The 144,179-nt window shown below is 29.7% G+C and overlaps 3 protein-coding genes and 1 long non-coding RNA gene across 6 annotated transcripts in view; 2 read left to right on the top strand and 2 right to left on the bottom strand.

The window, feature by feature from the left end:
- The window catches only part of LOC129956441 (uncharacterized), an 8,086-nt gene extending 666 nt beyond the window's left edge, over positions 1 to 7,420 (bottom strand). The window contains exons 1-2 of the mRNA XM_056068323.1: positions 7,326 to 7,420; positions 1 to 1,015 (exon numbers count right to left, since the gene is read on the bottom strand). The exon at positions 1 to 1,015 is cut by the window's left edge and continues 666 nt beyond it. Coding sequence (XP_055924298.1) covers positions 263 to 1,015; positions 7,326 to 7,337 — 765 coding nt within the window. The 5' untranslated portion in view covers positions 7,338 to 7,420 and the 3' untranslated portion in view covers positions 1 to 262. The remainder of the gene's footprint in view (positions 1,016 to 7,325) is intronic.
- A 39,337-nt stretch (positions 7,421 to 46,757) lies between these two features.
- On the top strand, positions 46,758 to 119,793 carry LOC129957060 (DNA (cytosine-5)-methyltransferase PliMCI-like). Of its 3 annotated transcripts, none has more exons than XM_056069196.1 (33): positions 46,758 to 46,950; positions 52,424 to 52,460; positions 54,885 to 54,921; positions 58,467 to 58,539; positions 60,327 to 60,398; positions 64,671 to 64,785; positions 67,723 to 67,951; positions 68,798 to 68,890; positions 71,384 to 71,535; positions 79,326 to 79,507; positions 81,234 to 81,402; positions 84,193 to 84,290; positions 85,368 to 85,452; positions 86,792 to 86,839; positions 86,927 to 87,010; positions 87,316 to 87,440; positions 89,571 to 89,676; positions 90,502 to 90,611; positions 94,966 to 95,101; positions 100,378 to 100,551; positions 102,041 to 102,198; positions 102,275 to 102,351; positions 103,134 to 103,324; positions 105,479 to 105,605; positions 107,568 to 107,719; positions 108,799 to 108,980; positions 111,394 to 111,546; positions 112,218 to 112,329; positions 113,554 to 113,703; positions 115,126 to 115,292; positions 115,883 to 116,123; positions 118,831 to 118,947; positions 119,583 to 119,793. In XM_056069196.1, the coding sequence occupies exons 1-33, from the start codon at positions 46,910 to 46,912 to the stop codon at positions 119,694 to 119,696; spliced, it is 4,107 nt and encodes a 1,368-aa protein (XP_055925171.1). In that variant the 5' UTR covers positions 46,758 to 46,909; the 3' UTR covers positions 119,697 to 119,793. The 3 variants fall into 3 exon arrangements, with proteins under 3 accessions (XP_055925171.1, XP_055925172.1, XP_055925170.1); XM_056069197.1 differs by having other exon boundaries at positions 81,231 to 81,402; positions 86,795 to 86,839; XM_056069195.1 differs by having other exon boundaries at positions 81,231 to 81,402.
- On the bottom strand, positions 116,034 to 121,672 carry LOC129957061 (uncharacterized). The gene is made up of 3 exons (XR_008782728.1): positions 121,385 to 121,672; positions 116,399 to 116,453; positions 116,034 to 116,136 (listed from the first exon to the last, which is right to left on the bottom strand). It is a non-coding gene; the product is annotated as an uncharacterized LOC129957061 (long non-coding RNA).
- A 17,676-nt stretch (positions 121,673 to 139,348) lies between these two features.
- On the top strand, positions 139,349 to 143,198 carry LOC129956453 (uncharacterized). The gene is made up of 3 exons (XM_056068334.1): positions 139,349 to 139,680; positions 140,222 to 140,539; positions 141,147 to 143,198. Exons 2-3 carry the CDS (start codon positions 140,392 to 140,394, stop codon positions 142,877 to 142,879), a joined length of 1,881 nt encoding a protein of 626 aa, XP_055924309.1. The 5' UTR covers positions 139,349 to 139,680; positions 140,222 to 140,391; the 3' UTR covers positions 142,880 to 143,198.
- The last annotated feature ends 981 nt before the right edge of the window (positions 143,199 to 144,179 follow it).

Below are 144,179 nucleotides of genomic sequence, written 5' to 3'. Positions count from 1 at the left end.
GAAAACTATTTTGTTGTTATTGGTCCTAAAAGTTTTTGTTGCATTTTACTATTACACTCATATAATGTGGATTTAAAGTTTTTAAGCAAGCGCATAAATTGATATCTGCATCACGAGATGAGCACGACGAGATTGATGTTTAGTAAAGGTGAAAATTTTCAGATGGTAAATATACATATCTCAATATATACATACAATAATATAAATACAAAATAAATAATCTGTGAATAAATTCACAAACTTCTTTACAATTCTCTTCCATCTAGTAGTGTCCACCATGATGTCCAAAAGGAAGATGTCCCGAAATTGCGATGGGATAACCATGATGACCGTGCCCTTTATGATGTCCACCATGATGTCCAAGACCACCGAAATGAATGAAATTGCCGGAAATTCCATGGGAAATACCACCGTGTTTATATCCTCCAAAATGGCCACCGTGTCCATATCCTCCAAATCCGTGACCACCATGGCCTCCAAGGGAACTACTTTTGAAATAGGTTACATGCTTCACTACAGGCACTGGTGGTGGAATGTACTTCAACTCCTTGATCACGTGTGGCACATGCTTGACTACTTCAATAACCTTAGGGTGGTGAGCTTTATGGATTACTTCTGCACCATGTGAGTAGCCACCGCCAAAGGAGTGAGCTTCCAAAGCATCACCATGTCCTCCAAGTGAGTAGCCACCACCCGAGGAGTGAGCTTCCAAAGCATCACCATATCCTCCATGTGAGTAGCCACCGCCTAAGGAGTGAGCTTCCAAAGCACCACCATGTCCTCCATGTGAGTAGCCACCACCCAAGGAGTGAGCATCCAAAGCACCACCATGTCCTCCAAGTGCCAGACCATCAGTGTAACCTCCGAGTTTTATGTCATGAAGATCTTTGTGACCACCCAATGAAAGACCGCTGTGACCTCCCAGGGATAAGTCAAGTGAATGGCCATCCAGCTGGTTGTGGTGGTACAGCTCGCCCGCCTGAACGGCAACCAGCAGTAAAGGTAGAATTGTGACCTGTAAAAAGCATGAAGAGCTAGAATGAGTAGGTGCCTTTTATAATGCAATTAATTAACCCTTTATTAGTAACAATCATTGGTTAGGCTTATGATTGTAACACCATTTCATCGACAAATTAGCGATATATTTGCTAACATTTATAATAATGTACGCAAGAATGAGCCAGTTTGAATAGCGACAAGAAATTTGGGGAGACACATTCAATTTTTGTTGTGTAGCAAATTTTATGTATTCCGTATATGCGTGTAATCGCTTGAAAAAGTCGTAGTTTAACGACTATACCGTGAAATGTAACTTTTTTTTTTTTTAATGAATGATTGAAGTAGATCTATCCCAGCATTTCTAGAAAAATATGTGTAGAGTTCTCATGCGTGGGAATTGCAAAATAATCTTTTGGCTTAGAAATTATATAATTTAAAAAAATTTATTCCACTGTTTAGTGCTGATCGGGGGAAGAAGAAACACGTGTTAAATGTTCTTATCCTTTTCCATATGTAGCCACCAGATCCCGTGAAAGAGTATTCGTACATTGGTCAAAAAAATTTAAAGGTTTACTGCATCAGTAAATGCTGGACTATCCTATGCAATGTTAGCAATTTAAACTTCTTTGGGTACCTTCATAAATTTTCCGATTTTATAGTTTGCTATTTCTTCTCTTGAGATTAAACCTATTATGTCAGTGTCACTATTGCTCGCTAGCCTGAATGAACTCCAGTACTTCATTGCCAGTGTTTTTATAAACATAGAGAATAACATACTCCAACATCCCTTAGCCAATTTTAACTAACTCAGGGATGTGCGGTGTATTGAACTTTTGTAATAACTATTCAAGGAAAAAAGAAAGGAAATGCTTGCATTTTATTGGGACAGTTTTTGTCTTCGTAGTTATAATATTTTATTTTATCTTACATGAATGAATTAAAACCCGATTGTCATTTACTTTGCAATAATTTTTGTTGCAAAATATGCACCTGGGAGTTTACTAACAGGTCACCAGCGCTTCGAGAATACTCTGACGGAATTATAAACTCTTTAACCTTCAAAATAGGATCTCACGATGCCACAATTACAGTTGCGAGAGGTTTAACTAATCCCAAGCAAAATTACTATTTATCTCGTATAGTATCGTTTATCTGTATAGGTATAGTCTTCTCAGCCGGTAACTGACAGGAAATATGATTTATGTCTTTAAAACATTGAACATTAAATAATAATTTTAATGGCGAAACAACCGTATTCGAACCTGAGAATAACCATTAACTAATGTGAGAGATTAAATATTAGGATGTCCCATAAGTTTCTTTCCTATTTCTAATATGAAATGAATACTCAATATTGACTGTTTAAGACATTATTTATCTTGTTATATAAGAACCCTTTTGCTCTTTCATCTCTCAGGGAGCCTCCTTTCCAAAATTGTTGTGTTTTGGGCAAGAAATAATCCTCGAGGTGCGCTTTTATTTCGCTGAGGGATTTAAGGCGCTTATCGTGAAGAGAATTTTTTCAAGCCCAGAAAGAAGTAATAATCAGATGGAGCGTGATCTGGAGAGTTTGCGTGATGCGATAAAAAATCCCAATCAAACTGTAAGAGTTTCTCTCTTTCGATTGCGATGAAATACGTGATTTTGCGTTGTCATGATGAAAAAAGTGCCTCCTTGGTTCATTGATTCTAACGGTGTTTTTTTTGCTATGGCAGCTTTTAATTGATCCAGTTGATGACAGTATTTCGTAAAATTTATTGCTTCACCTTGAGGAAGGAGTACGTAGAAAATGACGCCTTTCCAATCCCATCAAATGGACAAAAGAACTTTTTTGGGGTGTAGTCTTGGCTTTGCGACAGTAAAAGAGCTCTGATGCGACTAAGCCTGCATGTTTGCACAAGCAGAACCAGATAAGGCCAATCATAGCGCGATAAGAAAGAAACTTTTGGGATACCATAATAATTTGAATTCAATTCTGAGAGAAATTTAATGTATAAAAAAATCCTATTTACCAAAAAAAAAAAATTCATGTTTTTTTAATGGACAATTTCAGTAGAAGTAGAGAATAGAGCATAGAATGGCAAAAAAGAAATAACAAGTCTAAGAAATTCACTGAAATTCCTATCAGATTTCTCATATTCTGGAAACAAAACGCGAGGAACAGCGAATTCCAAAGACGTTTTAAGCAAAGTGATAAATGAAATTATAATTGTTCTTTAGGTTAGTTTACTGATGATATGCATTAAACAAAACTCCATCTGAACGATATCACAATTATTTTTCAATGCGTATCACAAATAGACAACTTTATTAGAGTTACTGAAAAAGTATAACATTAAAATAGCTTTCAAAATGCAAGGTAAAGCCTTTGTGTGTTTAAAGTAGTTCTTCACTAAAGCACAAAATAGCTATCTGTATATTCCAATGTATTGCGTTTCGCTGGAAGTAGCAATTACAAAATCTCTAATAATCCTCGTAATTTTGAACCTAAAAAATTTACTTGAAAACGGATAGTCCTCCCGCTGGTGTGCTGTGGAAGTTTGGTGAGGGGGGAGCCAAATCAGATGTCGTCCTCTTTACCTGACCGCGGTTCAAAATGATGAGATCCGTCTCAAAATAGCCCTAGTGCAGCTTTAAAGCGGATCGTTAGTATAACTAAACTTGAAAACGGATAATGTTTTGCTGGAAATTGGTTGCTCCTTTGCTCGCTGATTTTCAAAATAAATAAGAAAACAAATTTTACGCAAAATATTTATAATAATATATTATTATATTCATCAACTGAGCAAATTAATGAAGTTTTAATTTATACTAACCACCCATTTAAAATCAGTAAGATATATGATAAAGTTTAAAAATAGTCAGGAACTGAATATAAAAATTGATCAAAAAATTCAATTTTTGCAAACATGCAAGGTGCTAATAAAAGTGTATAGCAGAAATTCAGTTCTTTGAAAAAGATTTTTTTAAGAACTTTTACTACGAGGCACTGTGCCGAAGAAGGAGAAATCAGGTGAAGCTTGAGAGCCGCGATGGTCTGGTGATAAGGACACGGCTTCGGAACTGGAGGGTTTCTTTTGCCATTGTTGATAAAGATAGACAGTTTTATTATAGAAATCGGTAATTAGTTCTCTGCTTAAATAATAAAACTTCACTTTCTCGTGACGTACAAAATAAGGTACGTTTTCTGTTGAGCTTCGTAGTACTATGAAGGGAATCGTCCTTCATGAAATGGGATAAAACTTTAGACTTGTGATGCCACAAATCAAATTTCACTTATATAGCTTTTTGTTCTTTTAGTTTTCTCGCCTGCAAATACATCTCAACATATGCAGACTATTGAACCACTAATGAATTTAATCTAAAATTTGATACTTCTGATAAAACCGCAGGCCAAATTTCATCCATGTCTCTGATAACGGAACCGAGCTTCAGCGGAAAAATGCTGATGGCCCTCTTTTGAAACGAATGACTAACACCGCGTTTCAGATGAGTCTTGAAAATAATAAATAAAAAGAGACAAATTTGTTTCTAAAATTGATTTAAAAATATAACTTTGTTGTACAGAACATATTTATAAAAAATATAATTTGGATATGCATGATACTAATTTAATCTAATAAATTGAAACATAATTTTCAAATTTAATTTTTATATCTTCCAAGTTTAATTTCTATAATTTGCTTAATTTATTTAATAGTATGAAATAAAATATACAAAAACGGTTTTAAATTCAAGATTAAAGGGTAAACATTAATACTTAGTTCTTATTCTTATTCTCAAAATTCTTCAACAATCCAACTGTCTTCTAGTGAATGTTATGTATCTACTATGTGTCAAATTATGACAAAATTTATATCAGTTTTTGAAGTAATTAAACATTTGAAAGAAAGAATTTCATACCACCATCGCAGAAAACGCTGTATTAATGCAAAAATGAAACAATATGGTCGTTTATTACATTCTTAAAATGATTAGTATCCTACATGATTTTGATTTACTTCTAAATATAAATAAATGCCATAGATTGTTTATTTTCCTGAATCGGAAGACTGAAAGTGCTATTTTATCATCTATCATTGTCTAAATTGTGTTGAAAACTTCTACAAAACTATTCATTTCACAGTTATAAATATTTAAACAATTACAAACAATTTAATAAAACATTTGATTCATGATAGCTATCTAAAAATAACAAATTCAATGCAATTTTTGTAAAATAATAGTCGGCATCATTTAAGACCTGATTTAAATTCTGTGAGATTAAAACCCTATAGGCTAAGAGCTCTTATGAAGATTCATCTCACATTTCTTTGTTTAAACTGCTGCGAAAATAGTTCCAATAATTTTGAAAATATACATGCCATTTAATTCTATAAAAAATATACTGGCTTTTTAGTTATTTAGAATAAGTAACTAGTTAAGTACTTGCTTAGAAACAAAAATCAAACGTGAGTATCCTTTTAATTTCAATTTAAAATATTTTCTCTCTTGATTAACCAAACGCAAAAGCTATGGTCATGTTATCAAAGCATATACTATGCAACTTATCTTTTTCTATGCTCATGATGCTCAATGCACATCTTTCTGAAGCATGATTTGTCTTTTCAACGCACTCTTAAAAATTATTCAATTGCCATAATTGCGTTTTATTAAAAGATTTTTGAATTTAAGAATTTTTAGATTAATGGCTATTTGAATACATACATACATATATATATATATATATATATATATATATATATTCAGAATTCAATACTGAGAATATACTAATGAATACATTTTTTATGTTAAATTGTTCAAACAAGTTGTATTGAATTCAATTTTTCTTCAAAATAATAAGCATTTTTGTTAAAATAAGACAGTACTTATATTAATAATATTAAAAATAAGAGAATTGTTTAATTAAAAAAAAATATTTTTAATTAGGAAATATTAAAAAGTCACTGAGATTCGTTCAAATCTTAAAATACATTATTTCATTTTGTTCTAAGCAGAAAAACTTCTTTAATGTACATTTTATTCGGTTCAGATTCGCTTCGTGTCACGTTTAAATACACCATCCCGTGTATGCACAATCAATGTGTAACTGCAATATTTACATGTACTATTTTGAAATGCTTGATTCTCAGATATATTATCAAGAGTTAAAAGTTTTATTCGCAAATAAAATAGCATATTACTACCTATTTTCTAAAAAGCATTGACAGTGCTTTCATGCTCATTTTCAATGTGTTCAATGTACATGCAAATTACATTATGAAACAGCATGCAATTTCATAACTATTTTAAATTTTGTTTTCTCTTTTTATTTTCCTCAATTTCTTGTCAAAAGAAAAGAATTACCACATTTGGAATATCATATAGATTGGCCATTTATAATAATCTCAATTCCATTAAATAATTAAGCCTTAAAATAAGATTTATTTCGCAGCTATATTAGTTTAGTTGCATTAACATCCCTCTCTAAAGCAACACTAGGGCGGGCCACGTCATTTTAAACCGCGGTCAGATGACGAGGACAGCACCTGAACTGGCGGTGATTTAGCTCCAGTAAACCTGGAAAGTGAGCGCAAATAACATTAGTTAATAAGTGAGCGCAAGTTCCACTGTCCTCTTATTTGTGTTTGTTAGTACAATGAGAGGAGACACGGAGTGATTCTGAGTGTCTGCCTTTTAACCGATTTCGCTCAAATCTCCAGGCAGTCGATGGAGTCGGAATGATCACTGGCTAGAATCATCATCATCATCAAATTTGGCTAGACAGCCCAGGGTGGGCCAGTGCCTTCCTCAGAATTCTGTTCCACCGCATTCTGTTTTTGACACTTGTGCACCAGTTTCTTTCCTGGATAGCCAGGAAGTGTGTCTCCACTGACTCCATCCATCTCATTTTGGGTCTATCCGTTTTCCTACTTGTTAGAGATTTATTTAAAAGATTTTTTTTTAATATGGAATCATCATCCATTCTAAATATATGAGCCGCCCAGTTCATCCAATTTATTTTCATGAACTTTATAATATCTGGCTCTCTATAGATTTTATAAAGAATTAAATTCATCAATCCTGCATTCAAATTATGTGAAGAGTTCTGTATGCGTCGTTCGTATTTTTAAAGACGTGGCCGACAGGCTTCATCCAAACTTTAAAAGAAAACTGCAGATTTGGTGAAGCCTCTACCACATATATAATTTTATTGCAATAGTTTTAATAGTTTTATGCATTTCTCAATATCGTTTTCACAGTCATAATTTCAAGAGTATGAGGTCGAGAATTGAGGAAGGTCTTCCTCTTTGTGCAAGAGAAAGTGAAAGAACGAAGGCACTTACCAGGGCTTTCATGTTCACCAATGAGCCGACTTGACAACGAGCCACTGTACTGAAACGACTTGGACTGAATTGAATTGTTTAGCGGTCTGATGAAGACGGCCCTTTCGCCCTGTTTTATATATCACCGCTCTTCCCTTTTCCCTGTCCCCTGAAAGGGCCCCGGGGTCCATGTTCTTATTTCGGTTGATCCAACCCTTTTGTTTTGCTCCCAGAAAGGGAAAGTCTTCCGTTTAGATGACACAAACAGATCGGACGATAAGAAATGTTCTTCCTTCTCTGTTTTCTGTTGTGACGCTTTCTTTTTTACTAGAGTTTTCTTTTTGAGGAGGCGTCCTTTTCACTTTCTTGCCCTCAGCCAGTCGTGACCTGATTTACAATATAAATCTTCAGAAAACAAACGTGTTCGCGGTTTTACTCCTCCTTCCAGCTGCATTCGAGAAATGCTTTTCGTTGTTAGATTTGGAATGAGATGAAATGACAGAGGTGTAAGTCACCTGCCTCAATTGGGAATCTCTAACAAGAAATTTAGTAACACTATGAGATTTTAGGCATAAGGCATCTGAGTTGATTTCATTAGTCGTTGCATTCTATCCATAACAATTTTTAATTCACGTAATTTGCAGACAAAAGGACATCACTTCAATTAAAACAAAGTGAAAGGTCTGCTTAGAATTTAACGTTCAAAGAAAACAATTGTTTTTTTAATCATAATGCCTGCAACAGCTGAAACAAGTGACTGAAAGATTTGATGAAACAATGTTACTGAACAATAAAAATCATTGCTGCAAATTCTGTTTTATTAAATGTATGGAAATTTAAAAAATAATGGAATTGAAATAATGCAACTTTTTTTTTCGAAAGTTTATTTCAAAAGCTTTTCCTTCAAAAAAGTTTTTGAAGAAAAATACTGAAATTCCTATATATTTTTAAATCTTAAAAAAAAATCTACTTTACGTTTTGGGAAACCCTTTCTTAATGAATAACATTACCAAAACATGACTGCGGGCTAATTTAGTTTGCCCTAGATGCAGTGAAATGTTGCATTCTGTGCTTAAACCAATGATGGATTTAGACATTTTCCAAGCCTGGGCACATTTTTGCAGGCTTCTCTTAATTAAACTGATCGATTTATTTTCACATTTCAATAAATTTTTAACTTAATGTAACTAATTTTAACTTTTAATACTTTTTAAGGTATCCAAACACATTGAAAAGATCAATTTTCTCATTTGGCCTTTTTTAAAAAAAAATCCTTTTATTGGATAGACTAGTCTTTGAGCTATCCAAAACAGGTTTACTTTTGTCCCTGCGTTAATTAGAAGTTAAGATATTAATATTTTCTTAGTGATTGTTAAACCGGAAGTGGACATTTAAATAACTGTATACGATTTAAAAGGCCAAAAACATGTTAAAAATTTGTACGAACCCAAATTTAGTTTTAAATACAGAAAATGTTTTGCGCGGAAAAACGAAAAATGCCAATGAAAGTTACAACGATGTTTTGTGAAAATTTGTGCCTAAGATGTCTTTGTTGAGCTCCGAACCCTCAAATTAGGAGCATTTTTTATAGTATTACTGAATATCCTTAAAGTTAATCGTGTGCAAATGCAGTTAGAGCATTTGCTGAGCTCGACAAAGACAGAATAAACGAATCTAGGCGGCATTCACTGCCAAATGCAAAAATTGCCAGAAAAAAAATGAAATGATTAAAAAAGGGAGATTATTAAAAGCTGAGGAGGAAGAAGGTATGACTTATAAATGTGGCAAATTTTAAGTATGTGCACACATAATTTATTATTAAAACATGTTACTGTATACTTTAAAGGCATTTTTCTCAAAATATGATTTTTACTCATTTTTTGTTCACTTCAAATCTAATAACTCAAAATGTAATTATCATATTACTAAGAAATTGGGTGGACTTTGTCTCTATACTATTTTCTAGGGAATGAACCAAAAGAAGTAAGATTGAGCGAATATATTTTTTTTTAATTTGCAGCCGATTATTTGAATAAAAACGTCATAAATTTACTAAACATTTCATGATAAATTTTCGACTGACTCTGAAATTTTTATTTAGTATTATAACCATACGCTTGTAGTTCATTCCCTAGAAAAAACTATGTAGTTTATTTGGTTATAAGTTTTGTTCGGATGAGAGTAATAGTTTTTGTGTAGCCAATTTGAAGTTCTTTAAGAATTTGCTTAAATTTATGCTATTAAATAATAATTTTCAAAAATTATTAATGTTTATTTCAAATATTGACATTCTGTTGCTAATTTTTGATAGTCTTAAAGTCAGAAATAGGGTTGCCTACACCATGTTTTTCTAAAAAAGCGCTCCGAACGTGTTCGGATACCTTAACTTTATCTCCAAGTTAATAATGGATTTGAGATTAATTTTTTATTTATTTACTTAAGTGAGTTTGTGAAAGTATACATTTTTTTTTATTTATTTATTTTGACTCGCGACATTATTTACATTTATTTATTTTGACTACACGGCATCTACAGTGATACACAGTATTATTTAAGCAGTGTCTCGATCTTTATAAATACTGTAATAGCAAAGCGAGTGAATGAAACAGATACAAATCTGATCAATTTTATTTGAAAAATTGTTAATTTTATCCCAGCATTTTAAAAATCATGGATTTGTATTTTTTAGAAATTTATTTATTGTGTAATTAAGCTAATGATATTTTGAAAGACTCATCTATAGTTACGCTAAACAACTGTCTAATCGAAAATCTACCACTGCACGTGACGATTTACGAATAACGTAACGTATTGATAAGATGTCAATCTTGAAATATTATAATATTAAAATGTTTCGCTTACAAGTAGAATCATTCAGTAAATTTATTTCAGATCAAGCCCCAGTGTTATGTTTGCATCATTATTACTCCCGAATTTATTATCGCAATTTTTGTTGTTTATTAATTTCTGAAAAACAAGTAAAATGTGACTTAAACCACTCCAACTCGCCCTTGTTATGGTGCAATCTGTTACATAATCGACGGAAGTTAGGATCAATCTGGGAATTTAAAAAAAAAAAAAATCTTCCATGCTATAATAGCAGAAGGGTCCCCTCCCACCTTTTCCTTAACTTTCTATTTTTCAGAAGGTTAGGAGGAAGGATTCTCCCTCCCCTCTTAAACCTATTCTCTTTTCCGGCAACTTTGTTTATCTTTAAACTGTCTTCCTCTTTTTCGCATTCGCACTGTTTTAAAACTGGACTAAGCACTAAGCATGTGACTCCGATCAAAACGAGGTCAAAGGTGTTTACCGCCTCGCACTTTCCATAATTACAAAGACGAGATAAGAACTCCATTCAACCTATTTTAAACCATAAAGAGTAGCGATTTTACAGTTTTTCTTTAATCCTGAAAGAAATATGCTTGCATTTCTTTAACATATTTTTTTTTTCTGTTTTATAAATATGCATCAAGAAAGCTTTGTAAATTTAACCACTGTGCATTTATGCACCTCCACGTCCACAACTCCCCGTATCCTGAAAAATATTTAAAATATTTTTAAATTGTGATTGTAAATTATTTTCCTCAAAATGAATAAAATTAATATCGTTAATTAAAAAGCTATTTAATTAATAGGGAAAAAAAGGGAAAAAACGGATTTCATTTTTGGAAGTAGTATTGAAAATTATAAAAAATCCATTAACAAAATTAAAAAAACTTCTTAATTTTTTTTTTTCAAATTTGTGTTATTTATAAAAAAAAAAATTTCCACCCCATTCAAATTTTGGGATACTTAGAATTTAATGATTATTATTTCTCTTGGATTATTTAATTATAACTATTGTTGCCATTGGAATACTGTTGAATATATATAGAGAGAAATGATAATGAAGAAATTGTGCGTATAATCGTTCCCATAATTACTTAGGCAATTAAAAGTTTCTAATTTTTATGATAATTTAATTCGAGTAGTGGTGGCCTTAGGAAGAGTGGAGAGATGACTCAGAATTGTGTTTCTCTCTCTCTCTCTCTCTCTCTCTTTTTTTTTTTTTTTTTTTTTGTGTGTGTGTGTGTGTGGCTACATTTTACTCTTGTGAAACTGATAACTGTGAAAAAAGGCGCATACTAGTCAGCAAACGAGTTTAAAAACTTAAAATTCTTTAAATTTCCATCTGATGCCATGGCAATTTTAAAAAAAGGAAAGCAAGGCGGAATGTTTCATAGGGAGTTTTATCAACGGCAGTGTGTGAAATTCCGGAAGACAACTCATCTGAAAATTATTATTCTTAGAAAGGTGGAATTTTAATGGCTCATAATTTGTAAATGGATTTCTAAATATAGTAGGCAAATCCTTGATGGCATAATCAGCTTTCCCAATCTTGAGCAGCTAATACTTTTTTTTATCTTAAACTTTCTTAGAAAATTCTTGGAAAATTTTAATGCTAACGACCTTTGTACTGAAAATTTTCTTTTTCTCTCAATTGCATGCTCTGTAATTGGCTATCAGAGAACCGATGTGAATTGGTATCAGTTGTTAAAAAAACATCAAGCTTGATTTGTTTTCAATATGTTGAAAGGGGTGCTTTCATCATAGTACAATACTTTTGATATTTATTGTGTAATATCTTGATCCAGACCGGTCAAATAAAAGAGTAGTGTAACAAAACAATTATTTTATTTACAACCTTATATATATACAAAAAAAAACTTGTTCTCATCTAGGTTAATATTATTTACAAATATATATATATATATATATATATATATATATATATATATATATATATATATATATATATATATATATATATATATATATATATATATATATATATATATATATATATATATACAAAAGTATTAGAATCAAGTTAATAGGAAAAACAAAAATCAAAAAAAATTAAACCAAAAAAAATTATTAAAAAAAGAATCCGGCCTGAAGACTTTTTCAAGGGTCACCCTCAGGCAGGGATTCAAATAAAGGGATTTTTTCTGTGAGGACATACAGACTTTGTCTAATAATGATTCCTCGTGACCCGAAAAATCCCCTGAAATTATGCTCAAGAGATATACCATTTTAACAGAAAGGAAATACAAAATAACAAATTAGAAAAAAAGAACCACAACAAAGTAAAAATACAATAAAAACAATAACAATAAAAACAAAAACAGCATTAAAATTAAAATTAAAATTAAAAACGAAAAAGCCAGAACATACCATCCAACAGTCAAGGAAACTTTAAACAATCGATTGTGATTTCCTGTTTTTAAAAAAGTTAACGGTAAATTATGTAAACAGAGGTAGGCACCCAGCGCCATCTATTGAGTGATCCAATATGCAAGTAAAGTTCTATTTTTATTTAAGCCAAAGGATTAATCCCAAACCATACCTTGTTTAATTAAAAAATTGACATTACAGTAATTTCTAGGAAAATCATTTTTAATTAAATTTTTAAGGAGGATATTTGATGCTTCAATATAAGAATTTTTATTATTGCAAACCCTTTTGATCCTGTTAACTTGTGAGAAAATTAGATTTTTGAAAATTTTAGAGTTTAGATTGGAATGGTAGTTACATAGTTTTGTTATTTTAAAGTTGAAATCATCCCTTTTATCGTATATACCAACTATTGTTTTATCATTAGCAATTTCGATTTTTAAATCCAGAAAGGTAGCCTCAAGTTGATTTTTATTTGTATCTTTTAGAATTAAATCTTTTGGATAGCAATTAGTAATAATATTAGTATTGTCGAAGTTAATCAAAAGTAGGTCATCAATATATCTCCACCCGTTTATTAAATTATATTTAATTATTTTTTTCTCATAGTAATGCAGGAAAATATTAGCTAAAGCACTTGAGAAAGCTGTCCCCATTGGAATGCCCTTGACTTGTTTATAAAAATTAATACCATTAAACACGTAATTTGCAGTAATATTAAAATTACATGACTCAAGCCAGTTATTTTTAGGAATGATATTTTCATTTAAATATTCGTCATATATAAAAGTGCAGACCTTTATTAATTTTTCATGAGGTAGATTAGTGTATAAATTTTCGAAATCAAAAGTATTAAGTTTATTAATGTTGTTATCTTTAAGAAAATCCAATACTTCTTTGTTACTAGAAATAATAAAGTTGTCTTCATTTTTTATTTTGTCCAGGATAATTTTTAAGTATTTAAAGAAATGTTTACCCGTATAGTAATTATAACTACCAGTGCTACAGGTTACGAATCTGAATTTTAATGGATTTTTATGAAATTTAACTGTTGGGAATAAATAAGGATAGTTAAGAGAGCAAGTCTTAGTTTTGGTTTTTTTTGCGAAAGCTAGCATTCTTTTATCTAATTCATTTTTCCCGGTGTTCTTTAACATATAAGTTGCATTAGAGTTATATTCATTAATTAAAAGTTCTTTATAATAATATTTACAAATTAAACAGAAATTATTTGCTGATTTATCTATTACTGTAATAACAAATTTTTCTTTTAAATTTTTTATTTCATTTTTTAATGTTTTACTAAAATAAATCCCACGTTCTTTAGATCTGTCAAAATCAGTATTCAATTTTATTTTAATTTCCTTTAAAATTCTCACTTTCCATTCCCCGAAACCTTCCGCAGGCCAATGGTATTTTCTAGATAATTTGGCAATAAAAACATCCAAATCATTACCAATAGAAATCAAAATTTTGTTATGGTTTATTTTTTCTCTTAATCTAAATTTTGTTCCTCTTCCCATCAAATCTCTTAAAGAGTTGGATTCAATAATTTTTAAATTACCTGTAATAATATGACCTTTATCAATATCTATAAAATCTTTATATTTTTCCTTGTTACAGTAACAATCTGTTTTATTTATTTTATCTAAATTTTTGCTATAGTAATTATAATTACAAATTTTTTTCTTTAAAGTTGAAGTGTAACTAAACGCTATTGATACAGTAGTTTTATCTGCAAGAGGAAAAAATATATTATTATTATGTATAATTTTGGGTAATTTTAGATATTCGAAGTAAATATCCAAGAATTTAATCACACAGTATTCTTTGTAAACATTATTTTTATTATTAAAAAGTAAATCGTTTTTTCCAATGTTAAGTTTACATTTAATAAGATCTAGAATAATACATTTAGTGTACGAATTTTTAAACTCTAATTCCCCGAATTTATTATTTAAAAACCATTTCATTTTATTATTTCTAAGACCAAAAATGTATTTCCTAATTCTGTGAATGTTTTCACTATTGTGTTCCAGATTACAGTAATTTTGAAATTCCTCAAATATAATTTGAAAATTGCCTCCTTTCCCTTTACCTCTTTTAAATCTTTTAGAAAAGTTATCTTTATTTAGAAAATTTTTAAATATGTTAAATTTGTTATAAATGCAATTATTGTTTAAATCTGCATAACCTTCCCCATTTAATTTACTATTGAGACCATAAGGAAATAAAGTTTTCAGGTTGCAAATATAAATGTTTTCCAGATCTAATCTTTTGTTTAATTCGTTAATATTGTCTTCTAGAATGTAGATATTAATATTGTTAAAGTTATGGTTTTGAAAATGCTCCAGTTCGAAGTCAGTGGTCCTATTTTTTATGAAGTTTTTTATATCGGATCTGTGATTGTTAATTCTTAAATTAAGCTCGGTGCTAGTTTGGCCAATATATTTTAAATTACATTCTGAACAATTAAGGAGATAAATCAAATTTTTGTTTTTACAGAATGTTTGCAATTTTGAGTTTTCATTTTTGATCTGTTCCTTATCTGCTAATGGACATGTCCTACACTTTCCATTTCCACAAATTTTATATTTTTTTGTATTTTTAAGATTTTTTAAACAAAACAATTGTGTCAGTAATTTTTTCTCCGTGAATGCTCCTGACACAAAGCTATCCACAGTGCCCCTTGGTAGAGCGCGCGACGGGCCATGCGCTATGATAAATTCGTTATTAACTTTTTGCATAGTTTAATTTATTTATTAAAATGAAAATATATCTCCTAAACGCCAAAAACAAGGAATTCTCAAAAAAGTAAAATCAGGAAAAATGATCTGAAAATTCTTAAATTTTTTAGGCAATACACCAAAAAAATTACTTTACTTGCATATTGGATCACTCAATAGATGGCGCTGGGTGCCTACCTCTGTTTACATAATTTACCGTTAACTTTTTTAAAAACAGGAAATCACAATCGATTGTTTAAAGTTTCCTTGACTGTTGGATGGTATGTTCTGGCTTTTTCGTTTTTAATTTTAATGCTGTTTTTGTTTTTATTGTATTTTTACTTTGTTGTGGTTCTTTTTTTCTAATTTGTTATTTTGTATTTCCTTTCTGTTAAAATGGTATATCTCTTGAGCATAATTTCAGGGGATTTTCGGGTCACGAGGAATCATTATTAGACAAAGTCTGTATGTCCTCACAGAAAAAATCCCTTTATTTGAATCCCTGCCTGAGGGTGACCCTTGAAAAAGTCTTCAGGCCGGATTCTTTTTTTAATAATTTTTTTTGGTTTAATTTTTTTTTTATTTTTGTTTTTCCTATTAACTTGATTCTAATACTTTTGTATCAATTCATCTGTGTTTTAGAAGTAGCTGCAATTGCGCTCTCTAAATACTATGAAGTTCCTTTTTGGTTTTAGTTTAAATAGGTAATAAATTTTAGTTGCGATTGCGAAACTGTTTTGTTTCGTTTTCATTTTAGTTTCGTTTTCAAACTTTTTCTTACTTTAGATTGGTTACTTATATATATATATATATATATATATATATACAGTTCATTCACATAATAGTTCTTCGCTCCAATCGGACAATAAGTCATCAAAAAACCACTAACAGGCTGTTAGCTCTAAACTGCTACTCCAGGAACCGCTCCAGATCTGTATTGGGTGGATTCTAACACAGAAGCCCGAATCACACGGAGCTTCTCAGGAGGAACAACTTCTCCGGACACCGACGTCACTCAGAATCCCAATTCAGGTCTTTCTCTCTTCTCTCCTAGGGAAAAAAATACTGCATTTTATTTATATCAGATATATTCCTCTGGTTTCTCGTTGATGAACTTGAGTTCCCTATCACCCAATACCTGTTCAACATCACTTCCCCAATGGTCTAAACTCTATGGAGAGAATGTCTATTAAGAATATATCTTTGGGTCAACCCTTCTGGAAAACATGTTAATTATAATCTGTTCGCAGCGAACATCGATTGTAGTGCACCTGGATTTTTCATTTAATGGCAACGGTTGCTGGTTCTCCCTTGAAGACATGATGGATCTGATTAAAATGACGGAGCACGCATCTGTGTTCCCATACCTGGATAGCAAAAAAAGACCAGACACAATGACTCTCTTAAGGAAAAGGATCCGCATCTGACTGTCCGTATGCGCTTAACTATGTGTGGGAAAACGGGCGACGTTACATCTGGTCAGAATGCCAATTACCATGTGATGGAAAAGGGGAACTTGCGCTTGGTTTCCAGCTTCACAAAATAATATCTTTTTTTTTTCCCCCACTTCTGTTGTGAAAATTTTATTCTCAAACTTTATTTGGCTCAGAATTGAGCAAAACATATATTTTTACATTTGAATTCACAAGTAACCTAAAAAAAGGCAAAAACGCTTGCAATTAAAGCATTTTGATGAATTCGGGATGAAAGGTTTTAATCCTACAGGTTAAGGTTTAATCCCAATGGTTAATGTATCGTACCTTTAACAAGTTGTTTCGATGAATTTACCCATACTAGTCATTTCAGCGAATTAAAATGACATTAAGTGTTTATTTGATAGGATTGTAGACCATCCTGAATACTGATGCGGCGTAACATGGGTCACTCCTTCTTTGTTGAGCTTCTCGTTTTATTTTAAAGGTTCATTAAACATTTCCCTGAAATTTATAATGCTTTTAAAATAGAGTGTTCTGTGAATAGTTTTATTAAATTCGGTAGACGCTAATATTTTCAACTTTTATTGGGTTTGCTTGTGCGAATTGACATTTATAAATAAGTCCCGAACTCATCTTGAATAAAGGTAGTTTTACCGATAATGTTAGCACAGCTTTTCGAACCCGAAAACGACGATATCATTTAAGATATCTCTTTCGGAGGTGATATTTTCTGAATGACATAAAATATATCAAATGGTTATTATTAAAATTACTGATAGTAATGTAATGTCCTCTGAAGAGTTTAAAAAAAAACATTTGAAATGGTTGTAAATTCAATTTTACGGGTTTAATCACGACGAAGACCAACATGGTAAGGTGGAAGCTATTTTTGGTTATTTTCAGGCTTGGCACTTATCTTACTTTTAATCGGAGCTTATTTTTAATGCTAAGAGTTATACTGGGAGGCAGCAGTCACTCTCAAAGCTAAGTTTAAGAAAGTGATTCCTTCGCTTGACATTTGGTAGACTAATTATTCTGACTGGCTACGATCAAAATGTTACACCGATGAGCAAATTTCCCCGCCTCTTCAACGGATTACCAAGCGCAGTCAAACACGGGATTTCTTACTGTTCATGAGAAGCAGGAATCAACTCGAAAGGCGAAAGTCTTTCATAGCGAATTCTCGAACCTTCTATAGAGAAATGGGCGTATATAGCGAATGGCAAATTTAGTTATATTAACGTCACTTTTTAAAGCAACACTAGGGCTATTTCGGGACGGACCTCGTCATTTTGTACCGGGGTAAAATGACGAGGACGAAACCTGAGCTGTCAATCACTTTCCAAACTTCCGATCCACACCAGCGGGAGGGCGTTTGGCCCCGGCGGATTGAACGTGCACCAGACGCGCTTACACTACGGTTTTTCGGCGGAATCGGGTCTCGAGCCTGACATCCCCTGGTACCGAAGCCGAGCCCTTACCACCAAGCCACTGGGGCCCCACCGACATCTGGGATAGAATATTAAGAACTTTTTTTTTGTCTTTTTATTTGATTTGCAAACATCAATAGAGAACTATTACTCATTAGAGTTAAGGTAAAGTATCGCTTAACTTTTAGAGCATTGTTCATGAGATTTCTTCCTTCATTCGCTTACGATAGAGTAGCATGGTTCAATTTTTAGGTGTTGGATCACTGATTCACAATTTGTGTCAAACTTTGCATTAAAATTTGTGGATCATATTAAAACAGTCTTGTATAATTTTTTATGGTTTTGTATAAAATTACTTAAAATTTTAAATTTTTCTTTACATGCGAGTTACTGAAACTATTTCATTTGATGGTAAAGTACAATTAAACGATTTGTTATTTCAGTTTGTCAAAATGCTTGTTACTTAAAAACTACTTATTTAAGGGATTAAACTGAAATGAATAAAGGAATATATAGTTTTGGTAAATGGAAAGGGATAAAAGAGCGTCAATAAGCTTTAATTCCGTAAATAAGGGATCAATGGGATAACACTACCACTTAATTGCTTTTCCAAGCATAAAGGATTAATTAAATCTGCAAAGTAAACAACGTTTAATAATTTCCATCAGCAATGGGTAAAACCCCCTTCTCCCAAATTGTATGCAGTTGCTTCTTCATTTGTCTTGCATATCGATAAATATATTTAGAACAGGCCCTCAAATGATAAACGAGCGGAAAATATGTTTTGTAGACGAAAAAGCAATATCAAGAACACGAATCGTTTTCGTTCTATAAAAATCCACATTGCTGCACTGGTTCTAGTAATGCTAACGTCACTTGCGAAAATAGAGCGACGACGAAACCGAACTTTCCTTCCCCTTGCGGGCTTCTAGGGTCTCGCCCACATGTTTAGAATGAAGAAAAGCAAACACAATTGGAAAAAAGAGCACAGCTTTCTCCTAGGAAAGAGAAAAAAATTCAATTTATTCTGAAGGTGTTCGAACGGAAGAGAAGGTATGACATTTTGCTCGCTATTAAAACAAGTTCAACAACAGCATGAGTCATGAGTTCTTCGTTCCAAAATGTCAAAGTATCAAATTGCGGAAGGAACTTGCTAAGTTGTTTTTTAGGAAGAAAGCAGGTTATGTTATCACCCTCCTCCCTTCTTGCTTTTGTATTGGTATTTGTCTTTATTTCCATTAAAAATTGCGTAATGTCTCGTAAATTACCAAATCTTTCCCTTTTTTCCCCCCTTGATAAATTATGGAGGGGAAAAAAACCCTCTGCTCTAAAATGAGGTGGGATAATGCTTTGGGCGCCATCACACCAGACGGGGCATTCCGAGTATAAAGATTTTTTCATCAGACAATTTTCAAAAAGAAGGCCAACCTAAATACGGTATAGCGTCATACTTTATCGTCTGTGTATACTGTTTCATCGTCGTTTCTAAATGAAGTTCACAAATTCATAAAAATAGAAGATATGAGATACATTGAATTGAAACAAATGTCTGTAAGCATATCTTGAAAGCTAAATATCTGGGAAATGAATATTTAGCACTTTTTTGAATTAATCATAAGTTTTCTATAGCAATCCGAGCTGCCCGAACAGATTACATTGTTATCGGGCGGTTTTCGGGGTTTTTATGCCCTCCTCCATCCCCTCCAAATATACAAATAGGTGAGTGAGCGTTCTTAAAGTGGCGGAAATGAAAGATCTTTCAGTTATAGTCGATTATGATAGCCAAATATTTTCTAGCGTGGTAGTGGGCAGAGGTGGCCTGGTGGTAAGGTCTCGGCTTCGAAACAGGAGGGTTTCAGGTTCAAGACCCGATTTCACTGAAGAACCGTCGTGTAAGCGGGTATGATGCGCGGGGTCCGTCGCTACCAAACGCCCCCCCCCCCCCCCGCTGATGTGGTATGGAAGCTTGGAGAGGGTAGTACCAGCCAGACACCATCCTCGTCGTCTGACCGCAGTTCAAAATGACGAGGTCCATTCCAAAATAGCCCTAGTGTTGCTTTAAAACAGAACGTTAATATAACAAAAATAAACTGTTGCGCGGTAATTTCAAAAGCAAGTCAATAAAGATACATGGCGTCTTATTTCGAATTTGGTTTGCTTTCACATTTTTATTCTGAAATAATTTTTGAAAAATGTATTTTTAATTTATTGAATTCGGTATTGATTAGAATGAGAGAAATATAAATGTAAAAAATTTTTTTTAAATTTAAATTTATTTGTTTGCTAATGATTTTACTGAAAATTTTATACTCGCGATAAACATCTTTTTAAAAGTATATCCATAATATTTATGGTAAAGTAATAAAATATATCCTTTCTCAAAAAAATTCAGCTTTTACTCAAGAATTTAAGATTAAGAAATATTTTATGCATAAGTACATAATTTTTTGGCTGACTGGGTCTGACTGAATGGTTTAAATAATAATTGTAAAATGGCAAACCATGATTATTCATAATGCATTAATATTGCACATTTTTTTTCTCTATCCGATCAATATTTCAATATTTTCATTTAATCGACCCTTTCAATTCTTTATGTGTGGCGTTCCTTGTCTTGAATTCGAAAAAAAAAAAATTGTTTCAACAATCCATAATACTAATAATAATGAATTTTAAATGAGGACTAAACAATAAAAATAATTTAAATTAAAATAGCATACTTTTTACTTCGGAAGTTGGAGGTTAGTTATAACAGGGTAAAGTTGTAACACCGTAATATTTTAATTCTTTTATTCAAATTTTATTAAATCAGATTTTTATGACTGAACATTTAAATCAATGTTCTGCCGAAAAGGATAGTGAAAAACGTACGGATAGCTCATTAATGGGAGAAAATTATTTCTTAAATTTTAAATTTATTGATCTCAGAAAAAATGTTTTTACTTATTTTTCAATAAATCAGGTAATAAAATACAATTTTAAATTTTTTTAATAAATGCAATATTTTTCATAAATCAATAAAAACATGCAAAACCATAAGTCAAGGCAAGTTTTAACCCGCGTTTCCCTTGTGTTTCAATTTGAGATCTTAGACTTCCTGCTTTAATTGATACAATATCAGTGATTTTTTGTTAAAATATTTTATTAACAATTACAGAACGAAAGAAAGAAAAAAATATTATTTATAAAGAGATAACAGAGTGGAAAGGATTTAATTTAGTTATATTAAGGTCCCGTTTTAAAGCAATAGTAAGGGTATTTTAGAACGGACCCAGTAATTTTGAGCCGCAGTCTGATGACGAGGATGACACCTGAGCTGGCACCTCCTCTCCAAACTTCCACACCACACCAGCGAGAGGATGTTTGACCCAGAGAGGTTTACGTGTATCAGACCCGCTTACGCGACGATTCTTCAGTGGAATCGAGTCTCAAAGCTGAAACCCTTCAATTCCGAAGCTGAGACCTTACCACCACGGCCCCAGAGTGGAAAGAAAAACATATGTACATAATATCTGCAAGCAGATATCATTGAATCACATTAAAATACGCTCTACCAAAGCTGTATATAGTTGCATCACACATCGAAGAAAGTAACAGTGGGTATGAAAGTGATTACAAAACAAATTATAAATGTGAAGGACTCTAACTAGTTTCTTGCTTTCATTGGAAGAGCTATAAAACGAAACCAGAAAGGGCTTCAAAAAATCGAGATGTGTATGGCTACAATATAAGTCTTAGAAAAAAGTGGGTCATATGTGGTCTGGTGGTAAGGTCTCGGCTTCGAAAACCCAAAGCCACATCATACCGCTGATGTGGTGCGGGTGAGGGGGGGGGTACCAGCTCAGATGTCATCCTCGTCATCTGACCGCGGTTCAGAATTACGACTTCCATACCTCATAATGTTGCTTTATAACGGGTATTTTAATATAACTAAAGTGAAAAAAAAAAGTGTACGTATTAGAAATGCAGCTGAGTTATTCAATATTTTTCATGTGTCTCGGCATTTCCAAGACTGCCCTTAACCTCTTCGGTCCTGAATAATAAATTGAGCAGATAAAAATATAATGAGAAGTTAGACATGCTACACAACATGTAAGTATCTCAAATATGAAATATTATAATATTCTGCCGATTACCATACTAATTAAAAATGTTTTAATAATAGGGCACTCGGCCATAATTAAACAAAACGAGAAAATTTATTTTAGGTACAATTTAGGTTTAATTTTGAAATAATTTCTTCGTGCATAAGGACATAAGAAGGCATCACATTTCTCACAAAATGTTTTTTGTTTCTGCATTTGTATGTCCAACCTTCCAATTTGCATCTCTGTTGCTTTGGACTTCTTTCGATCGTATAATTTAGCCCATCATATCTTATTTCTTTGCAAGGCCTAACAGCTGGATCCAATTTTTTCATTGAAGATCGTAAAATAAAGCACTCTTGATGGCTTACTCGTTTGGCAGGGGCTGCTAATTACTTTGAAAATTACAGTTTCTGTAATATCAAACTTAAAATCCGGTAAATCCATTTGATTTTTCAGAGAAATTGCGTAAGAATTTGGGCCTCTTTTGTTTTTCAACTAAGAGCTTAAGGATCATTCAGTTCAGTTGTATTGACGTTCCGTTTTAAAGAAACACTAGAGCTATTTTGGGACGGACCTCGCAATTTTGAACCGCGGGCAGATGACAAGACGACACCTGAGCTGGTACCCCCTCTTCAAACTTCCACACAACACCAATGGGGGGACTTTTGGCCCCGACGGATTTAGCGTGCACCATACCCGCTTACATGGCTGTTCTTCGGTGAAATCAGGTCTAGAACCTGAAACCTACTGGTTCCAAAGCCGAGACCTTACCACCACGGCCCTAATAACCATACGGAAGCAATGAAATGCAATATGTAGTGTCCATTTTTTTTCGTAATATTTCTTTCTCAGTTCATTACATTACATTAAAATGCCATTAAAAAGTCATGTCTTCCCACGTTTTTATTATAAAACTTTGCAATTTCAGTGGTGGCTATATCAATAAAGATGGCACCCTTCTTGCTGCATCTCTCTAACTAGGCCCTTCCCATCATCTTATAAAAATGTAGATGTTAGAATAACTGCCGATTCTCAACCAATTTACCATCTTCTATTACACAACTGCCTTGTCCATCTTTATTTCAACTGTGCATCACTTTTTAATGAACAGTTTGGCAGCCTACTTATCCGTACAGTGCCTCCAGCAAAAATTCATTTTTCTCATACATTAGAATCTTATTTCTCATTTTTTAGCAGAGGAATAGTTATGAACTAATTATGCGATTAGCCAGATGTAGAACAATTGCACCGATTGAACCAAACTTCGATTTGAGAGCAGTTATCCAAGATCCTTGATATGCTATTGAATTACATATAATACCTGATTCCCTACATAACATAAAAATTTTCTCTCTCCATTATTAGACTTACCGTTAACGTATTGTTTGATTGACAATTGTCCTGCAAATGATATCATCGACTCATCAGTATATAAGTGCCGGCGTCCTGGCCTAGGGGTAGCACGTCTTCCCCGTGATCTAGACGTTCCGGGTTCGAGTCCTGGTTCGGGCATGGCTGTTCTCTTCATTGTGTTCTCTCTGTGAGGTGCGTAAATGAGCCCCCCAGTAGAAAGGGGTTCTGCAAGCGAGTGTGTGTGTGCTATCTTCATTTGAGCTAGAAGTCAGGCTTCTGCCCTCGGGTGTTCAGGGGTCTTTACCGTCAGAAGCTATTGCGTAAAATTTGGCTTAAAATAGTCGCACGACAAAAAAAATCAGTATATAAGTATTCTTCTAATGGAAGTTCGTTGCTTCGTTCCTCAGATTTTCTAATTAAGGGTTGGATTTTCTTTATTTTATCATTTGCATCATGTAGGGAGGTACATCAACAATGGAATGACAATTTCTTAATTTTTTTTTAGTTGATTTCTCGTTATTTAATAGCTAATTTGTTCTCGAACAACCGCAGTCGGGAAAATGGAAGTATTCCGGTGATAAAATGGAAAGCAACAATTTTTTTTTTCCTGTGCATTTGTCCACACAATCCCCTGAAGTTGATATTTAATACATATTTGTTATATCATTAAACATATCCTCACAATAATATTTGGAAAAACATGTGTATAGAGATTCTCAAGTATGTTTCTACTAATTCGGTGTATGAACAAATCTAACATCGATTGGCTGACAGGCCTTTTTTGTTGTTGTTGACCAACGAATAAGCTTTCTCTTTTCTTTAAAAACTTATGTGGTAGTATCTTCGTCTTCACTATCAGATTTTTCTTTCTCTTCATCTGATATCACATGAGACAAATGAGGAGAATTTGATGGCAGCTATTAATCTTCAGGCGCATCTAAGTTTATATCTTCCAAATCGGAATCATATAGACTGTTTAAACCTTCACTTGCTTCTTTCAAAGACAATTTTTTATTGCATGTTGCCTGCAAGGATATAAAAAACGAATTTCAAAGTTAATAATTTTTAATAAACAGACAAAATTATGGTGTTCATTAATTAACAAAAATCTTGCAATATCCTAATTATACATAAGACACAATTTTTTTAAGAAAATATTGTTTTAATCTAAATCAAAACATAAGTTTTGCAAAAATAGACACTTCATGTACTATTAATAGAAAAATAATAAAAATACATCTTGTGTGCTGTAAGGCTTGTTGTTCTGTTAGTAGAACAAATATTAGATTCCCATTTGTAATGCAATTTCAAACTATTTTCATAGTTAAATCTACTGAATTGTGCATAAAAAGTCTAATTTGTTCTGTGGATTTTTTTAAAGATGCAAAAAATTCCGTAAAATAATATTTTGTGAACTAATAAAAGACCTGGTTTGCCTTTTGGTTGAAAATTTCTAGAGGATTCCATTATATTTTCTGTTGAAAACGGTCGGTCATCTATAGAGCAAAAATGGCGGATACTGCTATACTTGCATGCATTATTCGTAGGGCATTAATAATCTATATAATTCATAAAAAATGTGGAATACAGAGCAATGTAAAGATGCGTTCTAATACTAGGACACTAGGGTCTAAGGCATTAAGAACACCAGAATCAACGTCTCCAATCTGAGTAACATTATTCAATAAAACAAACATGGAGAATTTTTTTATATTTTTTTATATTTTTCTAAGAAAATATAACTTCAATCAAATTTGGAATATCGATAAGCAAGGGGGATACGTTTGTCCAAAAATCAAAAATAATCGCTGCTATGCGTGTTCAAAAGTAAGTTACATGTATTATTACATCTGCCGAAAGAAGAAAGCTCGCAATTCTCGCATGTGCTTTAAATACTGTGGGAAACAGTTTTCCACCAATGCCCGTGTTTTCCAGGATCTTATGCACTGGCGTATTTGTCCGAACTGGCCTGAGTGAGCCCACTCAAGTTGGCAATTCTTCTGGTTGGATGATTGAAAAAAGAGTTTTTAAATTTCCTAGATCATCAAACATGTACACTTTACAAAAGATTATTTTGAAGAAGGATCTTGAGGAGCAGCTTGTCCCCCTGCTGCTTGATAACCCTAGCTCGCACAGAAGCATTATAGTTGTAAATTATGGACACGGATAATCATCCAGTCATGTTGTCCTTTCTTCCTCATTGTTCCCATTACTTGCAGCCTTGGATGTGGGAGTCCATTCAAAAACTGCTTAGTGCATATGCAACCTTGATGAGCAGCAGGGTGACCATTTACGACATTCTAAATATAGTAAAAGATTATTTGCCACTGACGATAAACCCTGTCAATGTCAAGAAAGGATTCAAGGCAAGCGGTACGTGGCCTTTAAATGTAGACATTTTTCAAGATCTCTGCTTCGCTTCATCTTATGTCACTGATCGCCCAAATAATGCAGAAAAAAATAGAAGTAAGATTTTATTTCAAATTGGTCATGAATCGGCTTTGAGCCTTAAGAATCCTGAACTGTTACAATGAATGGTGGAAATGAATATAAGCTTTGCTGAGGATATAAGTATCTACTTAACCAATTCTAGGATCGTCAAACAGCCAAAACAGAAGTTTTTTTCGGCTTTTTCCATTCAAAAATTAGGGCTTTCCTTAAAATCTTATCTAGGAAAAGTCTAACAGAGATGGACGTAAAAGAAATTTTGCCGTCCTAATTGACACACTCGAGAATGAAACATTGAAAAAAGAATATGAATTAATTAGGAACGAAAGCAAGAAGAGGAAAGGAAGGAAAAGGTTAAAGAAGAAATCAAAGAAAGGAAAGAAGACTATTAAAGAGGATTTTGAATTCAAATACAGATTCTGGAAAAGAAAAGTGATTTTACTTAGCTTGTAGAGATATCTATGTCAACTCTAACGAAGAACAAATATGAACCTGAAATGGCAAATCTCTGAGAGGTAACGATCTCGCGTTTATTTTTTTCAGTTACTCTCCTGCTAAATATTGACTTTTAAGGTTAATTGTATAAATAATTTTATAATTCTTTTTTGCTGTAAACTACTTGGTACCATACATTCTCACCATGCCAAGTAATAATAGTTAGTAAGTTTTTCTTTTAATCTCAAATAATAAAAGCATTTTAACAAAAAATGTTTCAAACATTTACCATTACCAGGTCAAGTTGTCACAGCTGATTTGCTTTGAGAAAATATTTTCCCCTCAGGAGCACATATTCTTCAAATATGACGGGCCTCACTTACCCCAGTGTCTGGTCTCCTTTCAGTTTACCCTCCACTTCATATTCTACTTATGGCTTTTGTTTTTCCTTTCCTTGACGGCAAGCGTGGAAGCTCTCCATGAGAAGCTGTCGCCACTCTGTTTGCTTCTTGCTTCTCATGGACAGTCCAAATCCCCACGTGTTTGCCGTACAGGGCGACCCATCAGACGGACGGTGCATTGTGGTCCCCGGTGTATCAATCGGCTGGTAGCTAGCCGACTGAGTGGTTAGTCTGCTAGTCATCAAGAGAAGGGGTCACTTCTTGAGCATGGCGTTAAAGATGGTCTCTGTCCCCGGAAGTAGCTCCCAACGAATAGGTTCCGGCTAGCACAAAGATAAGCGCCGATGCTTGGATTATCTAGAGCCGGTGGCTGCCTTCCCTTGTTGGGCTCCGTGATAAGCGATGCTGTTGGGCCTGAAAGTGTATCAGTATTATCCGGTGGAATCCGAACATCCTCCCTTGAGTGGAAAACACAATGAATCAACTTTTCAATACAACTTTCCAAGATATTTCATCATTCACTGAATTTATGACTCTAAAGAAACATTCCATGGCGTATCTACTTCACATCATCAGCCCAATCACCATTACCTCCACATCATTAGCTTAGCCATCTGCAACTCTCACTCTCCATGTCCACCCAACTGTTTAAATAATCGTTAAGATTATAGTCGCAGGGGCATGGAGAGGTGTTAAGGTTAAGGTTAAGGCGTATCTACTTTCTCGTTGAATATATAGGACCAAAGGACTAACTAAAATTTAAGTTTCATATTTTATTTTAAATATATTTATAGATGGGAAGAAAATAAAATTATTATTGATGCCATTTAAATATCTTTGAAATTAAAACTAAAAATTAAATTTTACGATGAACCGGGGATATTTTTGTTGCATAATTCTTTGAGATATTATATAAATTATGAAAATTATTCTATAGCGCACATACGATTTCAATGCCGAACGACTTTGTTTTCAGTACTCATATTTTTAAAAAAATGCTTGCCTGCAGTAAAAAAAAAAAAGTTTTTTTATTAATTGCATTTTAATTATTTCCACATTAATTTAAAGTTGAAATTTCACGGAAGCTGACAGAAAATCAAAGCGTGATATATAGTACAAAGAACAGAACGGCTTAACGCCTTCATAATAGTACGAGTGAATTATATGACTATTAAATTTGAAGCTTAAAACATTTTGTTGAAGAAGCTATTAAACAATCAAGTTACATATAATTTTTCATTGGAAATTTTAGCAAGCCTTAACACCGGTGAACCGGCTGGTCGCCAAAGGCGGCTAGTAATTAATATAAGGTAAAACTCACCCATTGCTAGAATCATTGAGAAGTGTGTTCTGGTGACACTTCCGATATGATTATTATCGTGAGCTTCACTATTGAGGTACATTCGAAAGCGTTTTTTTCCCCTTGAAGAGATGCATGTTTAACTCCTCTTTATCAATGTAATTGGAAGAATATATTTTTGAGATAAGCTTTCTGTTCGCTGAATCGAGAGCATTATTCCAGAAATTTATGCCAACAAGAAAAATCTTTATAGGGATTTTGAATGAAGATCATTTTCGACTTTATTTTGAAGACTATCAGAGTATTTCTTATAAGAAAGATAAAAAGTGTTTTGTCTTATTTTCCTTTATCTATATTTCAGCGCTATTTTGTTCGTGATAAATAGCAATTATTTCAGGAGAGGTCCTTCAATAAGTCTTGATTAGAAAGCTAGATTGATTCCTATTAACATTTTTCAAGATCATAAAATCCAAATTGTTATATTAGGTAGTGTTACAATGGAACTGGATGGGCTCCTTGAAGTTGCAAAGGAGTACCTGTTTCGATTTATTTTCCAAAATGGTAGATACCCATTTTAAAAGTTATAATTGGGGCTTTTGCTCGTTTTTATTTTAATCTGAATTTGACAACTAAGAATTTATGCTGGAATTAGGAGAGACATTGTGAAATATTATGGATATTTAAGATTTGAAAAAATTTGCTATTCCTATTCGAATCTTAATTTTATGATTAGAAATAGGATTTCTTTCCTAGGAATCCATATGTCCAGAAAATCTTAAGATTTTGATTACTGTACGTATTTTCGGCATTATGCTTTTTTTTTTTTTCAGGAATTTTTAAGGATAAACATGCACATACCCTAAATTATAAAGAAGTCAACCCTCACTTGACATGCACCTCGTATAATGAGGGATATAAAATGTAAAAAGAGAGACTCGCTTAGCGAGCGATATTTCGCATAAAAAACCGTGAATGGTAAGGAGAAACCGTGACATCACGGGTTTAATTGGCCTGTATCAGTCTGCGTTGAACATTTGTTTGAAGAAAGCTTTTGTGCATGCATGGAAGAAGTTGTCAAATGCATGCCCGAAGGTTTTGACCAAGTGCCTGATCGGCGAGATTTTGTCTTTGGCTAAGATTTTAGGGCTGGAGGGGGATAGTTACTACATGGATGAGCTGATGGTAGAACATCGCTAGAATTATTGAAAAACTTATGGAGAAGCATTCTGTGTCACAGCAAAAGGCTGTGAAGGAGACTTGGCCTAAAGATGAAGAAATAATAAATGCAACAGAATAACAATCTTCCATTAAAATAGGGGAAATAATGATAGCATTGGAAATTATTGCATCGTATGTTGAGAAGCATTGCTCTGATAAGGACGTGCTTCAAACTCATTTAATGATAATGCTGTATTTTCTGTTGGCCAAATTTTGAAGAGTTGCCAAAGGCAACTGTTTTTAGACATATTTTTTTTGTAAAAAAAAAAACAGGCATTATAAATGAAAAAAAAATTACATATCTTAAATTTGTTTGAGTATTTTCTGTTCGGATTGAAAAGCACTGTCCAATTTTATTTAGATTTCCGTTATTAAGTGAGGTTTCACTGTAAATAAAATTAGATGAAAGATAAAATCACATCAATATATCAGAGGCGACGTTAGCAGGAGGGCAATTGCCCCCCTGTCGGCAGCCGCTTTCTCCCCCGTCGATGAGGGAGTGAGAGTTTCGTCGGTAAAAATCGGCACCTCTTCAAAATGATTGTGGAGAGCTGCATATTCTTGAATGTGATAATTTGAAAACTACCTTAAAGTTAATATGTTATAAGCAGTCGAAATATCCAAGTAACGGTTAAAGCGAAATAAACGATATATGGCGAAACGATATAATATTTGGCGAAATAAACGATAGGGAGGCAGGTCAATAAGATACCCCATTTTTATCAACCGACTATGAACGCAATGCGATGAATGTCGAAGTTAAATAGGTAGAATTTTAGGCTTTTGTTTGAAATATCGTTCATCAAGCTTATAATTTTCATTACTTTTGGCAGTATATCCAACAAGATGAATAAGATATCGCATTCTGTCGACAATTTCTGGACAGCCCACTATGAATTAAATGGAAGTCTGCAGATTTTTAGATATCTGATTCAAATATCGTTCATTCAGTTTATAATTTGTGCTATGTTTAATAGAATAATCAATAAGCTGAATAATATGTCGCATTTTGTTGATTAATCTTTGCCTTTCTGGTAAGATTTTATCATAGGTTAGGAAAAATAATTTTCATCGAGTATTTCGATTACCTGCAAGTGGAGTTATTAGGAAAATTTATTTATGAATAGGGCTATAGAGTTATTTTCCTTAATTTAGAATTCCATGAATAATAATTCTAAAATTAATCGTCATTATTTCATCTAATTGTTACATCCTCTGTAACGAATTGATAAATTTATTTATTTATTTTTATTTCACTGGGAGAATTCCCCCACTAAAATCTAGTTAATGGTTAAACTAAACTTAATAAAGCACTCTTTTTTCTGGACACATTTGTGCAATATGCATGCTAAGAACTTTGGTGTAGCCAAATTATGTGAATCCATTATAAATCACTAGATTAAGTAAATTCTATAAATATGAATTAGGTTTATCTAACATTAAAATATCTGTTTTTTGAAATCTAATTTACAGGCTGCAATTATTACACTTAAGAAATATCACCGATTTCAATTGACGACAAAAAATAAACATGTACAAGTAACTTTTCAGCTACGCTAAAAGAGATTATCCAAGTGTGCAATAAATTTATAAAATAAAGTACTACCTAAATTCTTCAGATTCTCCATTCAGTATCATAACTATGATATCGGAAAACGCATTTAAAAAAAAAATCTTTTTCTTCTTCTTCTTCTTTCAATTATTCTTCGTGGTAAAATCTATATAATTTCAGGTGCTTTTAAATTGATAACAGATTTTCGATAAAGATGTCTGTGTTCAGTAGATATCATAATCTAAATCTCTTGATAGACACTTAGCAGACGATACCTTTTCAGACATTTTATAACTGCTACTATATTTATGTAGTTAAGATATTATTAAAAAGTAAAAGCAGACGATTTTTTCTTTGATAAACTTATTTTATTAATATTATTTAGTTTATTTTTTGTATAATAACTGATGATCCATTGTAAAACTTTTCGAATCTGGCAATGTTTGTAATATATGCTGTTAAGTTGAAAGAAAAAACAAAACGATGGAATTCTAAAATGCTTGGAGTATTATTTTAGTTTTTAAGAATTTAAGATGCTCTGCAAGCTATAGTTTAAAGTTTAAGAAAACAGTTGCAATAATATCTGCACCCGTTTTCATGCAAAATGTCTGGATAAAAGGATGATTAAAATAGTTATTTATAGAATATTTATATATTACACAGTAACTCCTTTACACACGAATTTACTTAACTTCTTAATTAGATGGAACATTTTATTCGGGATAATTTGGAGTTCATATTCAAGATCTAATTATATATATATATATATATATATATATATATATATATATATATATATATATATATATATATATATATATATATATATATATATATATATATATATATATATATATATATATATATATATATATATATATATATATATATATATATATATATATTAAAATGCATTGATTTTTTTTTCTGTTTTGTATGCATTGTATAGAGAAAATATAGCAATTGTCAAAAGACGTGAGATTTTGACGAATCTCCGTGTTTTAGACTTCCTCGATTCGAAAAACACATTTCTAGAAAATATCCATCTGTCTATCTGTGACAAAGATAACAGAAAAAAGCTCTGAACTAGACGGTTGAAATTTGGTATATGGAAGCTGTATAAAATGTCAATTGAAAAAGTTTTATAAAAGAAAGTTTTTAGAAATCCAAAATAAAAAATGTTCGATATTTTTCCCAGAAAGAGATTTTTTAGCGTAGTTACCTGCCTAAAATAATTTTTATAAGAACTGCAACAACGAGCAGGAATTCGGATGTATTTTGAATCTAAAGCGAATAAACTCGCCTGCATAGCAAATATTCACCATAGTTCGGACACGAACAATAGAGAAAGCCGAAAAGAACAAAGATGCTCTTTCTTAAGAAGGCTGGAGAAAATGTTTTATAAATGTACAGTGGCTCAAAAAATTGTGAGTGTACCTTACTTTTATTTGATAAATCCGACTTTCAATATAAATAACACATTACCGGGAAGTGCAAACATGTTTTTATTTTTACACATAACAAATGGTTTCATTTAGAGTAAAAATATAAAAAAAAATCAATGGAAAACTTCTAAATTGAAAAGTTTTTTAAATAAACATACGCAGAATTTTGCCTCAAAAAATTGAGAATACACCAATGAAATTTTTGCAGTATCTCGTATAGAAACAAAGTGTGACTATTAAGTTACATGTCTTTTGGCTTTTATTATGACATCTAAACGTCGTGGTACCGTTTCGACCAATTTTTGATGGTATTTGAAGATATTTTACCCCATTCTTCTTGCACCTCTTGTTTTAAATGTGTTTTGTTTCTAATTTTGTGTTTTTGAACCACTGCTACGAGTGTGGCCCATAAATATTCAAAGGTATTGATGTCGGGGTACTGTGATGGTGTGTGTAACTGCTGTTTACAATGAAAAAGACATCATATTTTGACGTTACGTACACTCTGTTTGCGGTCGTTGTCCTACTGGAAAATGAAATTTCCATCCAAACCCAAATTTTTAGCACTTTCCTTTAGATTGCTGCGAAGTATATACAAGTAAACCATATCGTTTATAATGCCATCTATAAAAATTAAATTTCCTAAACCGGATGAAGCCGTGCAATCTCAAATCATGACGGAGTCACCATCATGTTTAACAGTAGAACGTAAATTTTTTGGATCCAAAGCAGTAGTAGGCTTTCTCCATACAGTACGATGGCTGTCACTGCCAAAAATGTTGAGTTTTCCTTCATTACTAAATATAGCTTTCTTCAAAAGGTTATTGGATTTCAATTGATTAATTTGTTAAACTTCAAATGTTTTTTCTGAATTTGCAAGCTGATGAACGGTTTCTCTTTAACAATGCGACTTTTATATCCAGCTTGTCTAATGGCATTTCGCACAGTTTCAGCACTTACACTTCTGCTATGATTCGAAAAGTTTCTGCAACAAGTTGGATGAACCATATGGTCGCAGCAATCTAAAGGAAAGTGTTACAAATTTGGACTGAGATGGAAATTCCATTTTCCAGTAAGACAACGACCCCAAACAGAATGCACGCAACGTCAAAATATGGTATCTTTTTCATTGTAAACAGCAGTTACACACACCTCCACATTACCCCGATATCAATATCATTGAATATCTGTGGGTCATACTCGAAGCAGTGGTCCAAAAACACAAAATTAGAAACAAAACACATTTAAAACAAGAGGTGCAAGAAGAATGGGGTAAAATATCTTCAGATACCATAAAAAATTGTTCGGAACGGCGTTTAGAGGTCATTATAAAAGCCAAAAGACATGCAACTAAATACTGACACGTTCTTTCTATGCGAGATATTACAAGAATTTCATTGGTGTATTCTCAATCTTTTGAGGCAAAATTCTGCGTATGTTTATTTAAAATTCTTCTGAAACTTTTCAATTTAAAAGTTTTTGGTTGGTTTTTCTTTATTTTTACTCTAAATTAAACCATTTGTTATGTGTAAAAATAAAAACATATTTGCACTTCCCGATAATGTGTTATAATATTGAAAATCGGATTTATCAAGCAAAAGTAAGGTGTACTCTCAATTTTTTGAGTCACTGTATGTATAAACTTATCATTTTATGTAAGACATGAAAAATGTACTTGTGAAAAAGGGATTACTTAGGTTTAGGTTAAACATTAGGTTTTCTATGTATTCATTTTTCAATGCATATTTAAGATTAAAATCAGCGGGAGTGGTTCCCCTCCCCCAAAAACTTTCTCACACATTCTCTACTAATTTGTCATGCCAAAGAACGCCTTATATGCATTCGCTTACAATAGTTACAAAATATTAAACTTTGGCGTGAATATAGCATTTTTACTGAATCTATCGTGGTGAGTAATTTAGCGATTAATCTCTGGCATGCGTTAATAGTTTATCCAAAAGTAGAATTTGTGTTTTAGACACGTTTTTCTCAACCGATTGAAACAAAACTGCGCTTTTAGTTACAAAATCACATAGCAAATTTGATATATTTAAGCCATTGTGTTTTTGAGTTCTCGAGTTCGCACGTTTCTGAAAGTTCAGACTGTGGTAGTAACTTCATAAGCCAGATAACAACCTCCGGCAAAAAGTGTACACTTTTGTCTAGTGGCTTTGTTAATCGGCTATGAACCCTAACGTTGCGAGTTCGAATCTTAAACCTGCACAAGACCAAATGGACAGTCAATCCGTGGTTGGTTTTTGAATTAAAATTTGACAGGAATTTATACTATAGATATTAAATTTTTGTGTCGAATTTTACCGATCTGGCTCTCTCCGTTTTGCAATTATCGTGTTAACTTATATTTGGGCAGACGGACTTCCTCTGAGCAGATTTTACTCAGAATTTGAAAGCAATCTGCAAATTTGGTGCAAAGACCATATGGTAAGAGTATATAAATTTGTTCATTTAAAAAGACACGTCATTCTGGAACAATCTGTGTTTCTATCTATATACCACAATCTAGAATAAAATATAACTATATTTTTTCCAAAATTAGATCTCAGAGCACATAAATTACAGAGTGAAAAAATAGTCTCACACATACACAATCTTTTGATAGTCAGTAAAAGAAACTGGGAACAACTTTTTACAAATATCTTTGTAAATACTGAAAAGTGAAAGAAACGGTCAGTACCCGAATAATAAAAAAAGCTAAATAATACTTAATTTCCTTTAATTAAATGTTAAAATTCATTATTATGAGTAATTTTGAAGTAAAATTAGAGAAATTGTGCTTGCCCTCTTGTCGGATTTGTCTTGCCAACCTCCCTTCGGCAAATTTCTGCCGTCGCCTCTGCTGCTTTTGCCATACACACAAATTTTTATTAATAATAATGTTCAATATTATTTAATGGGGGTTCCCATCCTGAGTGTTGAAAGAAATTATAAAGTAATGACCATATATATATATATATATATATATATATTGTTACAAACCTATAATATTGCTACCCGGCACGAATAGAGTCATCGTAAGAAAGACCGTTGTACGATCGGTCCTGTACGTGCTGAGATCAATGAACTTAGAGCTTGGCGACAGACTTGGCGAGCATTTGGCGGCTTGGTGATAAATTTGGCGAGTTTGGCGACTAAATGGATAATACTAGAAAGTTCGAGAACTTTCACGATCCATCCACTAAGACACGAGGTACAGCCAGCTACGCCCTGATTGGTCTGAAGATTCTAGCCCCGCCTCCCGGAGCTATAAAGATAGGCAATCTGAATCTGCAAGGTGGAAGTCGTGTGTATCGTCAGAAGAAGTCGTGTGGATCGTCAGAAATGGTGTGTGCGAGTGGTCGGAGTCGCCGACGAGTAAACAGATTTGAGAGGATCAGACAGCAAGCAAGCTGCTGAACTATTAGAGATTAAATGCGCTGCGTCATTACAATTGAGTGGCGGTATTTGTTGTAGGAGGAAAATTTTGTAACAATATATATATATATATATATAGTCCCATTCTTAGTAATTTTATTAAAATTTTATGTTATTAATATAAACATTTTTACAAGATAATTATAGATAGATGTGTTTATGAGAATATATTTTCTAAAATTCAATCACATTTCTGTTATTTGTCAGCATGCGTGCAGAAGTTATTCTCTTAATATTTCACCTTTCTTATTTCATGCCATACCATTCAGATTAGTACAGCACATGTAAATTTAATTACATTATACAGAAATAAACAAATATTAAAAGGGAAGAATCTTTTTAAAAAAGCAACATCATTTTTAATATTTGCTTAATTTTGTATAAAGCTTTTGAAATGGTTCACATAATTTGAAGAAGAGTAATGATTTTTTGCCAATCTTCCTTGTATACTTCAGGTAGCAAAACATATACTGATATAAATCTTTAAATAAAGTATTTTTTAGATTTTAAATTAAAAAAAACAATTGAAATAATAATAAAAATACATTACTTTTTTTTTTATTGGTTCTTTTATCATATATAACTAAGTATCGTTTGATGTAAACATTTTTTTTTTCATTTAATATATTATGTACTAGCCGCCTTTGGCGACCAGCTGGTTCGCCAATCTTAATGTTCGTTAAAATTTTAATAATTAAATATTTTATGCTATTTCTACTTTAATAGCTTCTTCATCAAAATATTTTAAAACTTCAAATTTTGATTGTCATATAATTCATTCATAATATTATAAAGGCCTTCAGTCATAACGTAATATGTATCTCTCTAATTTTCTGTTAGCACCCGTAGAATTTATGCTTTAAATTAAAGTGGAAAGAATTAATCTTCAGTTAATATAATAATATCTTTTACTGAAACAAAGCATTTTTTTTATAATCTGATTACTGAAAATAGAGTCACACAGCGTTTAAACTTTATGGGCACTAAAGAATATCTTTTTTAATTTAAGTAATATCTCAAGAGTTGGTCAACAAAATTTTCTTTGATTCATTATGAGCAGATCGATTCATTAACAATGTTTAAATTTAAATGCATCAAACACTAAGAAAATAAAACGAATCGTTTAAAATAAACGGTTGAAAACAGGTTTTAAAAAAACTACTTAAAAAACGATGTACTTAAAACTATAAGCATATACAAAAAATATATAACTAACATAAATACAATTTACTTACAAAAGCATGCAACTAACTCAAAAATAATTTAAATCATCCATTGATAACGGTTGTCATGGCAACAATCAGAACAGAATGCGCATGCGTGAATTTTCTTCGCCGGTTACGTAACGCAAATACGTGATTTTTTCTACGCCAGTTGGGGTAACGCTATGCGGATTAGAAATTTTTAATTTCCTTTATTCTGTTTTATTTTAATTCAAAAGTACTTCAAAATGAATCTGAAAGATCGATTCATTAACAATGTTTAATTTTAAATGCATCAAACATTAAGAAAATAAACAGAATCGATTGAAATAATCCGCCGAAAAATTTTAACCCTAGCCTCATTACTGTTGGGAGAAAAAAAAACTGAAGCCTTTCTCGTTTGGCGGTGGGGAAAATGGAAGATTTTTTTGGCGGGAAAGTTAGTTTTTAATTAATAATTAAAATTCTAATTAAAAATTCGAAAAAAGGAACCCCAGGTGCACATTCCCAACCTCCAAGGTATACATGTACCAAATTTGGTAGCTGTAGGTCAAACGGTCTGGCCTGTAGAGCGCCAACACACACACACACACACACACACACACATTGAGCTTTATTATAAGTATAGATTAGCACTTTATTAAAATTATTTTACTGCCAGAGAAGGAGAAAGCACAAGATTTATCACTTTTTATCCATTTTTTTAAAAAAATAATCTCTATTATAATAATAATAAAGATGAATGTATGTGTGTCGACTCTCTACAGGCCACATCATTTGACCTACAGTGTCAAATTTGGGACATAATTGAAATTAACTACTACCAATATCCTGACAAACCAGCTATGTCGGCAAAGACATCTAATAAAGTTGATCATTTTAAATTCTAACATGATTTTTTTATTGGCTATATTTATATACTAAACTTAGATGAATAAAATCACAGCTTTTGGCATTTATACTTTATTTAGATGTGCTTAATTTTACAATGATCAAATTCTAATTAATATATATAGTTTGTGGTGGTAACATTATAAGCCAGATAACAACTTCCGAAGAAGAGAGTACTCTTTTGTCTAGTGGTTATGTTACTCGGCTATGAACCCTAACGTTGCGAGTTCGTACCGCAATCCGCACATTGGTGACCCTGGTTCTGAATAAACGCATCCTTCATTCAGCTGTCGTGGCTCCATCTATCGGCAGCAACCACTCCCACACGCTCGCCATCACCCGCCATAACGCTTGGCGCGATAATCACGTTCGTCGCTCGCCATAACTGGCGCGATAAACTCTACCGACTCACTGGTGGGGGACTATTGTAGTGGTAACATTATAAGCCAGATAACAACTTCCGGAGAAGAGAGTACTCTTTTGTCTAGTGGTTATGTTACTCGGCTATGAACCCTAACGTTGCGAGTTCGTACCGCAACCCGCACAAGTTCTAAAACATCATCATAAGATCCTATGATTTAGAAAAATTTTCAGCAAATAAAAATATGAAAAAGTATCTTTATTAATAAAAATTAACGTATTCATTTTAAATCATAAAATCTGAGTATATATATATATATATATATATATATATATATATATATATATATATATCAGTAAATTATTTATATTGCAATCATAAAAATTAATAGATCAAAGAAAACTCCAAAGGCATTGAGCTGATTATAATTGTCGAATAAATAAAAGGTATTTTATGTTACGGAAACCCTTTTCTTACATTTGTTCGTCTAAAAAAATCATGTTTCATATTTTATTTCATAGATATGTGTTAAGAATTACATTTTTCTAGATTTAATTTTTTTGTGAACCTATTAATTTTAGTTTATATATATATATATATATATATATATATATATATATATATATATATATATATATATATATATATAGCCTATTAATTTGAGCTTTTGTTAACAGGATAGCAAAACACTGAAAGATCATTCTTTTTCTCTTCATACAAACATAATGCATTTTTGCATGTTATATGTCTTGTGTGTGTGTGTGTGTGTGTGTGTGTGTGTGTGTGTGTGTGTGTGTGTGTATGTATGTATGTATGTATGTACACAAACATATTGTTGAAACACATGTTTAAATTATTTAAAAACTGACTGAAAATTGAAAACAATTATTTTTTGATGTTGTAATATTCAATGGTTATTGCCAAGGACAACAACAACAAAAAAAGATCCAGAAAAAAGATGAAGAAAGTGAATACGGCTTTTAAGTTGGCTGTTAATTAATAAGTTTATAAGTAATAAGAAAATGTAACAATTTTAATGAAAAATTATTACATTTTCAATTCCTATAACAGGATTATTTCAGATGCAAATGAAAACCACTTTAATTGAATTTTCATTTCCTATTACTCAAAAAAATTTACAGTACATTCCAGCTTGCATTAAGTAAAGCTTCCCACATGTAAAAAGTTTCTTGAACATTCATGAAAATTAGTTCTCCATTCCAATTTCAATGCAGAATTGATTACTTCAGCTGAATCTAAAATACCTAAAAGGAACTTTCCTAAAAGTTCAAAGCTTAAGAGAAAGCCAGAAAATATCTGGACAATCACTTAAACCTAACCATTGGGAATGTTATTAATTTATTAGAAGACAAAATTTTAGATGTATGAGACGCGTGAGGATAGAACCTGGGACCTTTAGGTTAGCAGTCCAGTAACAATCCAATTATGCCAAAACAGCTGTTCGGGCAGAAGCGTTGTTACTGGCTTATATGCGATTCACCACAGTGCTCTTCCTCCAGTGAGGTGAAGGGGAAGACGAACGATACGGCGTTGAGTGGTGATATATTGAGTAGCTGTTGTCTTAATGGGCCTGTACCCAGTTTTTGAATAGCGCCAAGAGTTATGGCGAGCGTTTTGTGGGTGCTGATGCGCCAAGTATGTCTGGCGACTTTGGGTTGCTGCGTCACGTGAGTCTGACGGCTTTGCTGCGCCAAGTGAGTCTGGCGACTTTAGTTGCGGGTAGATGGCGCCACATCAGCTGTACGGAGGTTGAAGGTTCAGCGTCCGAGGTCACCAATTTAGAGGTATGAGGGACGCGCTAGGATAGAACCTGGGACCTTAGGTTAGCAGTCCAGTAACAATCCAATTATGCCAAAACAGCTGTTCGGGCAGAAGCGCTGTTACTGGCTTATATGCGATTCACCACAAAATAAATAAAGTGGGATTTTTAATAATGTAAGCAACAACATGAATACTTAACAATTTTTTCAACCCTTCAAGCACATAAAAAAGCACACACTTCAATATCGAGAATTCACATCATAATCTTTTAATTTATATTACAGATTTAAATTCCATACACTTACTAGGAAGTTGGGTTCCCAGTTCTCACATCAATGCAATACTGATAATTCGCATTTCATTGTTACTAAAATTGAAATAAACAAGGAATTTTCCAAAAAGTTAAAAGCTCAAGTGAAAGCTAGAAAATGTCTAGACAATCACCTAAACCCAATCATTGGGAGTTTATCTTAACAAAATGGGTCAAATTATTCAAATATTTTATTTTTCAAATCAGCTATAATTAAAGTCCAATAGGAATTTAAATTTACAGGAATTATAAGAAAATCAAAATTTGCTGCTTCTCGAATCCAAGGAAATTGAAGAATGTTTTTTTGATTAAAAATCAAAAAAGAGTGTAAAGATTCTATAGCTTTGAAATTTGTGAATCTTTTAGTTAATACAAAATTGAATGCATCAATAACTGAATTGTGCAGCCAAGCGTTTTGGAAATTTGATGGTATTGATTTAAGATATTCTTCTTCTTTGACACTAACATATGGATCTAAAGATTTTAACATATACAATGAAAGATCAATATTATTAATAGTTAATATTGTAACAATAGGATTTGTGACATTAAACTTACTAAATCTATGAAAGACGTCAAGATTAACACATTCAGAATTTTTAACATAAAAGGATTTTAAATCTGCCTCTTGCTCAAAAAGATTATTAGGTTCATCAAGAAGCTCTTCATTTAATTTTTGCTTCTTATTGAATTTTCATGGGCCGAGCAGTTCCTTTTTTTTTTTTTTTTTCCCTGTGAGAATTTTTTAAAAACTTAATCTGACGATTAATTTTTTTTATTAGGTGTAACAGAAGTCGGATTATTTTTAAGATTGAAAGTCCCATGCATACCAGCTACTACACTATTCAAACAACTAACTATATTATTTAATATTTCTTTAATCAGAGGAATATCTATTAATTCTAATATTTCCAAACATAACTTTTTGCACTCTGCCTCCTTTGATCTGCACTTCTCGGTAGATAACATGTTAGGATTTAATTTTTCACTTAAAATATCAAAATTAATTGTCAAACTATTTTCTTCATCAAATTTGTGAAAATCATCAATTGTGTACATATTAGGTTTGGAAGACATTAAATGAATTTTATGTATGCGCTTACACAAGTTGCTGCAGTCTTCGCAAGATCAATGATACAAATGACTGCACAATTAATATTTGAACATTTAAAGCTGCAATGATGAAATAAAACACAATCATCTGCAATTTTTCTAACTACATATATATCTTTCCTTTTACAGATTGAGATTTAACCTCCCAATGATATCAATATTCTGCATCTTTACAGCCCTGTCATGTTTACATGAAATACATGCTACAATTCATTACATTATTTAATTTCAATGATTTTTATATAATCATTTAATTTTTCAGATACTGAAATGTAGGAAAAACATGATACAAAATGCTCATATAATGATTTTAACACTGTATCACAATTATCTGAATACTGTCTCTCTTTAAATTAATCTTATTAATTGTCTCTTTATTTTTTAATAATTATTTGAATTTTTTATTAGGTTACTTCCTTATTTGATTGATGAATCAGTTATCTTTCTTCATTAGCAATACTGAAACACTTTATAATGGATATTGAAAATACTAATTTAAGAGTTGACATATCTTTCACTAAAATGTTATAAATATGGATAATTTCCTACGCTCTTACTCGATACTATTAATGCATTAATCATCAAAATGACCGTAAGATAAGTTTAAATATCAGTCATTGAAAATGATAAATACTAATTACAACATTCAGAAAACATTCTAGTATATGGATTAGAATATTTACTTAAACTCATGCAATCTTATCAATCAGATACGAGTCAATATCTTTTCAAGCAAATAAAAATTCAGTTCCCACCAATAATGAAATAATTAATACTATATTTTAGAGCATTTTATGTGAAAAGACGTAATTGAGATAACAGAGAAAACAACTTTACACACAAAAAACATCTGTGAAATAAATAAGAGATAATATCAATATAGACTCAAAACTTTAGCAGCGCTCACACTTTTTAGTGACAAAATTTGTAACTAAGTCGTAACAAAATTCGTAACTATTCACGTGATAGCATATCTCAAACATCTGTCGCAATTGTTTCATTTCTGGTGCAATGTTTTTTACGTTGAAGATTTAATTTTCAGCATTCGAAATCTACTCAGCATTTTATTTAACGATGTTAATTAGCATTTGAATTTTTTTATTGTCATGGCTTGAGAACAATATGAAACATTAAAAAAATTATGTTTTTATTTCAATTACGTTAGATGTTTAATTTAATGCCAAATCTCAGTTTCTGAAATAACTATAGTTATTACTTTGTTTGGTAGCATTTTTATTGATATGTAAACTTTTCTTGATTAAAATAACGGAAGCACTTCAATTACTTGGTTGAAACCTCACTGCTGTCTGAGATGGTACACTACTTTGCAAATTTCTTTTCTATAACATTGCGAAGATGTTTGATTCTTCATTAACTGGACGGTTTCGGGTCAAGAATTATCAAATATCTGACACTCCCATTAAGTCACCGTAGCCTTCTAAAGAATTTAATGCAGCTGAATTTCGGTACCTTTTAAAAGCAGTACGAAACTTTTTTTGGAAAGGAATTCGTAAAAAAAAAGCTACCTTAACTTCCACAGGAGTATTAAATATTTAATGAAAATAAAAATGAATAATTTGTTCATATTTTTTCCCTCAAATTTCTAAAACCATTCAATAACAGAATTCATAAACTTGTATGATAAATGCATACTTGAATTAAAACATCTCATTAAAAATGATACACAATGCAAATAAGAATATTCTAATCATTATCACTACCACTGCTTTTGCCATACACAAAAATTGTTATTAATAATGATGTTTTATATTATTTAATGGTGTTTCTCATCCTGAGCATTGAAAGAAATTTATAAAGTAATAAGCATATATATATATATATATATATATATATATATATATATATATATATATATATATATATATATATACAGTGGCTCAAAAAATTGAGAGTACACCTTACTTTTACTTGATAAATCCGACTTTCAATATAAATAACACATTACCGGGAAGTGCAAATATGTTTTCATTTTTACACATGACAAATGGTTTAATTTAGAGTAAAAATAAAGAAAAGTCAACGGAAAACTTCTAAATTGAAAAGTTTCAGAAGCATTTTAAATAAACATACTCAGAGTTTTGCCTCAAAAAATTGAGAATACAGCAATTAAATTTTTGCAATATCACGCAAAGAAACAAATTGTCACTGTTAAGTTGCATGTCTTTTGGCCCCTATAATGGCCTCTAAACGTCGTGGTACCGATTCGACCAATTTTTGATGGTATCTGATGATATTTTATCCCATTCTTCTTGCACTACTTGTTTTAAATGGGTTTTATTTCTAATTCTGTGTTTTTGAACCACTTTTTCGAGTATGGCTCACGAATATTCAATGGTATTAATGCCTCGGTACTGTGGTGGTGTGCGTAACTGCTGTTTACAATGAAAAAGGCACCATATTTTGACGTTACGTGCATTCTGTTTGGGGTCATTGTCCTGCTGGAAAATGGAATTCCTATCTAAACCCAAATTTTTAACACTTTCCTGTAGATTGTTGATTGTTAGATTGTCCAGTTTGTTGCAGAAATTTTTCAAATCATAGGCAGAAGTGTAAGTGCTGAAACTGTGCAGAATGCCATTAGACAAGCTAGATATAAAAGTAGCATTGTTAGAAAGAAACCATTAATCGGCTTGGAAGTTCTGGAAAAGTATCTGAAGTTTGCAAAAACACATCTATTGAAGATCCATAACCTTTGAAAGAAAGTTATATTTAATAATAAAAGAAAACTCAACATATTTGGCAGTGACAGCCATCGTACTATATGGAGAAAGCCTAATACTACTTTGGATCCAAAAAAATTTACGTCCTACAGTTAAACATGATGGTGACTCCGTCATGATTTGAGGTTGCATGGCTTCATCCGGGCTAGGAAATTTAATTTTTATATATGGCATTATGAACTATATGGTTTACTTGGATATACTTCGCAGCAATCTAAAGGAAAGTGCTAAACATTTGGATTTAGATGGAAATTTCATTTTCCAGTAGGACAACGACTCCAAACAGAATGCACATAACGGCAAAATATGGTGTCTTTTTTCCATTGTAAACATCAGTTACACACACCATCACAGTACCCGACATCAATACCATTGAATATCTGTGGGCCACACTCGGGGTAGTGGTCCAAAAACATTCAATTAGAAACAAGAACCATTTAAAACGAGTGATTCAAGAAGAATGGGTTAAAAGATCTTCAGATACCACCAAAAATGGGTCGATTCAGTACCACGACGTTTAGAGGCCATTGTAAAAGCCAAAAGACATGCAACTAAATACTGACACGTTCTTTCTATGCGAGATATTACAAGAATTTCATTGGTGTATTCTCAATTTTTTGAGGTAAAATTCTGCGTATATTTATTTAAAATGCTTCTGAAACTTTTCAATTTAGAAGTTTTCCGTTGATTTTTCTTTATTTTTACTCTAAATTAAACCATTTGTCATGTGTAAAAATAAAAACATATTTGCACTTCCCGGTAATATGTTATTTATATTGAAAGTCGGATTTATCAAGTAAAAGTAAAGTGTACTCTCAATTATTTGAGCCACTTTATATATATATATATATATATATATATATATATATATATATATATATATATATATATATATATATATATATATATATATATATATATATATATATATATATATATATATATATATATATATAGTCCCATTCTTAGTGATTTTATTAAAATTTTATGTTATTAATATAAACATTTTTACATGATAATTATTGATAGATGTGTTTATGAGAATATATTTCCTAAAATTCAGTCACATTTCTGTTATTTGTTAGCATGCGTGCAAAAATTTTCTCTTAATATTTCAACTTTCTTATTTCAAGCCATACCATTTAGGTTAGTACAGCACATATAAATTTAATTACATTATACAGAAATAAAAAAAATATTAAAAGGGAAGAATCTTTTCACTAAAGTAATATCATTTTTAATGTTTGCTTATTTTTGCATAATACTTTTGAAATAGTTAACACAATTTGAAGAGGAGTAATGATTTTTTGCCAATCTTCAGGTAGCAAAACATATACTGAATCATAAATCTTTAAATAAAGTATTTTTTAGATTTAAAAAAACAAAAACACCTCAAATAATCATAAAAATACATTTCTCTTCTTTATTGGTTCTTTTATCATATATAACTAAGTATCGTTTGATGTAAAGTAAACATTTTTATTTTTATTTAATATATTATATATTAGCATTTTATTGAAATTATTTTACAGCCAGAGAAGGAGAAAGCACAGGATTTATCACTTTTGATCCATTTTTAAAAAAAATAATCTCTATTACAATAATAATAAAGATGATTGTATGTGTGTTGACTCTCTACAGGCCACATCATTTGACCTACAGCGGCAAATTTGGGACATGATTGAAATTTAGTACTACCAATATCCTGCACATGATTTTTTTATTGGCTATATTTCTATACTAAACTTAGATGAATAAAATCACAGCTTTTGCATTTATACTTTATTTAGATGTGCTTTATTTTACAATGATCAAATTCTAATTAATATATATAGTTCTAAAACATCATCATAAGATCCTATGATTTAGAAAATTTTTCAGCAAATAAAAATATGAAAAAGTATCTTTATTAATAAAAATTAACATATTCATTTTAAAACAAACAGTAAACTGCTAAACAATAACAGTACAAAATAGCCGGCTCATCAAGCGACACTCTCTTTAATTTATATTTTTTCTAACAACAAAACTGAATATCTTCTCGTTGTTAATTCAAAAACAACAAAGACAATGAAAAAATAAATAAAACGACTAACTGTTGTTTTAAAGTTCTGTATAAGTTCATCAAGCAAGCCATAATAAGTAGATAGACTGTGACGTCATACAGTTGGTACATTAGCAAACGATTAATCCACGTTTCACGTCAAAATAGAAAATTAATCAAGATAAATTAATCCTAGTTATCACTATAATTTTCATAAATCGCTTCATCGATAAAAAAAATTTCTAAATTTGTCTTTTCTGAGTTGGAAAAATAAAAATCTATGATTTTGATAGTTTGCGCCTTATCTTTACTAAAGATTCGAATTATAACATTTCATTTGAAATACTTTGACACATTAGCTCTATTTTTTAGTCTGTACTTCCTTGACACGAAAGTTAAATGACGACAATTTAGCGACGATGTCCCTAATCCCTTTGCCTACTGTACGGAAATGAGTATTTTTTTAAAAATTCATGCTGCTTTGAGTTTGCAGTTAATCTGGCATCGTTTATTATCTCTGAAAGCTTTAAGGCGCGTAAATAAAGTTATAAATAATGTCTATATTAGTATTGTTATGAGTATATTTTTGTTATTTATTTTATAGCAATTTTTATACTTTACACTTTTTTCATTTTGATATCGGAAACAATTTCTGCAAGTATTCTCTTGAGTTAAAGATTATGATTAAATCGAAAGTTAAAGGAATCTCGCCTGGTGAGAAGTAAGGATCATAGTTTTTATATATATTTTATTTTTATATTTTTTAAGTATAATATCCCATATGAAACTGTTGATATATTTTAGATTTAGATCTGTACAAAATATTTTGAAGGACTCGAAAATTTTATCGTGTCTTCGAATGATAGATTTTAAAACTTTCTTTGCTTCGTAAATGAATATAAAATATAGAATTAATATGTTAAAGTATTTCAAATGATATAAGAATATTTGACTGAACTTTTGAGACGATTTTTTGTTCTTAGTAAGAAATAGGACTCTAATATTAAGTCTTATCCTTTATTAAATCCGTTGATTTTATCATTTTAACTCATCAAAAATGTGTGTATATAAAATTATTATTTCAAATTATAATTATTTTATTCAGAATTAGCTTTTGCAATAATTAGAAAATAATTCTCCTTATTTATGTAATAATTAACTTAAACATCAGCTGAATTACCTGTAGTAAATAATATATTAAATTGTAGTTTTTTTTTTAATTCATTGATTCTTTTATTTATTAGCAGCAACATTTTTTTTCATAGCATACTATACTAATAAATAGAATTTTGAAAATTCTGCTCAGTTTTATTAAGTAGAAAATATTTTGGTAAAAATTTACTGTACGGTCACCCTTGGCGACTTTTTCAAAATCTCGCCAAAAGTCGCCAAAATGGCGATTCTTTTGTATGAACGAGATTTAAAGAAAACAGCGTAGTGAAAATGTTGCCTGCGGAAAAAAATGAAATGGCGGCCAAATCGCTGAAATCGTTAATAATGAACAATAAACATGTATAACAAGTTTGTATAAACGAGAAACAAATCGCTGAAATTGTTAATAATGAACAATAAACATACCTCTCTCCTATTAGCCGCTATCGCTCGACCCCTCACTACCTTCCACCTTACTCCGCCTCTACTTTGATGACGATATTCCGTCTTCCGGCTCTTTGAGGAGGGTAAATGCGGATGATGGAGTCGACAAAGGCCATGAACTTGTTACACATGTGCTTGTTCTTTTTGCGCCACACATACTCGGCTAGATAGTAATCGAGTTATGTTTTTGCTTTGCTCGCTGGTACGCCTCTACTTACCTGAACTAAAATCTCATTCAATGTCATTCTACTCAATTAAAAAAAAGAACCCTTTCTCACACTCCTTTTGACGTCATGCATTTGTCCTTTCACCTTTGATTTACACCTCCATTCAAAGCCATCACTTATATCATGCCTTTCAACCAATTTCATGTCCTTGCCACACTTACAACACTCATATTTATTCGCAATCAAACCCGTTTTCATACAAAATTCAAACGTCTCCTTACCTTTATCTAGTCCATACAAATACCTTAAATTAACATTCTCATCATACCACATAACATCATTCTCACCAAACATTCTCGCACTTACCTCAGACATTCCCCATGCAGCAGCCATCACAAAAAAATCCAAATAAAAGAACGCGGGAGCTGAAGATTGAAAAAGCACACGTGCAACGTGGTCAAACGAAAATTAAATAATGGCGTCTACTATGGGCAGTGTTACAACCTAATTTCATTCAGTTGACTAATAGGATTAATGCAATTACCCTATTATAATTAGTTGTCGGTCGGATGGGGGTTGCCATATAGAAAGATTTATCGCCAATCTAAAAAAATCGTGCCAAGGGTGACCGTACAGTAAACCTGATCCAATATTTTTCTTTATTTAAATAGTTGAAGTTTATTTAGGTTTCTTAGTATCCAACTCTTTTTAATGTATTTGTGCAATTCTACAAAAATGTCAATGTTAGCAAAATAGTAGTACATACCATTTGAAAGCTGGGACTATATATTTTAACAGTGAACAGAGTTGCTTTTAAGATTATAAATTCTTTTATTAAAAAAAGCCATTACAGTTGTTTTATCTTCTTTCAGAAAGTTTGGCAATTTGGTATATACAGTAATCATCAATTTTTCAAAAATATTTTCTAATTAAAAAATATGGTCAGTGTATGTCTAAATATACTTTATAGATTTACATGCTATAAGTTTATTTTTCTAAAGAATATCCTTATTGCATTTGATCTAAGAGCTATTTTAAATTCATTTCATGAATGTTGGTTACTTAAAAATATTAACTTTTTACATTCAGCATAAAAATTTCTGGTGAAAACTTTACAAAATTTATATTCTGTGTTCATTTTGGGAATATTTAAATATTTAACCAATAGAAGTGGAAGTTTGCATCTGAAAACTTGCACAGAAAATTGAATTTTTTGCCTTGAGAAATTTTAAAGTGTCAGTCAGTTATTGGTTTGGCAGTCAGTTACCAATTTGTTTTAATTACAACCATTCTTTATTGTACTAGTATTTTATAACTTAAATGCTATATGCTGAAAGCTCATTCGGTATTCTGTGATAATTAATGTAACTTTATTTTAAATTCATTTTAATTTCAGAAGAATCTCTTATTGAATTAACATTACTTTTCATATAGGTTATATTAATGTCAGTCAGTTACTGTGTTTATAACTATTTTTTTAGTTATCCAAAAAGTATTTTGAAAATTCTATTGTATTACTACATTCAGCAATATATATATATATATATATATAGTTTGTATTATATTTTGCAAAATACTGTTCATTTCAGTATTTTGAGACAACCACTTTTCGACAATTTTTAAGGGGAGAGATGCAGAAGGAAGGATGAGCACATTTCCAGAATTCTTTGACCTTGATTTAGATACTTTTTTGCTCAATTTTCATTTCTGGCAGTATTATTTTAATTCAGTCTGCAAATAATCCAATTTTGTTTTATTGTATTAAATGTGAACATCTCCTCCTTCCATCTTTTCTCTCACCCCTATTTTGATCAATTAAATCTATCCTTACGTATGCACAAAGATGCAGAAGGTTTGGGAATCTGTTGTCAATCAATACTTGATGGGTTTTTTTGTGTGTGTGTGTGTTTGTCTGATTGTTAATCAGTTTACCTGGAATTGATCATGTTTTAAAAATTTATTTATATTTTTATCTAATGTTTATTTTTTGAATAATTCAAATGTGTATTTAAAATTTTTAAATATTCACAATTTTATTATAATCATTTTATTAATTTAGAATGAATTCTGTTGAAATGTGGGAAAATTTTTCTTATAGTAATTCTTTAGGTTTCTAACATATTTATAGTCATGATTTGTACTTTTGATTCATATCTTCTTCTATACTATACTATAAGTCACTTCTATAATATCATAATTATAATAGGAAAATTATTCATCTAATTGGATAGTAGATATGAGTCAGATGATTGCAGCAGTAAACAATTTTTTGATTTTGTCTTAATAAGTAATTGAACGAATGTTATTTTAAAATTGTCTTTTACTAATCTAGACAAAGTTTTCTTTTTCTTTGTACTTTTAAAATATATGTCAATAAACATATGTTCTGAAGTATTGTTTGCCAACGGATTTTAAAACACTCCTCGTTTTTTTTGTACATGCATTAGGGCGAGTTTAATTCTTCAAAATAGGGGCGAGAAGAAAGATAAAAAGAGGCAATGTTTACATTTAACAAGTAACTAAACTCGTATTACTCGAAGAGTTAATTAAAATAAATTAATACAATCAGAAATGACATGATGCTCACATACACATGAAAAAAAAAAGTATCTAATTAGTCAAAAATCGTCAGAGAAGACCTTGAATGATGAAGTCCAGAATGGGTTCATCCTTCCATGCCACACCCTTCAGTGAGTTAGGATTGTCAAAAAGTGATTGTCTCAGGATACTCAAATGAACAGCATATTAGATATTTCTTAATATATGCAGAATTAGAATTTCAATAATATATTGATTTTATTGCTACTGTTTATTCTTTTAAAAGGCATCTGATTGTAGAATTTTCAAACTCAATTTTTTTTTTTTTAAATTTGTATTTTAAGTGCAATGAAAACGAGATTTTTTTCAATGATGGGAGTGATGCACAATTTGTGCACAAAAGTTAGCTGCTTAAGAGAGCCAAATATTTTAATAGTTGTCGGATATACTGTCTGTAAAAGCCTGTGCAATATGTGCATAATACATATGCAATCTTTTCTAACTTCATATTTGATGGATAATGACAAATTTTCACTTGATGCAATAGGTCATGACAAAATGAATTTTTCAGAAATGTTTGAATATTATCAAACCTGGACTACTTAAGGCTTAGGTCAGTTTCTTGCAAAAATTTTATTTCACACATTTCTAAATTTACATTATATTCTATTATTCATTCCATGTACTTTTCGATTGCCTCTTCCCTGCGATACAATACAGTTAAGTTCCATTCTTCATAATATCGCATTAGAAAACAGCAATGATAAACTATATCAATGCTTAAAATGTGCTGATGCACCATTTTGACATCAAATATCAGTATTTTTTAAAAAATATTTTAATGATTTCAGATATGACTGCATAGGATTTCATTTTTTAATTTTCATCAGTGTTTATTATTTCTGAAACAAAGGAGCAATGGCTTCATTTTGGTGTTTTATTTCATAGATTTGGAAAAAGTAAATCTGCATGAACAATTGTCTGCATGTTAAACTATCTTTTTGCTTTCTTAACTCTTTTGCTTGATAAGATGTATTATAAATATGCTTCAAGAGGGTTGTTAATTGCAAAATCAGCTCAGGAATAATTGTTTTCAAGAATATTTTCTTCTAATTTTTCTTTTGTTCTGCTGATTTATGCAAATTTGTTCTAGATCCAAGTATAATTTTTTTTTCAGTGAGTTTTCTGATTTACTGTGGACAGTTGCTGTTAGTTTAGTTTCTTACTATTAGCATTATATTTGTTGCAAACATTTAAGTCACTGAAGCTTTAATATTGCTCATTTTCCATTTAAAAGGAAAGCAAAATTCTCACAATATCTAATTTTCATAATATCCAATGAATGTATAATTTCATTGAGCTTTCTTATTTCCACAATGTCCTGAGACTTCTCATGAAAGTCATAGGAGATTCGTACAGCTACTTTTGGATGGATTCTAATCATAAATCAAAAAATCTTTTTGCTGCATGAATTCATCTCCCTCCCCTGCTGCTTTAAATTTTTTGAAAAATTTGTAAGCGAGTTGTAATGGTTTTCGAAACACTCTGCGACTATGATTAATTTCTTCATGTCGTCAATAACAAAATCTAATTAAGGTGTTTTTTCAGTTTAAGATCTAGCTGAAATAATGTTATTATAATTTTTGGTTTTATTTATTGCAAAAATTCGAAATTTGTCTGTTTTTAAATCATTGATGGGATCACTGAGATGTTGATTCCTGTATCAATCTGTTTGCTTCAAACTGGTCAAAAGGCGATTCAGCTCTATCCCTTGTCCCAGAAAATTAGTAAATGTGATTCTTTTTTGAGCATAACATTATTTGTAATGTTACAAGAATATTTATTTAATTATTACTTTGTTCCTCTTTATAAGTACTTTATTTTTATTTTTAGATCAGCAAAGATGATCAGTGATAAAGATGGAAAGAAAGTAAGTTAATTTTCAATTATCATGATATCTTTCGTGGTATTTTTCAAATGTCCCCATCCATTTGAAATTTTTTATTTGTTGGACTAATCTCACCAAATTTGCTTTGACTGAAAAAAGGGGGAAAAAATTTAAAAAAAAAAAACCCTGCTGTATTTGGTACCTAAATATTTTTTTTAAAAAAGTTTTTTGTGTTTAGATATTATTATGTTATAACAATTTTTTTCCTTTTTATAACACTTACAGAATTTTTTTCACCAATGAAATCGTGCTTAATATTATAATGACTCGCCCTGAGCAATGCCCTGCATAAAATCATTGAAGCTAGAAGCATGAATTTTAGGAAGTTTTTCTTTGGGCATTAGAGGCTCACTAAGAACGAATTTCACAAACTTTTTACTCAAAGTTTAATTAAAAAACAGAAAAAGAATTTTAAGGTGTTTTCACATGAATTTGAAAAACACATTTTCAGAAAATATCTTGTCTGTGACAAAGATTTGGTATACAGTCTTCCCACCAAATTTTTAGATTTCTATCAAATTTTGAGCAACATCCATATAGAGGAACTAAAAATTATAAAATGAAGTGAGCTAGATAGATAAAATTCTGTGCACATTTTTAACATCTATTGTACAGACATCTGTCAAATTTTGAGCCAAATCTAACTAGGGGTTCATGGTACGTTGGTCTTTATTTTTAGAAAGATGTAAACATCATTAAAAATGCAGTGACTTAATATATCAAATTTGGTATGCAATTTTGTGGCTGCAAGTGTAGTTTTTATCAATTTAGAAGAATGCGTCTAAACCGAAATTTGCTTTTTGGATACTTTTAACTGCATACAGGGATTAATTGCTAATACTCTTGCCAAGTATCACACAATAGAATCAGTAAAAATCTGTTACACCTAAGGTTAATATTTTTTAACTATTGTATATCAATGCCATACAAAGTGTTTTCTGGTTGTATGCAAGAAAAATTTGGGGAGGCGCTCCCATTGATTTATTTTCGTTATGATTCTAACTATAAAGCTGTTTTCGATTTATTAATTTTTTTATTTGACTTCATGAATTTGTTTCCATTTTTTATGAAAACTAGGACTTGTTAAAGCATTTTCATTGCTTCCTAAATTATATATAACATTTCATCTGTAATTATTTTTAAGTAAGAATTTTTGCTTATAGGTTAAAAAACAAGTTTTCATTAAATTTTAGGAATGTTAAATGTTTATTAAAGGCCTTTGCTAAGCTTAAAAGTGACAAGGACATTTTTTTTTTTGGTCTGATCATTGTGAAATGTTGCTGTTATTTTCTATAACGAAATGATCTAAAAAACTCATTAAAAAATTCTTAGCTTTATAAGATTGTAAATGAAATTACTAAATAAAATGATTTAGTGTGAGAAAAATTTAGTCCATGCTGAATCTTATTTGTTATTGCTTATATAAAAATCAAATACAAAATTTTTGGTCATGCTGTGCTTCTACATCACTATCGACAATTTCTGAAATGCTGTATCGATCTAAACGCATTGTTAACTTAATAATTTTAAGAAATGTTAAAATCTTTATTGTTAATCTTATAAAAGTTGACTTAGTTTTTTGGTATGGAAAAAAAAATTTTCATTTTTATGATCATTTCTATGTTTTTGTCATATCCAAAAGGTCAAAATTTTAAAATAGAAGAACAATATGCAAATACAGAAATAAATGTTAAAATTTAAAGAATGAGCATTTAAAATTAATTTTAAAACATTTTTTTCGATAAAAACTATGGATTATGAAACAGAAAAAAATATTATGCTTGGAAAATACACAGTTTACATACATATACTTATACAAAGGTACTTAATTTCTTTTGTTTGTGCTTGAAATTACTTAATTTTTGCCACAGTTTCTCACTGTGCTCCCTGAGTACCATGCTTATATGAGTACTGAGAGCTTTTATGAGTATATAATTGAGTAAATTATTGCGGCAATTATTTTACAGTGGTGCCATGACTTAATGAACTTGTGTTTTCCTTTTTCATCAAGATTTTGCAATAGTCTCTCTTTCTCTAGGAGACAAATCCGAGGCTAGAAATTTAGCAATTTGTAAATTTCGGATGATTACTTTGTTAATATCTGCAATGCTATCCATCTATAACTTAGATGTGTATTTACTGCCTATGTATCTCATACTCCAATTGTCAGAAGAATGACTTTTTGCATGTGAAAATTCAATAATTCTCTACAAAATTCATAGTTTTTTATATATATATATATATATATATATATTGTTAAAATATGTTTTATAAAAATTATATTATATATTTAATTTTCAACTTTTTATTTTTCTTATCTAAAAATAAAAAGATAGATGATTTTTTTTCCATTCCACTCCATTTTCTGTATTCTTTAATTTGCTAGTTTGTTTTCTTCCCATTTAGTTGAAAAGCAAGTCTGAAATCATAAATGGAAATTTAGGTAAGTTTTTTGCGAAATTGCTTTGCTTGTAACTTTGCTGTGTGAGTGTGTATTAGTATTTTTGCTTTTCATGTATTTTTATTTATAACTTTTTGACCATTTTAATATTTTTATTTTATTTGTACGGTGTTAATTATTAACAACATTGTGTTCTTAATTCATGCAATGTATATTATTTGTTATTGAAAATAATTGGAAAATATGTTTTAATAAGGGAAAGTAAAAGTTAAAGTAAATATATTTTTCTTTAAATTGAAAACCTTTTTTGACAATTCTTGAAGAATATCCACTTTTCTTTAATGATAAATAAACTAATTGCAATAATTTTAAACCTATTACTAACTTTATTTAATTAAATAATAATGGTTTTGGGCTTTTTGACAAAATTTATAATATTTATATATGTAATTTATAGATAAATATTTGTTGGATTTTTTTTATCTTGTTGCATATTATAATCGTATTTAATATCTTATTTTTTCTTTTATTTATAATAAGCTGCATATCTTTTAAATTATGGAAAATCAAATATTTAAATAAATAGGTAAATTCCAATGTATTAGTTTCATGAGCATCAATAAGCATTTGCTCTATTGGTGTTTTATTTTTAAGAGTTAATTGTTTTATCTAAATATGATTAAAAAACAGTTCCTTATTTTAAAATTGCAGATTTTTTCAAGTAATGAAATTGTCAGTGTCATTAAAATATCATATTAAATAACATTAGGTTATTTTTTTCTATGATATAACAATGTTATCATGATGAAAATTGGATTAAATTATGTTTGGTGAAATGGCAAGCTCAAAATTAAAAATATAAGAAATTCCAGATTGTGTGAATATTCTTTCTTCAGAATCTTTCTTTGTAAGGAATGTTATTTATTTAATGATGAAAGAAATAAAAATACTGTTTAATAGTACATTTGATATAATAATTGAAAAATCAGGGTTGCTCTGACAACTGGGAAAACCTAGGGAATTTAAAAAGCGGCAGAAAAAACCCAGGAAAATTTGAAATTTTTCATAAAAAACCAAGAAAATACATCGAAATTTTAAGCTCTATAGTTATTTTCTTCCCATCTAAAAAGTACCAATCTCTAAAGATTACAAGAATAATAGTCATAGCTCTCAAAAATGAAACAATACCATTCGCAATCGTGTAATGTAATGTAATACACCATTGTAATCGTGTAACATTTCTCTGGTGGAAAATTCAATCTGTAGAAGCAACACGGTGGTATTTAATCTGGCGCCTTACTTGAGTTTATTGCATGATTTGTTTATTATTTGAGAAATTGTAATCTTATTCAAAGTAGGTTAAAGCATATTTTTAAAACAACGAGCTGCTGAAAATACATATTTAATACGAATTGGACAAGTAAAAAAAAACAATCTTGACTTTGCTGAATGCGTTCGACAAGTTGCTCAAAATCCATTTGTTGCGTACTGCTTGCTTTGTTAGAAGATAATAAGCTTAAGTAATATGAGAAAACTGGCACTTACTCAAACCAAAAGAGGAAAACATGTAAGACTGCCTTCCAGTTCAAAAGAATCATCATTTATGTTGAATTTAGTATCTAAAAGGAATACAGAAAAGGTTAGCATGTCAAATCCGAAAGCGACAAATTTAATGTATGAAAATGAACCGATTTCAAACTTTTTAGTTAAAGAACAATAATTTAAAGCTGAATTTTTATGAGCATTAAAACCTGTTGTGTGACATTCGTCTTTTAATGCATCCTATGATATATTGGAAATATTTTCACATAGGTTTGCTTATATCGGAAATATTTTCACATAGGTTTTGAAAATGAATTAGTAAAAAATGTTCGTTAGGTCATACAAAAAGTCATACCTTATTTGGTAAGAATTAGCTTCATAGAACTGATGGCTGAAAAATCTGCAGAAGTTGCTGAAATTGATGCCCAAATACATAAATTGATAAAAATGAATAAGGAACGAAAAGTAATCGTACTTTGTAATTCTTTGTGGTTGAATAATCATTAAGTGACTTGTGTCGTGATATAACAAAAATGTTTTGTATTTTAATTTACCCATGTTCTTAATTTTGTGTGAATTACAGTTATGAGAGGTAATATACTCCCCCTTCCCCCTCCTAATATATAAATTTTGTCTTGCTAAATTCGAAATAATAATAAAAAAAATTGTATGCAAATATAAATCTTTTTAATAATATGATTATTTCGAATAATGTTAAATTGCTGCTTCTTTTCCTTGTATTTTCTACCCCTTGAAATCATTTTCCTCTATAACTAGCACATGAGTGCTATTCGAGCATTTCCTCGTATCTTTTCTCGTACAGGGAAAACACAGGAAATTTCTTCTTTTTTTTTCCTATTTTGAGTGGCAACCCTGAAGATGCTTGGTTTGCAAATTGTTAATTGATTGGAGTACCTTGACTCTATCATCAGAAAATAATCAGACATACCCTCCAACAACTATAGAATTTATAGTTGCTGTGGAAATTAGGTGAAAACTATGAAGTTATGGATGCATTGTGTAAAAACAACGGAAAACTACAAAAAACACCCTCTTTCCAAATTCTTGCTCATAGCAGTACTATTGATTAGTAAAAAAATTTTTTTAACATGGTTAAAAAAAACAACAACAACAAAAAACTGGGATCGCTTCTCATTACAAAATGTATGTAGGAATTTGTTATGATTCTAAAATTGAGTAATGATAATTTTTTTTTAAAAAATGCAAATGCTTACTATTTAATTTAAAAAAATTGTAAATGTGAAAAAATAGTGTTAATTTGTTTGATCAGCAAAATTTTATTGTGTGATTTTTTTATTTGCAAGATTAGTTCACTTATTTATTTACTCAATAATAAATGTCTATTAAATAATTTTAATAATTTTGTGTTTTTATTAGAATTTTACTGGTCACAACGTTTTTGAAGAATTCTCATAAAAAGGATTGAGAAATTTACTTGCAACATTATAATATCTGTAATTTTGCATTCATTTCTTTCTACCTTCCTAACTTCATATATTGCTATTAAGAAAAGAAAAGGGGAAAACTGACTTATTGGTTTTATGACATTTTATTAAAATGAAGCTGAACAGTGGAATTAACTATTAAATAAGCATCTACACCCAAAATACTAAATACAGGATAATTTTAAACTTAATTGCTTCTTGTTTGTGCAAAGAGCAATTTCAGCAGTTGCTGTCATAGGCAGTCCAATTTAATTCCGTACTCAACCATCTTATTAAAGTTTATTCAATAAATTTTTATTTAACCTAAAATGTATTTTATTTATTTTTACTCAAGCTGTACAAGAACAGCTGACTATTTTGAAAAACTTATATAGTGGAGTTTTAAATATAGTGTTTTGGGAAAAATACGAATTCATCAAAGGTATCCAGAATTTTAAAAAATTTAGGGATTTCTGTGATACAAAATACTGTTTAATTATGAGGGAATGTTAGCATTATAAATTTCTTATTTTTTTTTCTTGCAACCTTTGCAAATTACCATTATTAAAGCTATGATACAATTTTTCATTTGTGTTGTAGAGCAAGATGGAGTGAATTGTAATTCTGGGAAGTCTGCACCACAGCCAACAATAGCAGATTTTTTGAATAAAATGTGAGTTTTTTAATTAGCAAATTATTTCTTAGAAAGTATTAAAATTTAGTATGCTTAGAAAATACGTATCTTCAGAATGTTGTATATTAAGGAATTAATATAATCTGTGAATTTTGTAAATGTATCATATCAAATCTCATTCAAGAATTAAATCAAATAAAAATTTTGAAATGTATACATTTAAATTGCACTTAAAACCAAAATTATGAGATTTGTCTCCATTATGCAATTTAAAATGAAACGCCATTATATCTAACAAGAAGAAATATCATTAATATAATATTTATGAAATGGAAAAATTTTAAAATATGTATCTCTTTTTTAAAAAAAAGTTGTAATTTGTTATTAAGTCAGTAAATAAATAACCGAATGCTTACTAAATTCTCTATGCAATATATAATACTATTATAAGAATTCTATAATTCTCACTGCTACAGAATAAGTGTTAAAATCCTTCATGTTGACATTCACTAGCAATTTTTTAAGATTTCTCGGCCCCAAATTAAAAAATATCTAAATGTAAGAGAAAATTTACTCTTTCCTGTCTTTCTGGGTAACTTCTAAATCTAAAGAAGTGAGGTATTTGAACATGAATTAAATATCGAACATAAACATCGATATCATAAATCTAATAACAGATGAGCATTCTCTATTTTATCATCTTTTTTTATTTCCTGGATGAGGACACAGGTACAGATAATTATTTACAATGATTATTTATATATTTAATTTCATGTGCACGAATATTTTACATGTCATAGAACCATCTTTCATTTTGTTCTTACACACACTTCACCAACAAAACTTAAACTTACTTCGGCTTCTGTGGGATCATGGGACTTTTTCTTGAGGACACCAAAGTGCACATGCTTATAAGAGTTACATCACATTATGGTTAAGCAAGGAATTCCATCAAGCATATTATGTATTTTTCTGGAGGTTATTAACAGGGAGTGACTCCCTAACCGAACATAAGCATTCTAGCTACTTAATTGCTTGGTTCCTACATCACATATGTCCTACTGGCACTTGCTTGATTTCTTCATATGCACATGGATAAGAAAAATTTGTATCTTCACTATTCTTCCCTTCATTTTCTTTTAAAAAAGCAGTCAAATGGTTTGCTTCCTTAAATCTAAAGATCTTTGGAAAATTACATACTCCAGCAAGACTATATCTATTTGGTCATGTGTTCATTCTATACATTTTATGCAGATAATAGCAAATTTCGATGACTACGTTCTGTGCACTCAGAAACTTTAGCTTTTGTTTAGTTTTTAGTCAATAACAGAGCATAGAGAGTTGACTTCAGCTACTGTGATAATAATACTATGAGCAATCAGGAAATGCCTACTCTTGTATATGATTACTGACTCATCCTTTACTCTCACACATGCACAGTTGCTTTTTACAGTGCAAACCATATTCTGCCGGCTATTGGTGGTATTGAAAATTCCGTTTTAAAATTGATATAATGAATAAATAAAATAATTTATAATGCTCATTAAAAATGTCTATCTTGGGCATTAGTTAGTGATGGTAACTGTTTTTATATTGTTCAAAATTCAAATAAAATTCTTATATAGTTGTTATGCTATTACATTAGTTAGCATTATTTTATATAAATATTTGTATTAAAAATATGTCTATTTTAATACTGGTATATATTCTGTTTATTTCAACATTCTGTTAGCTATGTAATGTAAATTTAATTTTATTCATTTCTTTGCTGTGTTATGTAATAATTTTTTTATTGTTATGCTTAAAGATTTATATTTATTTACAAGGAGTAAAAAGCGAAAGCTTCAAAATGGCAGTGATGTTGAAACTTCAAAGAAGACAAAAAGTGAAGACAAGAAGTGAGTTTGGAACCTTCATTTAAGTTAATTTTTCAGATAATCTGGATGCATTGAGTCATTAAAAACCGAATAGTTTTAATAGTCCTTATATAATGTCCTTAATATAGTTTTTTGCCCAAGTGCTTGTTTCTTTTCAAATAGAAAGGGGTGGGGGACAATTTCACCACATTATAGAACTATGCTGTATCTGACTGATTATGTGACTATTTTCTTTGGGTCGTCTGATCTTTAATTTCTCCTTGTGTCTTAATGAATCTAAAAGTCTGTAGAAAAGATTTTCTCAGTTTAGGAAAATACTGATTTTATATATATATATATATATCTTAATATATATAAATTACGTGTCACGTTGTTTGTCCGCGATGGACTCCTAAACTACTTAACCGATTTTAATCAAATTTGCACACCGTGTGCAGTTTGATCTAACTTAAAAGATAGGATAGCCCTTTTTTTGAATTTTTAATTAGAATTTTAATTATTAATTAAAAACTAACTTTCCCGCCAAGAAAATATTTTCATTTTCCCCACCGCCAAAAAAATCTTCCATTTTCCCCACCTCCAAATGAGTACGGCTTCATTTTTTCCCCCCAACAGTCATGAGGGTAGGCTTAAGATTTTTCGGCTGATTATTTGAAACGATTCTATTTATTTTCTTAATGTTTGATGCATTTAAAATTAAACATTGTTAATTAATCGATCTTTCAGATTCATTCTTAAGTACTTTTGAATTAAAATAATTCAGAATAAAGGAAATTAAAAATTTCTAATCTGCATAGCGTTACCCCAACTGGCGTAGAAAAATTCACGCATTTGCGTTACCGTAACTGACGCTGAAAATTCACGCATGCGCATTGTGTTCTGATAGTTGACAACAGATTCAACGAATTTTCAATGGATTCGGACTTGATTTAAATTATTTTTAAGTTAGTTGTGTGCTTTTGTAATTAAATTGTATTTATGTTAGTTATATATTTTTTGTATATGCTTATAGTTTTAAGTACATCGTTTTTTAAGTAGTTTTTTTTAACCTGTTTTCAACCAATTATTGTAACGATTCGTTTTATTTCCTTAGTGTTTGGTGCATTTAAAATTAAACATTGTTAATTAATCGTTCTGATAATGATGAATCTGAGAATATTTTGTTGACAAATTCTTGAAATATTACATAAATTAGGAAAGATATTCTTTAGTGCCCATAAAGTTTAAACGCTCAGTGACTGTTTTCACTAATCATATTACAAAAAAATACTTTGTTTCAGTAAAAAATATTATTATATTAATTGCAGATTTATCCTTTCCGCTTTAATTTATAGTATAAATTCTACGGGAACTAACAGAAAATTAGAGAGATACATATTACGTTATGACTGAAGGCGTTTATAATATTATGAGTGAATTATAAGACTATCAAAATTTGAAGTTTTAAAATATTGTGATGAAGAAGCTATTAAAGTAGGAATTGCGAAAAATATTTAATTATTAAAATTTTAACGAACATTAAGATTGGCGAACCGGCTGGTCGCTAAAGGCGGCTAGTATATATATATATATATATATATATATATTAATTTTTTTTTGTTGTTGTTGTTGTTTAGTTAGGGAAGCAATTGTTTCTTCTTAGGAAAAATTTTATGTATTTATGTAAAACACATGAATAAGTTTTTAATAGTAAAGATTTTTTTACATTAGTTATCTTTTGTAAAACATTTGTTTGCTATATTTTAACACCATTTAGTAAATTACGAATAGTAATATATTTAACTTTTTTGACTGAAAGAAATTTTGATACAAAAAATGTTTTAAGATTTTTGAAAAATATTTTGGAGAAATGTGCATTTAATTCACTGTGGATTTTCAAAAGTGCATATACTGTATTATTCAGTACATCCAAAAATTAAAGTAAAGCTGTTTATGATGTTCCACAATTACTTGTAGGTCAGTTGCCGTTTTTGGCTGGATATCAAAAATGAATTAATACCCATAAAATTCAGTTGTTTTCTTTCTCGTTTACAAAATTTTCAAAAAGAAAAAATTAAAATTTGTCCTTATCCCCATGACTCAGATCTTTGAGAAACAAAACTTTAGAATTATGTATATCTGTCTCTGGATAGGCTTATTTGAAATGTTGAAAGTTGGATAAAATTTTAATATACTGGCTTAACACCAAATTTGCAGATTTCTGTCAAATTTTGAATAAAATCCATTTACATTGAAAACTTGTCTTTTTTTTCTTTCTTTCTTTTCTTCTGTTTCTCCAAGTGCAAATGAATGCAATAATTTCTATGTGCAATGCTCTGTGCCAGTGAAGTTTGGTGCATTGTTTTAGCCTCTAAAATGTTGATCAGTATCAACTTTTGAACTAAATCTTTCAATGAGTTGCCCATCCATCATTTTTTACATTTGCATGTATATAAAGGGATAACACGAAACACTACAACTATAAATAAAATTTAGTACATAATCTTGTTACTAAAATTGGAGTATTGTGTCAAATTTTGGTTTCAGTTGGATGACAAAAAATTTTCAATATGTGTATTAAATTTTCTTTATTATGTTATGAAGCATAAAAACTCGTATATGGAACTAAAATATGAGTACTGAAAATAAAAAATCGATGGCTTTGCCTAATGGCCCTAATTTTTATGTGGAAGGGAATGGTGATAATACTTTTATTATGGAATATGCAAACAAGTTTAAAGGAAGCTACTTTTGCTGCTTTCACATGTGTTTTGCTGAGCGTATTATGTCATGTGTATGGATTGGAGTGATGATCCACTTTTGTCTTTTTATGCATCTGAAATTCATAAGCTACAAAGATTGTATGTTTTTAAATTTTTGGGAAAAAATTTCTCAAGTGCAGTTATTTTGTTATTGAATAGTTCAAAGCCAGTTTAATTTGTCTAAAAATGCATTATAGCATGCAATTTATGCAGAATGCAGATGTAAGAGGGAACAAATTATTAAAAGCTTTACATTTAACTAAAGAAATATTCAGTAATTTGTTTTTGAAGCATGATTTCCAATAGCTTGTTTTAAAAATACTGGAAGCTTAATAAATAGATATCCTGTAAATTGCATGAGTTAAAAAAAGTTGTTTTGTCTGAGGAGACTTGCTATTGCTACTGTAAAATAAGGGGGGGGGGTGGCATGTTCTGAGTTTTACATACATCACAAAGGAACAACAGTATGATTCAGTCCTCATGGAGTACATAGATTGTAGTCAAATTATCTGTACTCCATTTCAAGAATTTTAATCTCAGAAAATTAAGATTGGATGAGTTTTTTTTTATCCTTAATTTGATAACATTAAATTTTAAAAAAATGGCAATGAGTTTTGAGAATTATTTTTATCATTTCTCACTAACGAAAATCTGAAGTAAGAGAATTCAACATTGATAGAAATATTGAAAAAGGAAAATTGAATGAAATATCATGTTTCATAACTACATAAAACAGTCTAGCATAATCCACTCAGTAAGCATTATTAAAGAAATCATTACCAACAACAACCCATTCAAAATATTGCATAATTTTGGTGGAAGAAATGTCTAAACAAATATATGTCAATGTTATACAGAAAGAATTTGAATTCTTGATGTCTTTATCAAAAATGAAATTTCTTTTAGAAAAGGAAATTGCTACGATTGATTATAAAGCTCAATTGTTCAACAACCTTTTTCATTACTGCCAAAATCTGATGTTTTAGAAAAAAAAATTATTACTGAGAAAGCTAAATGAGTTGAAGTAATGAAATTATCATGATTTTTATATTCTAAATTTATTTATTTACATTTTAACCTTTATGCTCACCCAAAGTGGAATGTGTTATGAGGTAGTCATATAACATTTTTATTCTTTTATACTGCTAACTGTAGTATAATTAAATAATTCAAGAAGTACAATAAAGTCTTTTAATGAGATTTTTCAAATGAAATTTGCATTAAAAAATATTTTATTTAACTTAGTTTTAACATTAGTGAGAAATATTCAATAATTATTGATTTTATTTTATGTTAATATTTTTTAAAATTGAATGCTTACTTAGTTTATATTTAACTGCATTTCATTATAGCAGGAGAATTTATAATCACAAATATTATGGCAATTCTTATTTTTCTTCATAAATGCTAAAAAAGTGCTTATTTTTAAGATAAAATTTGACTATACTCTCTGATAAATTGCCATGTGTTATTAAAGAATGCTAAAAATAAAGTTTTCAGGCAAAAATTTTATTTATTAATATTTTTCTTCTTTTATATAAATACTATCCAGGTCTATTTCCAATGGTACATCAAAATCTGCAGCCATTTCAAAGAGATGCACTGAGTGCCGGGAATTTTTAGATAGTCCGGATCTGAAATTATTTAATGATAGTCATGTTGATGCTGTAAGTAATTTTTAAATATATATAAAAAATGTATATTACTGCATTTAATGCATAGCATTTTAATAAAAATTTATGTAATTTTTTAATTGATGAAAGAGTTTGAATGAACAAGGATGTATATTGAATGATTGTCATCCTAACGCTGGATACATAATCCTTGATATAGAATAATTCACAACAGTTTTAGAAACTTGGTTAAAAAGTTGCCAACAAATATGAAGTAATTTGAATAAAAAAAACTAATTAAAACCTCTGTATGAAAAATAGTGTAACTGTATTGCAAATGTATCATCTACAAATTGTATTTAAGAAATATATAGCTTTTAGAATTTCTAGGCCCCAAATTCAAAAAGTATCTAAATGTAAGAGAACATTTATCCTTATCTCTCTGAGAACTTCTAAATCAAAAGAATTGAGGTATTTCAAAATGAATTTGTCCACAAAACATCGAAATCATTAATCCAATAATGGTTTAGCATTCACTATTTTATCATCTTTTTTATTTTCTGGACAAGGACACAGGCACAGATAATTATGCACAAATATTACATATTTCTTTCCTATGCATGAATTCTAATATTCGTGATTTCTTAACTATTTATAATTTCTATACATGTCATTGCAACCGTCTTTTGTTTCTTTCTTTCTTACACATTGCCAACAAACTTAAATTCACTTCTGTTTCTTTAGGATCATAGGAGTCTTTCCTAATGTCACTAATGGGCATAAACGTTACATCATATTATGTTTAATCTAGGAATTCCAACAATAGCTATGTTGTTGTTTCTTATGGCACTTGTCATAGGCAAGCCCGCTGACAAAGTCAGCGATTTTAAGCCGAGATTTTTAGCACCTCTTGTTTCAGTAGCGCCATCTAGGGCCAAAAGTACGACTTAGCTACTCATGCATCACAGCCCTTTTTATGGGGTGGACTTCATTCTTACATTTCACTCACTCAGCCACAGATCGTAATTTAGACCTGATTCAGAGAATAATCACCTCTGAACCAGTGCCCCCAGTGGTATTGTCTCGACTTGGAGGACTTGTGATCGTGACAGATTTATATGTGCACCCGCCACCTTATACACGGAGAATCTTTGACTGGCGGATTTGAACTCACTACCCAAGGGATGCGAGTCCAATGCCCTACCTACCAGGCTACCCCGGCCTGACGATAAGCTATAGAGATAAGAAATCTTATGACTTACTCCTTATAAAGCCTTTGCTGAATCCTTCATCGCAAAAATTATTGAGAAATTAAAGTTAAAAATTGCACAGAATTGACCATTTGTATAAATGTGATTTCTTCTTCTGTAGCTTGCTAACTTTTGGTAAAAATTTCAAACTATGTTTTTAACATTTCAAAGACAGGGAAGAACCCAAAGATTAAGAATCCTATATTGTCTATCAATTTTAGTAGGACTTCTTTCTGTTTGTGCCTATATACAAAGAGCAAGAAATCCTACTAAAATTGTTGTGTGTGCGCATGAATCTATGTGGACAGTTCATAAATGCAATTTGTGTACAAAGTATGAGACATCTTGTGTTACTGGTAGAAAGATTTAAATTAAATATGCCATCTTTCCCTTTAGAATAATAGATTGTGTCATTTAAAGTCCTTAAAAACTGCTTATTTTTTATTATCCTTTTATAAGGATCTTAAAAGTGCTATTTATTTTCTCTCTCTCTAATGGGGAAAAAAATTTCAGTATGTTAAATCTATCTAATTATATGACTGCATTTTCTTTGCAGTGTCTGATGTTTCAATGCTTAATACATCTTAATGAATTAGAAGTCACTAAAATTTTTAGTTTAGGGGAATGCAGATATTATAGGGAAAATATATATCCTTTGATTCTTTTTTCTTTACTTGTTTAGGTAGGAAAATATATTCCTTTCATTTACTTGACTCATCTTTCATCTCTTTTTGCTTATTTAGATTAGGGAGAAAATCTATTTTTAGGAATAATTATATTTATTTACTAGCTAGTACCTGGTGCGTTGCTATGGGAAAAGGAATAATTTTGGAAATATCGTTTGAAATAGCTATCTTGTTTAATTAGTAATGATAGAAAGAATTATTCTTATTTTCTTGCCATTAATGAATATATTTAATAAAATTTAATAATATATAAAGGTGAAGTATAAATAATATTTATTCTTTTTTTAAAAAAACTTTATAATTCAAGTGCTTTAAGGTAGACAATATTTTTTGTTTTTTCGTCTTCAGCAAAAATGAATAAACTTCTTGGTTGACTGACTTGAAAGCATCCAATATATAACTGGCTATGTCAAAAATAGGGATTTTCTATATTCAATCTACACACTTGAAGTGATTGATTTTGCACCTTGTTGATGGTCATTGAGAAAGCAGGTCAAATGCGGAATTGCAGCCATTTGAAATCAAAGGGCATGCCAGTGGGAATAATGTTCTATAATTTCCATCCCATAGAAATAAGTTGTATGTGGTACCAGCACTGAAGAATATTAAGCATTTCAAATATGAATCAATATTTTATTAATAATAATTATACTATTGCCCTTATTAAATTTTCAACCGTCATATAAAGTATTGCGGAAAAAAGCAACGACTTGTATTAATATTTAAAATATATTTATTAAGAAACAACATATTAATTAAGACAGGAATAAAACAATACTTAAATAACATTAAAAAAAGATGAATGAATGTGAGCGGCATATCTTACCTATTCACTGTCGAACTCTCATCTCCCAATTTAGGCCCAAAGTAATCATGTCGTAATCAGTGATGCTACATGCGTCATACAGAATATGAAAACTATTAGATTAGCAGCTCCCACAGTATTAAATTACCAGCTTTCAGTTTATATTATATTTTCAAATATCATATTATTTCAGCAATAGTATGATATTTGCTTTATATCTTTTTTAAGAAGTAATTTTCTCGAATTGTAGGTTGAAGAATTTGTTATGCTGACTGACCCAAGACTGTCTGTCCATACAGATGGTGATTATGATTCTGCAGATGTCACTGAAAGACCTCAGCATAAAATCACACAGTTCTCTGTTTATGATCGTTTTACTCATCTTTGTGGATTTGATCAGGGTCTCATTGAGAAAAATGTTGAAATATATTTCAGTGGCTATGTGAAGCCTATTTATGAGGAGGATCCAGGCCCTAATGGTATGTTTTTTTTTTTTTTTTTTTTTTTTTTTTTTTGCCTTAGCGTAGATTATAGGCTTGGTTGTAATCTGGATATATCCAGAATTCCTGATTTTTTTTACATTCTGCAATCTGAAGTTTATATGTTTGTCAAATGCACCAAACTTCTGAACTTTTAATCTTAGATTAAAAACTATCATTTGAGGATTAAATATATGAGTGATGTAATGATTGAAAGCTGAACTTTCATGAATGTTGAGAGAAGATTCAAAATGTTATTTATTCTCATTAACAAAACTGTAGAGGATCAAAAATCCTTCTTGAAATTATATTGGGAAAAATATTGGAATATTTTATTAAATAGTGGAACATCTTACCAAAATTCTTTGTAATTATTTATCTCCTACTCTTATTAAGAAGTAAATTTCAAACTGTCTAAAGAAATAAGTAAAGTGATATCTACACCTAAATATCTGATTTATTGTATTAAATTTCTTGTTACTATTAAAAAATGCCAACATTTAATTTCCATATTATATTCCATCAAAAAATTGCAATTTCTTTTCTTATATCTAAGTACTTTAAAAGAAATGTTTCTTTAGGAAATTATTTATATAGTATTATGCATTTTTATATAGTATTATGCTGTTTGTTTTGCTGATGGAACTGATATAAAATATACTGTATACATTTGGAAATATATATTACTTCAATATCCTAAATTGCAAGAATTATTAGATTTTTACAACCTGATAACTTTCTAGAGTTTTTTAATGGAATTGCTAACACACTTATGTTTATTTCAGTAATGTCTAGTATGATTATTTTGATGACTGTTTTGTAACAGGTTGAATTGTTTCTTTTTAGGTGGCATTCCAGCACGTAATTTGGGTCCCATAGTGGAATGGTGGGTATCTGGATATGATGGTGGAGAAAGGGCTTTGATTGGGTTTGGAACAGGTACAGTTATGAGATGTCCTTTGATTCTTTTATATATTTAAAAAAAGGTTTTCTTCAACACTTTTTTAGAAATCCATAAATAGTTGAATTCTTTCTGTATTTGTTTTTTGACTTGTTTTTTCATTTTTATTATTGTACTGTGATTAATGTTAAAAGTTTTCTTCTGTAATTTTATCTTATTTTTGTTCTGACATTTATTTTTAATGGTTTCCTTCTGTTTTGGTGAAACAGAATTTTCTCTGACTTATTTTTTTTAACTTATAATTTATATTTTCTGTAATTTATAGCACCTAATTTAAATGGATTTAAGAAATAAAATATTGCTTTTATACCAGATGTCAGACTATACGGGACAAATTTGAATTTTTATATATAAAAAATACTGCTAGATCTAGTATTTAAAAGTTTTAAAGAAATAAAAGATTTTCCAAGCTTTTATTCTTTAGGGTTCAGAATTTATAATATTTTAGAGATTTTGCTACAATGCTTAAAAATGCGTAATTTTTGCAGCATTTTCTCACCATACTCCCTTTCCCCAGTAAATTGAAATCTTTACAAAACTTGTTCTTGCACCTTGGACTTTTATGCAGAATTGATTCTTCTAATAATATTTGCATATGCACTATCTGTGACATCATTTATGACATCAATACAGGATTTTTTTAATTTATTGGCAAAAATTTCCTGTATAGAATGGATAGAGAAGAATGTGAGCAATCACCAGAATAAAAATGAACATCAATTCAGATGATCTGGAATGAAATTTGGCTAGTCCTTATAAATCAATCCATTTGCCATGGAATTCTACATTCAACCTTCTTATTTCAGCCATATGTATGGTTGTACTGTTAACAGCCATTCATCCATTATACGTATATAATGCTATTCAAAACTAATAAGTTATAGCAACATTTTTTTTACCTAAATTGTATTTCTGAGGAAAGAAGGATTTGATTTTGCCAGAAGCAACCCTTAATTCTAAAACTTTAAACATTGATCATAATCTAATTATAACTGTGCATGAATGCTGTATGGATACCAATTATGATGTTGAAATATTCTCTGCATTGTTGCTTCCGGAATGTTGAGTTCTGACTTGACTGTTCATATAGTATGAAAATAACTGAAAAATGAATCAAAATATTTATTTGTATATCATTTGTATAATGCCTCATCCTACTTATCCTACCTGGGTAATTAAGGAACCTGTTGTGTGCAGTCACCGAATCATCTGTTAATACACATCATAATAGAATGCCAAAATTTGAGGGAAATGGCATTTGTGTTCGGCATTGGGCATCGTGATTCCATAATCATAAGCATTTCAAAATGTTATTAAAATATACCATTGCTACACAATTGCAAGCAAAATTTATTATTTTGTATTCTGCTATTATTTTGAGAGATCTTAAATGTTCTATTTCTTAAATTTTGTTTTTCATCTTTATAAAGTCACCAACCAGTTTCTTTCAAACCATAATGATTGGATGCTATACTAATGCATAAATATAAGCCTATGATTTTTTTTTTTTTTTTTTTTTGTATTGGATAATTATCCTTTCTGAAATAAGCATTTTCATCTATATTTGTAAAATAGGCTGATCCATTTAAAAATAAGCATATTTCTGTTAATTTTATAGATGGATCATTTGAAGCTGTTTGTAAACATAGATGAATGCTAAAGAAACATTTTGCTTAAACCTTTCACATAATGAGGGCCACTTAAAAGTTCACATTTTATAGAAACCTATTTTTATATTAAATTTCTATGTTAAATTTGAGTTGCATTTTCTTCTATTGCTGTGATTTTTGGTATCAGAAATCTACATTATCTGTTTTTATTTTACATGAGAAATTTAAAATAAAAGTAAAGGATTAAATTAATTTCAAAAAAATTATTATGATCTAAAGTTTTTTTTTTTAATTAAAAAAATGTTTTTTAAAAAATGTAGAATTACTTCCTTGTACCAGTTCTTTATTTTTAATATGTTAAACCTGAATATTATTTATTATATTCTGTTATGTTTAATTCTATTTCCTTGTTTCTTAACTAGATTCAAAACAATTATTTTTTTAGTAAATGCTATCTATATTCTTCATTCATGAATTTAGGGTTTATTATATGTTTTCTTTTAAACCTATTTGTTGTTTTTATATACTTTTATTTGACCCCACTTTCTTTGTAAAGATGGACTTTTAGTACCGAAGTTTCATTTACTTCCTGATTAACTTGCCTTGACTTTAAATTTTAAAATGTTATGCAATAATGTGTTCTGGGTGACTATTTTCTACTTTTAGAATTCAGCTATCATCATTTGATTAATTAAAGTTTGATTCCATGGCAATAATGTCACTTGTTAAGGATTTTGAAGGAAAAAAAATTAATTCCTATAATACTTATGATGATTTAGTATAGAAACTATAAGGTAAAAAGTAATAAATCTACTTTTTTACCATTTTTTTTTTTAAATATGTCCTTAAAATTATTTTTAGCTTTTGCTGAGTACATCCTCATGAGCCCCAGTGAAGAATATGCTCCTTTTATGAATGCAGTCCAAGAAAAAATCTATGTCAGTAAAGCTGTGATTGAATTACTATGTGAAAATGAGCAAGCAACTTATGAAGATTTAATGAATGCATTAGAGGTACATTAGAACTTTTAAAACTTCTGCATGCAATTTAGGAAAATCTACAAAAATAATGTTGTAGATTTTTCTGTGCATTAAGTCAATGCTGGATTTATTTTGTAGCTTGCTCCGACTTTATATGGTTTCAAATTTAAGAAATGAATTTATCTTAGCCGCAAAAATTTTTGATTAATGGTTAGCTATTGTATGCACACCATCTTAATTCTTATCATAACTTTTTATAGCCTATAATTTATGTATTTTATTTTGAATGAAAGTTAGTTTTATTCCTCTTATACAATTCAATTGCAAATTTTTCAGAATAATATTTTGTTAATTGAAATTTATAGCAAATAAAAATATTATCTTTAAGACCTAGATCTACTTAAATTTAATCTATTATGTTTTTTTTAGTAGTAAATAAATACTTTTTCCAAATAAAAAGGAATAAATTTCCAATAAACAAGTGCTTTCTAGCATTCAGGACTCAACTATTAATAACATAGATTAAAATATTCTGTTTTACTAAATTGTTGGTATACTTTTATACAAATGAATGACATACTAAGATATGTCATTCATTTGTTACTCTGCAATATTTGACATTAAAAATGACTCAATGGCTTACAAAATAACAAAAGTTCTGAACTTATGAGACAAATACAATTTATAAATAAATTTTATTAATCTCAAAAATATATTTGATAATAAATGTGAAAACATTTTACTGATAAATGATGTCTTTCTGTCAAGTTTCCTCGTTTGAAGATTATACTTCATTATTGCCAAGTTAAATAATAGTGCTACCTTTATTGTATTTGTTTAAGAATTTAAAACCTAAGCTTCTTTTAAAATACACATATTGATGAGACAATATTTGATGACACTAATTTTAAATATACTTTTTTTTTAAATCCAGTTTTATTTACAGAATAAAACTTTGTTTCCTACTTTAAATTTAATATGTATGTGTGTTTAATGATATTTTAAACTCTAATTTCAATTCTAATTGTAGTGATTGGATTTTGAAGCGTTAGGAAATAAACGTTCATAGATGGCGCTAGACCACTAGGGCGAGTGTAATTAAAAGAGTGATGTCATTCGAGTGTTGGCTCTTATAGGAGAAGGAGTTACTGAGCAGAGTAACTCGAACGAATCTGAAATAAATCTGTTACGTTTTCTATTTGCCTATTTATTGAAAGCACTCACGAACCAGCCAGGACATTTGGCGCAGTCGACCAGATTGAGAATCGAGTGCTATTTTTGACGAACTTGAAATCGAACTTTATTTGATAAAGGTGTGCTTTCGGTATCGATATGGCCTTCCTAGGCAGTGCGAAAAAGGAAGATTTGAAGTTGTTAGCGGAAGAACTGGGTGAAACTGTTTCATTAGAGATGAAAATTGTGGACTTAAAAAAATTAATTACTGGAAGTGAAAATTACGAGGAAGAGTTTGTGAAGAAACAAATGATAGTTATCATAGAGGATAGAAAAGAGAGACAAGATCAAAAACGAAAGCAAGAAGAACGAGAATTTGAAGAAAGAAAAATTAAAGAAGAGTGGGAATTGCAGGAGAAAAAGGCACAAGAAGAACGAGAATTCGAACTTGAGAAACTGAAGCTGCAATATTCCAGTGTACCCGTGGATGTCGAATTACCAACTCCCAAAATAGAACTCAGGCACGTAATGCAAAAATTCGATGAAAAGAACAGTGATATCAGTTTATATTTGCTGTTGTTCGAGAGACAAGCCGAGTGGGCTCAAATAAAACGAGAAGATTACGTGTCGCATCTATTAGGATTATTGCCAACGGATATAACCCAACTCATCGCTCGAGAGCCGATCAAGAAAGTTAAGGACTATGACCACATCAAGAGTTTATTAGTGAAAAGATTTAAACTCAGCCCGGAAAAATTCAGGCAAAAGTTTATGACTCATTTTAAAAGACCGGAGACTACCTGGTGCGATTTTACTTACGAACTTAAAAATTATTTTGAGCAATGGATTCAAGGATTGGAAATAACTACTTTTGAAAGTTTGTCGGGTTTAATCATAACAGAACAGATAAAGCGAAAAGTACCTACGGATATTAAAGAACATTTTATTGATGTTTGGTCACAATTCACAAATCCAAACGAAACTGCAAGCAAATTAGATGATTATGAAAATGTGCGATCAAACAATATGAGGAAAAAGAAAGAACTATATCAAGAGAATAACTTTTCTAAACATCAAACCTACGACGAAAGAGAAGAGAGACATTTTTTGGAACGGAAATATGTAAACCCGCATCAACGAGAATTCAGAAACAAAAACTTTCATAAAAACGAAACTACAAATTCAAGAAAAGTAACAAGAGACTGTTACGTTTGTGGATTGTCACATTTTGCTAGAGACTGCCCAAATAGACATAAAAAATCGCAGTTGAGAGAATCTGAGGCAGAAAAGAAACGGGAAGACATTTTAACCGCGGAAATTCAGTCGGAATTAATGGTAAAAAAAGCTTAAATATCAACCCTTTACAATACGTTGATATTTGTGTGGACAATAGAGAACTGAAAACCCTAGTTGACTCAGGTGCTATGATACCAGTTTTAAATTCTAAATATGTGTCAAGTGAACAAAAAGAAAAAGGAAAAATCAGTTTAAAAAGTGCATTTGGAGAAAGGATTAACGCTATTCTTTCGAGTTTTCAAATATCATTAAAAGATAAAAACAACGAAGGATTTTCCAGGCCTATTGAGATAGTTGCAGCTGTCACGGATAGAATTCAAGAGCAATTCATCATCCCCCCCTCTGTATTAAATTTATTGGGAGAAAGCATAAACCACAGCCGCACCCAAAACTTGTCTGGATTAGAGGCGCCGATGGAAGAGAGCTTTGATGAATTTATGATTTGTTGTGGAATTAGTCAGAGCGAGCGGAAATGAAAGCGATTCTTTGGATAAGAAAAACAAAATTAATGCGTTGAAAGAAGAACAAAGAAAATGTGATACTTTGCAGTCAGTAAGAAAAAATGTATCGCTTGGAAAAGGAAACTTTTTTATGAATGATGAATTAATATTCCACCGGGATAAAATATTAGGCGAAAAAGTGAATCAGTTGGTTTTGCCTAAAAATAAGAGACAGCAAGTTCTTAAATTAACACATGAATCAATTTTCGGATGCCATATGAGATTAAAAAAGACTAGTGAAAGAATTAAATACAGTTTTTATTGGCCAAATACGACAGATGATATCAAAAGCTTTTGTAAATCCTGTAAAGAATGCAGTTGAGGAGTCCGGAAAAAATGATTGATAAAATTCCTATTACTCCTGTTCTCCGTCCGGAATTGCCATTTGAGATAGTAAATATAGACCTAATAGGACCCATTGAACCCCCTTCTGCTTGTCGGCATAAGTATGTATTATGTCTAATGGACCAGCATTCTCGATGGCCGGAGGCTATCCCTCTTCGTTCGTTAACGGCTAAAGCTACGTGTGATGCTTTATTGGAGATATTCATGCGGATTGGAATACCCAATGTTATTGCAAGTGATAATGGAACGAACTTTATTTCTAAGTTAACCCAGGAATTCATGAAAAGATTAGGTTGTGCTCCCAGATTTACGACGCCTAACCATCCAGCTGGGAATGGCCTTATAGAAAGATATAATAGGGTGTTCAAAAATTCACTCCATCACATTATCAGAACTGATCCGAGTAATTGGGATAAATACATTCCATATATGCTTTTTGCGTACAGGGAAGTTCCTAACTGTACGACGGGTGTTTCGCCATTCAAGTTGATGTATGGATGTGAAGCACGAGGACCTCTCAGTGTTCTAAAATCGAGCTGGTGTGGTGATATTGCCATTCCGTTAAACATGGAGAAATCAGTTGTGGATTATTTACAGGAGCAAAAATTAAACTTAGAAAGAGCTGCAGAGGAAGCATCTCTCATCGCTTCTGGTAAACAGCAGGCATATGCAGAATATTTTAACCGCTTCTAAGGAATTTAAGCCAGGTGACCAAGTTTATTTATTAATACCTGATTCATCGAACAAATTGTATGCCCGTTGGACTGGTCCTGGAGAAGTTATCGAGCATTGCCCTCCACATTCATATAAAGTAAAACTTAGCGATGGAAAAATTCGGCATTGTCATGCGAATAAAATTCGGAAATACTATCCAAGAATTAATGCTGTAGGCATGATCTTTGAAGATGATGCAGACTTTGGAGAAGTTTATTCATCCCCCAGTTATAAAAATGTATGTTACTGGAAAGAGATATTTGATCAAGTGGATTTGCGACATCTTTCTGAGGAAGTGAAATGCCAAATCCTGAACTTATTGCAGAATCATCATTCAATATTTACCGGACAAGTTAGAGTTGCAAAGGTTGGTCATCACAAGATAAAATTAGAGGACGATAAAGAAAGGATAAAACCGTACGTGTACAGGATTCCTGAAGCGTTGAAACCTCAAATAGACTCCCAAATCGAAGAACTCCTAAAACTAGATCTAATTGAAGAGAGCTCAGCTGACATTGCTTATCCTATAGTCTGTGTAAACAAGAAGGATGGATCTATCAGGATGTGCGTGGATTATCGAGCTTTGAATGCAGCGACTAAAACCGACGATTTCCCCATGGAAGACGCAACGGAATTAATATATTCCATAGGACAGGCAAATGTGATTAGATCTTTTGAAGGGGTTCTATTCGCTTCCCATGGAAGAAGATTCGCGGGATTATACATCTTTTAAGACCCATAGAGCACAATATCGTTTTAAGGTAATGCCTTTTGGGCTGAAAAATGCAGCTGCAACTTTTCAAAGGGAAATGAACAAAGCATTGTCGCCATACAGAGAATTTTGCCGTGCTTATATTGATGACATTGCTATATTCTCCAATGATATTCCCTCTCACTTGAAACATCTTCATTTGGTGCTGGATAGATTGGAAGAGCTGCAATTAACTGTTAATCTTTCAAAGTGTGCTTTCGCGAAATCTGAAATTTCATACCTGGGACATATAATTGGCTCAGGAAAGCATCAAGCTGATCCAGCTAAGTTGGAAAGGATCTCTCGTTTGCCCGTACCTGAAACCAAGAAACAACTACGTAGTGCTCTTGACCTGTTCAACTATTATCGTGATTATATTGCGAATTTCGCCGAGATCGCCTTTTCATTAACAGAACTAACAAAGAAAAGAATCCCTGATGAATTACCGTGGTGTGAAATGCATAGTGTTGCTTTTGAAAAATTAAAATCAGCATTGTTACACGCTCCTACTCTACACACCCCAAATATGAGCAAACCCTTTGTGATTCATTGTGATGCCTCGTCAATTGGGATTGGCTCGTGTTTATCACAGACTGTTGATGGAAAAATGTGCCCTATCGCTTATGCAAGTCAAAAATTAAACAAAAGCCAACAATCTTGGTTGACAATCGAACGGGAAGCATTTGCTATAGTTTGGAGTTTGAAACCCTTGTGTTTGGATCCGAGATCCACATTTTTACCGATCATAACCCCCTTCCTTATCTGACCAAGTGCGCTCCTCAGTCATTTCGACTACAAAGGTGGGTATTTGCCTTGCAGAGATTCAACATAACATTAAAACATTGCCCTGGTTCTAAAATGCCGCATGCTGATGCCCTGTCACGTTTATTACCAAAATAGACTGAAAAACATTTTTTTAGTACTAATATCATTTTTCTGTTTTATATATCAATATGGGATTAGTGACTATAAAATAATACTTGTACTTGATATTTATGTAATTTAATATTTATGTAATTTATGCTTGATATTATGTATATTTGTTTTAATGTTTTTTTTTTTTTATCATTTTCTTAATATGTTGAATAATTGGTATTCGCAAGTTTGGTTAAGAATATAATGTGCAAAACTATTTGAAATAGGATTAGTTACAGGAATATAACTTTTCTAGTGTTTGTTATAAATTTTCATTCAGTAGTTTTGGTTATATTTGCAATATCAATTGAGTGATGTTTATCAAGTGAAATATTTTCTTAATTATGTATTAATGTTTACTAAGTGATTATATACATTATTAAGTATATATTAATGTATATTATCTGATAAGTGAGTTTCTTATTATCAAGATGGTATTCATATTCAATTGTGCATTTCTTATTTTACCTCATTGCTTTCTTAAATGTTTGTTAGTAATTAGTTATTCATTCGAGTTAACTTTGCATTTGTGTTTATTTTTATTTGGATAATTTGATGTTATTAGATACATTTTAAAATCCAATTCATAATTTTAATTCAGAGGTATGTTTATGTTTTCATATAAACATTTCTCTTACGTTGGGGGTGTAGTGATTGGATTTTGAAGCGTTATTAAATAAACGTTCATAGATGGCGCTAGACCACTAGCGCGAGTGTAATTAAAAGAGTGATGTCATTCGAGTGTTGGCTCTTATAGGAGAAGGAGTTACTGAGCAGAGTAACTCGAACGAATCTGAAATAAATCTGTTAAGTTTTCTATTTGCCTATTTATTGAAAGCACTCATGAACTAGCCACAACACTAATTAATTCCCAAAGTTTTATCATAACTCAGGCCATAGTAACTTCATTTTAGAATATTCTCTTATTTCTCGATCCCATTCCACTTTTTCTATCTAATTAATTCAACAGAAGCTTTGTAAAATTTCTCAATTAGCTAAAATCCTCACGTTCCGGCACTCCGAGTGAAGAGATGACTTCACAAATTATTTTTTTAAAGATCCTTTTGTTTTCCTTGCCTGATTCACGCACATGTAGAGAAAATCCCTATCTAAATATCACTGTATTAGTGCTGTGAAAAATATTTTCTCATGTTATATAACACGAGGGATAATTTATTTCTCGCTCTTCCCCACTTGTCTAATCTATTGCTGTGAGCGAATGTGCTTTGTCCGCACATTCTTCTAAATAAATCATGCCTGCCTCCCGGGAGAGAATAAAAGAAACTTAAAAATGCAGAGTCTCTTCACTGCTTGTCGAAACTGCCTTCTGATTTAAAAAATTATATGCTTACATTATATATATATATATATACTGAAATATGCACTATCTATTAATGAATACATATATTTTATATTACATTCTATAAAATTAGTGCTCATGTTTTGTATGCAGTATTTCAGTTTATTTAAATGTTATTATTAATTATTTCAATATGTTATATAATAATTATATAAAAATATGTTGTTAATAATGTTTATAGGATAATATCAACATTAATTAAATATTGCCAGTGGCAGTTTAGATACAAATAAATAAAATACTATGAAATTGTCCTTTTTATGTATGGAAACATAGCTTTAAATATTAACAAAATAACTCTATTTAATTGTCATAAAATTTTCCTATGCTTCAAATTTTTTGAGCAAAATTTCAAGAAACAGTTTTGTTACTATTCTGTTTTCTACTGCATTAAATTCTATAGGAGATATAATTTCTGCTGCATGTAATTCTTGAATTTCATTTTTATTTATTTTTACGAAATTTCGATTTTTAATATTTTATAACCATTTTTATTATAAAAACAGTTTTAACATTAAAAGTTTGTTTGTTTTTAATTTTTAGTTGTGATATAAAAGCAGTTATAATGCAAGATGAAGCAAATTGGAAAGAGTTAAATCTAGTTTTAATATAGTAATAACTTTTAATATTCTCTAACATTATTACATACAATAAAATTTAAAAAAAGACTATTTTATACAAATATAAAAAAAATTATTATGGAGTTTTTTTTAATTTAAAAGAGTAAACTTTTGCATTTTCCATGTAATTTCATTTTTTTTATTTCTAGACCACAGTTCCCCCTCAAGGAATTCCCACTTTCAGTGAAGACACTCTTCTGCGCCATGCTCAGTTTATTGTTGATCAGGTCCAGAGCTTTGATTCTGCTGCTGATGAAAATGATACCATTCTGATCACCTCTCCCTGCATGCGAGCTCTCATATCACTCTCAGGAGTCACACTGGGAGGAAAGTAAGTTTGAATGTAGACAATGATATGCAGAGATTGTGTGATTTATTTATTTCACTTTGCACCTCTAGTGTTAACCAATTTCAGGCTAAATATTGATAATATAACCTTATTTTAATTAGTTCCCAAATATCTTCATTGATCAGATCATAATCAGAAATAGGAAAGAAAAAAAAAAAACTTTAAAAAGGAGAAAATTTTGTTTTAAAAAATGTAGTATTGCCCCCTTTTTTATTTCATTAAATAGACCAAATAAATAGTAATTTAAACTCGGAAAAAGGAAATAATTGGAAACCACTTAGATATACTAAAACTTTTCTTTAAAAATAGATAAATATCTCACAAAATTCTTGTAAAAGCATTTTCAGTGCTGATAAGACAGGATAATTTTGCAATTTTATAAGACTTTTGCAATAAAGGGTGAAAGCTGTCTTGGTGCGAAAAACTATCGAAACTGTGACTGTTATGCCTTGCATTAATTCAATTGAAAGTGGAAAGTTAATACTATTAGAAAATCCCCCCCCCCCTGATTTTCCAGAATGTGCAGAACTATCCTACTGAATATGCCTCAAACAAAAAATTTTTATTAATTACTGAAACAATTTTTTAAAACTACCTTTACAAACTGGACAGATTCATGCTCTTACAAAAATGTAAGTTTCTTTTGTTTATTAATTAATGCATAACTTATTTTATAAATTTAATGTTAAAAAATATGTTAATGGAATTTTTCCCTACCATTTGTACAACCTCAGCTTTGTGATTTGAGGATTGTATGATTGTTTAAAATGCTCTGTTGAAAGGAGTTTCTGAAAAAGGTTTTTCTAAGTATAATCTGAAAGATAAAAAAAAAATCAGTAAAAGTGTTAAAAATCCTTCACATGATTTCTCCAGCATGAAAAATAGTTAAGAATAAATGCATCTCAAGTTTTTTTGTAAAAGGCCTTAGGAAGTTTCCAGGAGTCAGAGGTGAAGAATTTGAGAATGAAAATTACAATGGAATTGAAATGATCTTTTCCATTACAGATAACTTTGTGGATTGCATGGTTTGTGATGTAAACGTCTTTACATCAGAGATTTTGATTCTAATTGATTTGATTAATGCTGAATTAGATATGCACACTATGATCAAGATGATAATGAATGACATAGGTTTCCATCTGCAAAAGTAGTCTTTTCAATCTTTCCTTTCAAATAGTGAAAGCTAAGAGAAAGATTTGCAAAAATTTTATATATATTGAGAATGCGACGTAGCTGATAAAAATAAGATGCAAAGTAAAATAACCAATTTCTTTTAAAATTAATTTTAGAGAATTGTTGTAAAGGTAGAAATAAAAGATTAGATTTTATTCTATTATCAATGTTTTGTTTACCATGCTCTGATTTAACATTTTCTTTCATATAGTGTTAATTTCTTTTCAATCCCTTGCATTGCATTAAATTGAAGTTAAACTGTATGATGAAAATGTATTAATTAAATATATTAGAAAAACATTTCTTAGCCTATTTATTTTTGACCATTTAAAAAAAGTGATCAGAATGGCCGCTTTCAGTCTTGACTTTCTTGTATTTGGAAACTGCTAGGTATAGTTTTAAGATCATGAAATTTTTTAGAAAAATCTTTTAGGGCCACGACTTCTCTTTCAGGTTCTAAAATTAAATCCGTAATGATATTTCAAAAGGAAAATCCATTTCAATTTTAAAAAAAATGTCCATCATTTTCTAGAAGATCTTCTAAGATTATGAGGTCTAGATTGACCAAGGTAAAGAAGACTGTACATTCTCTTGCTACCACTACTCCTCTTGTGAGAAGCATCTTCGAGAATATGTTTTTTGGTCAACTGGAAAAAGACTCAAAGCAAACTGCTCCTCGAAGAAAACGATGTGGTGTATGTGAGGTAAGAAAAACATTTTGTATTCACTTTTTGCACTGGAGGAGCTCCGTGAGTCATAATTTTCACATTTCTGTAGTAAAAATAAATAAATAATAATAATAACGGGGTTGCCATGTCACTGGGAGAACTGGAAAAACACAGGAAATCTAAAAATCGTCTTTAAAAAAACCAGGAAAATATAGGGAATTTGGAAATGTTCATAAAATCTGAGAAAATACAGGGAAATTTAAGTTTTTTGGTTATTTTTTTTTCCATCTAAAAAATTTCAATTTTCAGAGATTGTTAAAATAAAAGATTGTAGTCATAGCTTCCAAAAACAAAACAATACCACTCATAATTATTTAATGCAGATACTCACCCTTTTCCTACTCTCTCCCTTTTTTTTTTTTTTTTTTTTTTTTTTCTGTGTATATCATTCCAGTTGCGAGGCAATTTTCCTTTTTTCCATGAGATTTCCGAAATGCAGCTAATGAACATAAGTGAGACTTTGTAACTGTGTGAAAGAATAGAATACATTTCTCTACTGGAATTAGTTACATTCAGTCTGCTGAAGCAGCGCGATGTGTTTAGTTAACTATATTTGAGTTTATTGAATGGTTTGTTTATTATTTAAGGAACTGTGAGCTTATTTAAAGTAGATCAAAGATTTTTTTAAAACAATGAGCTGCTCAAAATCTATTTAATATGAATTGAATAAAAATCATTCTTGATTTTGCTGAATGGTTCTGAGGAGTTCTGCAAAATCCATTTGTTAATTACTTTTTGTGTTGTAAGAAAATAATTGGGCTGATATGGGAAACAGGCACTTATTAGTCATGCCAAAAAAGGATAATGAAATTGCATGTCTGTTAAAAAAAGTCAATTAATATTAGACTTTGTATCTAAAGGAATGAAGGAAAAAGTGATATGTCAAGTCCAAAAACATCAATTGTAATGTTTGAAAATAAATCGATTTCGAACTTTTTAAGTTCAAGAACAATAATTTAAAACTGAATTTTTATATGGTTTAAAATTTCTTGCGTCATATTCATCCTTTGATGCATGCAATAATGTATTGGAAATATTTTCATATATGTTCATTGAAATTGAAATAACAAAAAAAATGTACGTTAAGCCATACAAAAATGTCGTACCTTTTTTGTTATGGATTTGCTCCATGAAAATGATGACCAAAAAATTTGCAGAAATTGATGCCCAAATACATGAATTGTAAAAAATAAGAAATAAGAAAACGTAATCTTGCTTTGTAATATTTTTTGTTAAGTAATTATTAAGTGACTTGTATCATGATAACAAAAATATTTCATGTTTCATTTCCTCGTCCTTATTTGTGTATGATTTACAATTAAAGAGCATGTGTGGTAATATGCCCCCCCTCCCAAATATATAAATTTTATCTTACTTGATTCTAGATAACAAAATGAAAAAAAAAAAATTTCTGTATGTGAATATAAATTTTCTTTTAATATACTTAAAATTGTTGCTTCCTTTTCTTGCTTTTTCCACTCCTTAACTCTTTCGGGATGGGAGGCCTCTATCCCAGATGCATGCATGGCACAGGGCGTACACGGAAGGAAACATCCCACAGGACGAGGCTTTGACGTCACTAGGCCTAACCTTGAAAAAAAATCTCAAAAATTAAAGTTTAAGTCTTAGCTTCGTTATTTTTTCTACCTTTTTTTAGATTATAAGTTCATTCATAATATGAGCACATTCTGACAAATTGCAGTTTTTTAATTTTATTTATTTATTTATTATTATTATTATTATTTTTTTTTTTTTTTTTTTTTTGGCCACATTAACCGAAACCACGGCTTTTTATAATAAAAAGAGAAGTGCTAATTGTATCCGAAAGCTACGCAAATACAACAGAGCTGACAATAAAACCCAAAAGGACTAGTTGCGGTTACACAGTAATCACAAAGAAAAGAAAGGAAAAAGAGAAGAAAAGAATTCAATGGGAGATCAGAAATGCGAAGGATTCTATCAAGTGGGAAATTACACAACCCAGCTTTGTACACATTTACATTATTCTTACTCCCCTTCCTCACAACAGCTAATGAGTAAAATACCAAAGGTTAAATATGAGCAAACTGAAGGTCAGAATACTAAAAGTATATTTATTTCAAAAGTAATGGACATAGGGAGACATCTAGTGGCATTTAAAAATTGTTCCAGTTTAAAATGCACATATGCATCACCTTCCCATGAGTTTGATTTCCAGAAATGCATGGGTGGTATGCTCGTTGTGAAAGGGTTAAAACCATATTGCATTATAACTAGCACATAAGTACTATTTGCCTATTTCCTCATATCTTGAATATATGTGCAGGAAAAACACAGGGAAATTTTTTTTCCAGATTTGAATGGCAACCCTACAATAAGTAGTGTACTTAGTTGCTCTTCTTTTTCCATTATATGAGTTGTAAGGAAGAAGAATTTACAGTATTTATAATTCATTGGTAAAATTTTGTATCTTGTGCAAATTTGTTCAGTTTTCCATGTATGTTTCCTGCATAACATTTTTTATAAAGTAATTAATGTTATTTTTAAACTTAGAATTTTTTTCAAAATATCATTACTTATGTATTGATTTGCTTTGATGATACCTGATGATGTTTTTACAATTTTTTTATGTAAATAAACAATCATAAATCGAAGATAAATAAACTAAAATGTCAGAATATATTACAGTATTTTCTTTTTACTACCCCTCTTTCTCCAGACAACTGCATATTTTATTTATTCTTCCACTTTTCTGCTTTAAATTTACATATATTAATTTCATTACAGACTTGCCAACTACCTGACTGTGGCCAGTGTGTGTTCTGCAAAGACATGATCAAATTTGGTGGAACTGGCAGATCAAAGCAAGCTTGTGCTAAAAGAAAGTGAGTTTTTTTAGCCTTTGTTATATTGAAAATTGATATAATTAAATATTGTAAAATATAGATATCAACATTCAGTATCAAATAATTTTTTATAACTTCATGATTCCACCAAATTATCTGACATTAAAGTCATATTATTTTTATTGTCTTTATTAAGTATTGTTTATCGTGTATATAATCTTTTCTAATAATGATAGTCCAGTGACATCAAATATGTAATTAAAAATATAATTATCCAATTCATCTATCTTATAATTTTCACAATATTATAACTTTACTTCTTTATCTGTTCGCTTAAACTACACAAATATTAAACGGAATCTTTCTTCTTTAGCTTTTAACTATTAAATGAAATTACATGATTAAGTATCAGATGAACAATGAAAATTATTTGAATTTCAGTGAAACAATGTAAATTAAGTCAAAAATTTAGGAGAAATTTGCGCAATTAAATTAATGTCAATAAAAATACATTTTTTATATTTTAGAGGAAAATTAATTTTTGTACAACAATATGATCTGAAATTACTGCAAAAAACACTCAAAGGTGCACATTCCTACTTTTCAGGGTAATAATAGATCAAAACTTCTCTAAATTGGTAGCTATAGATCAAATGGTCTGGTTTTTAGAGCCCCAGCACTCACATACATTCATCTTTATTATTAGTTTAAATTAATAAAAGGCATGAAACTTAATTACTTATCCATCTTCTTGTAAGGTGTAACACATATACTTGGATATGCATTCTCCTTTGTTATTAATTGAAATTCTGTAAGGTTTTCTATTTCAAAAATAGTTTTTTTTTAACTTAATTGTACTATTGTATTTAAAAAAAACAACATATAGCCAATATAACTGAAAGTTTTGAAAGAATAATATGAAACATAGAAGAGATTTTAATTTTATTTATGTTAAATTTCATTTGCTATAAATGCAAACTTTTTATTTTCTTTTGTTGAATGATACAGTAAGATAATTGTCTATAAATGGAATGTTTTGTTAAATGGTGATTATTCAAATGCAATTTTTTTTTCCTACCTTTTCCCTTCCTTTGTGATATGTAATCTATCCTTTAGATGTCCAAATATGGCTGTACAAGAGGCAGAAGATGATGACATAATGAATGATGTCTATGATGACGAAGATTCATCACTTAGTCAGGTAAATCAGGTTGTTTTCTCAGTTCTTCAAGATTCTTTGAAATGTTGGCATGCAATTTTGGCTATATAACTAAATGAGCATTTAAAATTAAAGATTTATTTTAGTGTGATAACACCAAAAAACTCCTAAATTCAATGTCAGTAAAAAAAAAAAATTGTCTTAATTTGCTTTTCTAGTTTTTTGGATATTGATTATTGGAAAAATAATCAAGAAATTCCATCATTCCATCATGTGCGATTTTATCTTAAATTTCAAGTTTAATGTGTAGAAATGCTGCCTTTTTAAGAACAATTATTTTTATGGACTTACTAAATATATTTATAAATTTTAAATAATTGGAATTATATCAATTCTACTTAAGAACGACTTAATTAATATTTATTGATTATTTTCTTCCAAACTGATAAACTGTCTAAGTAACTGATAAACTGATTAAGTATGGTGCTTAAAGTATATAGGTTCTTAACCAATTTCTATTTAAATTAATACTATGTGGAGAGAGACAAGTACATTCTAGTACAATAAGAAAAATCCTATTTAGAAATAAATTAATAATAGTTATTGAGCAGTAATTTTTTAAATTAAAACTATGAATGCCATAGTAACTTTCTCTTTTTACAGCAAATTCATTTATATATGTTGCATATACCATTCCAGTTGTGATAGATACTTTCATTCCTGACAACACATCAGTCTGATCAAATAACAAAGTATTTTTAGAGGCTGGTATAGAAATTTTTTTCATTTTTCTGGTCCAAAAACTCTCCCCTTGCCCCCTGTTCCATCTTTCGTGGGCATAAAACCAGGGTCTCAGACAATAATAAGTGAGGTTATGAAACATATTTGACCTCATTGATTTGAGGAAAGAGTGTCTGGCTATTGATGCAACTGTTTTAAATACTCTCAATATTGCTTTTGAAAATGTGGGGCTGTATATCCCTTTGAAAATGCCTTGGAAAAGAGATTTGAGGATAATTAGATTGAGAAAAATCTTCCGTATCATGTTTCCTTTCAATACCAACTCAGCTAATTTCTTTTGCCAAAATCTAGCAAAATCATCAATAATTTTCCCCACCTCCAAATTACAGTAACCCTACTTCTCATCTAGTCAGAAGGATTGGCATATCTGGGTAAATGAGATGTTTTACTGGGATCTTAATTTAAAGACTCCAAATATTCTGAAAATTATTTAAAGGAGCATGGACAATGAATTATTTTAAAAAAGAAAAAAGGACTACTGTGTTTTATTCATTCTAAAGGATTCCAGGGTGCTTTTTTTCCTTTTATTTAATTAAAATATAATAGTTAAAACTGATACTATTATTTTTATTGATTTTAGCAGAATGGAAATATTCCTTCTAAAAGGCAGGCTTCAAGAAAACAGCAAGTAAGCTTTAATTCTAATTATTCATTTTGAAATTTTCTCTTTTTTCATCCAGAAAATTTTTATTGTGATTTTTTTTCTGTTTTCCAGGTTCAAGTTGAATGGATTGGAGAAGCTTGTCGTGTTGAAAAATCAAAAAAATATTTTGAAGCTGCATACATTAATGATGGAAAGGTAAGTAATTTGTGTATTACATCTGAAGTTTAATTTCTGTTTTGTATCTCTTGGAAGATAGCTCTTGTTTTGTTTCTAAATGGGATGTTAACAAATTAAATTAAATTGAACTATCTTGTTACTGTACTATTATCTTGGGCCAATCATCTTATTTTATATAGTTACGTCAAAAAATTTTATTACAAAACAGCTTCTTTTTTCATTGTTGAAAAGAAATCTTTTGGGGAAAGACATCTTTTTTGAAATTTTTATTGTAATATTTTGTTTGATGATTTAATTCATTTATTTAAATGTTCTTTTAACAGGTTCTTTGTGGAGATTTTATCATGGTTGAACCATCGGATCCAAGCACTCCAATGTATATAGCACGGATTCAATCAATGTTTGAAACTTTATCTGGAAAAAAAATGTTCCATGGCTTATGGTTTGAGTAAGAAATTTTGTGATTTATTAGATTGTTTTAGTTATATGTTGCTTAATAAATTTGAGTAATCAGAACAGTTTGGATGATATTTCTTCTACACGCTTTATTCTGCTATTCATTAAGGTTTTCTTTTTTACTTTGCAGGTGCACATTCCCCTCTTTTTTTAAAAAAAAATTATTCAAGTGTATATATGTGATAAAGAATATGTAATATGTAAAAAGAAATGAGATTGTTCTTTTTATTTTATATATTTTAATTTTTTTATTCATGTATTTAATTTTTCATCCCAGCAAAACATTGTATTTAATTGCAATACATTGGTTTGTTGAAATGCAATAACAATGTATAGCTGAATTTTTAATAAAAATTTTGTAGTGTAATTTCTGAAATTTCTAATGATGCATAATTTTTAAATCAGAAATTGCTGTCAATCACCAATTACAATGTCAGTGATTACTTTAATGGTGCAACAAAATGATTTGATATGTTACATTGATGCACTATTTGATGCACCAATAAATATTTTTGCAACCAATAATAAAATAATGCCTACCTCCTAAACAAATACATTAAGCACAAAAGAATTTAAAGTTGCTTACATGTCTTAATGTTCTGTGTATCTGCTCAATTCCACTTTGAACTATTGTGTATAGAAAGAAATGTTCATATTTATGAAAGGAAATAAATCTCCAGGCAGATCCAGATTTATTGACATTTAGTTTGGTTCACTGCAAGCAAGATACTGCTGAAGTAAGATGAATGGTAACAGAGAGGCAATACTGAGTGTCAGGGAGAAAACATTTACTTTTCCTTTATTATTATTTTTTTTATTCTTACTTTTTCATATATTTAGTACAGAGAAAGTAAAGTAATTGTCAAAAAGTTCAAATTCAAGATATTGATGAATCTACATTTTAGACTACCCTCAGTTTGAAACACGAATTTTTGGAAAATGTTTGGCTGTGACAAAAATATCTCAGAGATGCTTTGAGCTAGATGGATGAAATTTTGTATATGGGCTTTGCAACAAATTTGTAGAATTTATCGAATTTTGAGCATAATCCGTTTCGTGGAAGTCTGGATAACTCGATGTTCAAATATAAGTTGACACAATAACTACGAAATTTGATGGATAAAATTCACTTGATTGTAAATATGGTACACATATTTAACATCTGTAGTGTCTATCATCTGTATATCTATCAAGTTTTGGGCTGAATGCAATCCTGCATTTCTTGTTGTTTGAAACTGCATTTATCACTAGAAATTAACATTCAGGCAGATCTTGTTATATGATTTTTTGATCATCTATATTGAAGATCTATTAATTAGCTAGAACATGTATTGCTCATGGTTCCCGTGGGCTTTAAAAATATCATAAATAACAAAATCCTTTTAGAGGCCCTGAAAAGGCCATACATTTTGTTTCATGGCCCTAAAAAATTATTATGAGGAGTTAACTTTCCTCTCTCATCAACTCACTGTGTGAAAATATATGGAAGGGAAAGCTATGTCTATTGGACAAAATCGAAAATTTCAAGCAAACTGTGGCTTTGCTTATTTGTGAAACTGTCAGCTAATCTAGTGATAATTTGCAGCTCATTGAGTGGACAGTGTGGAGGGAGAAGATGGTTTTGTTGGAGATTATGACCTGGAGAAAAGTGGTTCTTATGGTCTTTGATCATTCCAACAGTTTTGGACTTTCCCATTCAATTATTGAAATTAATCATTTTAAACTACAAATGTTCTATATATTTAACTACACATGGGAGAGCCATTCTACACTATTTTAAATAGTACAGTCAATCGATTGCTGCATCTGTGATCACTGAAGGCTGTTATTACCGTATTTGTACCTTTCTATGTTTGTTCATAGAGTTGCTTATCTTTACTTTAGTTTAAGAATAATCATTCAAATATAACATAAATAGTTCTAATTTTAAAGCCATAGAAGCTAAGAAAATTGTCAATGACTCTGAATCATCAAATATAGTGGAGTATTTAAATGAAAAATTAATTCAATTTAAAATTTATTCATTAAATAAACATTTCAGCATCTAATACTATTTCTCCTTTTCTAAATGTAGTCATATTTAGAATTACTGTAAAAAAAATTAAATTCTTTTTGTTTGTAGGCGAGGATCAAGTACCATTCTTGGTGAAACTTCTGACCCCCATGAACTCTTTGGAACTTTTGAATGTGAAGATAATGAAATGCATTCTGTTAAATGCAAGTGCACTGTGAGTGTTTTTATTGCATTCATTACATTTTTAATGCGCATTTTAACAATGTATTGATTTAAAGTATTTTATTAAATATCAGCATTAGAAATTAATATTTAAGTAAAGTTTGTCTTTTCAGTTTTTTACTTCTGTTTTGTTTTAGTCTAATAAGCATTTGCTCATTATAACAATGGTTTTTTTTTTCTATCTATATCTTTGTTTATTTTTCTAGATAATATACTATCAAAAATCAAAAGTACTTGTAAAAGCTCTTTTAGAGTAGATGTTTATATAAAGATTTTATTTAATTTCACTTTCTGAAATTTTCATTGTAATTGCATATCAGTAAGATCCCTTTAAATCTTCTGGTGGTTTCTATTTTTGAAAGCCAGTATGACTTAAAGCAGTGATCTTTAAGTTGTTATTTTTATAATGGAAGCCCATTATATGATGATAACTTCCTTAAAAAAAGTTGCAAAATGGCAAGATTAAAATAACTGTCACATGAAATTACATTTAGATTAAGGTTTAAGGAAGAGTATGGTAGAAAATATTTCATTAAAAAATGTTCTTATAGATATGTATACTGTACCTGTAAATGAAATATTTATTCATTAGACAAAGACAAAAAAAAAAAAAGAAGAAGAAGAAAAACATAATGCTATCAGTTTAACCATGGAAGTGAAATATAACTGTCTATAAATAGGACCCTAACATTAAAAAATTAAATAAGGGAGAAAGACTCTTTTTTGTTTTTCCATCAAAAGTCAAAATGCAACAGCATGGTTGGTTTCTTCCAGCTCATAATCTTAATGGCTAAAATGTAGTCATCTATTTCCATAGGTAATTTACAAAGAACCTCCTGAGAACTGGTTTCAGTTAGGGGGGACTGAGGAATCTCTTCAGGATTTGCCTCTGTTAGAAGATGAAAAATGCTTTTACTATCAAAAATGGTAGGATTTTTTAATTTATTTTAAAAATTCAATTACATACTTGTTTATTTCTTTTATATGTTTTCAGCTGAAGGAAGTAGGGTCAAATTCTAGTTGTGGAAGGTGGTTTTATATATAAATATAGCCGATACTTATGAAAACTTGTCAAAAATTTGTTTCATATTTGGGCGAAATGACACTTGTTTATTTAATTGCATTAATGTCATATTCACTCCAAATTGCAGTTTCATCATGAAATTTCTTTTTGTGAAATCATTTATTGTAAATTATGGCAAAACAAATTTGCTGTACAAGTTATAGAACTTTGCTTTTGCTTTGTCAGGAATTGTTCATAAAATTCAACATAAGATATTGCCAATAATTTTTGGCTCCAATTTAATTGTCTATAATTGTCCATGAAACTCATCATATAATAATGCCAATTATTTTTGGTTCCAATTAATATTCTCTATGATTAAAAATAAAATCAAGAAGATTATCTCTTTTTTTCATGGATAACTATTTCTTTATTCTCTAATTTGTTTCAACAAATATGTTTCACTCTGATAATTTGTTGCTTTTGGTTATTATTAGGCTTGTCTCTTTCATATCTATATATAAAAAAAAAAAATAAAAAAAAACATTTTAAATATTGTCTTGCCTTTTTGTTAAATTTAAGACTACAGTTGCCTAGCAGTAAAGTCTCATTTTGGGGGCCAGAGTGTTCAAGATTCAAAAGCAGGTTCTACAAAAAATTCCCAAATATATATATGGACCTTCTGCATATTCATAATACCAACTGCTTCAGATTATTTGTAGTTGTTATGGATTTCATCAAAATTTGCCGCAAATTACAGAACTATGGATAAGATTAAAATTTCTACTGAAAGCAGTTTTCCCCCTCACCCTTGCTTGCAGTCATTTGTGTTGTATTTCTTGATGGCAAGATAATAATGACACTAGATATATTTTTCTTAAAAATAGAAATTTATGATAAAATTTATAAATTCTAAATTTTGTCATGAATCTGGTTCCTTATGTGTGTATGTGTACATGTCTGCCACCTTCATTGACTTTCTGCAACTGACAGCCACCATTTGAATGTTGGTATGTATGCATGTTACACCTGATGTAGTGGATCTGGCAGCTTCCCATTATTGCTGTAGAGAAGTTTGGAGAGGGATCTTGTACTTGTCATCTAACCATGATTTAAAAATGCAAGATCTATTCGAAAGTAATACTCATGTCACTTCAGAAAAAGACATTAATGATTATTAGTAAATTTTAAGTGTTATTCTTAGTTGTATACAATTTTCTTCTTTGTAATTAATTTTAAATTCTCATATTTCTAAAATGAATTATATAAAATAAAAGGATTCATATTATTCTCATTCAGCCCCCCTCCCCCTCTTCCCCTAGTTCATGAACAAATACGCTATCCACTAGGTTGTTTTCTGTCTTGTTTTTGTCTCTTTCACCTTTTTTAGTTTTATATTCAGAGATTGGATTCTAAACTGGAAAGCAAGCCTTTTCCTGCTGTTCTCCCAATCTATAACTACCAGTACCTCCTTACTGTCATCAAATAACAACTCTTGTAAACTCAAATTTGGCCATATTTTTCTGTCATCAGTTTACATGCACTAATTATCAAGAAATTTTCACATTCCTTTTTAATCCTAAAATTTTGAATCCTATAAGGACACAACACCCAATTAACAATGATGGTGCTAACCAACCATAGAAGCTAATCAACATATAGAATTAGTTATCAAGTATATATCCAAATGCACCCACCTATGACATTGCTAATAAAACATTTTTTTAAAAAAGTAATAAATTTTCCTGTAAAACACTAATAGTTGTGCAACGGTGCTTTTAAGCAATTGCTTGTTTTATCAGTCCAGAACACAGTGGTCCATAAATGGTGGATAATGAAATGGTCTTTATTGAAAAAGACATGGGGAAACTCTCCAAGCAAAACTTAAGTTTTGTTTAAGTTTCTTTTCTTAAAAAACATTAGAAATCTTATAAAAATTATTTTATATATTGTTTTATATCATATCGTTATTTCCTTAGTAAACCCAGTTTCAATATGAGATTTAATTACCATAATCATATTCATGTGCTTTATATCTTGCACTAGAAATAATTTCTTTACATCTAATTCTTTCACAAATTATATGATTAATTAAGTCTTACTATTATTAAGTCACCAAAAGTAACTATAATCTACAAAGCATTGAGAGAAAAAGTCTTACGATGGTAAGTCTCTTTACTCTCTGAAAGGGCAGTTGTATCACAGTCCTATATTTTCTATTTACTCCACATCTTCACTGTAAATAAAAGAGAATATATCAGCAAAATAAAAAGAAAGTGTATGTTATAACTTGTACAATAATTTTTACATGATTTGCCATAATATTTTTATATATATAGTTCAAAAATGTGAAAGGAAAAAGAACTTATTATCCTACTTATGTTCCAAAATTTTAAAAAAAAATGTTTGACTCTATATAAAACGGAATAAAAAAAATTTCAATGTAGATCCTTTAAATAAAAAACAACAACCTTGATTTGATAATTAGTTACAGGGATAATGACTATTTTATAAATAGTGACCCTTTGAAAGGTGCATTGAGAGGAAAACTCTGTGAGGTTTTTGAAGACTTTTATGGGATCAATAAGATAAAATTCAGTTTTACATTTTTTTTTTTTTTTTTTTTTTGAAGCCTTTATTGATATATAGGACAAAAAACAACCCTTCAAAAATCTGAGGTGACAGACTTTTTAGTAATTCTGATCTTGCACACAATACAACTTTGGCTATTAGGACCAGTTAAAACTCAGCAGATCAGTGCTTTAGCCTAGTACAATCCTGAAGAAAATGATGCTATTCCTCCATGAATTCTACTTATTATGTTCCTTTGAATGACTGGAATTTAAAAAAAAAAACAATCTTCAAAAGACTTGGTGCTACTCATAATATTAAATATCAGGGTAAAGAATCTGGGGAATTCATCAAAATTTTTATGAATACCTCTGACAACTATTGGAAAATATCTCACTGATAACAAATTTGAATGTTATGTCATTTTGGATTAAGCAGTTAAACCAATTAAAATGGTGATTAAATGCTTTCTTTTTTACACCCCAATAAATGAAGTAAAACAGAGCTGGAAGAACTTAGATGTAGAATCAACTGAATCAATCAGTTGAGACAGTTTAAGAACAAAATCCTGCTTCCAATTTTTCTATTTCACCTTTTCTCAATAAGTAGCAAAGATATTTATAAATTCAATATGTTCTCCTACATGATAATCTATATTGAAAAATTTAATATGCAATCATTTAACCAGTTCCACAGTGCTGAGCAATACAGCCTCAAGCAATGATGCATCATTTGTGCTCATTGCACATTCAGATGCAAAAATAAGAATAAACTGTAATGATATGCACACAGCCAGTTATGGAGGTTGCTCAAAATTTCATAGCATTAAAATCAATGCCATTACTTTGTTCATTCAAAAACTTTGTCTCATTATTTAAAGATAATGATAGCACCATCAATAAAAGCCTGCCAAGTTTTTCAACTTTATTATACCAAATGTAATGTATAAGCTGTCTCAGCAATTAAATAGAAGAATATATTAACAGAAGTAAGCATATTTTGCACTGCTTAATGAAATTAAGTCCAACTTTGCCAATATTATAGATTTCCCTAAACTTACGGCACATCAACCAGCAATTAATGATCCAACTGACAAATTTTTCATACTGATGAACTTTCTTAGAGCAGCACTTCTGCTTCAAATTAAACCTTGCTTCCATCTTTTTATATTCAAGTGAAAAAAAAACATCACCTCAACAGAATTATTACAATAAAGAAACTGACTGACTATTTTGAACAAAAGAAAGAAAAACTGCTCTGGTATTTCCCTCTTATTTGATTTGACATTGCTCGACATCAACATGATTCTGTGAAACCAAATTTATGGGTCAGCTTTATGATGTAAACTTCCTATCACTTCTTTTTTACTCTGATTTGATTATTATTAATTCACTTATCTCTCTTAATTATTCATTTCAATATCAAATGACTCTCTATACTTTCCCGAGTACTTAAAACAATAACAAAGCTACGGAAATTAAGAATCTCCAAGTTCAATCACTGCATTAACCTTACCAAACATCTGCTCTTTTCAACTATATTTTTAAAATTATGATTGCAGTATTATTTTGTTTAAGGTAAAGGTAAAAAGACTAAACTTTTAATCTGAGGACATTTGTGTTCTTTTGTATGAAAATGAAATTTGGTTGTTTATTTAAATGTGACTTTTATGTAAACTTGTGATAATTTATGATTTTTCTTTTTGAGGTATGATATGGAAACATGTCGTTTTGAGGATCCACCTCCATCTCACAGTAGCTACCCTGTGCTAGACAATCCATCGGAGGAGAAAGGGAAGCTCTTTAATTGTTTGGGTTGCAAAAAAGAAGCAGATGACGAAAAGGTAAATGGCTTTATTTATCAAGAGGTGCAGATTATAACTTATTTATTTGTTGCATGTTTTCTTAAACTTTGTATGTTCAGCCCCCAGTTTCTGATAATTGTAATCTGATATCATTACAGGAGAATTGAAATGTTATATAAAATGAATTAAATTTAATATATAGGGTGAGTTTAATAGCCTACAACTTCGAACTGGAATTTTTGAGTTGTTACAGATGGCATTACAACTTTTTTGAATTGAATATTGATTATTTTTTACATTTAATTGTGTTGCTTTTACATCAAACAAATGCTAATTTTCAGCAATAAAAGTATGATTGTTGTTTGAATAAGATGTTTTGGAAGAAAAGAGTTGTGTTAAACAATTTCTGCTTATATTCTTCCTCATTGCTCGCATTTGTTGCTACTTCTGATTAACTTCTGAGATGCCTTGTTAATTTTGCTTGTTTGTTATGCTTAATGAGATTTGAAATATTAAATTCCTGGTTTGAATGATTGTAAAAATTGTTGAGTATCGAGTGAAAGACTCTAGGATTTGTTGATATGTTGCAAAATTTATTCTAATATTTCCACTTAGCCTTTTTAATATAAAAACGAAGTCTTGCTGTATATTTTTTGTGTTTTGTTCAATCTGGTTTCTATATGAATTGAATGGCTCTTTTTCGAAACAGAATTTTTAATTTTTGAAATTTGTGATAAGACAAGTATTGGTCAGAAATTGTATAATTTTGTGTTTTCTCTTATAACTTCCGAAATCCTGCATGTCAGTGCATTTAGATTAGTTCTTGTAGCCAATACTTTTGCGATTGCTCCATAGTCCGATTCCAAACTATTGTTTTTATATACTTTGAACTAAGCTCTAAATGTGACCATGCACTAAGATCAAGCAATGATCATTTCCAAAGGATGAATCGGAAATATAGCAATTAATATCATGAGAGATAGATGCAGAACAGATCTAGCAGTGAAGCTGATCTAGTACCAGTGGCATAAGTAGGGTTCGAAGTTTTAAGGAGGACAAAACTGGATTTTTGAAGCTATTCTACGAAATCATTATTTAAGAGATGATTTAATTAATCCCCAAATTTTTTTTTAAAAAAATTACATTTTCTATATTGAGTCTTTTGGGAGATAATAAAATTTAAGCCTTTTTAATAAACTTCAACTGCAATAATTTCATGATTACTATTGTGCACCTGGTAAAATTATCCACTAATTGGGATAATTCTACCAGGTGCATTTTTCGGAATGCCGGCAATTAAACCACCTCCAGACGAATCTTGCCTGCTTAAATAAAACAAATTTTTAGTTGAACACAGAAAGTGATCTTCATGCTTGAAGAATGTTTCTTGAAAAATTTTGAATTTGGATGAAGAAAAAAGAATAAACTTTGAGCCATTTTTTTTAAGACCTCTACAGTTCTTCAGAACCAAAGTCATTGTTAAAAAAAAAAAAAAAAAAAGAAAGAAACCAACAAAGACTCACGAAAAACCAATCCTAATGATGTGATAGGAAAACGAAAAAGCTTGAAGATACACAAGAAGATCAAAAGAAAAAGGACTAAAAGAGAGAAGAGAGAGACCAAGAACTAACCAAAAGTATTTGCATTCAATTGCAATGGAATAGCAGATGCTTTGTGAATCTTTTTTAATGCTTTAATCTTGGCGGAGAAAAAGATTCTTTCCGCCAAGATTATTCATAGCAATTTGTTTTCACAGCAAATCCACCAATTTTTCAAACATTCCATGGATCATATTAATTTGGTTTTCCATTTTAATTTTAATTGTTTGGATGATAGAGTTCCTTTCATTCGGTTTAAGGACCATAGTCTCCATAGTCCTTTGATTGATTATAAATTTGTCTCGTCTCAGCAGTTGTGATACGATTTCTACATTTTAGCTCTAAAATGTCCTTTTCCTTGATATAAAAAGGGCATCCTCTAGATGTGGCTGAATGTTTGCCTTGACAATTTATGAATTCTTGTGGATATTGACAAATACCTGCATGAATGTTGACACACAGATGACAAACCTTTGGCTTTTTGCATATCCTTGAAGGGTGCATGAAACTAAAACAATTTGTGCACTGCTGTGGATTGTCAATAAAAGGTTGTTTTTGATTTGTGAACCAAATCTTTATATCCACCGGCAAGCTTGTTCCAGGTTTCGTGATAAGGATGGGTGATGTCTCCTGAGAGTCATTCTGTTTTAGAAAATGCCTTGTCTCAAACAATTCCAATTTTGTTGTTTTTTTGTCAATTCTTCAGCAATCTCTAGTAGCGAGACTAAAATATCATAAAGGAGAAATCGGGAGGTTATATTCGCTTGTATAATATCTGTTGCAACTGGAATATTCGCCTTGGTCTCTAGATAAGTAATTGGGCTGCTCAAACAGAATCCTGTGTTGTAAACATGATTTTTCCCTTGCAAGTAAGTTTCATGTTTTCTATATTTGCATGACGGTTGATTTTATCTTTCATGAAAGTTTGTAGCATAAGAGAGTTTGTTTGGGGAATTCTTAATTTAGAATCCACATTTGATATTACAATATTAATTACTTCATATTCATTTTGCCGAAAATGTAATACTAGTTCATTTGTGGATTTTCCACTATTGAAGAATTTTTTAGAAATTGAGGATTGCATGATGTTTACAGAATAGTAAATATCATATTCTTCTACTGCAGTAACCTTTGAATGGCTCAGCTTTACTAAATTTCGAAACAGTAGAAAAAAGAGAAAAGTAGACAGGTCTCACCTGATCTGCACTATAAGGAACATCATTTGTAAACACAACTTCTAATAAAACAAAGGGAAAAGGAGCACTCTTTTGCATAAAAAATAACAGTACAAAAGCACTCAAAATTCAAAAGCACCAATTCTCTCGACCAACCAACCTTAACAGCCTTCGGTCTTCAAAAACTCACACATTCACTTAACTAGCTACTAAATCTAGGCAATTTATTAATGATATGTTTACAAAAAAGATTTATTTCCTCTATTTCAAAATTACATTACTGCACTGCTAATTAATTGAAAATCATTAATTCTTTATTTTTTTTAATAAAATAATTTACTTGATAAATTCAGGGGTGTTTGTGCTCTGGGGAAACCCCGGAATTCCGGGGATTTTGAACTTTGATCCCCGGAATTTCCGGGGATCGTCGTTCAAAAGGAAGTAGGAATAATAATGAATTATTTATTTTGATCTGGGTAATTTTGTTTGCTTTTAAAGCAGAAAACGCAAGGTCAGTGTGTGTGGTGAAAACTTTTGCTTTCTTTCTCCAAAGGCAGTGATAATTGTTCTTTGTTGTTCTTTCCTTATTGCGAGTTATGACTCATTCCCCCGGTTCTCGGACATTCTCTTCTGGATTCTTTTCGGCAAGTAGGCGCGGCAGAAAAAAAAGGGGGAGACTTCGTTCGACCAGATGTGCGATAACGTGACTCTGGGTTCAAAGGTCTTATCTCTCCTGGCGTGGCGCCAATAAGTAGAGAAGGGGGATTTTTCGCCGTATTAGCTATTTGTCATTGATCGCTTCGCAACTTTTTTTTCTTCGCTGTGTAAAATTTTCGTTTCATTTATTGATGCACGTGTAAATTTTTCGTTTCGCTTATTGAAATATTTTTTTTATTTATGTACGCAAGAGAATTTTATTTAGAAATTTCAGCATATGAAACAGAAATTACCCCTTAAAAATTCATATCTAATTAGTTTTACAGCATTAGATCCAGAGCTAAGAGATAAAACCAGTACAATATTAGCTTTTGAAAAATTATCATCTTTTATGTCCCATATTTTTAGTGATAATGAAAAGTCAAAAGTAGAAGCTGAAATAAGGTTATACCAGAGTGATATTGATATCACCAAAGAAATGCTCTACACATCTGATGAAAGTGGAAATCAAGTCAAGTGTACAATTGATAAATATTGGTCTAAAGTTTTTAATTTAAAAGATGATTTCACAAATGATTATAAGTATCCTACATTGGCTAAATTGGTCAAAGCCTGCCTTAGCTGCTTCCATGGCCCATTAGTGGAAAGTGCATTCAACTTAATGGATACACTTGTCACTGACTATAGAACCTCTTTTAAGATTGATTCCCTAGATGCAGTGCAGACTATTAAATATGATTTAATGGCTTCTAAAGAAACCTCATGTGAAAAATATGGCTCAAAAAATCCAATGACTGATCCAATTCACAAAGATCTCTTACCGAATATGAACAGAAGTTGGAAAACATATCAAGAGGACTTAAAAACATGTATTTCAGATGAGTCACCTATAAAAGTCTCTGAAAAACCTTCTACATTAGCAGAAAAGCAAACTGCTTCTACCTCTGCATGTGCAGTTCTCGAGGAAATTTCTTCAACTGTAAATGAGGAAAATAAAAGTCAACCTTCCTGCAATTATGAAGTTCACCACAAAAGAAAGACAAGCCCACAAACATCAGAAAATAAAAAAAAAGCAGCAGAAATTAGATAATTTTTTTTAAAGAATTAATTCAGGTAATTTAAAAGATTTGCATAAAATGTAGTAGTTTATATGTTTGAAAATTTATGGTTATTAATTTTGCAAAAAAAGTAATTCATTGAACTTTTATAATTAGGTCATTCAATACTTCATAATTGTAATTTTTCATTCCCCCCCCCCCTTCTCGAAACTCCAAAATGCCGGTAGTAAGTCCGTAAAAGTTTCAGGGGATTTTTTGGGGTCCCACAAACACCCCTGTAAATTTTTTCTTCAATGGCCATTTTTGGGTAACAAACATAAGGAATCAAGAAAGTAGTTAAAAAAAAATGTTGTGATATAGATTTTATTTACAAAAGTATTGTAATTAACTGCTTGTAATTGGTGACATTCTAGAGATTTTAAATGTTGGCTGCAACTGCTTTCTAACTTATTACACAAAATGTACCAAATTGTTTAGAGAAATAGGTTTATTTCAAAATATATTCTAAAATTATTTAAAATATAATTTCACACCACGGTCATTAAAATTTGAATAGAAATAACTTGTTTTTACATTAACATTACTTTCTGGAAATGTTGAATAAGGTGAGCCAGATTGCTGATAATGTACTTCATATTTATGTGTTGTTTTTCTGTCAGCATTAGTTAAATGTATACTTTTATTTAGCTTGAATTATTTTGTATTCAGGTAAATAATTTTGTAATTAATTTTTTGCTCCTTTTCTGTTGTTGTGGAATTTTGAAATTTTGAAGCTTGTGTGATCTGGTGATAGTTTATTATTTTATCAGTTAATATTTTTGTTACAGATAAAATGTGTGGAGTTAGAATTTGCTGAAGAAGAAAATGATACAAAATATTACAGTTCAGCTAACTGGCTGGGCAACTGTATAAGTCCTGGAGACTGTGTGTACTTGGATCCTGATGTTTTCACTCCTAGAATGGAATCGGAAAAGAAGAAGCAAAGTTTCAAGGAAAAAAAGGTACTTAAAAATTATTAATTTATATATATATATATATTTCTTATTCATATAAAAAGAAAAAATTACAATGATCTGTATAAATAGAAGCTTTAAAAAATCTTAAATAGGTTTGATTTGATAAAAATTTGAATTATTGAATAAATTCCTATCAAATTTAAATCACAAATGCTATTAAACAAAAAAAAATCAATTAATGTTTCATGGCAATTTATTAAATTATATTTTTTTATTAGAAATTTTATTTCCTTATACAGAAAAAAATATTTTATTTTTAATATTGCTATCCCTTTTGAATGAAAATATTGGTAGATTTTTAAAATCATTTTATTTTCTTTAATTTGCCACTTAGAAATGTTGTATCATTCTTTAAAAATTATTAATAAGCTATGGAGGAAAAGAGCTCTCACCAATTTTAGAAAAACATTTAGTACAGTCTATAAGTTTTTGATGAGCTACAATATTTAAATATTGTTTTGACAAATGTTATTCACAAATTAATTATAAAGTTGCAAACAAGGAAAAAAATTTAATGAATTGCATAAATTTTTTTTAAATGTTTTGTTTGCATCTACAACATTCCATGACTATTTATATGAATTATATTTTTAGTTTGGGTTATGCAATGCTAGTCAATCATCAACAGAACTTGATTTGTTATAATTTCGTTATAAGTTCAAATTTTACTCACAACATTTGGAGATAAGAAAAATTTTATGATAATAAATTAAACTTAATTTTTTTTATTAAAATATGTGTGGGTGTTTTTTCTTTCTATGTAGTAAGGTCATATTCTAATAGTATTTTTTATTTTAGTTTTGTTATAAATCATAGAAATTTGTTTAGAATAGAATGTCAGATATAAAAGGTACAAAGATTTGTGTGCTGTTTCTTATGCTAACTTCTATACTCTGTTTAGGATACAGAAAAACTTGCTTTGAGATCCTTCAGAATCAAAAGATTATAGTCATGAGCTTAGATATTGCCTGCCATAAAGTAGGGTAAATTTCTCTTACAGTAGAATTCACTTCAACCTGATTTTCAGTGTTTTTTTACTCTTAATTCTGCTATCTCCCCTTCCTTTTCTTCCAAAAATATTTTCTGACGTCAAGGAAATGAAGGGAATAGATTTCATTGAGGTTGAAAAGGCCCTTTTTTTTTTTTTTTTTTTCAGGTTTTGAAGTAACCATTCATAGACGTTGCTTTAAGTGTTATGACTGTGGGCCTATAATTTTCCATACCACTGAAAAGTGGCTATTTAGAATGATGGCTGCTTTAAAAAAAATTTAGTTTTATTTATGATAAGCATTTTTAATAAACAACTTATAGTTTTAAAGTTTTTAAAAATCAGTTGCTGTAATTTCATTTGATTTTATTATATTTCCCACTTTCAGAAATCATCTCTTTGTGCATAATCTTGTAATTCATGCTACATTTTTTTTAACACTTACGAGTCAATTGATCAATTATTTACTTTCAAAATTGTTCTTAGGTGGATGAAACAATGTATCCTGAGATTTATCGCAGGAAAAATGATTACATTAAAGGGTCCAACCTTGATGTTCCTGAACCATTTAGAATTGGTTACATCTTAAAGATATTTCAAAAAAAATCTTCTCTACCAAAAATTTTGGTTAAGATGTTCTACCGGTAAATTAATTTTAATTATTTTTTTAATGATGGCAAAATTTCAAAAATAAGTATGCTTTGATTTGAATTATTTTAGGCCACATGATACTCACAAGTGGGATCATCCATCCAGTTACGAATTAGATTTAAATTTGCTTTACTACAGCGATGATGGTAATTTTATTATTTTTTCTTATTAAATAATTTTTCTTTTATTATTTTACAGAAGCTTTTCTTTTTTGTATTAATTTTTTTTGGTGGAAAATGAATTATGAAGGATATTCTTTGATGCAGTTAACTCTTCCAACTCTTAAAACCTTCAATGGAAAGGAAATCAACACACAGCTATAAAACCTGCTCCCCATTGCTAAAAATTCCAGAATATTAATTTCCACTAAAATATTGACTATTGTTGTTAGAAGGAAATTTGTAATTGTTGCTCATATTATCATTTTTACTGTGAAACATATAATACAATGATTTAGCTTTTATAAATTATTTAACTTAAGATACCCTTCTTTTGTGGTTGCTTTTTGTAGAATTAAGGATTTTTATTTTTAGCTCTATTTTTAGCTTAAAAAATAAATAATATAAAAACAAACCATAGCTTTTGTGTGAAAGAAAAATATTGATATGTACAATTTCAGTTAATTGGGTGTTAAACATATCAATATTTTTCTCTCTCTCAGAGCCAAATACCACTCCCAAATGTTGAACAATTGTCTAAGTTGTCCATATATAGCATAGGAATTGCTCAGAGAATAAACATGCAAAATTTTATTAAAATCCAAGATCATGGATGTCAAATAATATTTGTTTCTGATCTATTACTGTTTTTTTGTGTTTGAATTACTGTTGAATGGCCTGTATATTAATCTAAAATATGGAATCTCATTATTTTTTTACTATGTATACTATATGAATTATCATTATTATTTATTTGCCTCTGTTTATAGAGATCACTGTGGATTTCAGTAACATCAAGGGGAAATGTTATGTAATTTTTGGAGAAAATTTAACAGAATCTGTTGAAGAATATGCTAATAAAGGTCCCCATCGTTTTTATTTCTATGAAAGTTACAACAGAACCTCTAAATCTTTTGAAGAGCCTCCAACTATGGCACAGAGAATTGGCAGAGTTGGAAAAGTAAGCCCTTTCATGGAATAGTTTTGTAAATTAATGAATGAGTTTGTATCATGTGTGGTTTATGAGATAATCTGCACCTCATAAATCTATTTTCGATTCTTGTATCAATTATTTATTTTTTTAAATTAATTTTAACTTTTTCAACAAGTGCTGTGACTTATTTCAACCTCTAAATATAGGCATTACTTTTTTTTTTTTAATTTGCAATATCAAATATGAGAAGGTTTCATTTAAAATATGAAAGAAATATTTTTTCTTGACAATGATTTTTTTATTTAAAAAATTGTTTCTGCAATCAATTGGTTTGCATCCATTGATATCAATATGTCATATTTATTTAAATTTTTAAAGAAATTAATGGTAATAAAAAAGTTTCAAAAATCTGAATTATACCAAAAGTTTATTGGAATATTTTTAATACAGGATAAACTATTAATTTATTTTTAATAGACTTTCTAATTTTTGGCTTAGTTTTTAAAATAATTTCTGGAGAAATTTTGTTGCCCTATCTTTTTTTTTTTTTTTGTCATATTTTCTTTTATATTAGTTTTAACGTTTTCAAAAATAATGTACCCATTCAAATTAAATGGTTATTTGTTAATTTCAAGAAGTATGTTCAGAAAATATGTAGATCTATTTATGCAGAGGTGCAGTGTCTCACTACACATACTGTGGTCACATCTATCAGCATGTTAAATTGAAATATGTTGCTAAAAAAAGTAAAAATTAGATGGAATAATCTTTCAGAGTATTGAATATATTTTCATTTCTTAAGGATTTATTCTACAAAAAAAATTTATGAAAATGAAATGTAAAAATTTATAATGACATTGTAAAGAATGTTTTAAGAAGTGAACAATCTTAGCTTACATCAGATGAAAATACACTATTAAATATTTTAGAAGCAATGAAAATAAATTAAATTTCATTGCTACAGTAAAAGTCTTTAAAAAATTATGTGATTTTTCCTTTGCATTCTGACAACTAAATGTATATCGTTGAAAAGTTAACTTTTTTGTATTTTAAGATGGTATAAAAAATTAAATATGCATTAAAATTGATGCAATAATATTTCAAAAAGTTGTCAGCAAAAAAACAACAACATATTACCTAATTTTTAGTTTGATAAAAATCCAAAATGTGCACATCCTCTGTTATTTTCTATGATATTTGGTACCTCTAGACCCAACAGTCTATTCAATTGATTGCCAATAGATAGCTAAGCATATGTTCGTTTTTATCATAAATAGAGGTTTTAAACTAATTTATTAGAGATTAGATTATGTATATGAAAAGAAGAATGCTGATTATTAAAGAAAAAAGAAAAGGTCTAAAATGACCCATTTTAGACATTAAAATCATTATTTAAGTGTAAGAGTTGATTGAATTTTGTTCAGGGAGTCATGGATTTCTATCTACTTTCTTTTTTCTTCTCTTCCCCCCCCCCCTCCGAAAAAAGTATTATTTTTAAAAAAATCTAAATCAGTAATAAAAAATTTGTATGATGTTTCCCTAATTTGTGATGCTGGTTTTATTATTCTTAAGAGGAAAACTTTAAAATAATTTTTTTTAAGCTTGATATATGAAGGCTCAGTTTATTTGTGCATTTGTTACCTTAATTATTAATTTAACACTAATTTATGTGAAATAGAACCTAACTTTGTTGAAGTGACTGCTTGCATTTCACCAAAATCTTATAATATTTTGGTCCTTAATAGCAGGACATTTTTCTTTCTCCAGAAGCAAGAAAAAAAATATTCATTATTTTTATTTTTTTTTAAATCTGAAAACAATTTTATTTATCAGATTCCTTTATTTCAAATAATGGATCAACTCTTGTAAAGAATGTGTTTTTTCTCTCTTCCCACTGTGTGATATCCTCCACTGAATATTATAGATGCCCTAATTTAGTATTCGCTTGTATGTTTACTTCATAATCTAAAACAAATTTTGAAATTTCAAAAAAAAAAAACTTTTTAAAGAAATTGAATGGTAATATATGATGGTTCAGTTTGTATGTGCATTTATTATCTTCATTTTTAAAAATATTCTGTGGTATCTTTTGATTAAAAAAAACTATAGCAACAAGTTTATTTTTAAAAAATTAGAAATAATGGTCTTAACAGTCATTTTCTATGTATATTTTGCTTGCAGGGTAATAAAGGTAATATAAAAGGAAAAAAGAAGACTGTGGGCAAAACTTCCAAAGGACCAACAGAAGAATTCCATCCAATAATTTGTAAAAAACTGAAAACACTAGATGTTTTTGCTGGATGTGGAGGTGATATTGCTTTACATTTACTTTTCTTTTTTTGCCATCATTTTTTTTTATTTGTTCATTTTGTCTTTTAAGCTGTTAAAATGAAGAAGAAACTATATTTTCAAGTACTGAAATAATTTCCTCAATACTTAAAATAGATGTATAAGATAATTATAAGATGGATGTGATTCTAAAAATAAATAATTCCTTAGATAATGGTAAAAAGTAACTAATTTGTACAGTATCTAATCAGGAATATTTAACAAGAACATTTTTCAGAAATATTTTTTTATTGGGCATCTTATGAATTTCAGTATAGCATAACAGAAAGAAAGTCACTGTGTCATTCTTACAGTAGCAAATTTAATAAATCTTCAATCCGATTAACAATTGTTTCCACCTGAAAATAGAAGTCCATCCTTTTAATAAACATTAGTACTTTCTTTGGCTTAAAATATCTTCAAGGTATTTGCATCTCATCAGTCAGTGACCTTTTAAGAAAAAATATAGGTTAAACAACTTATTTAATTTGTCATACAAATTAAGATATATATTAATTTCTCATGATGGGGTCAACTTAAAACGACTGAATTATGAATTAATTTTAAAAGTAGTGGAAACTCTTCCATATTTAATTAAAAAGAAAAAAATATTTCTATTGGGGGGGGGGGCATACTCATATTAATGATAAATCTGAGTCGTTATGTTTGCTTCTCTGAAATACCTGGGATAAAAATGCAAAAATAGTCTTATTTCATTATTAGCATTTATCTAATATTAAATACATGAGTCCTGTTATGTTGGATCTTTTTTTTTTGGTAGAGTTTTCAGCAAATAGAATTAAGTAAGTATATCTCAAGAACTTTCATGAATTTCAGAATGAAATGTGATACACGTACATAAAAATACGTGCTGAATCGAATTATTAAAAAAAAAAATCTTTGCTTCCATAATGGAAAAATTTCAAGATTCTAATTAATTAACTTGATTAATCTGTTTCCCTGTCTCAACAAATCCTTCCTTTAAGCCATTTCCATTGACACCAATTTTGTGAAGATGCAATAATAAATAACAAATTACAGAGGTGTTCCATTTTTTTCTGTTGGCAACTGTATATGTTTTTAAGATTATTTTTTTATTTTGCATTGTGAAAAAGAAAAGCATAATGATGATTGATATCTGTCAAGAAAATAAACATACAGCAATTGTGTTAGTGGAAATAACAGTTTAAACACTTTGTTTGACTAACTGGATGTCTTGAATTACAAGTCATAAAAAAGATTTATTATACTTCATTAATAGAAATTTTATTTGCCTGAAAGTTGTAACATCTTCCTTTAGGATATATTTTTTGAAACTCAATGAATATAATTGCTTTTTATAAAATAATAATAATAATAATTTTAGAACTGAGTTGGCTAATTATAGCAAATTTAGTCCAATATAAAGTTGTGATTTAGTTTTTCTGTAAAACCAATTGCTTAAAAGATATTTAAAAAAAAAGAAGGAAAGAAACATTTTACGAGGTTCTTTTAGAAATATGGTACCATTGAGATGTGTGCCTGGATAAAAAGTTGATTTATATAGTACAGCTTAGACATTAATAAAATACTAAAAGAATCAAAACTACCTGATTTTTTACATACCAAAATGTACCATTTTCCTGGACCAGAAACCAATGTTTTTTATAGCTATTTGTCTAACAAAAAATATACAATTAAGAATCTTGTGCAGTATTATTTCTTATTCATTATTTTATGTTGTTGTTTTTTAAGTCTCAGTTTTCTTCTCTCTTTTGAATTTTTATTTTAGTAATTTCAGTTTTACATTTAGTTAAGTATGTCTTTTCCATACAAATGTAAGACATTTTACTTTTATTTAATCCTTTTAAACAATATTTAAAATCTATTTATTGTTCCTTTTAAAAGGTATTCTTGAATTTTGAGTTTAATCATTCATCTCAAGTTAATTTCTTCTTTTAAGGACTTTCCCAAGGTTTCCATGCTGCTGGAATCAGTGAGACACTTTGGGCCATTGAGAAAGAAGAAGCTGCTGCGCAGGCTTTCCGTTTGAATTTCCCTCATTGTACAGTCTTTACAGAGGATTGCAATCATTTACTGAGGCTGGTGATGGATGTAAGTTGCTTTAATTTGTTTAACTGTGCACCCAACCCTTTACAGTTTAACTGCTGATCTCCTGTTTATCATCGAAATAAAATAAAATCTTGAAAAATCCTTGCAAATATTAACTTTTGTTTCAAGAGATGCGTTAATTTTTTTCTTTCTTTTTGCTTAATTTACATTTATTCAAATACAGCAATGTTATATTATTTCTTAATCTAAAGCTTTAAGGACATCATTATAAAACTTCTGACCAAGAATTTCTTATGATTTCATTCCCTGCAAGACTGGTTGCCCTCATTTCTCATGTCTAGCAATATGAGTCTCATTCATGTGTCAAATAGAATATAGTGAATTTTTATCTACCTATTTATTGAAACCTATCCATCCTGTAACGTTTGATAGAAAGAAACATCTATCATTCAACTGTTCAAATCCAAAGTTCAAATAAAATGTGCTATTAATTGATAATGAATAACAAATAATATTGTTAAAATGTGTAGAAATACACAGTCTGCTACAGCTTTTTCTATTGTCATATTGAACTGTTTTAGACTATAGAACTTAATTTAATGATAATGTTTTTATATTCCAAACATTCTGAAATATATGCAAAAGCTTGTTTCATTCTAAGACATCCAGTTTGCTTTTATTTTCCAGAAAATGTTGTAATAATAGAACTGAGAGTGTTATTTTATGTAATTTGTGACTTTCTATTTATTTGTTTCTTAAGTATTACAGAGATCCAAAAATGTGGCCTTTTTTCTCTTTTCCTGGCTAAAGTCTTTCATTCAAAATGTATTACGGAAATGAAATCATGCCTTACTTTTCTTTTTAGATTTTGTATATTTACTTATTTATGCTTTTATATATATATATAGATTAATACTTTATCAAGCATCCATTACTTTATTACATATAAATAAACAGCTATAAACTTTTATGAAATGTACTCTCTTTATAATTCAAACATAACTTTCAGTGAAAATTATTCATTACCTGTATGGTTCTTATTTATGTAGTTTAGAAAACTTATATGTTTTTGCCTGTGTATGTATTTAACCAATAATTCAGATTCTTTTTTGTCTATTTAGGGTCAGGAGATTCTATACAAAGGCCAAAGACTACCGCAAAAAGGCGAAGTTGAATGCATTACTGGTGGGCCCCCCTGCCAAGGCTTCAGCGGCATGAATCGTTTCAACTCCCGAGAATATTCCTGTTTTAAGAATTCTCTCATTGTCTCTTACCTGAGTTATTGTGACTTCTTCCGACCCAGGTGCTAATCTTTTGTTTTATTTTTAAAAAATTTAATTCTTATAGCATCGTGAAAAATTAAATAAAGTAAAATAATTTTTTAAAACAAATTTTTTGCTGAAATTATTAAACATTGGGGAGTGGAAGTAAATAAGCTTGCTCGCTCTCTCTGCTGATCAAAAAAATTTATTAATTGTATTCCTTGCCCCTCTTCCTCCCTCCCAAAAGAAATTTGTTTTGCATTCATGAAACATTGCATTATTTTAATGTTTTAGTTTTTATATATTGTGCCTTTATCAGCATCGGCAAAAGCACAGATAATGATTTTTGTATCTTGCAAGTTATATAACGTGAATACCTAAAAGCATTATTATAACTTTTAATATTAAAATTAAGAAACGAGATTGAAATTTTATCTGTTCGAATATTATTATTTGAATCATATATCAGAAGAATTTTATTATTTCTAAAAGAATTCCAAACACTTATATTTACATTTGTTTTATTTCATAGTTATAATTATATAGATTATCATGTAGATTTTCAAAGAGATTACAAAAAAATAATAGGTGTTTGAAGCTTGTTATATAAAAACTGGTTGCATAGTGTCCTGAAGTGCTTACTTTTTCTTTTCATTGTAGAAAAAAGCCTTTAAATTGCTTACATTTTATTTAAAGTTTATTTGTGTGTAATCAAGTATTTGATATTGTGTGCAATTGCTTGTAGTTTTATGTTTTCTCTTATATTACTGTTTTCTACTAAGAATTTAATTCATTTCTCAATAGTCTGGAATATTGGATATGCTGTTTATGATTTCTACAATACTAAATTGTAAATGTAGAAATTTAGTAATGAGAATAATTTTCTTTAATATATTTTTTTTCATTGATTCTTATGTAAAAAGAAAAAGTAAATATTTAAAAATGCAATTTTAACAGTCAAACTTGCTTCAAATTGTTTTTAAATGATAAATTTATGTATAAAAGTACCGTAATTTCGCGCATGTAGTCCGCGGACTATCTGTGTTTAAAATGCGAATTTTTGAAGCTGCGGATAATGCGCTGGTTGTTCACGGTTAAAATTGTTGAAGTTTAAAAAACACGCTGTCGTGAACTGCCGATGATCAAATATAAAAAAAGCGCGAGATTCCAAGAAAACATTCGTATGTATTGTATCGATAGTAAACCATAGAGCATACTAATTATGGATTCCATGAGGGCACACATAAAAGACAGCATAAATGTGGAAGCTAAAAAAAAAACTTCGGTGCTGAACTTAGCGTTATTCCAGGAGGTTTAACAAAAATCCTGCAACCTCTGGATATTAGCGTGAACACAAGTTTCAAGTCCCATGTACGTGCTTGCTGGGAGAACTGGATGTCGGAAGGTTTACATACTTTCACAAAAGGAGAAAATGTGAGATGCGCTTCATACACTGAAGTTGCCGAATGGGTCGATAAATCCTGGAAAAGTGTTAAAGTGTCAACCGGGATTATATAAAAGCCGGGATTGTTAGTGAAAGTGAGGAAATCACTGACAGTGAAGATAGTGATGCTGAAAATGAACTTTCGGGCACTCTTCTCGAAAATATATTAGAACTGTTTAATTCTGATACCAATGAATCGGACTTTGAAAGTTTTCGTTAATGTAGTAGAATGTGTGATTAATTAATATATGATTAATTAGTAAGCACTGTTTTTTATTTGTATTTAGCGTTTTATTTCTGAAGGTATATTAGTAAGTAAGTACTTTTTTTCTATTTATACTTAGTTCTTTGTTTCTAAAATACATTAATATTACTGTATTAAAATAACGTAATTTCGGACGTATAGTCCGCGGACTATCTGACGATTTTTGAAATTTTTTTTATATAAAATCATGTCTGCGGACTATACGTGCAAAATTACGGTAAATGAAATTTTTGATTTTGTGCTTCAAAATCTCATTACCTAAGTGGTTGCCCCTCACAGCTTATTTTTTTACTTGTAGAAATGTTTTCCTATAACAAATTTAATGAGTATATATATTCTAGTCATGACAAATGGATATGTATTAAATTTCTCTCCTGTATATTACTTAAATCCTGTGAAGGGAAGAAAATCATCAACATTATCAAAAGATTTTGCGAGTTCTTACTTTTTCTCTTAAGGTGTGCTTTCCCCTTCCCCTATAAATTTGAGTACACATCTGAAGAATGACGACTAAATAATCACATTGCAAGTTTCAAATCTATTTGGTTATTAATATGATAACTAATGACACTTCATGCACAAATTTAACTGTATAAAGGTTAAATGAAGTTTATGAAATAAATTCAGTTGATAGCCTAAATGCATAGCCCTTCTGTAAATGAAAAGAAAATATATACATATTTCATTTTAATTCCAAAATCATGAGCATTTTATATTTATGGAATAATTATTTTCTTTCCAACAGATTTTTCTTACTAGAAAATGTTCGAAATTTTGTATCTTTTAAAAGAAGCATGATTCTGAAATTGACTCTACGGTGCCTTATACGAATGGGCTATCAATGCACATTTGCTGTGATGCAGGCTGGAAGTTATGGTGTCCCACAGACCCGTAGGAGGTATGCTCGTGAAATTTGATTATTGGTATTATGTTAATGTTTATGTGTTACAAAATGTCTCACAGGGCTTTTTTTATGTATACATATAATATGCTAATTATTAAGTAGAAAATTTTCCAAAATATGCATACAGGATAAATAGTATTTAACACTTTTGATGGTAGTTTTTTAATTATTGAATGAGTCAAATTCAAAACCACTTTTTTACTGTTTTGTAAACTGAATACCCTTATCAGTGTTAAGTTAATCAAATTATCATTCTCCAGTTGTTCTTTTCAGCAAGTGACAGATTTTTAATAAATAATATGATCTATACTGTTTGATTTAAATTAGATTTTGAGGATTTTTAGAAATGCTTTGCTGTTGCATTCATTATATTAGTATTAAAGAATTTTTTGAACAATACATTTTGAGTTTTTATTTAACTTTATAATAAATTATATTGGTCCTATCCTCCTCTTCTAAAATTGCTTACACGTCTTGTTCTGAATGGATTTTTGTTATTATAGCTTTAAAATTGACTTACCTTATTTTTAATTATTTATTTTCCAATTTATTTCTTTGCTTGCTTATTGCCTTTTCTCTTTCTAAGAACTGCTTTAAAAAAAGGTGAGAAGATTACGTGATGTGTAAACTAAATCTGACAATTTATTGTTATAATTTTCTTTCAGGGCCATTATTCTGGCAGCAGCTCCTGGTGAAATGTTGCCTGTTTATCCTGAACCAACCCATGTATTTTCACCTCGTGCCTGTCAGTTGACTGTAGCAGTTGATGAGAAAAAAGTATGTTTTGAAATGTGCATTCAAACCTCCCCCCCCCCTTTACTATAGTTGATATATTCTTTGTTAAAGAAAAACAGATTAACTATTACAATTCTGTATCAGAATATCAAAAATGTTTAAGCATTACTTATAGGTATAACATTTATAGATCTATGTACAGACGCAGGTAAAAAAATCTATTCACTCTCAATGTGAGAAGATTTAAAAAAAAAAAAAAAGTGAGATAAAAAGATAATCACATTTTTTATCTTTACATAAGAGAAAAAATTTGTTCCTCTTAAGCATTTATCCCTCTTATACCTTGAAAACTATAATAGTCGTCAATATTTAAAATGCGCATTAGAGTTATTAGATATAAAAGTGGGATCTGGATTAGAAAATAAGAAAGAATAAAGTAATATTGGCTGATAAAAATGGAAAATTAATTAGAAGTTTTATATATATAAAGCCCATGTGAATGATTCTGCTTTTGTAAAATATTCTGCATATGAAAAAATTTATTCTACTGGTTGCTCATACTAACTTAAAAAGCAATTTTTATTAGATTATAGAGTCTTTATTATTTTTCTTTAAGGTTAATTAATTTAATTTCAATATTTTTAAAACTTTTCATGTTTGTAATTTTTTAATATTTCTTTAGCTTGATTATCTTTTAAACATTTTTTCCCTACCAATGATGTTACTTGGTGAAGAGTTTACAAAGCAATAGATCTCAGGATAAAAAAATAAAAAAAAACAGTTAAAAGTTTCAAAAATTGAAAAGATTTAGAAAATTAATAAAATGTGTTTTTAAATAAATTAATTGTATCTTTGTATTTCTATCCTCAATAGTTTCTGGAAATATTTCTTACTTAAATTCAGTTTTATTCCTTTAAAAGAAAATTTCTGTACTGTTATTTGCAATTTAATGATGTAATGATTTTTTTTAATGCTTTTCTGGATCACTGTGTTGTTATATTTGAAAATCATTTACAAGTTATGTCTGTGGTTGGAATTTTACCATTAATTTTAAAAAGTGACTTGTTTTGTAAAATTATGGAAATTTTAAGAAGAATGGGGAAAACTAACTTTTTAAAAAAAATAATAGAAAAAAAAAAGCAAATGTTGAAATAGCATGAATAATGATGCATTCATTGACTTCTTCTATTATAATTTTATTTCTTAGAATAATTCATTATTTGGTAAAACAGCTTCTTGTAACTTCACATGTTTTTATATTTTCAGTTTCAGTCAAACATCAAATGGACAACATCTGCACCCTATCGCACTATAACAGTCAGAGATGCATTGTCAGATTTGCCTCAAATAAAGAATGGAGCAAAGGCTGAGGAAATCTCCTATTCAGGAGAAGCACTGAGTCACTTTCAAAAAAAGGTAACTTTTTATGAATGCAGCATAAAAACATAATATTTTAAATGTTCAATCATGTGGGTGTATATATGTGTTCTCATATTAATGAATTTTCAGTCTTACAATTAAAGTTTCAGATTTATTTGCCTACATTTTATCTTTCTCGATCATTTAAGATGCTTCTTTTAATACTTGTTTAAACAAGTAGATTAGTGTAGATTTCTATTAAGTAGTTTTTGAAATATTACAATATTATTTTTGTAAAGCAGTAAATGCACACACCACTTTGACTTTTTACATGAAATCCAGTAATATATGTATCTTGTAGCTTATAAAAAACATATCTTTATAGATATAATCTATGATTGATCTATGCATTTTGTAATTGAATGTATGTTTTGAATTTCCTGTTATCTAATTATAGTAAAATTTCTATGCCATGTTACTGTTCCAATAGGAATCAGATTGCAAATGTGTTTCTCATTGAAACCTGCAATAGGAAAACGCAAATGCCTAAAAAAATTTTACAATTGTAGGTAAACTTAGAAAATGATAATGAACTTAAGTTTCTTATTGATTAACTTGTCTTCATAAAACATATAGACTGCAACTAAGTTGTTAAATTAGAAGATTTATTTTCCCTAATAAATTTACTTATATATCTGTGATGATCCTTTCATCAAGATGATGTTGCAGCTTAAGCTATGTGCTCATGTCAACAGATTAATTATGCGATGCACTAGTTAATTGTATTTTTTTTTTCTGCATTCTCGAGATTTATAAATATATATTTGCTATATATATTCTATTAACTAACAAACATTTTCTTAGTGTTTCTTTTTTTTTTAAAAAACATATTTTTTATGCCATTGTTGAATTGAATATTTTGACAATCATCCATATATCAGAAAAAATAGTGTATTTTTATTCTGATGAATTGTTGAACAAGAATATTCAATGTTGCAAAATTATTTAACAGAATTATAAAGTTTTATTTTCTAATACTTCAATCATACCTTTTGGCACACTTATCAGTCTTAAAATTTAATAGAGGTTTTCATGTGATTGTGCTGCAGTTCATTTTTAGAATTGTCTGATTATACTTCTAAAATCATCTGAAATTTTTCAAGATAATAATATTTATATACAAGACCAAGCCTATGTAAAAAAAAAAAAAAAACATTAACGGAATTTTAATTTTGATATCTACTGTTGTTATATTCTTTTGTTTTATTTATTTATCATCTATTAAATAACATTAGTTATTATTTATTTATTTAATTACTCTTAAGTGAATTGAAGCTGAAAGCCAAACTGCTCCAAAAATATAAACCATTACAGCTCATGAAATGTGTAACTTTTACAGTTCTTAAAGAACTACATTTGTGCATTTCAATGACATTTTTAATTGATTCTCTGTTAATATTGACTTTCTTTTTTTCCCAGCTTCGAGGAGTGATGTATGATCCTGTGCTGAGGGATCACATTTGCAAAGAGATGAGCCCACTTGTAGAAGCACGCATGCAACACATCCCCACACAGCCTGGGGCAGACTGGAGAGATTTGCCTAATATAGTTGTCAGGCTGAATGATGGAACTTATACTAAATTATTGTAAGTTTCTAATGAAAACTAGATCATGAATTATATTACAAAATTTCAAAGCTTAAAATAAAACCGGAATTTCTAAATCAATACAGCATTGAAAAAAGTCATGTGTAAAATTTATGAAACAACTTGCTTTAATTAAACTTATTTTTAACTGATCATTAATTACTAATTTTTTTTATTCCAAATTTTGCATTGCAGTAAACGTTTTGTGCCAAAAAAAGAGGTAATTTCTATTTAATTTCACAAGAATAATATTTATCATGACTTCAGGTCTTCACTGAGCATTTATATTTCTCTGAAATGATTTGATTCTGATGCAAGATCGAAATTTTTTATAAGAAATAAGCTAAATTCATTTTAACTGACTTATTTTTTTCCCAAGAATGAACATTTCCTCTTTCAAATTTCAAGCTAATGCTCATTTTTGTTGTAAATTGTTTTTTGAAATCTAATGATTAGTTTGGAGTTTTAATATATTTTACTTCTATCTTGTCTGATTTTTCCTTGTATTATTCAAAAGTTTTGGATGCGATACAAATTTGTTGCCAAATAAAGAACAAATTATCTAGCTAACTATTTATTTTTATCCCTAGAAAATACACTCATCATGACTTGAAGAACGGGAAGGCAAGCAATGGTGCTTTACGAGGTGTTTGTGCATGTGCCAGTGGAAAACCCTGTGATCCGGCAGATCGTCAATTTAACACCCTCATTCCTTGGTGTCTTCCTCACACTGGAAACAGACACAACAATTGGAGTGGGCTGTACGGCCGGCTCGAGTGGGACGGCTTCTTCTCAACAACTATCACAAACCCAGAGCCCATGGGGAAACAGGTAGATAAATGTCCTTATTGAATGAAATGAAGCAATGGTGTAGTAATTACATATATATTATTAATCAATGATAGTATTAAATTGATGGTTTTCAATGGATTCTTTCCTTTTCAAATCTTAATGATAGATTTGCTGATATATGTTATGCCATTGTTAATTATTTATAAAACATACTCTAGAGATACCAAATAAAATAGCTGTTATTACATTTTGCTTTGATTTGTTGCTCTCCCAAAATTTTGAGAAATTAGGGAGGATATTTTTTACATACTCACATTTAATTATAAATTTTATGTCACTTCTTTGTTTGAAGACTTTGGCTATGGATGCCTATAAAAGAGAGTAAGGTGTGAAAATTATTTGGAAGAAGTGAAAAATATTCTTATAACAATATGAATTCAAATAAATGAGCAATAAATTTGCCTTCATAAATAAAGTGGTTTTAATGCATCATTATCATTAAAATTATTTTTTAGTTTCATCTATTTATGTCATAGGCTGTTTTATCCAAATGCATTGAAACTATTTATAAAGCATGTAAAAAAAAAAAAAAATCAGTTAGAAGGCTCTTTTTTTTTTTTTTTTTTTTTTTTTTTTTTTTCATATTTTATAATTTGCCAGAAAATTTCATTGACAGGGTTACCACAGCACCCGGAGAAACCAGAAAAATATAAGGTATTTGAAAATCATTTTTTTTTAAAAACTGGGAAATGCGGAAATTTTCGTAAAAATAGGGAAATGCAGGGAATTTTAAGTCTTTTACTTTCTTTTTTTATTCCATTTAAAAAATGCTGATCTGTGAATATTGCAGGATTAAACATCGTAGCAATATCAAGAAAAATGTAAAAATGACACAGCACAAATGAAATAAGTGTGTAATCATTGAAACTCGCATCTTTTCTACTTGTTCTCCCTCTCCCCTTTTTGTATAGACAGTATAATTTCGATTTCAAAGACAGTTCCATTTTTATGAGAGTCCCGGATTATCACAGTTGAGGATGTGTGAGACTGCTATAACTGCATGAGAGAATAAATTTCATTGGCGGGAATAGCAACATTAGAATCTGTTGAATCATCGTGGTGGTGTTTAGTCACTTACACGTGAGTCTATTGAATGGTTGTTTTCTGAGAAATTTTGAGTTTAAACAGAGTAAATTAGAGAATTTTTTTTTAATAATGGGCTGCTTAAAATCTGTATTTAATACTATTTGACGAATAAAAATATGAATCCTGATTTCGAAGAATTGGTTAGAGAAATTCCGCAAAATATGTTTGTAGTATACTGATTGTTTTGTAAGAAGCTTATATGCTTAAGTAATATGGGAAGGCAAGCATTTACTAGTCATATCAAAAGAGGAAAGTATTCAAAATTATATGCCAGTTAAAAATAGTTATTATTGATATTGGACTGAAAGGGATTCAGGAGAAGATGACATGTTAAGTTCGAAAATTTGAAAATAAGCCAATTTTTGAGCTTTTTAGTTTAAGAACAATAATCTAAAACATAACTATTGTAGGCATTAAAATTTGTTGCACTACATTCGTCCTTGAACCTGTTAACAGGGTAATAAACTGATATTCAATTTGTCCCTCAAAGAAAGAATTCGTCATATCTGATTAGTTGGTAAGGCATTCAATCAGAAACGTTTTCACATATGTTCACTGATAGTGAAATATCCCCCCCCAAAAAAAAAGTACTTTAAATCCTTTGTTGTTGTACATTTTTTCAACAACGTTTTATCATTCTTGTTGAACAGTAGTAAAAAATACGTTAAAAGAAGCATGATCGAAGTAGCAAAAATATTAAGCTTATTTTTGATAGAGCTCGATGATCCTAAAAATATAAAGCTAAGAAAAAGATAATGATATTGGAATAATGACTAAAAGTTGTGAGATTACCAGTGAAACTATTGAAACTAAAAAAAAAAAAGTTTTTTAGAAGAGTGTTTTATATTTGAGAAGAATTCTATAAAAGACATTTGAAAGCATGTTCAAAAATTTTAATGTTTAAAAAACTTCATCTTATATTTATTAAAGAATCTTGCCTTTTCTACTCATTAAAACTATTCTGTATTGTTATTCCATTATTGCTAGCACGTAAGTGCTGTTAAAGCATATCTTCTTTTATTGCATATACATACAGGAGAAACTCAGGGAATTCTTTTTACAAATTTGAGTGGCAACCCTGTTTGAGATAATTGTGAAGGTAAATTGTTTATCAGTAGCTTGAATCCAAACTGATCTTTCAACATGGAATACTCATGAGAAATGTGCTTATTGCTTTTATGCAGTTCAGAAATTGGAAACTCCCTTGTTTGAAATATGCAGCTACAGAATTTGCTACTTCAGCAATTTCAATGAAATGTAAGAAAACTAAAGGTCACTACAAATCATAAATTAAATTAGGAATTTTTCTTTTTAAAATTAAGGGGTGTAAATAATAATCTCTTGCACATATAAACTAAATAATGTAATAGTTATTTTAGATTAAGGTGTGATGATGTATTATATTGCTATGTCTTTAAATCCAAAAAATTTTTTTAACACATTGGAATATTATGGTATTATTAGAGTGAGAATATTACTAATATTTGTAATCACTTTCCCTGATGTCATTCTTAAAAATTGATATTAAATTTACTATCAAAAATTTGGCAGAGATTTAAAATTTGTAAAATAAGCTAAAATACCTCGCTAAATGTTTCAGGGTCGTGTACTTCATCCTGAGCAGCATCGATTGGTGAGTGTTCGAGAGTGTGCTCGATCGCAAGGTTTCCCTGATTCATACAGATTTTTTGGAACAATTCTAGACAGACATCGACAGGTAAACTTTGCTGCTGTATGATAGTAAAACATTTTTGTTTTCAAAGGTGTTTTCTAATAATTACATGGATAATATAAATTTTAAAATTTAAAGAAACTGGTTTTTAGAAATATAATGCATTGTATTTGCTGTTTATGTTACCAACTTTTTCTCTAACATAAATAATTTTTCTTTTAATATTAAATCTTATAAAAAATAAATAATCCGCTCAATAAAATATATATATATTGTATGATGCAAAACAAATTTAGATTGCAGTTTCATTGATGACAATTTATTTCTTCAACATTTTATTTCATTTATTTGGAAATATGTCTTTTCAATCTACTTGTGTTGGAATAAAGCAGATATGTACCCAACCATAGACTGTGCTAAATGCTTACATTGCATTCACAATTTTTCAAAAATTATTAGATTTTGAATGGTAGCTGTTTTTAATAAATATTTTATTACTGAAAAGAATAATTTGCATATATTTTGATAGTATCAAATAATTAGTATATAATTTGATAATTTCTTACTAGAGATCATCAAAGGAATATTTTTAGTCAGATGAATTTTGAGATATACAAAATATGCTTATTTATTTTGCTGATGTTTTTGTTTGTTTCATGAATTTGTTTAATCTTTTGCAGGTGGGCAATGCTGTTCCTCCTCCTTTAGCTGAAGCTATTGGTTTAGAAATAAAAAAGTGCCTAGCATACAAGGAACAAAAGACTGAAAAAGGCATTTTCCAACTTTTTGCTTAAATCAAATATTATATTGTATGTTCTATGCAAAAAGACTTTTAGATATTTTGTATATTTTGTCTAATGATTTACAAATAATTTTAATATCATTTTACTGATGCAGTTTTTCATTTTATATTTGTAAAAAAACCATTTTTTAAATGCATATTTTAAATAAAGTTTTTACAACAATGTGATGCAGTTGTCATTTTCTAATAATATAATGATTTTATTCTATGAATTTTTTTATATATATACTTTTTAGTTAAGTAAAATAAAAATAGGGATATGTGTTCATGGATTGAATTGAGCATGCAATGATATTTTATTCTGAGATCAAAAGGAAAATTTTATTCTTTGTTATACAAATTCTGACCATTCAAATAAAATATTTATCATTAAGTAAGTTTCATTTTTATAACTCGGAATAGGGTTTTCATTGTCCTTGAAAACTCTGAAGCCTATTTTGTTGTATTCAAGGCTCCTGAAAAGCACTTGGCTTTTCATTGAGTCCTTAAAAAATAAGCAAAATTTGTCCACAATAATTTTTAGAAGAGAACAGAAAATTAATTTGTGACTTGGTTTTACTTTGAGTATTCCACCAATGAAAAAAAGGGCGTTGATGTGCAAGATTGCCAGTCGCCAATCTTGTCTCTCTATGTAATTTAAAGGTAAGAGAAGAAAGTAGAATCACCTCTATAACTACCGAGGAATCTTAAACAGGTCCAGTAAAGGGGATAATACTATTATGTCTTTCATTCTCATTGCTTAGTTGTAGTGATATTTAAAGAGTGTGTTATCTCTTGAAATGTCAAACTTTTTCTGAGAAATGTTCTCAAGAGAAAAAATTGCTAATAACAAGATTGCTGAAAAGCTCTCCTATAAGTCTTACTTAATTTCATTTAGCATTACTCTATATGTTTATGCAGTTTTATTTAAATTTCATGCTTATCTTAATGTGCACAGCCTAGTGTTTGATAAAGCATTCAGTAAGTTTGCAAATGGAGCAAATACGTTTACACATTTGATTTTGGAATTAAGAACCGAGAAAGATTAAAATTAGATTTCTGGCTTCAACTTTTATTGTCTATTTGTCAACCGAGTATATTTTATGAATCATAAATAATTTGAGGAAAAATTGAATTTGAGGAAAGCATTATCTGTCATTGTGCTTTCTTCATTAAATTATCTATTTTATAAAGTTAATACCAGTAAAATTATTTTAATTTTTCCCTGTGCCCTCCTTTTGCTGTCATGAATCTGCCACAGAACTACTTGAATCAGCAGAATTAATTGAGAGATATCATGAGCATTAATAAGAGTTGAGCTTCAAGGTATAAAATACCATCCTTAAACTTTAGAAAATTAGCAGAGATTAAAATATAAATATATATATAAAAATAAATATATATATATATTATTTGACAGGAAATAATCCCCTTTTCTTACAGCATAGTCTATTTTCACAAAATGTTATAAACATTCATGTCTAAAATTTAAGGACAAATCACAAGCATGTTTTTCAAAATAATTATAAATTGCTACCAGTAAAATTAATAGAATCTGTATTTATGCATTTTCATAAATGGGTGATACAATTGCAATTTTCGGTTTAGAAAAAGAAGTTGTTTAGCTTTAGTTTTCGAAGAACTACTGGAATTTTTGCCGAAAGTCTTGTGAATTTTCCATTAAAACAAAGCAAAATCAACCTTTTTGCTGTGAAAATAAATTCTCATAATCGTTTAGATGATTCCTTGAGATGAAGAGCCATTGGCAGGACTTGTATCCAATTTCAAGCAGAGGTGGTTTGAGGATATTAGTGGCAACGAAAGTGGGATCCAGCTAATGGATTACATTCCAAACAAGTAATTGCGGGAGGCCTCCACAGAGCAACGACACCTGCGCAGGATCGCTACTTGGCATTAAGTATAGACTGACAACGCCTCCTCAGTTTGTTCATCACCTCGCTGCTGCGTCTGAAATAAGAATTTCCAGGTAAACAGTATGTGAACGTCTAGCTGAGAGGGTCTTTTGTGCTCGGCGTCTAGTAGTATGTGTCCCTTTGACTGCATCCAACAGCAAAGCCTGGTTGTTGCAGAGCCGAACACAAGTCTTGGACTCTACAACAATGAGGGCACTTTCCTTTCAATGATGAATCAAGATTCAACACACAGAATGATTCTTGTCGGATTTTTGTTTGGAGAGAACGAGGAGCTCGCTATTATCCCTACTATGTAAAAGAAATAGACCGACTTAATGGCTGAGAAAGCCTTGTCTAGGGCAGCATAATGTTCGTAATCTTACACTACTGCACATCTTTGATGCAGGTACTGTCACCGAACATTGCTATAGAGATTAAGTCCTTGAAGCCTAAGTGAGGATGTTCCGAGCTGCTATTGTCCCTCAGAATTTTTATGGACGATAACGTGCGGCCACATAAGTTTAGATTGTTGATGATTTTCTGAAAGAAGAGGATATTCGCCTTATGGATTGGGCCTTCGAGATCACTGGATCACAATCCTATTGAATATGTGTGAAATGGTCTAACAAGAGACCATTGCGCAGCATACCCCACCACCACCAAGACCCTCCAGGAGTTAAAAGCCGCGCTTTTTGAAAAATGGACTTTGTTGCCACAAACATTTATTGACACACTCATGTTGTGAAGTTCGCATAGCACTGCACTGTGGTCACACTCCACATTAGGCAGACTTTTTCCAAGATAAATGCTTTATCTCTGAGTCATGATTTAACACTTTTTGATATACTCTGTTTCTTGATTCAAAATTGAAATCTTTTCCATATTGTTATGTTGCTATATTCTTTTTCCCATTGTAATATATCTTTGCGCCAAATTTCGTGGTAACATAGAGAATAGTTCATCAGTTTTCACAAATTTTATGTTTGTAACCTTTAATTTTAGACATGAGTGTAATTAAAGTGTTCATTTCACAACAGATGAGATGAAGGGCTGCAGACATTTTTTTCTGTAAAAATATTGCTTCCTAGCATGCTTAGTTCGATCACTGGAAAGACCGTTTTACGATCAGCTCTGTTGGATGTTGATCAGATCAGTGATCTCAGGGGTTGACAACAAAATAGATGATACCCGAATCTTCCAGAATTTTGGTGATAGAGCCAATAGGAACCGAGATATGCCCGATTTTTTGCTGAGTCCTTTAATTTATAGTAGAAGCAGCATCGATTCGTGTGAGGAGTAGTGAATCAGCAGTTGGATACAGCTAAAGCGAGGAAACAGTGGAGAATTGTAGGCGTTTGGAGAGACCGTCAAGAGTAGCTACGAAGACTCCCTCCTTTTGCTGAATTCTGTCTGGTCTCTTTGTGTGCTGTGGTTGTTATTACTACTTGTGAGCTACTGTTTGTTGTAACATGCAGTTGTATGTTGCTTGTGTACGTCTCAGCTGTGCATTTGTTATCTGCATAATCGTGTCTTCGTGTTAATAAAAGTCGTCGTCTGTTACTGAGGCCTGTTGATTGTGTTTCTTCGTCGACTAACAAATCGAAAGAACCCCGAATTCATAACAATATATATATATGTACCCATCCATTTCAAAATTATTATTTTTTGGACAAATCTCGCACCAAATGTTAATATTTATTTGAAAAGAAAAAATGTTTTTCCAAACTTTTATTCTTCAGAGTAAAGAGTCATTTTTTTTTATTTTTTTTTTTTTACGATTTTCATTTTTTATAACTTATAAGTTTTTGGATTTCCCAGTGATATCTGTTTTTGTTTTTGCATTTCCACTCTTTAAGGACAGACATAAATCCAGATGTGTGCACGTATTCAGACTTAGAAGGATTTGACACTCTGAGATTTTTCCAAATCTGAATTTCATCTTTATATATGAGAAAAGAAAAGAAAAAATTATGATACCTCCATTAGACCTGAAGCTATGTAGACCCTCCAGATATTATTTTTAAAATATGCTTTTCAGTTTTTATTTAGTTACGTTTTTGTTTACAGTTCAGTGAGCAATGGAAAAGAAAGATATCTGCAGCACAAGTTTGGAACTACGCCAATTGATCCTCCGAATTCGAGACTAAATTCGGTCTCCTAATTTCACATGTATACTATTCATTCGCTTTCTCTCATTTTCCATTTTATGGTTTCAGTTCTGCTTTCATAGTTCCTCAAAAAAAATCACAATTATTGGATGCATATTCTTTTGTTTAGAAAATCTCAAAACTAGGTTCCAAAATTGCGTAAAAACCTTCTCTTCCATACAATTAATATGGACTCTCACTATTTGGAAGAAATTTAATGCTTCACGAGACATTCTCTAGATGAGAGATCCTCTGTGTTGCTGACACCTAGCATATATTTCTAACAGGTTTTGTTTAATTTCAGCTTTGGAGCTAATTTTTAGAATCGTTGTATGGCCAAGTACTTATTAGAATATGATCTGCTATCCATGGCAAGGCAACCTCATAGCGACGTTCAGTTATGGAGATTGTTTTAAGAAATTTACTTTGACTTTCAGTTCTCCTTCCTTAGATACTTTACTGATTCTGTCCACAGAGCCATAATGGACACATTTAAGAGAACAAGTATACAACCAACGTAATATTTTTTTAATGATGATTTCCATAGATCTCATAGAATCTTCAGTATCTGTAATTACAATATTCTTAGCTTAGTTTTTCTGCCCATAGACTTTCAGGCACCAATAGGGTAACAAAGATGGGACCGAAAATCAAGTGCCGTAGGCGCAAAATACTGGAAAAAATTATTTGAATTTCGTAAAAGTATTTTTTAGATCATTCTTTAGAAGTGGAATAAAACTTCTTAAAAGCGAAATCATTTTAATATTCCTATTTATTTAATTATCTAGATTAATTCTTAGACTCAAATTCCTAATTAAGTTCGTATTTATAGTTTCTGGCATAGACAAACGAGCATAAGCATAATTTTTTTTTACTAATAAGAGCGAAGGCAGATATATCTCCATAGTATAAGCAAATCATGCTAATAGTGTTTAATGAACTAAACTCGGTGTGAAATCTGACTTAACATAATGTCAACAACAACAAAAAAAAATCACATTTCTGTTCACTAATCTATCTTATCAATCAACAACAACAAAAATCTATTAGTGTTCGGAAATTCCTCATAGATTGCTATAAATTAAGCCTAATGAGAAGAACCATTAACAATGTGGGGAAATGCAACGACCAGCATTAATACGAAAATATATTTATTATAATTAAAGGGCAAAACATTACTACATAAACATAAAACATATAAAGATACATGAGCGTGAGCTGTACGTCTTACAGACTCACTGCCCACAACTAAATACGAGGGTAAGTCAAAAAGTAAAGGAATTTGCAATTTCTCTTTCCAGGGTTTGAAAACACTGCTAGTATCTAGTCCTGCATTAATGTAATCGGCAACACTTCTATGCAACGTGTCACTCTTATTCCGGCGTTAATCGTTGAAGTATAGCAGACCGTTAAATATTACAGCTCCGTTGTCCATCTGCACCAAGAAGGAAATGAGGGCTTTTGATTTTCATGATTCTTTTTTTGTTCGCGGTAGATGTTAAACCTGTTGAAATTATTCATCGAATCCACGCGCAATTAGGTCCAAACGTCATAGAAAACTGTGAAAAGATGTCATCCTGCAGCAAAATAACGCTCGACCACATTCTGCCCAACGGACTGCTGAAATAATTAAGTTGAGATTTGAAGTGCTGGAACACCCGTCATACAGTCCAGACCTGGTTCAAAGCGATTTTCATATGTTTGGACCATTGAGGAAAATGCTAAAGGAGGGAAGATTTGCAACCGTTGAAGAAGTCATTGATGCTGTGCAAAATTGTTATAGATACAATCGAAAATTATTTTTTATTCCAATGAAATCAAAAAAGTGAAACTTGTGTTTTGAAAAAAGTTAATTTTAAAAAGTGATCCGAGGTGCATAATGGAAATTTTGTTTTGAGCGATCAGCCATAGAACACTTTTCTGGACTGTCATTGAGTCTCCAAAGTTGCCCCATCTGTAGACTTTTCCATAGTATTTTGGAGTTTTTTTTTAGATGTAATCCAGTGAAGAGTGAGAGAAGAAATATTCTATTAGGAAGAAAGTTATGAGCGAATTTTGGAGTATACAGAATAATATCTAGCAGCAGACGCTTTAATATAAGTCCATTAATATACATAGAATCATATGGGCTTTAATATCCAAACTAACGCCAATAAAGCAATTCATTTTTGTATGTGTTTTAGAAATGGCTATGCGAATTCTAAACGGCGAGTTAATTGTCCCTTAAAGAAGTAAGAATATTTATAAAAAGTTGTATTTTCTTGTTGAGAAGCAAATATTGAATGATGCGTTGTGCCATTACCCTGTCAAAAATTTTTAAACGACGGATGTAAGAGCAATGGGTCTGTAGAAATTAATCTTCGCTTATCTTTATTTGGTTTTGGAACTAGGATTGTATGCGAATATTTCCAGTGATCTGGAACAAAAAAAGTTGAAAAATACCTTTTAAAAAATCGAGGTAATTATCACTAAGTCAGTAATTTCTAAATTATTGAACCAATTTGCTAGCACATCATCATTTCCTGCTGAATATTTTTGAATTACTTGTCTGACTTCCTGAAGATGAGTTGGTAAGTTAAGGATGATATTTGAATTGCCCAAATAATCGAGAGGAATGAATTCAACTCCATGCTATTATTGGAAAAAAATTCGGCAAAGAAGTTACTTTGGTGAAGTGGATTCAAAATATATTGATGGTTAAAAATAAAGAGGTTTAGAAAATTTATTTCTTAATTTTAGTGATTATATACTTTATTAAGCATTGAGTAGAATATACGAGGATTTTGGGTTATGCTACACATTTTTCTCAATTATTTCATCTTGCTTTTTTTAACGTGATAACGAAGAACGAAGTTTTGCCGTGCACTTTCTGTGCATGATCCAGTACGAAACTGAAATATAATATAGGTATTTTTTTTTATGAAACTGTTGTTTTAGCTTTTTGCGTTGAAAGATGACATGAGGAATTCTTCCAAGGGGGAAGGGTAATTGTTATTTGGTAATTAATAAATTTTGTGTTCTTCTTGATGGATTGTTAAATACTACTCATTTATGAATCAACACTACATTTTGTCGATAAAATATTTAACTGTTTTTCATAGCTCTATTCAAATCAACCGTTTTGATATTTCTGGGTACTTTTCCGGAATTCGACCATGTTATTACGACTAGATTGTGATTGCTTTCGAAACTGAAATCTTAAGCGGAGCACTGAATTTAATAAGAAATGGGTGCAGGGCATAATTCGGGATCAAATAATAAAATCGTACAGGAATAAGCGGTATGAGTAGGATTTGAAGCTGTATGAATTTTGTAGCCAATCAGCGAAATCGTCGCTAATTGAAGCATATCTATTTGAACCTCATAAAGGTTGATGTAAGTTAAAGTCACCAAAGATGAAAACGGAATCAAAAAATGAATGAAAAAAAAATACTTTCGTTTTTGCTATATTAAAGCCTTGAGGAGCATATAAATTTATGATAATAAATTTAAGATCATTGTAGACAACTTCAATTGCTAACATTTTTATGTTAATGTTGTGAGAGATTCTTGTTGGAATAATTTTATCAGATGTCGTCTTGGAGACGCCTGTAACTAGACCTTAGCCAAAACGATCTTATCTGTGTAAACAGAAGGTCTTGGTTGAGTTGAAAAGGTGATCATTTGAATCAAGAAAAGTCTCCTGAAAGATCCAAACTTCTGCTGTCGAAAAAGAAGGAATGTTAAGCCAAATTATTTTTATTTTTAAGGTGTTTGCAATTTCTCTGAGTAAATGCAAACCAGAAAATGTTACACACACAAACACAAAACAAAAAGGCAGAGAAAACTTCGAAGAAAGTGTGGTGACGCTTTATAAGCCAGATAACAGCTACGAGACACGAGAAATTTCTTTTGTCTAGTGGTCTTGTTACTCGGCTACGAACCCAAAGGTTGCGAGTTCGATCCTCGCTTATCGCCAATAGCAACATTGGTGACCCGATGACGTGATACGCAAAAAAAAAAAAAAAAAAAAAAAAACCTTCATACAACTGTTGTAGCGCTCTCTACCAGAAATAAATAAAAAATCAAAGCTGATAAATAATCAGCCAATAAAAAAAAATGAAGCTGATAAACAATCGGCCAATAAATAAAATGAAGCTGATAAATAATCTTCCAATAAGAGAAAAAAAAATACAGCTGATAAATAATCAGCCAATAAATAAATAAAGCTGATAAATAATGAGCCAAAAAAAAAAAATGGATAAGACGCTACTGCCAATATATCACCACTAATAACAGCAAAAACAGGACAAAATCGTTCGTCTCACCTCCGACGCACTGAAGGGGGAGTAATGTGGTGACGCTTTATAAGCCAGATAACAGCTACCAGACGTGAGAAATTCCTTTTGTCTAGTGGTCTTGTTACTCGGCTACGAACTCAAAGGCTGCGAGTTCGATCCTCGCCTATCGCTAATAGCAACAAAAGAAAGAAAAATGAGAAAGAAGGGGAAAAACATGCTAAGCGGAAAAAAGAAAGATAAAAATTAAAGATGAGAAAAAGAAAGGCTAACCAACTTAATGGAAAATTAAATTCAAGATTTTTCACCATAGATACTTGCATCCTATTGCATTGGAAAACTGTTAGATTTTGCGAGGTTTTTGGCTGATTGGCGTGCTAACATTTTCACCCTAATTAGATATGTCAGAAAACTTTTCTAGAAGAGTCTTAGTTGTTTTTATCGAGCATTTCGAAGAGAGCTTCTAATTGCTGCGTCATTTTTTCATTAATAGTTGGAATAATAGTGTCTATTTTGACGTTAATTATTTTTCCGATCTTGATAATTGGCTCATTTGTTTTGATGATTATATAATATTTTGTGGATGTTGATGGATTAAAAATTCTAAGCACCTAAACTGTCATTAAATGACTTCGACACTTTAGTTCTAATATTCGTGAGATGTGCCGCATTGTTAACACAGTTTTGCTTCATCACAATATTTTGTCGGGTGGACAGAATTGAAAAATTTTACACATTGCTTTGGATTGTCTATAAAAAGTTGAATTTCTAGATTTTTGAACCAGATTTTCATTGGCAAGAAAGCTCCAAGAATGGTGAAATTTTTTGCTGCTTATTTTGTTTAAATTTCGATGATTTCTATATCATTACGTTTGCTTAATACTTCTGTTATTTCTTCAAGTGGCATTGTGGTAGACACAGAGATCTCCTTCTCTGTGGTGGTAGATATTCGGCCGTATTCACCAACCGTTGTTAAACATCAGCTGATGATTAAACGCTGATCAGCAGTCAAATCGGTATTCACCACACCAAATCGGTTGACGATTTCCCCCTGTTTTGCCCCATTTTTTGATTCACGGACTTCCGATAATCAAATTTGATCAACGGTTTTCCGCATGCGCAGTTCTCAAGAAGGACAACTGTTACATTAGTTTTCAAACAAACATGGAGGATTTAGATACATTGGAATTATTGCAGTTGATATCAGATTGGAGGTGAATAATTTACACTGACAGAGTTTCTGATTTGGATTTGTTAGATGAATGTGATTTTGTTTCCAATGCATTTTATCTTTGAGAAGGAGAAATTAAGCATCAATATCTTACGAAACAGTGCTGTAACTACTGAAGAGAAATTGTGTATTGCCTTACATTTTTTTGCTTCAGGAAGTCATCAACAAATAATTGGTGATTTCGATCAAACTAGCCAGTCATCATGTTGCCGGGCTATAAATGAAGTATCTAGATGTATAGCTGAAATGAGGCCAAGATTTATTTACCTACCAAATAATGAATCTGAGCGACTTGAGGTATGTTTACATTTATCCCTTTTACATCGTTCATATGGGAATCCCTTTTTATTGTTATTATATCCGAGTTGATTTTTGATTATTATTTTCTGGAATTAAAATTAGAATCTGTCATTTGTATAATTCCGTGAACATTCAAATTTTTGAAGCAAAGGAATTATAATTAAAAGAATTTTCTAAACTTATTAATACCTTTTAGAAAACTCATCAAGTTTAGTACGATTATATTGTTTTTTGTCAATACTGTTTTACATTTTTTTGTTCCTTAAAATGCTTCCATTAAAAACATTTTATTGCATATTTTCTATTTGGTTAATCTAATGACTTGCTAATAAAATAAGTTATTTCATATCTATACATATTCATATCATTTGTGTAGTCTTATAGTTTTTTTAATTATGTTATTATGGCGATATAAGTTATTAAAAATTGATAATGTATGTATGTAATATTTTTTCAAATCATTTTTAATTAACTTTTAATATTACTTTTATAACTAGAATTCATCTGTAACAGTTTTTGCATTTGTTATGCTATAAGAAAATTTTCCCATTCTTTACATAGACAGTGTACATGTTAATCAATTTTAACCTTGCTCCTTTTATTTTTCAATTTTGTAAATCTGTAAAAATATAATAAAGAATTCAAGTATTAAAGATTATTTGCAATATAAACTTAAAATTTTAATTATGCTTTATTCCATATTGAAAAATCTTATTCTTCTACCCCTACCATTATACCACTGTATATCAAAGATTATGGCAGATTTTTGTATGAATAAAGCAAGAAGGGTTTTTGAGAAACAACCACCTAAATAATAAATATGTTTTCGTTGAACAAATAATATTTTAAGATTAGGAAAAAAAATATTCTTTCTGTAGAATATTTTCCAAAGTTATCTGAAATCACTTACAAATATTTTAGAATGCACAGTTCTAGTGATTGAGAATAGAATATCTTATGTCTTTTTTTTTTTATATATATAAAAAAGTTTTAAAAAGTACTTTATAAATGAATTCTAAATTTAGTTACAAAAAATGGAATTTTTGACTTATATCAAATATTATAATATTCAAAATATTTAATATTATAATCAAACAAATTATAATTGTGTTTATACTATCAATTTTTAAGTATGTCATGTAAGTATTATTGTTAAATTAGCAATTTTTTTCATTAGTTATTTATAATATTATAATTCTTATTTCACATTTCTCAGATTAAAGACTTGCAAAGATATGGAAGAAATAAGGAACAGCCTTTTCCTCCTGAAAAAAAAGAAAGAAAGAAAAGCAACAAACAAAAAAATCTTTTTCATCTGTCTGGTGATGATTATACAGGATTGCTTTTTGTATTTTTGAAACTTTCCTGTATGACTCATTTCCATGATTGTACACTGTTTTCACATGGGTATAAGTTTTTTTTTTTTTTTTTTTTAGTAAATTGATTTTTTATGTTATTATTTATTTTATAGAAAAAGAATTATTGCAGTTTTTATTATGATTAATAATTAGAAATTTAAAGAAATTACTTTTGTTACTTATAAATTGTGTGATATAATAATGTGCTTAGTCACTCAATATAGCTAATCTCTTTTACAATATCAATTTACTTCAGCTTTAATCTTCAACAATGTGTATAAAATTAACATTTTTTAAAGAAATCAAATTTTGACCTTTGTTATCTGCTGAAAATGATTACCAATTTTTATTAATGTTTTCCTTCTCATTACATAACAAATTTTAACATTATTTCTAATGTATTCTCTACCTGATTATTTTTTGAATTTATCTGTATAGAAATGACTAAATAATTCCTTATTCCCATCTTTGAAAATCAAATGTATTTTTAATTTGATGTTGTTCTTTTTATGATTTATAGAAAATGACATGCATGTATGGCTCATATCAGTGTAGTTATTTTTTAGCGGTTTTATGTGCTCGTTATCTTATTACAATATGTATATGTATTAGAGAAATAAAAAGACACATATAGAAGAATTTTGTATTAAGAATCAGCATTAATGTTGCACCTCTATTGACACTTTCTTGTAATTCTTGTAGAAGAATTTTGAATTAATAATCAGCATGAATGTTATATTTTAAAGTACCTTTAATGGAACTTTGTTTTAATGCTTGTAGAAGCTGTAACTTCTGTCAGAATTTTCTTTTGTAATTCATATATGTTACTTTTCGAGTCAAATTTGAATAAAATAGATTTTTGTATACAGAAGTCCTTTTTTAATTTTGTATATTTTAAGACATTCTGAGAAGTGTGTGAAAAACAAAGAAAATAGATTAATTGGGATTTGAAAATTTTGGAATTTGAAAAACAAGTATAGATAATAACTTATCCGAGTTAATTCAAATTTCTACAAATTATGATGCAAATATAAAATTTTAAAAAAGAGGTTTTTATTTTAAAAATTCAACTTAACTTAACTGACAGTTTAATGTAACCTATTAGAATAATATTTAAGATGATTTCAAGAAAAAAAAAAATTTGTGAAAAATTCTTTTACTTTTTTGAAACATTTCAATTTGGATCATCTTTCATCAAATTTAAATATAGAAAGAGATTCCTTGTTTAAATACACAAGATCCTGAGTTGAAAAATTTGACAACTAAACAAAGGAAATTATGCTGACTTAACAGTATTTAGTTAGATGTTGTGCTCATAGGTTTATGATTTCAGGAAGTAATGATTGTCATGAAGATATGAATAATTAAAAACATCATTGGAAATTAATATAATAAAGTGACAGATATTATTCAAGTATGAGTAGAAACTAAATGTTAAAATATCAAAAAATTAATAACTTTTTTGGTACAAAATCCTGGGAATAAAAAAAAAAAAAGAAAAAGGCAAAAACTTGTTGAAACAAATGGAATTTCACATTTACTTGAAAGGATTAAAATATCATTACTAGTTTCTGACAGGCTTATCAAGTTAACCTGTGTTGCTTTTTGATTAAGTTTGAATCATCAAGCAGAAAGTGTTAAAAATGTATTGTTAATTGTAGATGTTTTGTCACTCAATTTATTTGAACAAAAGTGAATGCTTATGATGTGCAAATTAATCATTTATTTCATTCAGGGATATCAATTCTAAAATAAGTATGGTTTTCATCAATATTTACATTATTTTTATACTGATTTGTAATGTCAAGTACATGTTGTCAAGCTAACAATTAGCCCATTCAAATTTAAAGAGTTATTAAATTCATTGTTTACAAAAAGTTTTAGATATGAGGTATAAATGAGCTTCTTCACTTCCACAATAACTATATACTATACAAATTTATTGCATGAATATTTATTTTGGTGAAATAGCTGTTGGTCTTCAATATTCATATACAATTTTCACTGACTTTTGTTTATAATTTGAATCTTCTGATTTGCAGTATATATTCTGAATGTATATATTCTTCTTATATGTATATATTCTGACATTTATAACTATAAATTTATATCTTTTTTAACAAAATATATGTAAAAATTTAATATTCTGATAGTTAATAAAAGAAAATTTTTCCATATTTGCTTTTCGATAGAAATAAAAACATACCACAGAATAAGTATTTTTTACTTTTATTCAGCTTTGAGGGAAAAAAATTATCTCAAAAACTACTGAATATGTAGACAGCTAATACATATTTAAATATTGACACCAAAAACAATCTTAGTATTTTTTTTTAAATATAATATATTGTGGAAGTTTAAAACCTATTTGTTTAAAAATAAATGCTGAAAGTCTAATAACAATCTTAAAGAGAAGTTTGTAATATATGCTATAAACTTCATGCAAACAATTATATGGGATTGCCAGAGATATCATTGCAATTTAAATAACCTTTGGAAATTGAAATATTTTGTGTAAATGAAAATTATTTACTAATATGAAAGTCATAATACTTGTAAGCAAGATTTTATACACTACATTTCCTCCTCTTTTATTATATTAAAAATACAGGATACTACAATTTTTGTTAAATTCATTGTTTAGAAGAAACTTCAATGAACTCCTCACTTGCGAAATCAGTTTGCAGCAGTTTGTTATTTCTATTGTTTATGTATATACTCTATAATTATATAAAAGATGTTTAAATATTTCCATAAGTAAATTAACTAATTTAAGGTTAATATGCATTTTTTTCAAAAATTTAATTCAGATAGACCTTTTGTAAAAGTTTAATTCATTGGAAAACTATTCAAAGCACAGCTAATATGCATATTCTCAATTCAAAAGAGAGCAAATGCTCAAATGTTTTATTACATAATAATACAGTGGAAATTTAAAATATACTTGGTTAATAATGTATAGTCAGAGAAACAATCCTACGAAAAGCTATAATATCATGTAAGCAAATCGGTGAGATTATCACTAGGCAATATCACCTTTGTTTTCTCGTTTGATATTATAACATTGCTTGTACACATCTGGGACAGAAACAAAATAACAACAAAAACACGAAACAGCGCCACCCATCAGCTGATAATCATGTGATATATATAGACCAATGAAGATCCATTTCCGGTTGAAAAAGGCAGAAAAAGCTGATTGTCGTAACCTTGATGCTTAGTCGTGAAATTACCGTTCGTGAATACCAATGATCATTGGTTGATGATTAATCGTTGATCATGGGTTGAACGATCCGATGTTTAGCAACCGGTTTGGTGAATACGGCCGATTAGGCCGTATTCACCAACCGTTGTTAAACATCAGCTGATGATTAAACGCTGATCAGCAGTCAAATCGGTATTCACCACACCAAATCGGTTGACGATTTCCCCCTGTTTTGCCCCATTTTTTGATTCACGGACTTCCGATGATCAAATTTGATCAACGGTTTCCCGCATGCGCAGTTCTCAAGAAGGACACCTGTTACATTAGTTTTCAAACATGGAGGATTTAGATACATTGGAATTATTGCAGTTGATATCAGATTGGAGGTGAATAATTTACACTGACAGAGTTTCTGATGTGGATTTGTTAGATGAATGTGATTTTGTTTCCAATGCATTTTATCTTTGAGAAGGAGAAATTAAGCACCAATATCTTATGAAACAGTGCTGTAACTACTGAAGAGAAATTGTGTATTGCCTTACGTTTTTTTGCTTCAGGAAGTCATCAACAAATAATTGGTGATTTCAATCAAACTAGCCAGCCATCATGTTGCCGGGCTATAAATGAAGTATCTAGATGTATAGCTGAAATGAGGCCAAGATTCATTTACCTACCAAATAATGAATCTGAGCGACTTGAGGTATGTTTACATTTATCCCTTTTACATCGTTCATATGGGAATCCCTTTTTATTGTTATTATATCCGAGTTGATTTTTGATTATTATTTTCTGGAATTAAAATTAGAATCTGTCATTTGTATAATTCCGTGAACATTCAAATTTTTGAAGCAAAGGAATTATAATTAAAAGAATTTTCTAAACTTATTAATACCTTTTAGAAAACTCATCAAGTTTAGTACGATTATACTGTTTTTTGTCAATACTGTTTTACAGTTTTTTGTTCCTTAAAATGCTTCCATTAAAAACATTTTATTGCATATTTTCTATTTGGTTAATCTAATGACTTGCTAATAAAATAAGTTATTTCATATCTATACATATTCATATCATTTGTGTAGTCTTATAGTTTTTTTTAATTATGTTATTATGGCGATATAAGTTATTAAAAATCGATAATGTATGTATATTTTTTCAAATCATTTTTAATTAACTTTTAATATTACTTTTATAACTAGAATTCATCTGTAACAGTTTTTGCATTTGTTATGCTATAAGAAAATTTTCCCATTCTTTACATAGACAGTGTACATGTTAATCAATTTTAACCTTGCTCCTTTTATTTTTCAGTTTTGTAAATCTGTAAAAATATAATAAAGAATTCAAGTATTAAAGATTATTTGCAATATAAACTTAACATTTTAATTATGCTTTATTCCATATTGAAAAATCTTATTCTTCTACCCCTACCATTATACCACTGTATATCAAAGATTATGGCAGATTTTTGTATGAATAAAGCAAGAAGGGTTTTTGAGAAACAACCACCTAAATAATAAATATGTTTTCGTTGAACAAATAATATTTTAAGATTAGGAAAAAAAATATTCTTTCTGTAGAATATTTTCCAAAGTTATCTGAAATCACTTACAAGTATTTTAGAATGCACATTTCTAGTGATTGAGAATAGAATATCTTATGTCTTTTTTTTTTATATATATATAAAAAAGTTTTAAAAAGTACTGTATAAATGAATTCTAAATTTAGTTACAAAAAAATGGAATTTTTGACATATCAAATATTTAAAATATTTTATATTATAATCAAATAAATTATAATATTTGTGTTTATACTATCAATTTTTAAGTATGTCATGTAAGTATTATTGTTAAATTAGCAATTTTTTTCATTAGTTATTTATAATATTATAATTAATTCTTATTTCACATTTCTCAGATTAAAGACTTGCAAAGATATGGAAGAAATAAGAAACAGCCTTTTCCTCCTGGAAAAAAAAAAAAAAAAAAGAAAAGAAAGAAAGAAAAGCAACAAACAAAAAAATCTTTTTCATCTGTCTGGTGATGATTATACAGGATTGCTTTTTGTATTTTTGAAACTTTCCTGTATGACTCATTTCCATGATTGTACACTGTTTTCACATGGGTATATAAGTTTTTTTTTTATTTATTTATTTATTTTTTTTAGTAAATTGATTTTTTATGTTATTATTTATTTTATAGAAAAAGAATTATTGCAGTTTTTATTATGATTAATAATTAGAAATTTAAAGAAATTGCTTTTGTTACTTATAAATTGTGTGATATAATAATGTGCTTAGTCACTCAATATAGCTAATCTCTTTTACAATATCAATTTACTTCAGCTTTAATCTTCAACAATGTGTATAAAATTAACATTTTTTAAAGAAATCAAATTTTGACCTTTGTTATCTGCTGAAAATGATTACCAATTTTTATTAATGTTTTCCTTCTCATTACATAACAAATTTTAACATTATTTCTAATGTATTCTCTACCTGATTATTTTTTGAATTTATCTGTATAGAAATGACTAAATAATTCCTTATTCCCATCTTTGAAAATCAAATGTATTTTTAATTTGATGTTGTTCTTTTTATGATTTATAGCATTAATGTTGCACCTCTATTGACACTTTCTTGTAATTCTTGTAGAAGAATTTTGAATTAATAATCAGCATGAATGTTATATTTTAAAGTACCTTTAATGGAACTTTGTTTTAATGCTTGTAGAAGCTGCAACTTCTCTGTCAGAATTTTCTTTTGTAATTCATATATGTTACTTTTCGAGTCAAATTTGAATAAAATAGATTTTTGTATACAGCAGTCCTTTTTTAATTTTGCATATTTTAAGACATTCTGAGAAGTGTGTGAAAAACAAAGAAAATAGATTAATTGGGATTCGAAAATTTTGGAATTTGAAAAACAAGTATAGATAATAACTTATCCGAGTTAATTCAAATTTCTACAAATTATGATGCAAATATAAAATATTAAAAAAGAGGTTTTTATTTTAATAATTCAACTTAACTTCACTGACAGTTTAATGTAACCTATTAGAATAATATTTAAGATGATTTCAAGAAAAAAAATTTTGTGAAAAATTCTTTGACTTTTTTGAAACATTTCAATTTGGATCATCTTTCATCAAATTTAAATATAGAAAGAGATTCCTTGTTTAAATACACAAGATCCCGAGTTGAAAAATTTGACAATTAAACAAAGGAAATTATGCTGACTTAACAGTATTTAGTTAGATGTTGTGCTCATAGGTTTATGATTTCAGGAAGTAATGATTGTTATGAAGATATGAATAATTAACAACATCATTGAAAATTAATATAATAAAGTGACAGATATTATTCAAGTATGAGTAGAAACTAAATGTTAAAATATCAAAAAATTAATAACTTTTTTGGTACAAAATCCTGGGAATAAAAAAAAAAGAAAGAAAAAGGCAAAAACTTGTTGAAACAAATGGAATTTCACATTCACTTGAAAGAATTAAAATATCATTACTAGTTTCTGACAGGCTAATCAAGTTAACCTGTGTTGCTTTTTGATTAAGTTTGAATCATCAAGCAGAAAGTGTTAAAAAATGTATTGTTAATTGTAGATGTTTTGCCACTCAATTTATTTGAATAAAAGTGAATGCTTATGATGTGCAAATTAATCATTTATTTCATTCAGGGATATCAATTCTAAAATAAGTATGGTTTTCATCAATATTTACATTATTTTTATACTGATTTGTAATGTCAAGTACATGTTGTCAAGCTAACAATTAGCCCATTCAAATTTAAAGAGTTGTTAAATTCATTGTTTACAAAAAGTTTTAGATATGAGGTATAAATGAGCTTCTTCACTTCCACAATAACTATATACTATATAAATTTATTGCATGAATATTTATTTTGGTGAAATAGCTGTTGGTCTTCAATATTCATATACAATTTTCACTGACTTTTGTTTATAATTTGAATCTTCTGATTTGCAGCATATATTCTTCTTATATGTATATATTCTGACATTTATAACTATAAATTTATATCTTTTTTAACAAAATATATGTAAAAATTTAATATTCTGATAGTTAATAAAAGAAAAATTTTCCATATTTGCTTTTCGATAGAAATAAAAGCATACCACAGAATAAGTATTTTTTACTTTTATTCCGCTTTGAGGGAAAAAAATTATCTCAAAAACTACTGAATATGTAGACAGCTAATACATATTTAAATATTGACACCAAAAACAATCTTAGTATTTTTTAAAAATATAATATATTGTGGAAGTTTAAAACCTATTTGTTTAAAAATAAATGCTGAAAGTCTAATAACAATCTTAAAGAGAAGTTTGTAATATATGCTATAAACTTCATGCAAACAATTATATGGGATTGCCAGAGATATCATTGCTTTTCATTACAATTTAAATAACCTTTGGAAATTGAAATATTTTGTGCAAATGAAAATTATTTACTAATATGAAAGTCATAATACTTGTAAGCAAGATTTTATACACTACATTTCCTCCTCTTTTATTATATTAAAAATACAGGAAACTACAATTTTTGTTAAATTCATTGTTTAGAAGAAACTTTAATGAACTCCTCACTTGCGAAATCAGTTTGCAGCAGTTTGTTATTTCTATTGTTTATGTATATACTCTATAATTATATAAAAAATGTTTAAATATTTCCATAAGTAAATTAACTAATTTAAGGTTAATATGCATTTTTTTCAAAAATTTAATTCAGATAGACCTTTTGTAAAAGTTTAATTCATTGGAAAACTATTCAAAGCACAGCTAATATGCATATTCTCAATTCAAAAGAGAGCAAATGCTCAAATGTTTTATTACATAATAATACAGTGGAAATTTAAAATATACTTGGTTAATAATGTATAGTCAGAGAAACAATCCTACGAAAAGCTATAATATCATGTAAGCAAATCGGTGAGATTGTCACTAAGCAATATCACCTTTGTTTCTCGTTTGATCTTACCACATTCCTTGTACACATCTGGGAAAGAAACAAAATAACAACAAAAACACGAAACAGCGCCAGAGGCGCCTCAATCTCAGGAGACACCCGTGCACAAGTCGAACCTGATTGGTTTGTCAGATCAGTGAATTGAAAACCGCCAAATGCGTTTATCGCCAATTTTACAGTAACCAATTTTTATCTACGAAGCGGTTAGCATTATTCATTATTGCAAGAATAAACAATAAACATGGAATTTAAGTGTACGCTATGCGGAGCTGAATTTTATAAAAAACGAAATTTGCATGTCCATTTATCACGCATTCATGGAGTAAAAAGTGATAACAAAAATTTTGAAAGTGATTTCGTATGTGTTTATTGCAAAAAACATTTCGCATCTAAAAAGAGTTTATCGACACACGTGGGGAAAATTCATCACGTTGTAAGGGCAAATATTTTGTGCCAGGAGGAAAAATGTGAAGAAAGTTTCCCAACGTTATGTGATTTTCGAGCGCATTTATGCACTTTTCATGAATTGAAAGGTATTGAAAATTGCGAAAAGCTGAAATTCGAGAAATACTCGGGTAAGTACTTGTATCGGTTTAGCCTGATACGTTTCCTTCGACATGTTTAACTATTGATTTATCTTTTTAATGAAGAATCGTGTGCAAAATATACCAGCCTAATAATTTTAATTATTCTTTGGCTTTACTGCTAGAATGTTTTTTTTTTATCCGGTTCTTAAAAGTACGGTTAAAAAACAATTATATTTTTATTTTACTGCTTAGATTTAGTGTTATGGCATTTAAAAGAATCTCTCATGGAAGCATATTTTTTTCTCTCTTTATGTTAAACCAAAATAGAAAGCAGCACAAAGTCATTTATAGAGAGGAAGGACAGAATTTGTTATAAAAAAGATTGGAATAATTTCAATGTCACAAATAATCAACAAAAAGAATTGTAAAATTATTTTTTTAAGAAGTTTAGAGTTTATAAATAATGATTGCATTAAAAATTATAATCTTGTTAAAAGGAAAAGTTTGACTATTGTAAATATATACTGTATATTTATCCTTATGCACAATTTTTACCAATCAAATATTTAAAGATATACATTTTTTATAGATTTCCAACAGTGGCTGGTAGAGGAAGAAAATAATACCAATGTTAAATTTTTTGTAAACTCGAAAAAGAAAAATGAAAACCATGTTTACACATCTTTCTGGTGTAACCTCAGTGGTTCCTACAAACCAAAAGTTGAATCGCGTAAAAGGCAACTAAAGGCACAAGGAACTATGAAGATGGGATTTCACTGTACAGCTGCAATTTTTGTGAAAGATTTTGATTCTCATGTTGAAGTTTCCTATTACAAGGGACATTATAAACATGAGAAGTCATTATGCCATGTGCCTTTGCCTGAAGTTGAGAAAGAGTTAATAGCAGGTAAAGTTATTTTTAGAATAACATTTAATAAATAAAATAATATTGCTGGGAATAAAAAGAATGCATTTTTTTTATAACCTTTATATTGCAATTTTTAGTAGTATCGTAGAATTTAAGTTTGAGAATAAGAATCTACTCTTAGTTGCGGGTTGAGTGATTTGCAAGTAGTCTATTTTAAATATTGTTTAATAAATATGTCCTTTAGGAAACAAACCATTAAATCTACTTCTAGATATATTGAAATTTAATTGAAAATTCTTTAATCTTTTTAACTCCAAAGGGTATTTACATTCCAGAGATTAGACTTCATTCTCTATTGTGTAAATAAATTCTACTTATACATGGGTTATTATAGAAAGAATTGTTTTGACATGATTAAAAATTTAATTAATCATAATTCCTTAAATTAACAAATTTTGCATTAAATTGATATCTCATTTTGAAATAAATATATGCATCTGGTATACAAAACTAATATTATTTTAACACAGCTTCTTTATTGCTCTTACGCTTGTACTCACCAAACTAGATGGTGAAAATGGTTGTTAATCTTTAAAATGTTGCTAAAATTTTTATGCCTAAAGACCTTTTTTTAAATGTATTTCAGGTAAACTTCTTCAAGGTGTTGCTGAAAAAAATATCTTGCAAGATATTCGGCAGTCCTTGGATACGTCATTTGGAAGAAAACACCTTACTTCCAGGAAAGATCTGCTAAACATCAAGAGAGATTTCGGGATTATGCTTCCTAGTAGAGGATCCATTATTCAAGATGACGAGATGAGTGCCTGTGCTTGGGTCGATAAAATGAAGATCGAGAAGGATAATCCTGTTCTCTTCTATAAAAGACAGGATGATGCTCACCCTACAATTCAAAATAAAGACTTTATGCTAGTTCTCATGACACATTTTCAAAAATCTATATTTTATCGTTTAGGAGCAGATCGAATCTGTGTTGACTCAACTCACAGTATTTCAAATTACAACTTTGAATTGGTTACTGTGCTTGTGATTGATGAATACGAGGAAGGTATTCCTGTTGCCTTTTGTATTTCATCTTCAGTAAACACTGTAATTTTAACCCACTTTTTTCAATGTATTAAGACAACAATGTCTACCAGCATCATTCCAAAAATTTTTATGAGTGATGATGCTGTTATGTTTAAAAATGCTTGGGTTAGTGTGTTTGGTCCATGTGATCATTATTTATTATGTGCTTGGCATGTAGATCGAGCATGGAGGAAAAAATTAAATTCTGTAAAAAAGGAAATACGGGAAGATATATATAAAACTTTAAAGACTCTAATGTATGAATTGGATGAAAATAATTTTAAAAATATGTTTAGCAGCTTTTGCGAGATGCTAAATGAAGATATCAATACAAAAGAATTCTATGAGTATTTTTTTAATAATTATCATTCAAGATGCGAGATGTGGGCATATTGTTTTAGAAAAGGAGCTAAAATTAATACTAATATGCATATTGAAAATTTTCATAGAAGTTTAAAACATATTTATTTAGAAGGGAAAAAGACAAAAAGAGTTGATAAAGTTATTTTTGAATTAATTAGATTAGTAAATGATAAAAATTTTGATTATTACATTAAAACTCAAAAGGGTAAAATCACTAAAAAGGCAACACAAAATTTTAAAAGGCACAGGGATGATAAAAATTTACAAGCAACTTTCGAGCAAATTAAAGAAAATGAGTGGAAAGTTATTTCAGGTAAAAACGTATATAATGTAATAAAAGTTCATTCTTGCAATGACACTTGTATAATTGCTTGCAGAAATTGTATTTTATGTATGAAATCATATATTTGTACTTGTCATGATTACATGATCTCTAATTTTTTATGTATACATATACATTACATTTCAATAAATTCTAGCCAAAACAATAATTTTTGCGGTCCACTAAATAAAAACAGTTCCACTATTTCTATTATAAATTCTGAATCTAAAATTATTACAGAAGTAGGCCCTAGTCAGTTAGAATGTAATAAGGTTACAATGGGTATAGTTTATAATAAACTGAATTCTTTAACAACAATGGATGATGTGTCACATCAAATAAAAAATCACTTAATAGCAATTAAACATTTATTAGGAGTTAATTCTGAATATTCCTTTCCTTGTCATCCTAAAATAGCTTCTGAACCATCAAATAAGAAGATTCTTAAGCAAAAACGATTTTATTCGGTTAAGAAGCCTTATTCAAATAAAAAGATTAAGCTTTCTAAACCTAACTCTGCTGAAATTGAAATAAAGAAAAATGTTCTCTTAAAAAAAGAAATGTTGCACTCTAGTAACACTAATCCTGATCATTGTTATTCCAAGTAAGCAAATGTTGTTCTTTTGTATCAATATGTCGTTGGCAACTTTGTATCAATATGTCTGCATGTTTATTCTTAGTTTCATGACAAGTCTGATCTCTTCTTTCTTACAATCGTATACATAAATAATAATTGTCTTCTAATGTTTTCTGTATTTTCACATGTTTATGATTGCATGTGTATCACCCTATTAGATGTGTTAGTGATTGTTAATTTTTGCACATTCCTTTTTAAATTTATATTATATAATAAAATTAATATATTTAAGTAATATTGTGTATGTATGTTTAACTTACTCCACTGTAAAATGTATGTGGATTATATTATTCGAAATTTACTTTGTATCTAATTTCTTTACTTTGTATTTGTATTTTTGTAACATAATCTCCATCTTTTTGTTATTTACACCTTTCAATTGAAAAAAAAATTTGTTTATTTGAAAATAAATTGTTTTATTTGCAATGGTACTTGTTTTCATTCCTTATTTTTCAGATTTTACATATATACATATATGTAATTAATTCTTAATGTAGTTATCCAAGTTACAATCCTAATTTCAAGTAATACAATCACCTCCCCATTCTTCAACCCAGATCTCAAATGGTTTAAATAAGAATCTATTAAAAATATAATGTTCATAGAATGAAAGTAAAAAATATAAAGTTTTTTTATAAGAATAAAAGTCAGAAATACAGAATATGAGAAAAATATTCTATAAATACATGCATTTTTATTTCTTTCAACAATTAAGTGTATTAGATAAGAGTATGAAATTCAATCATTAGCTCTAAAATTTATATTGAATTGAAGACATATTAATTTTTAAAAGTAATGTAGCTTTAAAAAAAATCAAAATATAGAAAGGATTTGAGATGGAGCTTCTCCCCTTGGAATATTTGCATTCTTTAATACTATCAGCATCACTAAGAACAGTTCGTAATATTTTCTTTTCAAATATAGAAATAAGAGTTTTTCCATGTGAAGTTATTGCCTTAAGTTCTGAACACATATGTTAAAATGAATCCAGTGAGAGTTTTGTAGATCTGAGCATTTCATTTTTATTGAAAGACAACATTTATAAACCTTTTTAATTATATAAAGCTTTATTTGATGAAATGAAAAGGTTTTGTAAGTTTTTCAAATCTATGAAAATCATTCTCAGTAAAGAGAACAGTAATTCTATTTTTTTCATAAAAAATGCATATAATTTGCTTTTTTATGCTTTAATACTCAGCCCATTTAATGTATGGCTATCTCAAGGACAGGGAATGTCTGAAGGCAATAAGAGTTTAGTTACAATGTCAGTG

Source organism: Argiope bruennichi, chromosome 11 (genome assembly GCF_947563725.1).
Source record: "Argiope bruennichi chromosome 11, qqArgBrue1.1, whole genome shotgun sequence".
Classification (NCBI taxonomy): Eukaryota; Metazoa; Arthropoda; class Arachnida; order Araneae; family Araneidae; genus Argiope; species Argiope bruennichi.
Note: the sequence above shows the minus strand (reverse complement) of the source record. Positions and strands in the feature narration are given on the sequence as shown.

Bases quoted from the DNA above. Each gene is read 5' to 3' on its own strand.
- LOC129957060 (XM_056069195.1), top strand. From the start codon at position 46,910: ATGATTAAATCGAAAGTTAAAGGAATCTCGCCTGGTGAGAA. The intron at 60,399-64,670 runs GTGAGTTTGGAA...AATACTATCCAG, and splicing joins ACAAAAAGTGAAGACAAGAA to GTCTATTTCCAATGGTACAT. The intron at 79,508-81,230 runs GTAAGTTTGAAT...ATCATTTTCTAG, and splicing joins GGAGTCACACTGGGAGGAAA to AAGATCTTCTAAGATTATGA.
- LOC129956453 (XM_056068334.1), top strand. From the start codon at position 140,392: ATGAAGATGGGATTTCACTGTACAGCTGCAATTTTTGTGAAAGATTTT. The intron at 140,540-141,146 runs GTAAAGTTATTT...AATGTATTTCAG, and splicing joins TGAGAAAGAGTTAATAGCAG to GTAAACTTCTTCAAGGTGTT.